The 144,179-nt window shown below is 37.3% G+C and overlaps 1 protein-coding gene across 1 annotated transcript; it reads right to left on the reverse strand.

The window, feature by feature from the left end:
* Nucleotides 1-23,739: 23,739 nt before the first annotated feature.
* On the reverse strand, nt 23,740-91,801 carry KCNK2 (potassium two pore domain channel subfamily K member 2). The gene is made up of 6 exons (XM_032216723.1): nt 91,496-91,801; nt 73,757-73,874; nt 46,672-46,832; nt 43,916-44,102; nt 36,481-36,620; nt 23,740-24,057 (listed from the first exon to the last, which is right to left on the reverse strand). Exons 1-6 carry the CDS (start codon nt 91,682-91,684, stop codon nt 23,740-23,742), a joined length of 1,113 nt encoding a protein of 370 aa, XP_032072614.1. The 5' UTR covers nt 91,685-91,801.
* Nucleotides 91,802-144,179: the final 52,378 nt, after the last annotated feature.

The following is a 144,179-nucleotide window of genomic DNA, read 5'->3' on the forward strand; positions in this document are numbered from 1 at the left end:
TTTCATTCAACCCTTTGCTTCTAGTCTTTTATCTAACCTGCACTACTTGGGGGACCTAGTCTGTCAGGAACCTATACACTCAGGGGAAAACATCAACAAGGTCATTATTTATGCTTCAACAAGTTCAGTTCCATCACACACAGGAAGAGGCATTATTAACCTTATGGATATTGCATACACTCTATATCGGTTTGAAATTAGCAAGGAGATTGGACTAAAGAGTGGACTATTATTGCTGACAAGTTCATCAAATTATAGCACATAAACATATGGGCATTTTAAAGGCACTTTTATTTTGGGGTGCCTTTGAAAGTGATCAATCTTGACTTCTGATGATTGTCTGGACAAGACTCCGCCGTTTTCCTAACAAGATTTCAGGAATGGTTTGCCATGACAAACTGAGTCAGTGACCCAAGGTTTTGCCAAATAGCAATAGCACTCAGACTTATATACCACTTCATATTGCTCTAGAGCCCTCTCTAAGTGGTTTACAGAGTCAGCACATTGCGCCCAACAATCTGGGTCCTCATTTGGCCAAATTTGGAAGGATGGAAGGCTGAGTCACCCTTGAACCTGGTGAGATTCGATCTGCCAAACTGCTGGCAGTGATCAGCAGAAGTACTGCATTCTAACCATTGCGCCTTTGAGGTCTAATGCAGGACTAGACCTCACCCATTCATGCTTTCTAGCCTGATGTCTTAAGCAAACTGAATAGCCTACATCAAATTCTGCTGACAAAAAGGTACTATCATAAAATATGAGGCAATGGGGTCCCTTTTATGCTGAATCACATTTCAGATTTAGGGCTTGAATCACATTTGATTACTCCTGGAACAATGTAAAGGTGAAGGAGAATATATTGAGAACTCCAGGTTGGATAGTCAATGCACACTCCTATAAAAAATATTTGGGTTTGTTTGAGAGAATAGGTAATGGGTAAGAGACTAGGTCAGTGATGGCTAACCTTTTTGTCCTCACATGCCCAAAGCATGCATGCCCACACACATAATGTGACCCGCTTTCTGCACATGTATGTGTGACCTCCTGTGCTCCTCCTGCACATGTGTATGACCTCCCACAGCCAGTTTTGGGCTTAGCAGGCCTACCTGAAGCCTCCTGGGACCAAAAATAGCACACCACACTCCCCTACAACCCCCTGCGCATGTGCACACATCTCCACATGTGCCCCACCCACCATGAACGCACAGCAGAGACCTGAAAATAAGCTGGCCAGTGGAAGGAGGAAGGTGGGTGCATATGCATGGTAGAGATGAACTGGGGTGATTGCTCACAGGTTGGCAAAGAGGGCTCCACATGCCACATGTGGCACGCATGCCATAGGTCCGGGATGGAGAACCTATGGCATGTGTGCCACAGGTGGCACGCTGAGTCATTTGTCAGGGTACGTAAGTTGTTGCCCTGTCAGCTGGCCAGCGTGCATGTGTGCGCTGGCCAGCTGAGTTCAGCCTTTTTAAAAGCCAGAGGCTTTATAGGAGCCTAGGGAGGACGAAAAGAGCCCCCTGCCCCCCCAGAGGCTTCAGGAGCTTCTCTGAAGCTTCTGGAGTGCCAAAAAACGGCCCTATGGGCAAACCAGAAATCACTTCCAGTTTGCTCGTAGGGTCGCTTTTAGTCTCTGGAGGCTTCAGGGAAGCCTCCTGAAGGTCCCTGAAGCCTCTGGGGAGGGCAGGGGGGGCTATTTTTGCCTTTCCCAGGCTCCTATAAAGCCTCTGGAGCCTGGGGAGGGCAAAAAAAGAATGCAAAAAATGGGGGGAAGTGCCTCTCATGCACGCATGCACTTGGGTGTGTGTGTCACGCATTGCATTATGGGTGCGGCATGCCCGTGCATGACCTTTCTGCTTTCCCCCCTTATGGCACGGGAGCCAAAAAAGGTTCACCATTGCTGCCATAGGTTTACCATCCTGGCACTAGGTCGCTGGAAAGCAACCAGGAAGAACTGTGGTTTCTACAAAACTATGATAAAATTTCACTTTTTTAAAGACTATCTTAGAATCTTTTGTAAGACTTACCTTAGCAGGAACTGTGTGGTGAGGATTTCATTTCTGTAATCTATCTTAATTATAGAGATCAGAGAAAATCACTTCAGGTCCTACAAAACAGACAGAAGTAAATGATAAGCTGTCAGCAGTAAAGGTAGGAAATATAAAAAGCCTAATTAAGTGGTTCTTAGTGAGGAGACTGAAAACTTTTTCCTCATCGGCAACCTGATGAAAATCTGTTCATTAGCGTAAGGCTTTTATCCTTCTTCAATTCTTTTAGTTTTCAAAAAAAAATTCTTTTGTTGAATCTAAAATGAAAACAGATATAAGATTTTAACTGTTAGCTGCTCAGAGTCATGTATATGAATGTGCATATACAATTTAGAAAGCTGGTAGTTTTCGTTAGACAGACAAACAGATAGATAGACTGACTGACAGACAAATATTACTTAAACATGACTTCTTGGTAACTTCCATAGCATTCTCCAATCCTTCCAGAATCTCTACTGCTTGCCTTTAAATATGACCACTCCAGATTTTTTCCCCCATTTCTCTCCAAGCAATCAGGAATAATTTTCTCTCCCAGCCCCTGATTTTGCCATGCATCAGTAACTGGAGACTCTTCAGCTGCAATCTGATGGAATCCTTTCTGGAAGCCTCATTGAACAGTGTGTGAATTCTGACAGGATTTCTCAATCTCAGCTAAATTAAGAGGTGTGGGCTTCAAACTCCCAGCATTCTTCAACCCATGCTGACTGCAAAATTCTGGGAGTTGAAGTCCACATATCTTAAGGTGGCGCAGTGGTTAAATGCAGCACTGCAGGCTACTGCTAGATCAGCAGGTCAGCGGTTCAAATCTCACCGGCTCAGGGTTGACTCAGCCTTCCATCCTTCCGAGGTGGGTAAAATGAGGACCCAGATTGTTGGGGGCAATATGCTGACTCTCTGTAAACCGCTTAGAGAGGCCTGAAAGGCCTATGAAGCGGTATATAAGTCTACTGCTATTAAAGTTGTATAGGTTTAAAAAAAATACTAATATAATAAACAAATTATAAATTTTGATAGGAAACAAAACATATATGTGGTGCTCTCTCATTGGAATCACAGGAACTAAAGCAAGCTTAAATTTGGTGAGCCAAATGCACTTACAACTGTAATACCTCACTTTTAACTATGTAATATGAAGCTTACACTTTTAAGCAACAGTATATGAATCCTCTTGTGAAAAGTTTTGACCCATTGAAAAGTGGTCTGACCCCCATCTTCGTTCATTCACAAATGACAGTCAGACAGAACTTCAAAGGAAATATCTTTATCAGTCCTGGCTCAAGCTGGCTGCGAGCCCAAAAATAAATGTAGATAAAGTCTCTGGCAAAAAGTTACACAGCAAAAGCAAAAACAAAATGCTCTTACAGAAAGCAAATCACTTATCCAAGTGCCTCTTTGAATCTTGAAACGATGAACCACACACGACGAACCATGAACCACGAACATTGACTTCTGCAACTAAGGCGTGGCACCATCCGTCTTTTATCTGCAGATGACGACCCTAATGAGCAACAGCTGCTCATTATTCCTGCATCCCGACGCAACTCACAGCAAGCTGCTGCTGAGTCACAACAGAAAAGTAATTAGAATAATTTAATAAAGGGGAAGAAACTGTTTCTCGAACAAGATATACAACCTGCTAACATTGCTAAACTATAATCCCAGTACAAGCTCTTAAAGCTTAGAAATCATAATCACTATTTGTGTTATTTACATGGTGGCCAAATCATAGACTGAAGTATTAAGCTTGTTTCTGCTAAGTTCTTCACAGAGCAATCAATATGTCAGTCATGGTGTGGGGAGGGTAAGTGTTTTGACCTAGGCTTGCCCAAAAAGCACGAGGCAGAGTCCTGGTCCTGACAAAACCCATTTTATTAAATGAATGTGAATTCTTCTCATTCACATTCAGCAAGGCCTAGCAAACAGTCTTTCAAAGGAATATTTATGACTACAGACCTTATCTATCTTGGAAAGCTGCCATGTAAATATTTTCCAAAGGAGGTGCTGTGCAAGGAAAGATTGGGCACAGAGTCTCAGATTCACAGACAGATCTTCACACTCCTGGAATGAATCTAACGACTGAACAAATTGTTTCCTACAAAAGCCCACTCCCCTTTCACTCATCTTTTATTTTCTATGGGAGGGGCCAATCAACTTCCACCTGTGGCTTTACTCCCAAGTCTACCCTGATTTGTGAGTTGTTCTTCTCTTCTGGCAACTCTGCGCATGCACACACTGGGAACAGGCTCTAGCTGTTCCTCTGCCTCACTGCTGTCTAGCTCTGTAGGCACCTGATCACTGCCAGGCAGCCTCAGCCCCGTCTCTGCCTCTGATGCAGAGCCCTCATCCAAGCCTTCCCCAGCCTCCAGGGCTGTCCCATGCTCCTCCACAACCTCCTCACTGTCTGACTATGCTGCCAGTTCTGCTGGCTGCTGGTGGGCCACAACAATAAGATGCTAGCAAAGCAATTGCAGTATCCTATCACACAGGCCTGTCAAACTGGCAGCCCATGGGCCAGATGTGTCATGTGCAGGCCACATCCACCACAGCTCAGCAAAGGCAAAAAACATTGTGATACATCATGACATGTCATTTGACACGATTGAGTTTGACACCTGTGTATTAAGAGTTGAATTTCAGAGAGAAAGAGGAAAGATACTACATATTTTTATTCATCCAAGAAGAATATAAACAAATAATAAAACTTTATTTGCACTCACATTGACCAGAACACTTCCTCTTGAAGATACCTATAATGCTATTTTATTATTCATTAGTAAGGACCTATGTTGATCTATTTTCCATAATGTTTGGATTTTAAATTTTTGTTTTTACACAACTCGGATTTTCTACTTTCATTTACAACCTTCTACTTTAAATATTCTTTAGGACTGAACAATCTTCTAGACTCCAAAATGTTACAAGAGCAGAAATAAATTTGAGAAATTAATAGAGATTGGAGATCTTTCCTTGAGTAAGTAAAAATAGCATTTGCTCCTGCAATTAAATCTTTTTCAATCTGAGTTTTACAATACATTTTCATTTGTAAGTAGAACTGCTAATACTTTGAAATGGCTGTTGCGTAAGAATATCATTCACAGGGCCCTTAGCAATCAAGACAATTTATAAGATTTGTATTAAAACTGTATTTATAAATAAATGGAACGTTCCACAGATCAGTGATCAGACGGCAATTTCTCTTAGCATCTAACAGAAATCACAAAACAGCATCTAACTATTTTCATAAACAAGCCAATATCCATTTACCATAAATAACTTCTGGGGCAGACTGCATCTCTTCTTTTAAAGTTCATGTGGCTTATATTTACATGTATTAGTTATTTAAAATCTTGATATGGCCTTCCACCTTAAGCAATTCTGGGCAGCTGAAATGGTAAATAAATAAATAAACATAACAAGACAGACACAGACTTCAGAGGATAATTAGAGCTGAAGAAAAAACAATTACTACCAACCTGGCTTCCATCAAGGACCTGTACATTGCACAACTCAAAAAGAGTGCCGTGAAAATATTTACAGACCCCTCACATCCTGGACATAAATTTTTTCAACTCCTACCCTCAAAATGACGCTATAGAGCATTGCACACCAAGACAACTAGACACAAGAACAGTTTTTTGCTGAACGCCATCACTCTGCTAAACAAATTCCCTCACCACTGTCAAACTATTCACTAAGGCTGCATTACCTAATAGTATTAGTCTTCTCATCATTCTTACCACCCATCTCCTCCCACTTATGACTTCATGACTGTAAATTTGATGCTCGTATTCTTATCCTGATTGCTTCCTGATTGCTTGCTTATTTGTACCCTATGACTATCCATTAGGTGTTGTACCTTATGATTCTTGATGAATGCATCTTGTCTTTTTATGTACACTGAGAGCACATGCACCAAAGACAAATTCCTTGTGTGTCCAATCACACTTGTTCATTAAAGAATTCTATCTATCTATCTATCTATCTATCTATCTATCTATCTATCATCTATCTATCTATCTATCCTTCCTTCCTTCCTTCCTTCCTTCCATCAAAACAGTGAAAAATAGATTAAGAAATCCTGCTTCCTAATCATCCCTTTTGGGATGGCCCACAGCATTCTCAGCTGCTCTCCTTCTATATTTTCTACCTACATAGTCGACATGAAGTTCTTCTGACATGTTGTCTGGACATGATTTTGGTCAAATACTGAATGTAAGCCAGAACATTCAAAAAATCTTTGGGTTTTTATATTAGCTAATTGTAAACCACCTTGAGAACTGTTCTTTTTTAATCCAGTCAAAGGATGGAGTAGACATGCATGTATACATAGTTATATCTGTGATGGTTCTTTACCCCCTTCCTAGCCTTATGTTCTTTCAATTTTTAAGAGCTAACATCCAAGAATAAAACTCTTCTCCATTCTAAGCCAATTTTTAAATGCTAATTGCTCAACTGCTTTTAGATTCTGAACTTCTAGCCACATGGAGACATATGTGTTCTGTACCATTTCCATTGACTTGGCAAGGCAGAAGGGCTTGGTGACTATGTGGGATTCTCTACTGCAAAGCCAAGCATCTGCTATTGGCATTAGGTTCCTAAGATGTCTCACTGCTGAGTGGAAGTGTGAAAACACAAACAAAATGGATTGAGGAAAGGCTTACTCAGATTAGACAGGGATTTCTTTTTAGAACATCCAACCATTAGCTATCACAATGGTTATCTTTCCGCAATAAATTGTGAGCAAGAGGATGTATGTCACTAGAAGTCATAGTATACATACACTTTAAAATATAATTCAATTATTGGTAGGGATAACGTTTCTGCTTGACTGATTTTTGTTCTGTTCCCTTTGCTATTTTCTCTCTACAACTCATGATTTTCAGGATCACCTCTGAGGACACTCAACTTTCTACTGCCAATCTGGTGTCGCTAACATAATCCTATTTCTGCATAATATTTCATTGCCCTTTCAAAGTTAAATGGTAACTAACAAAGTAGGTCTTCTTTACCCAGCTCAGAATCATCTGAAATGCACGTCTCATGTCTCCCACAGAGTCTCCTCCTCCTCCTCATATATTTTCCAAAACTTTGGTTTAACCTTGAGATAAATTCCGGTCAACATTCTAGTCATCCCCTGTATTAGCTCCTACAGTTTCCCCCATTGATAGTTTGACCTGACCTTTATTAGAGAAAGATTTACTTTATTTTATTAGGAGCCACATTAAGATTGACTCATACAATAAAAATGGCATATTTTAAATGATAATAGCAATTCCTTTGAATCAGATATGCCTTCAAAATCACTGCATTGGTTTAGGATTGGATTTTGTGTTGAAAAGCTCATTCTTAATTTTAAAACTGCCACTGCACCAAATGTATACTTGTGTAAATGGCCCCTTATTCAATCCTTCACCATACCTATTTTTGGAATCTGCCATTAAAAGTATTAAAAGAGAAAAAAATGACCTTGATTTGTGTAGTTTTGTATATGTGTATTCTTCAAGCTAGTCTTGACTCTGGACTACTGCCTGGATGAGTTCCTTCAGTTTTCTTGGCAAAATTTTCAGAAGTTTTGCCATTGCTTGCTTCTTTAGGTTAAGAGGAAAGAGAGAATACATATTCCATATTCACTGTTGCCTTTATGTCTAAAGTGGAAGTAGAACTCACTGTCTCTTGATATCTAGTATGGCACCTTAACCACTATACCAAACTACTCTGAGAAATATTTATATGGGTATATACATACAGAACTCTGTAGGAATATCAAAGAAAGGCAAGATGTCAGATAATGAAATGCATATACAAAAAGGCAGGGCTTCAATAGTGTTGTTACAAACCCCATATTGCTTTTTTTCCCCTATCACACCACACTAGATGCTAGTGATATCACACAAAGTGTGGCATTTCACAACTTTTAGCCTACTTAGCTAAATCCACTCTATTTAAACATGGTTAGCAATAGCAATAGCAGTTAGACTTATATACCGCTTCATAGAGCTTTCAGCCCTCTCTAAGCGGTTTACAGAGTCAGCATATTGCCCCCAACAACAATCCGGGTCCTCATTTTACCCACCTCGGAAGGATGGAAGGCTGAGTCAACCCTGAGCCGGTGAGATTTGAACAGCCGAACTGCTGAACTGCAGTCAGCTGAAGTAGCCTGCAGTGCTGCATTTAACCACTGCACCACCTCAGTTGCCTGAAACAGTAAGTATTTGAGCAAAAGAAGGATAATATATTTTATAGTCCTAGAGAGGAGGAAGACCGGGGTAACACTGGCTATCCCAGTGAGTCTGGATTTACAGTAAATAGGCTGATACTCAAACTTAGTTATTTATAATATTTTATTGCATAATGATGTTAATACAATAATAATACAATAGCAGGGTTGGAAGGGACCTTGGAGGTCTTCTAGTCCAACCCCCGCCTAGGCAGGAAACCCTATATCATTTCAGACAAATGACTATCCAACATTTTCTTAAAGACTTCCAGTGTTGGGGCATTCACAAATTCTGGAGGCAAGCTGTTCCACTGATTAATTGTTCTAACTGTCAGGAAATTTCTCCTCAGTTCTAAGTCGCTTCTCTCCTTGATTAGTTTCCACCCATTAATTCTTGTTCTACCCTCAGGTGCCTTGGAGAATAGTTTGATTCCCTCTTCTTTGTGGCAACCCCTGAGATATTGGAACACTGCTATCATGTCTCCCGTAGTCCTTCTTTCATTAAACTAGACATACCCAGATCCTACAACTGTTCTTCATATGTTTTAGTCTCCAGTCTCCTAATCATCTTTGTTGCTCTTCTCTGCACTCTTTCTAGAGTCTCCACATCTTTTTTACATTGTGGCGACCAAAACTGGATGCAGTATTCCAAGTGGGGTCTTATCAAGGCACTATAAAGTGTTATTAGCACTTCACGTGATCTTGATTTTATCCCTCTATTTATGCAGCCTAGAACTGTGTTGACATTTTTGGCAGCTGCTGCACACTGCTGGCTCATATTTAAATGCTTGTCCACTAGGACTCCAAGATCCCACTCACAGTTACTACTATTGAGCAAGGTACCACCTATACTGTACCTGTGCAATTCATTTTTCTTGCCTAAATGTAGAAACTTACTCTTTTCACCATTGAATTTCATTTTATTAGATAGTGCCCAATGTTCAAGTTTGTCAAGATCCTTCTGTATTTTAAGCCTGACTTCTGGAGTGTTGGCTATTCCTGCCAGCTTGGTGTCATCTGCAAATTTGATGAGTTCCCCATTTATTCCCTCGTCCAAATCATTGATGAAGATGTTTAAGAGTAATGGGCCTAAAAAAGAGCCTTGGGGTACTTCACTGCATACTTCCCTCCATATAGATGCAATTCCATTGAGGACTACACGTTGAGTGAGGTGGGTCAAACAGTTACGAATCCATCTGGTGGTGATGCTGTCTAACCCACATTCTTCTACTTTATCTAGTAGTAGGTTATGATCTACTTAATCAAAAGCTTTACTGAAGTCCAAGAAAATTATATCGGTGGCATTCCTCTGGTCCACTAATTTTGTCACTTTGTCAAAGAATGCAATAAGATTAGTCTGGCATGATCTGTTTTTGACAAACCCATGTTGGCTTTTGGCTATTACTTTGTTTACTTCTAGGTGTTTGCTAATTCGCTGCTTGATTATCTTTTCCAGAATCTTTCCTGGTATTGAGGTCAGGCTGATAGGTCTGTAGTTTTCTGGATATATATTTTTTCCTTTTTTGAAGATGGGAACCACATCAGCTCTTTTTCAGTGGTTCTGAGATCTCATCTGCCAGTTCCTTCAGAACCCTGGGGTGTAATCCATCCTGTCCTAGTGATTTGAACTCATCTAGGGTAGACAGATGCTCACTTACCATGTTCTAAATTGGTATTTACTTTACACTGTAATTCACTGTGGATTTGAAGGCTAAAGCACCTTCTCTGTTGTTTAAAATTTTCATGATAGTATGCATAATAGATTTTGTCTGGTAAAATCACTGTGGATTTTCAGCATAACATTTTGATAAAACATTTCCCCAATTACTAAAATCACTGGTTGCTACTGTGGTGACATTGCTAAAAACAGGAATAGCTTAAATTTTAAAAAGTACTCTTCTCTTCTTTATAAAATAAAATAAATAGAAAAAAATAAGATAACACTAATTACTCTATGACTATCATTAAATGTTGTACCTTATGATTCTTGACAAATGTATCTTGTCTTTTTATGGACATTGAGAGCATATGCACCAAGGACAAATTCCTTGTGTGTCCAATCACACTTGGCCAATAAAGAATTCTATTCTATTCTATTCTATTCTATTCTATTCTGAGTCAGAAATTATAGCTTGAAAATCTGTCCTATTCTTACTGTTTTTCTGTTTCTTCAATTTCTACCTTTCATTTATTTGGTTGCCTTCATTGGTTCAAATGCATATTACTCACCAGAAGATATGCTTGTAAACTCCTTTCTAAATCCTAATTATTATCAAGCCATCTGGCTAGCCTGCAAGCATTGTTTCTTCCTCTGTCTTTCCCTTTTGACAAAATAGTTATTTAAAATTGTTTGAAGACTGATCGGGACTTCTTGAACACTTCCAAGGTTACAAGGACACATACATTCATTATGTTTTACACAGTGGGCTGGAAATTAGAACCAGAATGTTTGAAAGAGACACATTTGGCTTAGTACCCATATTTACATAATATATTGCCTGATTATGAATAAACTATGTAGAATTAATGTAAAACTCTCCCATGACATTTAGAAGAAAACATCTTTCTGCTGAATAGAAACATGTTTCAGAGAGGGATGGTGTTATGTGTCATGTCTCTGGTTTCTTCTTTATAATTAACATGAAGCTGGTTGAGTTACATAAGAGCCACAATATCATACAAATTGAAATGGATTGGGTTGATAGAGGTTCCATCTTGTGATCTCTTGCTGCTGGTGAAGAAATAGACAAAGTGGCATCTCTTAAAAAAAGAGATTTTACTGGAAAGAAAGAAAGATGATGTTGGAGAACAGTTTTGTTCCACTTTAATGTTGTCAAATGTTTTTAAAAACATAAAATAATCAAAAATGGGGTAACAATGCTGTTTCCATTGTTCAAAACCTTTTCTAAGCAGGGGGTTGGACTAGAAGACCTCCAAGGTCCCTTTAACTTTGTTATTCTATTCTACTCTATTTTATTCTATTCCCGTATAGGTTTGGTGCATTGTTATAAATTACTCTGTTGCTTTCGTGGTATTTCTAGACAATCTTCTAATTACATGACAAATCTAAACAATATTTCTAGAATATCTGAGGGCTTTCTATGTTGGATATTGTACCATGCTATCAGGGTGAATGACCTTTCATCATTCCTCAGGGACCCACACCTTGCAAAGAAAGAAGACAATCTGATTGCTACCAGAGGCTAAATTTAATCAAAATGTTTATTTCTGTTTTTTTCACAAAATATTGGACCAGGTGATTCCAGCACTTTGATTACCTTCTCTCCTTGCCTTTGTCTCCTAAGTCCTTTGGATTTTGGTTAACCTGGGTCTCAAGGTGTCCAGAACCCGCCCAGTTCAAATTAACGAAGAGCATTCCATATTTATTCTGAGACCCCTGCTCTGGTGTACTATCTCTTTTAAAGATGTCTCATTTCTGTGTTTCTTGGATATCTATGTCAGCACATGAGTTTACATTCATAGATCAACAAGCACATATGAAAGAGGAGGTTGAGATCCATCTGCTTGATAGATTCAAAGGAAACATGCAATACAATTAGAAACTCTGTACCAGTTGTGGTTATTATCTTTCCATATCCATCCTTCTAGAACAGTCTTATTTAAATCTCTAGGCATCCAGTATTTGGATGAGATTTATTCTCATTGACATTCTTTATGACTTGGCTGAATTAGTAACAGTATCCCGGTGAAGAAAAGAGCATCATGTGGCAGAGAAGTTCATTCTGAAGTCCTGCCCGAGGAAGATGTGCAGTAAAAGGGAGCCATTTCTATTTGGAAGAATTAACAGGGAGCCTTCCATGCAAGCAGCAAATCCTAAGGCATGTTTCTACATAGAGAACTTGATACAAACCATTTGCTTCTAGAGTGCCAGGATGTTTCTCTGAAAAATGTAACAACCAGGACATTACAGCCAAAGCAGTGGGTGTCTCATCTCAGAATCATTAAGTCATAATGATGCCCTAATAATAATAATAAAAAGACAATTTATCAGCATATCAGAAGCACATAAAAAGAACTGTTTGGGGAAATATTTTCATTTCTTATCGTGGAAGTGGTGATCTCTCACATTCACACATAAACGTTTTGTAATAGAAAATATAAAAAATAGAGCCGTGGTGACACAGTGTTGAGTGCAGTACTGCAGGCGACTTCTGCTGACTGCTGGCTGCCTGCAATTTGGCAGTTCAAATCTTACCAGGCTCAAGGTTGACTCAGCTTTCCATCCATGGGTAAAATGAAGCAGTATATAAGTCTAAGTGCTATCGCTATTGCTATCTATATGTGAATGAGAATGTGTATCCAGCATTTTCAACTGTTTTCATTCCCACATTTACTATATAATGCTTAATAAACAAAACCACTTTTAGCCATAACTTGGTGCATGAGGTAGCAGATATAGTAAGTATTATTGAGTTTGAGTTTCATTTTATTTATATGCCGCCCTATTCCCGGGGGGACTCAGGGCGGCGCACAAACCCAAGGTGGGGAAGGGAAAAACACAAAAACTACAAAAGTACAGGGCATTTAAAAACAACCAACAGCCACACGATTCGAGAGGAGAAGGGAACTCATCGACCCCAGGCCTGCCGACACAGCCAGGTTTTAAGGGCTATGCAGAAGGCCTGGAGAGAAGTGAGGGTCCGAATCTCTGCGGGGAGTTCGTTCCAAAGGGCCGGAGCTGCCACAGAGAAGGCCCTCCCCCGGGTAGTAGCCAGATGACATTGGCTGGTAGACGGAACCCAGAGGAGGCCCACCCTGTGAGATCTAATGGGTCTTTGGGAGGTAATTGGCAGCAGGCGGTCTCTCAAGTACCCAGGTCCAATACCATGAAGGGCTTTATAAGTGACGATTAGCACCTTGAAGCGTATCTGGAGACCAATCGGTAACCAGTGCAGCTCGCGGAGGACAGGTGTAACGTGGGTGTACCGAGGTGCACCCACAATCGCTCGCGCGGCTGCATTCTGGACGAGCTGAAGTCTCCGAATGCTCTTCAAGGGCTGCCCCGTGTAGAGCGCATTGCAGTAGTCCAGTCTTGAGGTCACGAGGGCATGAGTGACTGTTGCGAGTGCCTCCCGGTTCAGGTAGGGACGCAATTGGTGCACCAGGCGGACCTGGGCAAATGCCCCCTGGTCACAGCCGACAAATGATGTTCTAAGGTCAGCTGTGGGTCCAAGAGGACTCCCAAATTGCGAACCCTGTCTGAGGGGCATAAAATTTCACCCCCCCAGCCTGAGTGATGGAGTACTAGCCAAATTTTTGGGAGGAAAACACAACAGCCACTCGGTCTTGTCTGGATTGAGCGCAAGCTTGTTAACCCCCATCCAGACCCTGACAGCCTCCAGGCACTGGCACATCACGTCAACCGCTTCACTGAGTTGGCACGGGGCGGACAGATACAACTGGGTATTGTCCGCGTACTGATGGTATTTTATCCCGTGCCGCCGAATGATCTCACCCAACGGCTTCATGAAGATGTTAAATAGGAGGGGGGACAGGACCGAACCCTGTGGGACCCCATATTTCAGGGGCCTAGGGGTCGACCTCTGCCCCCCGACCAACACCAACTGCGACCTGTCCGAGAGGTAGGAGGAGAACCACCGAAAAAGGGTGCCTCCCACCCCCACCTCCCGTAACCGTCGCAGAAGGATACCATGGTCGATATTGAAACCTGGTTAAGGAAAAGCAGTGATGTGGTCTTGAAATCTGTCTATCTTGATACCAAGGTTGGGTGAATCCCTTATCCATGATTTGCGCTCTGTCTTTGAGTAGCTGAGATTTGTGTGCCTATATATCAGTTTAATCTGTAGAGATAGGTTTGGGATTCTGCTACCATACCAGCTGTTCTGCTGCTCATGGGGATCACCAGGTTGATGGAGCTGGTATTCAGGCTATTGATGAAAAACCCTTGGCTTTTATTTTCAAGAGATTTAAGTTACACTCTGGAGCTCTGGGCACAATTTGAAGTGATATTTGAAAGTCCTTTGTAGCGTGGTAGCTGGATACCTGTAGGATTATTACAGCCCAACTTATTAAAGCATTGAGGGGAAAAACACTACATGGTCCCACACGTCTAGACAGACGGCTAGATTTAGCCTGGGGAAACTCTGCCCCTACTTCCAAGTCATTCAAATAAATGCAAATATTTTCATTGGCAGGAGGTAGTGGCATCAATTACTGTGACTCTGGGATGCTATATATCGTTGGGCCAGCATTGCTTCCAGGAGATTAAAGGAATAGAGGCTGTAAAGCACATTTTCTCAACCAGTGTTGTGGAGTTATCTTTCCAGATATGAAGCCAACCCAAAAGGTTATTAAAAATTTAATTTTCTGAAAAGTAATCCAGAAGGGTTTTTTAAAAATCTTCTGCTCTTTTTCCTTTTTTATTTTACTAGACAACCCATGGCCTGGATGGTTTAAATGGTTAATAGACAAACCATGGCTCATTGTTTCAGAGATATTTCCTTATCTAAGCTGATCAGACCAATCACGATGCAGTTAAGGAAAGGAAAAGGCTACAAAATTTAGTTAGTTCCTTAGAACATATTGTAAAGGGCAATAAAGGAACAATCAATCCATGATGTATGTAGAATATTTCCAAATAGATAAACCAATTGATGTAATTTGGTTTCCACCTTCCGTCCCTCTTCTATAAACCTTCCACTTTCCCTCCCTCTTCTCAAATCAATGAAATTTAGTTTAGAGAGTCTCTTGGTCTTCAGAAATGAATCTGAGAGCTTCTGCAAGAAGTTTTTATCAATGGAAAGTAACTATTGAATTCCACACATTGTGTTACCTATGGACCTGGATTATAATTACTGTATATTATGTATAATTTTAGTACAGTTTATACAATACTTTCTTTACCCAAAAAACACCAGAATGTAATAGCAATGAATAAGATATGAACATCTGTTGAAAGGAGAAATAATTCATCACATTGTCTAGAAAATTTGATTTTGTTCATTTCTGACATACGCCTGTTGTGACATTGTGATGGAGTAAAATGTCTTTCTTTATAAAGATGCATTCACCTGAGTGTATAGATTTAATAAAATTCTATATTTAGTTTGCTATAATTTATAAAATTAATAAATAACTGTCAAACCTGATCTTAATGAACAGTTGCAGACCTGCCTATGTCCTGCTCAACAATTTACTTCAGGACATATCTAACTTGCTTGTTTAATTTATAAGAATTTGTTAAGATGACATGGTAACAGGAAAAAAAATAGAAATTCATTTGGTGATTTTATTTTCTGAACATTTATTTCAAGCAGAAGCTGGGCGGTCATTACCAAAGAGAAAATGTAATATTGGAAGCAGTTCCAAAAGTTCAATCAGTTGATCTCTGGAACAAGAAATTAAGGGGTAGTAGCCAAGTAACAAGAAAAGTTTTTCCCCATGTGAAACTGGATATTTAAAGGTTTGCTTTCCTTCCTTTACTGATATTTTTTGGGGGGAAGCATTACACATAGATACAAGTCTTGAAATTCTGAAATCTGTCCGTATTGGTTTCTGAACAGTAATTCACATTTTGATAATCATTATCCTGGTCAAAATTATAGCACAGTCTATATGGTGATTCAGTGTCTAGAATTTGCAATTGATATAAAATGAGGAAGCTAGACTGCTAACCATTTCAAGGACACATGGATCCCAGAATGACTGAAAGGGTGATTTTCCTTCACTGAGGTGGAAAACATGTTCGGCTGAGAATTAGCTAGATATAAATTGCAGGGATTGTAAAAATGGTCTTTTCTGCTTTCAAGTCAAAGAAGCCACCCCTAAGTGTTATTATGGAGGAAGTATGGTCAACAAATTAAATCTTTTTCCATCCTTTTCCTTAAAAATCGAACTAGTCAATAGCACTGGTTCTTAATTGAAAAAGAGTAGTGAAACAATGGAACTAAGATTAAATGTAAACATATTAAACTAATAATAACAAGAACAGCAACCAGCCTTAGAACTGACAATGAAGATATTGAAGCAGTGGGCAGTGTCAATCCTCCCAGGGAAATGTGATTAGATGAGCTAATTCTACCTTATTGTACAAGTGTATTAACAGATTCTTGCAAGTCTGGTGGTGGACTGTCATGTTTAAATAATTAGGGCAGGACTTTCCTAAATTTCTTTCCTTTCTGACTGTTAAGCCACTGGGGGTTCCTGCCTCTCTTGTCTGACTATTTTATAGGTAGCATCTATTCCTCTTGTTCTCCCAGGCCATCCACTCATTCCATTACAGACAGCTTCCCTAGGACCAACCATTAACAATAAAGGAATAAACAGTTAAGACGTATGCCATACACTAACACTTGGTGGGGTAGCCATGAAGGACATGAAAAAGATATTCAGATGCCTTGATGTATCTATGCCTAAAACATCAAAATCATGTAGGCGATGATTTTCCCAATGATGAAAATAAAAGCTGGAGTTTGAAGGAGCAAAACAGAGAGAATATTGATGCTATTGAACTTTGATGTTGGAGAAGATTCCATGGAGCGCCAAGAAAAGAAAAGAAAAATAGATCATAGAACAACTCAGAATTCTCACTTTTCTCTGCCATTCCTTTAGTCCTTAAATTACAGACTACTGTGATCATATCTGCTATGCCATATCTGCTATGAACCTGTAAATCTTCCATCTCAGTCTTTATTCCAGAAATAGTCTTTTGAGTCTTGTCTATCTCAAGGGTGTTATTTGTAGCCATTATCTGTCTGAGCAATATCTGCTATTTGCTGTGACATTTTCTTAAATTGTTTATTCATCTTCTCTGGCATAACTGCCAAGTTTTAGATACTCCCACAGCATGTTACTCCCATTCTGTCCTTTAGTTCTTTTTAAAATTGTTTTATTAATTGTCCAATCACCTCCTTATCAAATGTTGGTCCTTGGCTGTGGGCAGTGTTTTCCTCTATTGCTTTTTCTTCATTAGGGGAAGCATCTTCAACCTCCTTGGGATCTTCCAAATAAGATTTAATCTGCTTTCCGTTTCTTTCATGAACATCTTGCTTTACTTAGTACACTGTTTAATAAGATACTTAATAAGGGGGATTGGTTAAAGGAAATAACCGCATCAGGAAAAGAGCAGAAAACTCAGCACACCATCCTTGTCTGTATAGCCCTCTTCAGAATTCTCACTTGAGGCACAAATTACCAGGCTCAAATTATCATATTTTGGACACATTAGTTGAAGAGCTAACTCTCTTGAGAAGTCTATTATGCTGGGAAGGTGGAAAGAAAGGAGATTTTAAATATCTTTTAAAAAGAGAAATCTGCTTGCATATACTTGAATATGGCTCAGGACAGTGACTCAGTGGTTAAGATGCTGGCTTGTCGGCTGGAAAGCTTGCAGCCCAGGTTTGAGACCTGAGCACCACATGATGGGGTGAGCTCCCATCCTTGCGCCAGCTCCTGCCAACCTAGCAGTTTGAAAGCATGCAAATGTGAGTAGATAAATAGGTACCACTTTGATGGGAAGGTAACAGCGCTCCATGACATTGTGCTGGCCACATGACCACTGAAATTTCTTCAGATAGTGCTGGCTCAATAGCCTTGAAACAGTGATGAAAAATGCTCCCTATAGTTGGCAATGAATAGTGGAATAAAATCCACAGGAACTCCTCTACCTTTATACAGGTAGTCCTTGACTTACAACCATAATTGGGTCCAACATTTCTGTTGTTAAGTGAGACTTTTGTCAAGTGAATTTTGCCCCATTTTTTGAACTTTCTTGCTACAGTTGTTAAGTGAATCACTGTAGTTGATAAGTTGGTAACATGGGTGTTGTTAAATGAATCTGACTTCCCCATCAATTTTGCTTGTCAAAAGGTTGCAAAAGGTGATCACATGACCTTGGTAAACAACAACAGTTGTAAGTATGAATCAGTAGCCGAGCATCTCAATTTTGATCACATGGTCATGGGGATGCTAGATAAGTTGTAGGTGTGAAAAATGGTCATGTCACTTTTTTTCAGTGCCGTTGTAACTTTGAATGGTCACTAAATGAACTTTTGTAAGTCGAGGGTTACAAGTACATGAACATAGCTGTTATTTTACAAGAAACTTTTAACATGCTTATTGACCAACTCGCTAATTGCTGGTTAGCAAATAATACTAGTGAAGTGGTTGCTATACACCAGAAGAGTATATTCCACCAGTAAGGAATTAGAGTTATGGCTTATTTCTAATGAATTAGGAGAAGGTGCAAGATTAATGTTTGATTTGATTGATTGATTGATTTTATTATATTTATATGCCGCCCTTTTCCCCCGAAGGGGACCCAGGGCGGCTCACAATTCAAATCAGGGAAGGGGGGGTACAGAGGAAAAATTAAAAAACGAAACATAACAATGCATAATTTAAAAACACACAACAGTCATACCATTCGAGACGGGGGCAACAGCTCTTTAGCCCCAGGCCTGTTGGAACAGCCAGGTTTTAAGGGCTTTGCGGAAGGCCTGGAGGGTGGTGAGGGTTCGAATCTCCACGGGGAGTTTGTTCCAGAGGGTCGGAGCAGCCACAGAGAAGGCTCTCCTCTGGGTAGTCGCCAGTCGACACTGGCCGGCGGATGGAATTCGGAGGAGGCCTAATCTGTGGGATCTAATCAGTCTAGTGGAGGTGATTGGCAGCAGGCGGTCTCTCAAGTACCCAGGTCCAATACCATGAAGGGCTTTATAAGTGACGACTAGCGCCTTGAAGCGTATCCGGAGACCAATAGGCAGCCAGTGCAGCTCGCGGAGGATAGGTGTTACGTGGGTGAACCGAGGTACACCCACGATCGCTACTGTTGTGGTGTAATAAAGCACACCATTTCACATTTCAAGAACCCCCAATCTTGTCTGGTTGCATCATGAAGCACTGTACTGTGGCTAGTAGTTTCTAAGTGCTATTATAGCATGTTTATATGGATTTCAACAATTAGTCCTTTTTTTGAGAGAATGCACTCTTGATAACCTGATTCTTGGTCATTAATCCTGGTTATATCAGTAGCTTGATTACTTTTTAAATGTTAGTATATCTATAAGATAATAAATAAATAGATTACTTACCGGATACTTTCATCATTGACATTATACAGTATATCAAGGTTATATATTAAATACTTTTTTCTGAACAACTATTCTACTAATGGAAAAAATGAAATTAGTGTCATTTTTAGATATCAGATGATTTCTAAATAATCTCTGAGTCTACGGACAGAAATAAAGTTATACACAAATACCAAAATAAGAGAGGAAGGAATTATAAAGCTGATGAGAAGAATGGGGCAGAAATAAGTTTGATCTAGTATAGATGTATGACTTCTGGTTATTAAAGTAAGTCAGATAACTCAATTATCCACATATTTTGGATATGTACCAATTTGTTTAGTAAAGGAACTATCATGAACAAGGTTTTATTCTGATGAAGAAGAAAACTGATGATATAGAATCAGAAGCAGAAAAATAAAAAGAAACCATATCTCCAAATGTGTGTGTGTGTGTGCGCACATGTGCATGCACACATGCATGCACATGCATGTGCACATGTGTGTTTTGCTGTAGGAAGGTCAAACCTGACTTCATAACTTGTAGACGTCCTTTCCTATGAGAACTCTTCCTCTTCAAGGAAACAGCTACTTTTGCTAGTAAACTCAATCCGAGAGAACAAAAATATTGTTTAGATATCATCTTGGATATTTAAAAAGTGAAAAAAAATGGAATACCAATTTTAACAATAAGCATAATCTGCAAATCATCAAGCACAAAGCGCATAGTATACAGCCACAGTACTGACTCTAAAATACTTCTTTAAATGCAATAATACATTTATTCTCTGTATCATGTAAGGTAACACTTTTGGCCTTCCATCCTGAATGCAGCCAGTTAGATTCACCCAATGACCTGTTTTTCCAGTTCTCATTAGTTTTCCAGCCTTAATCCTGTGGGCTGAGTTCAGTTAGGCTGTGCTGGACTGACTGTGCCTCAGAAGAATTCCTAATAATAATATGTAGCAGTTATATAATCTTTCAGAATATAATCACATACAAAATTGGATTGAACTCTTTTAATAACCATGCAATGTTGCAGAAGTCAATGGAAAATCACTGTAGCCCTTACATTTCCCCAGAAAATCATCCGTGGCTGTGAACAAATAGAGTAACATCAAAATAATGCATAGGCTTGATGGTCACCATCCTCCCGTTAAGAGATAGCACTAAAAGAACAACAACCATGTATAGCATAGAGCTATCCTTCTGCATATATAGACACCTATTAGATCAACATCTGCTTTATGTAAATGCTATCCTAAGTCCTGAATATCCTCTTCTCTACTATATCACTGCTGATCTTCTAATGCTCAGTTATCCAGTTATGATAGCCTAATAAGTCTATAAGAATTTCCAGATGTTTGGTTTCAGGCTATACATCACACTGATGTTTCATAACAAAATAAACAATAAGTCATAATCCATGGTCAAAGAATAAAGGGTCCAATACTACCCTGGTAAAGATGCTTTTCTATTAGAGTTTTTTAATGTTCAGGTGGTCCTCAAATTACGATCACAATTGAACCCAAAATTTCTGTTGCTAAGGGAGAGAGTTGTTAAGTGAGTTTTGCCCCATTTGGAACTTTTCTAGCCACAGTTGCCTCAGTAAATCGTTGCAGTTAAATTAGTAACACGTTTGTTAAGTGAATCGGGCTTCCTCCTTGATTTGCTTGTCTCAAAGGGTCACAAAAGGTGATCATGTAACCCCAAGGCACTGCAACTGTCATAAATACATGTCAATTTCCAAGCATTCACGTTTTTATCGTGATCATGGGATCCTGCAAGGATTGTAACTGTGAAAAGTGATCATAAGTCACTTTTTTCCGTGCTGTTGTAATTTTGAACAATCACTAAATGAATGTAAATCAAGGACTATCTGTATAAGACAATTCAGCTCAGCCAGATTTGTTTATGCAAGAAGAGCCTTTAATGTTATAGTCATGAGATACGTAAGTAGATTATTTGCATACGCAACTGGGTTTATAAAAGGACTTTGCATAAAAAAGCTTTTTTTAGACCCAACAGAAATATTATCATTTAAGCTATGTCTAAATATGTGTGTGAAAGTGTCTGTTTTAGAAATAAAAAGGGCGCCTTGCAGTAACATTTCAGAGACAAGATAGCTTTTATGAACAAAAACACGAATGCCCTATGGTATGTATCACTTTGCGCTTGTTGCATTAAGGTCGACATATTTAAGACAAAATGCAAGTATAAAGCAGTAACCACAGATGGAGAAGAAACAAAATGTTTCTGGAGGGGCATATTGTTCATATCAGCCAAAATAATTTTAATAAAATTAAGAAGGCTGCAATTGGGTATAGAAATCATCAAATGTTATGAACTCCGCTACCCTGATTTTACAGAGGTTTTCCCAGCATTAAAGTAGCCACAAGTAGGAGATTCAATGAAACATTTTTTTTAAATTAAAAACTTTATTATTTTATATTTTCATTACAATTCACAGTTTATACATGGTAAGACAACTTTTCTTACCATGTTGACATTCAGAACACTGTGCTGGGGGGGCAATGGTGGTGATGGGGCCTTTTTCTTTGAAGAGCTTGGCCTGATATATATTTAATGGAACTTTACTGATCTGAGATGTACACTCTTGTTAACTCTTCACCGATTGCTATTTACACCTATAACTTAGATTTGTTAGGAAATAAACGAAGCATTCATAAATTTAACATTCATAGTTTATACTGCTATTAATAATAATCAAATGATACGGATATGTTATTTATTCCAATTGAAGTCCCATTTTGTATTAAATACTCAGAGCCAAGAGTGAAGGCCTCCAATAGCTCTGTCAGTGTAAGCTCCTGTGATTTCAGCGGAGCTCTGCACCTTAGTTATGCTTTGAGGATCAGGCTGCCTATTAATCTTTTAAGGGGTATTTATATACAGCCAGGTTGCAACAGAATAAAATGTTGAAAACAATTTAAAAGACAAGCCATTGCATTCCATTCCATTATTTTAAATTCTGCATTCCTTCTGGATTTCATACACACTTAACAGAAGACACAAGAAGCTATAAAATTAAGTTGTTTTCTTTTAAAACAATCAAAGAAAGTCTAAGGATTGGTTTCAGATCTGCAAAATCAGCCTATTATAACCAACCAAGAACCATCTACTTGTACTCTGTGCTATTAATCAACTATTTCCATGTCTGCATTTGTCTTCAGATACCATCTACTGTATATTCTTGGTGTTGAAAGTCACAGTGATGCCAGTTTCAATTGCATTCCTACTTTTATTCCCAGCTGCTGTGGGCAAAAATGTAGGATGTAACATTCAAGGAAAGCAATCCAGCAGGCACGATCCCTGTGCTAAGTGAGCTTCTAACATGACACAGATAAAACAAACGGAGAGGGGGTGGGGGTGGGGAATGAATGCTTTTCTGCCAGCAGCACTGCATTTACTAGTAGCTGACCTGCTGCTGATTCAGGATTGGTCTGCATTCTTTATATGCAAAAGAATCTATTGCACCAAGATGTATCTCTTGTCAGATAATTTAATAACACACAACTGAAGATTTTTGGTACATGGTGCATGGGTACGAAAGGTTGAGTAGAGTTTAAATAATGAGACCTGACATGGATCCATAAATTCTACATATCAATTGAGTGTACATGTATTATCTGCCCCTGAGTTTTTTAAAAAAAAATTATAGGGGACACCTTTTGCAACCCTTATAATTGCAGTGCCTTTAAAGCTAGATTAGAAGTGGCGTTTTGATGTCCTTGATTTGGCATATTTCTTAACGCTGGTATCCTTGGCTTCAGACATCCTTAAAACATGGTTGGGGGGGAGGGCAAGAGGAAATATAAACATGAGATATTGTACTCATGCAAGAACCAACAAACTAGCAAAAACCCATATGAAAGATATAGAGATTCTGTTTCTTTAAAAGATAAGGCACTGACAAAAATTTCTTAGGTAAAAGGCTGCATAAGATTTTCTTGCCATTTACATATAGATTGTAGTCCATGTATGGTCCTTTCTTAGGCTTGGCATGGTAGACCCTGAAAAGTTTAAGGACTGATCTCTCAAAGCTACATTGTTAACCTAAACCAGCATTATTCATTCTTAACGCCTTATGGCGCAACAGGAGAGATGAAGAAAAACAAAAACAAAAACCAGTCTGGGCACCAATATATATTATTTTTTTTAAAAAAGGCATTGAACATTGCTTAGTCCAGCATTTGTCAATGACCAAAGTGCCATTCACCTTGTGTCTTTCAAGAAATATAAGGATGACTCCATATTGTGGGTAGATTTCTGTTGGAACTCATGCATATGAATTTTTAAAAATGCTATTGGCATCGGTTATGGACAGAGGGAAAATAATCGGACCTACAAGGTAAGTCTAAACCATAGGTGGCTTCTTATTAAAAGATCAGGCTTCAAAGTCACTGCTACTTAATGTTCTCAATCACAGCAATTTCTTCCGCTGCACAGTGAGGAGTCAAGCCATTCATATAAATGCTATCTGTCTTTGTGATGGCAGGCAAGATATCTTTCTCGCTGGTGAGGTGGTTGACAGACAAGGTTCTTTTGCAAGGAGTCAGGTCTTGGCTGTGATTCACTGCCATTTCTGCAGAGAGCTTTCTTTTGATGGAGGTAGCCCGCTGGAATTTGTCATAGATCTCAACACTCAGGCGCCTCCGGGTTTCTTTGAACTCTGCGGTAACATTGGCTGTCCACTCGGCTGCATGAGCTCTGAACTCTCCCACCTAAGGAATCAGGTAGGAAGAAGGAAAGAGAGAGAGTTAGTGTTGTGTTGCATTTTTTATTTTAAAAAATGGTGTATGTGGATACAGATGCAAAGGAAAAAAAATGTGTTCAAAACCTGACATCCTTTCTAAGAGATCTTCTGTTCCTTAGCTATTTCCTTGGCTATTTAATTAATCTCTATTTTATTCCAGTCCAAGGATTTAATTGCCTCCTTGCTCATCTAATAAAAAGGATGCACAATGCAGCATCTAAGATCTTTACCTCTAAAGCATTTCACATCTCTTTTTATAATGTTGCACAGGCCATTGAGGTGAAATTGCTTTTAAAAATTAAGGCTTGACAGCTGAGACAATCCCAGCTGGACAGTAGAGCTGAATTCCCAGCAATCCAAAGTGCATGTTATGTGTTGTTACCAGGGGAGATGCCATGGTTATTTATGGATACTCTGGCTTGTGCATGTAATAATTCCTGTGAGAGGCAACATAGGCCTTTCTATATTTAGATGGAGAAGGCTTTTAAAAGAAAAATGTCAGCTGTCGCAGTTCTATTTTTAGGGCCAGTTCCAACTGAGGATTAATGCAAGTGACAGTTTTAGTCAAGTCAGCAGAATAATTGCCAGCTTCTCCTTCCACTGCAGTATAATACGGTATTATAATGTGAGACTTAGAATACATTAGAATGAGATGCTTCTTGACATTAACATTTTCCAATCTGATGCATACAGGGCTCAGAGGATGGATATGATGATATGAGATAAATATTTCTTTAACTAATTAAGTTCAGTGACATTATGGGATGATTTTCATTATGACATTAACTTGAAAGGAAGAATCAGCAGAATCTAAAATACTCTCCACCCTTAAAGAAGAATTGACTGTGAAACTTTCTAAACCCCAAACTCCTAGATAACACCCAGTTTCCCCCATTTTGCCAAGATGGAATTGTCTAATCAGCTCAAGCCAGTCCTGGATAGCCCTCTCCCCATAAATATTTTGTGTAACACACATGGATATTTTTGTTCATACAGGTAGCCCTTGCTTACTGACTACCTCATTTAGCGACCATACAACATTACAAAGGTATGAAAATACCAGCTTGGTGACCAACTCTCATATTTAGAATTGCCACAGCATCTCGCAATCACATGATGGCCACTCACATACTTTACCACTGTCTTCCAACAAGCAGAATTAATGGAGTATGCAAAAATAAAATTGTAAGTCACAGTGATGCAATGTCTCATTTAATGACTGCAGTGATTCCTTTAATGACCAAAGGAAAATGACACCAGAAGCCTTTTGCAGCCATGTGATTAGCTACCAAGTTGACAATCCCAACTGTGGTAATTAAATGAGGATTACTTGTATTCAAGCATGCAAATGTATATCTATACACACACTGCATCCAAAAGTTACATGCTAAAGCATGCCAAAACCAGCACAAAAATAATAACTATTCATTGAAAATAATTTCCTATAAAATAAGATAGTCCTTTTATAAAACAGATCCCTCTTTATGTACATGAACTGTTCCAGGGGTGGATTCCGGCTGCTGCTACTGCTGGCTTGCTCAGTGAGGCACTGCGTGACTTCATACACACACACACACACACACACACACACACACACACACACTTGATCCACTCTATGCGCAGTACTAAAAAATGCTCCTGTGCATACCCAGAAGCAAAAAACAAGATGGTGGCACCTATGGCATCACTGAGAGAACAGGTTTGGGGGCGTGGCAGGCTGAGTTACTACCTACTCAGCTGAACCAGAAGGAATCCACCTCTGAATTGTCCCCTTGTTCACTGAAGTGGTACCTATTTGTCTATTTATATTTGCATGCTTTCAAACTTTCCAGTTGGCAGGATCTGGGGCAGGTAATGAGACCTCACGCTATTGCACAGTGCTTGGGTCTTGAACTCAGCCTTTCAGCTTTCTGGCTGACAAATTCAGTGTCTTTAATCGCTGAGCCAGAATCCCTCTAACACCTACATACATACAGCCCAAATTCCCCAAACATGCTGGTAGGAAAAAGAGCAATCAAGAGCTCAATGCATTCCAATATTTTCATCTTTTTTGTCCTCAAATCAAAGCTCATCTATAATTGCAGAGTTATCATTAATCAGTTTAATGAAAAGAAGGGTTAGGAGTGATATGATAGCAGTGTTCCAATATCTAAAGGGCTGCCACAAAAAGAGAGGGGGGGTCAACCTGTTCTCCAAAACACCTGAAGGCAGGACAAGAAACAGATGGAAACTAATCAAGGAGAGAATCAACATAGAACTAAGGAGAAATTTCCTGACAGTTGGAACAATTAATAAGTGGAACAACATGCCTCCAGCAGTTGTGGGTGCTCCAACATTGGAAGTTTTAAAGAAGCGATTGGACAATCATTTGTCTAAAATGCTGTAGGGTTTTCTGGTGAGCAGGGTGTTGGACTAAAACAGGAGTGTCAAACTTGCATAGTTACAACAGCGTCACATGATGTATCAAGACTGTTTTTCCCTTTGCTAAATCGGGCAGGAGTGGAGTCAGCACATGACACATCCAGCCAGTTCCACTCCCGCCCAATTTATCAAAGGGGAAAACAGTCCTGCTACGTCATGTGATGCTGCTGTGACGATGCGAGTTTGTCACCCCTGGACTAGGAGATCTCCAAGGTCCCTTCCAACTCTATTATTCTGTTAACTGTTACTGGAGTCATGAATGGACAGCCATATAAATTAAACAAACAAATTATCCAAGATTCTGGAGACCTATTTTCTTCAGTGAGGTGTTTTTATTCAATTACCAGAGTTTCATATTCATATTTCTTGAGTCCTCTACTGGAGCCTGCCAGTTTGAGGGATCTGTGCAGTATCTCAGCTGTTCCTAGCACTAAAGTCTTCTGGACAGAGAGCTCTGAAGTTGTTCCTGGAATCTGCTGAAAGGTCTCGCCCAAATTAGGAGTCATCATCCCAAATACTCCTACCACTACTGGTATCATTTTGGCCTTACTTTCCAGACGCTCTTTAGTCCCTCCTTCTCCAGCTTTTTATACTCCTTCCTGATGATGCTGCCACTTGGCAGTTCTATATCTACCACCACTGCTGTCTTCTGATCCTTGTCTCCTTGACATCAACCTGATGTCTGCCTCATTGGCCAGTATCTGCCTTTCCTGTCTGGAAATCCCATAAGATCTTAGCCCTTTTATTTGCCACAACCTTTTGTGGACATCACTCTGAACCTTGGAAAGTGTAGTTTGTAAACTCTGCAGATGTTCCTGTACACAATGCCAACTACCTGGTTGTGCCTTTCAATGTATGTTGCTCCTACTTGCATATTACATCCTACCACTACATGTTGGACTGTCTCTGAGGCCTCTCTGCATAGTCTGCACCTTGGATCCCGTCTAGTGCAATCGACCCCAGTAGAATGGATCTGGTATATAGTGCCTGTTTTTGTGTTGCTATGATCTGTGTCTCAGGGCTGTCTTTTAACCCAGCCATTTCCTGCCACTGGTATGATTTTCCAATGTTAGGCACCTCAGCTACTTGCAATGCTTTTCTATTTACAGAATACAGAATAAGAGTTAGAAGGGAACTTGGAAGTCTTCTAGTCTTAACTGCCTACCTCCTAACCTCCTACATGAGCAGGAAATCTTTCCACCATTCCAAACAAATGACCAATATCCAATATTTTCTTAAAAACCTCCAGGGATGGCACCTACATCTGACCAATTAGCTCTCTGGATATGTATAAATGACTAAACTATTCCAAAAGTAGCACCCAAATTATGACAAATTAATCATGACAAATTGTTTTATCACAATGGGTCTCTGTAGTCTCTGTAATATTAATTTAGAAATGAAATTCTCCATAACTCTTTTAACATTACCCTAGATGCATTTAAATAGAAACAATTCATAAACCCTATATAAGTAATGTAGAATTAATGCAAGTAAAAAGTAAGATTGTTTTTGGAAGAGTGATTATGTATCAGATTGAGAATAGACCTATATATAGTAATATCATTCTTTTCTGCTATATCAGAACATAGTTTATTATAATAATATAGACAGTTTCTATCATTCATTCTATCTAATCCAGATAGATTCTCTCGACTCCCAATAATTCTGTGTCCTAAAATGCACTAAAAGGAAATGTTACATTTTCATAATGGAGCTGGCTTTCTCATGGATTGCTAAAGACAGAAGCTCAAAAGGTTACAAATGGAGAACTATGTAATTTTCAGACTGCCAGAGCATATAAACAACAAACTATTGTAATTTAATTCTTCTTCCTATTATAAAATCTTTAGTGCCTGTTCAGCCTTCTTTTGTCCTTGAGGTATGACATTTTCTCAAGCTACACTCAATTTTAATCTTAATTTGTAGCCTGGCAGTAACTCAGTAACTGATGCTGCATGATTGAAATACCCGTCCTTTATGTAACTGAAATTGCAACTCCAATAGTGTGCTTCAGAAGCTCTCTTTGTTTGTTGTGTTTTGAATAGGAATAATATTGTTTGTGCCTGCACTTAACATACACCTTATTATTTCTGAATAATGAATGCATTCTAGAATTGCATGAGAGGGAACTTTCTGCTCCTCTTCTCTCTTCTTTTCCCTCTTGTAGTTTTTATACTCTTAAAGTGATCTGGCAGCTTAGAGAACCATCTGGAGCAAATTTTTAAAGTGTATGTGGAGAGCTGCAGAGGGAGGGCAAACTACCTCCTCTCAATTCAATTCATCAGCATAAACTGGTTTTGATTATTATAAACTGGATCTCCCCATTTGTGAACATATTCTGTCAATCACATTTTTGCTACTGTATAAGTGCAAAAAAAAAATGGCTCAAATATATTTTAATATACAACCATCCCAAAGCATCTAGGAACCGATCTGCAAACTGCTAATTGTCCAGAGAGCTGGTTTCAATGTAAGAGATAATGACTGTTTCAAGTATTTGACTATTGGAGATTCAGTTTCGTTCGAGAGTGGGAATTTCCTATTGTTGCAGCACCTTAATAAAATAGTCTTCTCGTGTGTACCTACATAACATATGCTCTATCATCTTTTAAATGATTCTCTTGCTTCTCACAATACAGGTAGACCTAGACTTACAACAGTTCATTTAGTGACCATTCAAAGTTGCAACAGCACTGAAAAAAGTGACATGACCATTTTTCACAAATTACAACCGTTCCAGCATTCCCATGGTCACGTGATCAAAATTCGATGCTTGACATCTGGTTCATATTTACAATGGTTGCAATGTCTCAGGGTCCTCTCATCCCTTTTTGTAACCTTCTGCTAAGCCAAGTCAATGGGGAATCCAGCTTCACTGACCAACCGTGTTACTAACTTAACAGCTGCAGTCATTCACTTGACAACTGTGGCAGGAAAGGTCGTACAAAGGGGCAAAATTCACTTAACAAATGTTTCACTTAGCAACTGAAATTTGGGGCTCAATTGGTGTCAGGACTACCTGTACAATTAATAAAAAATAAGGACAGAACCCTCTCTCCCAGGCTTCCAAAAATTCTTAAAACTTAGCTTTGGTCCCAGACCTGGAGGTAATATATTATTGTATTTTTGGAGTCCTGTTTTGTTTAATTTGCATTGATTTTAAGATCATTTTTGCGGTTGTCTCTGAGTTTTTTCTATTTTATCTCTTTTTATGAATCTTTAATTTGGGGTGTTCTGTACACTATCCATTGAAGTAGGGTGGCTATAACAAAACTGACAAACATATAAATAAATAACAAACTAAACCTCATGAATATGTGATCTGAAGCATTAACAGACACATCATAGTCTAATAGCTCTACAGAGAAAAAGGAATGAGTAATAGATTTAGTATAAAACCAATATTCCCTTGAAGTAAAGTTATTTTATTGTATATGTGAGTCCACAGGATTGATGCAGATTATTTTTCATTTAGTTGTTCAGTATACAGAATTATATATTCTTCTACCATACTTCCATAACAAACAGGTAGGTTCAAGCCATTCCAGTATTCCAATACCAGGATGAATTATCAAAGGCTTGAGAAGGCTTCAATATATTTTACTTTCTTTTCTGTAATGTCTTAATGTTATCAGCAATCCATTATCTGAAGTTCTGTAATTTTTTTCTTGATGTTTTTGTCAGTTTTTTTAAAAGTAAAACTCCCCATTATCCTCCTGAGACTACATCAAGCTAACTTGAAAGAATAGTTGTGTCACATTAGTCAGGCAGAAGGCTAGAATAGAGTGTGTTCTGTCTTTACTTTCGACAATAACTTTTTTTGAGGACTGCTGAGTGTGCTTCTATTTCAAAAGCAGATGACTCAGACGGAGTAACTAGAAAGCAGTGTTCTTGTGCAAATTTCATACTTGGCTAGCAAAGTTGTCCCATTCTTATGTTGTAGATTGCCTTTAGAGGAATTTCTTCAAGCTGAAAATACAATATTCTTAGTGGCCTTTAATAAATTTCTGGCCTTTATTTTCTTCAATTCCCTGTCCCCAATGCATTTAATTGGAGACCAAGACCCCAGGAACCAAATTTAGGAAGCTCTATAGTTTATAATCCACCTAAGAGTATGAAATTTTATAATTATTGAAGCTCATCATTCTTTTGAAGCCAAAGTCACATGGATGACTCCAGGTAGAATATGTACGTACCTATATTCTATCCCTATTCTCGTAAACAACAGTATTTGTCTGATGTAGAATATCAGAAAACCATAATAACAAGTTCATGTAAAAAAAGAAAAATGTGTATCTATAGACCATAGCTATACTTTATAACAAACTATCCTTCTTAAATAGTCAGAATGAGGTTTGTTTGCTTGTTTTTTTAACTTTTAAATAAGTTTCATAGACTATTTAAACACAATGAAAAAGTTATTTTGTCTTTCACCTTTTTTTATATCACAGCAAAAATCTTACAATGTCTTTCTCCTTTCAAGCCCATTCCAAGCAAGCACAAGGGTTTAACAGATAACTAGATAACTTGTACTTTGTTGTGTTATTACCACAGGTGGGCAAAAAAGCAGATCAGCAGTCCAGCAAGAGCTAGTACCACTCAATCAGTTACAACTTTCTAAAATTTCATTCCCTAGGGCAGGGGTGTCAAACTCAAGTCCTGCGGGTCAGATCCAGCCCGTAGGTTCTTAGATCTGACCCATGGGACCACCCTGGAAACAGCAAATGATCAACCTGCAGTGCCTCTGCCAGCAAAAACAGAGCTCGGAAGGACTGCATGTAACCCTCCTGAGCTCCACTTTCACTGGCAGAGGGTTTCAGGAGACTGTCGTAGCCAAAAATGGAGCTCACAAGAACCATGGGCAGCACTCCCAAGCTCCATTTTCACTGGAAAAGGGTTGCAGGAGGCTGTCCCAGTCAAAAAAAGGAGCTTGGGAGTCTGTTTTCACTGGCAGAGCATTCGGGCCCCCATGCATGCCCCCAACATGAGGGACGTCGAGCTGGCCATGCCCTGGTCCCCCAAGGTCAAACACAACCCCTGATGTAGCCCTCAATGAAATTGAGTTTGACACTCCTGCCCTAGGGAGACATTGGTCCCAAATACTGGGCAATTCATTAAGCTAGATTATTTGAGGTACCTTGGTTCCAAATTATTGTTTTATGATACACCATTTTGCCCAGTTAAAGGTCAAGACAACACATTTTAATAGTATAGTTGCAGTAGTTACTAGCTTTGGAAAAACTTGTATTCAAATACAACCTATCTCCCCCTTAGTCATGAATTTGACCCTAGCTGATTTTTCTGATGCTGAGCTTATCAACTGGAAAGCTGACAGCCTGGGTTTGAGACTCAAGTGTCAGGCAACACTGACATTACTTGCCCCGGCTCCTTGCTTGTCCACTTAGCAGTTCATAAGCTTGAAAATGTGAATAGATAAATTGGTACCATTATGAAGGAAAGGTAACAGCATTCTGTGCATCTTTGTTGTATAGCCATGTTGGCCACATGATTTCCTTGGATAAGAAATGGAGATGAGCACCACACCCTAGAGTCAGAAATGACTGAACCAGGAAACCTTTATGTGAATCAGATTAAAATAGTCATTGTCAAAATCGGATATCAGGGGTGCCATTGGAGATTAGTCTGACATCCCTTAAATATTTTTGTAACTCTATTTTTCAAATCTCTGTGAAGGTGGATTTAGTAGTAAAATAGGTGCCCAGAAGTGATATTAATAACAAGATGCACTTGATATTTCTTGGCTTCCTTTTCCTCTCCCAATAGAATTAGTCAACCCTTTTGTGAAATTTATCTCTCTATGAAATCAACTGGAAAATTCTCACTGATTATAGTGACTTATATCTGCACTGCTTGTGATAATAAAAATGAAAGATATCAAAATAATGAAACACCATTTAAAAAAAAAATCAATCAATAAAACAAGTGGTAACCTCTTGCCACCAATCCAAAACCTCTACGCCAAAGACTACCCTAGATTAAAAAAAACCCACTTCTCCTGCCTAATAGAAGGATGACAAAAGAGAAGCTTGATCTCTCTTGACAGAAAGTTCCAAAGCCTAGAAAAAGTAATTGAGAATGTCTTGCATTGCCTCTGGATATATCTTTGATGGTGGTGATAATCAAATAAAAAGACCTTTTCAACATCTTAAAGTCTGAGCAGGCTGATAAGGAAGAATAACATTTTTTAATTTTAAGGCATATAGATGCTTTACAAATTATAATAGCATTTTTTTATTTTTTCAAAAGGAAGATAGGCAATGAATGGAGTCATTTAATTGCTGAACCAGTCAATAATTTGGCTAGGACATTCTGGACCCATTGAAATTTCTGAACAACTTTGAAAGATCCATATAAATCAATACTGCAATCCAAATGGAGTATGTGTCAGTATTTTTATTATAAGATTGAAAATGTCTTTCAGTTTTTCTTAAAATAGCCTACAAAACATATCAGTTGGCAAAATAGTACCTCGGGAGAGCATTTCTCTTATACAATTCAAGCATAGTACAATTATTGTCTAAGAATTACCTGCCGAAAGAGAGAGAGAGAGGGAGAGAGAAAGTGCGGGGAAGGAAGGAAGAGGGAGGGAGGAGGGAGGGAGAGAGAATGAGAGAGAGGAGGAGGAAGAAACTACTGTCAACCACTAACTCTATAATTATCATCTGGAATGGAAATCTCTTTCATAATTAATCAAAATACTGATTTGTGAGTTAGATTAATAGCAACTGTGATTTTACAATTGATATATGTACGTGTTCTTCCATAAATAAAGCAAAAACAAGCTGTGCACTTTACAGAAATAGCATGCTTGTTGAAATGACTTATTTCCATCTGTACAATTACATATTTTAGCTATTTATTCAAAAAACATTTAATACTATTTAACTATAACGCAATACTGATGTCTATCACATGCTCTCTATATCTAGAACTGTAGAAGATTCACTCAAATATTACCCAGGCTAGTATTTAAAATATATATAATTTACATGAATTAAAACTAGTGGCGGGCTTTCAGTTGAACCCATAGATCCATTCCTAGGCTAATTACTTCACAATATTACAAAATGAACTACAGAATGAAGTATATGGATTGCAAACAAAACTAGTTTTCACGGTAATGAAACATTCAAGTGCTTCTGATATTTAAACACACCCTAAATCATAAGCTTTGATAATTTTCCTATTCAATACATGCCAAGTAAGTGGTAACCAAAGATTTTGAGGAATTCATTTGCTATGTGAAACTCCCTGATCCGGAGGTATGAGCTCAGGGTACAGAGAAAATGATTTTGCCACTCATAGCACATTTTGCCAAGCCATTGTCTTGATCAAATTTTAAAGTTTTTGATTTTCACAGGTCAAGGACTTTACCTTTACAACTGTTTCTGAATATGTAATATTATTGCAGGGTGCAGAGCTCACTGATCAGTCCAGAGAGTTCCAAATGTGATCAAGGTATTTATACAGATTTTTTAAAAAATACTTTTACAGAAAAAGATGCTAGACCCCTCTCTCAGCATGATGAAAGCAGCAGATGAAAGCCAGATGATTGGTTTTTGGGCCAGTCATTCTGTCTCAATCTAGACCACCTCACAATGTTGTTGTGCAAAAAAATAGGAGGAACAGGTGTTGGACATGTTCGCTGCCTTGAGTTATTCATAAAAATACTAAAGGTGGGGTACAAATAAATAAAATAAACCCCTGTTCCTGATAGGGCCCAAAGTTTTATATTAGAAAGTATAGAAAATAGGTTTTTTTTTAAAAAAAACAGTGCACAATTTAATTCCCAGACTATGGGACCACACCAGGAAGGAAGATTTTAAAAAAAGAACAAATGAATGGAGATCATTGTGAGACTACATCCTTCACCAACAGTGCACAACTTGTCTGATGAACTACTAAAATAATGCATCTGTATTGAAGTAACATGTTCTATACAGAACAGAACTAATGCTCTCCCCACAGCTGCTTTGGAAGGGAAATATAGGAAAACCCCACATGACACCTCACCAGGGACAAGTTGATTAATGAGATGGCTTTATTATTTTTAACATTCCTTCATCTATTATTCCTTTTTTTTGTTTAATTTTTATACTTTTTAATGTATTTGCTAACAAATTTGTTAAATTTGTTGTATGCCATTTAGAGTCACTTGTTTGTGAGATGGGTGGCTGAATAAATCAGTTTAATAAACAAATAAATTGTCTCTGTAACTTGATGCTGTAGAAACCACAGCCCATATTCTTTTGTATTCTTTTGTCAGCTCTACTGGGACATTGATTATCCTCTTTTATTTAAATTTCTGGGGCACACTGATAACTTTTATTTACATTTGCTGTTAAGCAACCAAAATAAATTTATTTCTCTAAAAATATCAACATTTTGTAATATTATATACTTCACCCACAAATGGTTGCCAATGGTTATTGATGTTAGAGGATAATTTTGCTTTGTTTATTTTACAGAGTATAAAATGACCAAAAAAAGTTTATGTTCTTTTCTGTACAGCCACTCAGATTCACTTCTATCTGGATTCCACATGGGCAGTGTGTGATGATTGGGATATAACCTAGGGTTATTTTTGGCTGGTTGCTCTGAGTAAATGGTGCTCTCTAGGATACCCTCAGTTACCTGCTGGCAGGAACTTTGGATAGCTGGAGGGAAGTTGTTTCCTAGATCCAAGAGATTATTAATCGTTCCTTGACCAGGGGATGATACTGATATCCTTAAAAGAGGTCACAGCCTTCTTTAGTATCTGGTCTTTTTTTAAAAAATGAAGATGGTTCACAATCAACTACAAAGTACTCTAGACATAAGAATTATCTGGACTCATACTAGACATCATCGGTTGCTCTGACTGATGACTTTTGGCATGATGAGGTGTTATGTCTATTCTAGTCTTGTACAACTTCTCATAAATCTTGGTATCATCCTGACTGTCTGGAGAGTTAGACCATGGTAGAAATAGTTCTACTCCTATCTTGGTAGATAGCAATAGCACTTAAATACCTTTTTACGATGCTTTACAGCCCTAAGCAGTTTTACAGAGTAGCTTATTGCCCACAACAATTTGGGTTCTCATTTTACCCAACTTGGAAGGATGGATGGCTGAGTCAACCTTGAGCCTGGTGGGATTTGAACTGCCACATTGCAGGCAGCCAGCAGGCAGCAGAAGTAGCCTACAGTACTGCACTCTAACCACTGCACCACCATGGTTCCAGTTAGTAGTGATAGGGGAGGAGAAATACACAGTGGTTCTTCCTTTGTACTGTACTTCAGGAATCAATTTTCTCCCTCTCTATATATAAAGCCAAAGGGAGATGCCATTTAGCTATTTGAGATGATACCCAGATATACATCATGAACCCAGACTGCTCTGAGGATGCTGCCAAAGTGATATTTAAAGTGCTGGTGTTAATCCATAAAGCTTTTTATGGCTTGAGGCTCAGTTACCTTCAGGACCATATCTATGGAACAGTAGTCAATTACAATTGTGGCAAAAGAAATAGATGATTGTTCCTCACTTTTGCGGGATTGGAGGGAGGTCAGACAATTGGATGTATTGTTTTTCAGTGGCAGTGCCAGAATGATCTCTGGTTGAGGTTAGGTCCACACTTACCTTGGACACCTTTCAGAAGAAGTTGAACATCCAACCTTTCCAAATGCCATTTGGGTCATGATTCTCTTTGTTTGGGTTTTATGGATTTTCATTTTTTTAAACTTTGGTATTTTTGTTTATTCTACTGGTAAGCTACTCATTGTTTGTTGGATTGCAGTGAGGTAAAAAACTGAATCAATAATAATAATAATAAATACTGATACAAATAATACTGATGAAATATAAATATCCAATCTAGGCTATTTATGAGAATAGCAAGGGCAAAAGTCATTAAAATGTTACAGTATTAATAACATCTTTGCAAATTCCTTGGGAGATCCTTACCTCTTCCTTGGTCTTTTTGGATATAACTCTTAGCCAATCACCAATCATGCTCAAGACAGCAGCAAAATATGCAAGACCCACCAGAATCCAGAACCACACAACTGGTTTGTAAAAGTCAAAATATTCAATATCTGATCCCCCTAAAAAGAAATCAAATAAATATAGATTTGTATTGGATACCTGTTACCTGTTATTTATACTTATTTACTATTTATTAAAAGTTATTAACTTCACAGAACAACACAGGTAAGACTAAAGTCAACCCAATATTAAATTAACATAAAATTATATTCCAAGCAGTTTAGAACTTTAATACAATTTCAGTGGTAAAGATAACTTGTTCTTAAATCAAATAGGTTTTTGAACATAATACTAAACTGTGATTTGGTATACCATGAATGTGTGTTCTCCTTTTCAGAAGTATCTGCTTCTGCTTTGAAACTGAACATTTTCTCCATTAAATTGGTAAAGTCTTAGTCAGAAGAATCAGCCCAAATTACTTCTCCTTCTACAGTATGGGTCAACCTATGATCCTAACTCCTATTTTTAATGTTCACAGAAAACCAACCTCCTAAGTCATATTAACAGTCCATGTTCTTACCCATTTTCCCCTATCAACTTCATTCACACAACCACCTAGCAAACCAGCAATGCCAAAAACTAATGACACTGATAAAAGGAGAGCTGTGAATTTTCCCAATCCCTCCAATCAGCCAGCTCCAACTACCAGTTCTAGAAGCAACATAGGAACACAGCAACCTTCCTCTTTCCAAACCTTCCATTTTTATTTTACTTATGTACTTGTATTGACAAACTCCTCAAAGACTGGGAATTAACAGTAATTCTGCCAAATTTTAAGAAAGGAAGGAAGAGCTGCCAGAAAGTTATTAGCAAAACAAACTGGTTAACATAGTAAGATTTACAATAGGCCTTCAAACTAAAGGTTGATAGAGTTGTTTCTTGTGGAAATGATTCCCATTGATGAGAGAAGGGCTTTAGAGGGGAAAGACACAAAATATGCCAAAGGATTGTACTCAGCCATTAGTTTTAGACATATACAAGCCACTGCTTGTACTTTATGTTGCTTTTACTGATTTTATTTCTTGGGAGAAAACTAAAAGCTGTATCAATTAAATGTTGATTGCTTTTTCTTAGCTCTAAGAGCATGTGAATACTGTAGTTAGGGAAGGATGCAGTGGATAGTTTTCCTATCTAAATATTAAATATAGTCTACTAAAAGTAGAGTGAATAAAATTCCACGAATCATCAAATGATCAATGGACAGAGATACAATTAAGAGATAAAAGCAAGAAAAAGGATGGTATCATCATCATAATTTTATGATTTATGGATTTGAGGATTAAGAGAGTTAAAGAGGAAGGGAAAAGTGTTAAGATGGAAATTACTCAATAGAAAGAAGGATGGAAGACATATTTCTGGGTGTGCTTTCTTTTTTTACTTTCCTTTTTCTCATTTTTAATCTTTTTGTTTCAAATTTTTTCTTTTATATTTAATATTTTACTGTATTGAAAACTAATAAAATATTGAAGAAGAAGTATAAAATTATTGAAGACGAATAATTGAGACTCTGGAAAGAGTGCAGAGGAGAGCAACAAAGATGATTAGGGACCTGGAGGCTAAAACGTATGATGAATGGTTGCAGGAATTAGGTATGGCTAGTCCAGTGAAAAGAAGGACTAATGGCGATATAAAAGCAGTGGTCCAATATTTGAGAGGTTGCCACAAAGAAAATGGGGTCTACTTATTTCCCAAAGCACCAGAAGGCAATACAACAATGGATGGAAACTAATCAAGAAAAAAACTAACTAAGAAGAAATTTCCTAACACTGAGAACAGTTAACCAATGGAACAACTTACCTCCAGAAGCTGTGGATGCTCCATCACTGGAGGCTTTATAGAAGAGACTGGACAACTATTTGTCTGAAATGGTATAGGGCGTTGATGAAAAGACTTCTAAGGTTTCTTCCAACTCCCTGTGACCATCATCTTCATTCCATGGATCAGTGTTTCTCTACATTTACTTTAAGATGAGTGCATTTGAAGTCAAAGGCCACACATTTTAAAATTGCTCAGGTTGACAAACATTGCCTTAGATAAACAGAAAGCTATTTTATATGCTGCTCAGGACACAGAAAAGAATTCAGAAAGTACTGTCCTTCCACAGCACGGGAACCAGTTACATTCCAACTGTGATTAAACTTTCTATCATCATATTTGGCACAATATTTGGAACCTATAATAGGTATAACCCTGCTGTCTACTGAGTTGCTTGCTTACTGTGATAAATTATGGTAGAATTTCCTTAAATATAGTAGATAAGAATCCCATCTGCACTACAGACCATGGCATAAATAAGGTGACGGCAGGAGATAAATATTTTTGGGCCTGCAAGCACAACAGGCTTCCTGTTGTTTAGAGTATTCAACAATTCTGACCATGCATTGTATTGTAGGACTACAATAGCTAGCTGCTGAAATGCATGGTGTGACACAGCTCGAATGTGATCTGTACAAGATTTTTTGGGGGTAGGCAATGGAATATGATGTTGTGTGGAAGGGAGTACTATGAGTTGCCTGAAGAGGTGAGGTTGGTACCCTTGGTAACTCAGGCTTGTTACTAGAAGAAGGGACTGTGTGGTCATCCCTTTTTCCTGGTTTTCCTCAATTTCTGCAGCATAGAGGTGGAGCTTAACATCTGAGCCCTCTTAACATCTGAGGCCTCATCTAAGAAGGGGCCAAGAGAGCTCAGCTCCTGCATTGAACATAAATCATTTATTCTTCCAGCTCAGTGTCTTTTTCTCTGAAATTATTAAGGTTGAAAGAAGGAAGGTTTCTGTTTCTTCTTTAATAACAGAATAACAGAGTTGGAAGGGACCTTGGAGGTCTTCTAGTCCAACCCCCTGCTCAGGCAGGAAACCATATACCACTTCAGATAAGGATTATCCAACATCTTCTTAAAAATTTCCAGTGTTGGTGCATTCACAACTTCTGGAAGCAAGTCATTCCACTGATTAATTGTTCTAATTGTCAGGAAGTTTCTCCTTAATTCTAAATTGCTTCTCTCCTTGATTAGTTTCCATCCGTTTCTTGTCCTACCTTCAGATGATTTAGAGACAACGTTGACTCCCTCTTTAGTAATCATTTACTCTCGCTCTTTAGCATTCTAGTTTCCCACTAAACATTTTAGAAATTTAGTGTTTAATTCACAATGTACTCAAGTCTACTATGTTTTAAATTTATTGTAATTTGTTTATCTTTTTTCTTTCCTTGCATCCTGAAACTTTTGCTATCTAAGTAACACTAGCAAACTATTACTAAAATATAAAATTGATTATTTTCTGCATTGAATTTATGATTGATGCCTGTTTCTGCATATCCCTACTATGTCATCTAGTATTAAGCCACTGAGTCCAATGATTGAAGCACAAAATACAGGTACTCCTCAAATTATGACTGGTTGCTTAATGACTGTTCAGAGTTAAGATGGACCACTAAAAGGTACTCACAGTTCTAAGCCAGTTCCAAAGTTCTTATGGATTTTTCCTTATAGGTTTGCTTAATGACCACCGCAGAAAACGGTCTTAAGACTGAGTCTGTCCCATGATGATCCACTTTGCAATCACCATGACTGACAATCATAATGGGCAGTTTCCACTAATTTGTATTTGTATTTGTATTTATTTGTCTTGTATGCCGCCCACTCCTGAAGGACTCCGGGCAGCTCACAATAGATAAGGGAAGGGGGAAACTAGACAAAGACAACACTTTAAAAACAAAAACCGCAACATTCACAATTTCCGTGGGGCTGGATGTTTCACAAGCCCCCCGGCCTGCTGGAGCAGCCAGGACTTGGTGGCTTTGCGGAAGGCCGGGAGGGTAGTAAGGGTCCGGATCTCGACGGGGAGATCATTCCAGAGGGCTGGAGCTGCAACAGAGAAGGCTCTCCCCTGGGGGGGTCGCCAGCCGACATTGGCTGGCGGATGGAATCCAGAGGAGACCTAACCTATGAGATCTAATCGGTCTATGGGAGGTAATCGGCGGAGGCGGTCTCTCAGGTACCCAGGTCCGATGCCATGTAGGGCTTTATAGGTAGCGACCAGCACCTAAGGACATAAGACGAGGACTACCTGTATCTTTGGCATTTCATGGCAACATGAGATAAAAGCTTTCATGCATGTTTAATAGTACTTTCAATTACAAGTTAAGCAATTTCATTCATTCCAGTGAATTAGTGAAACTTCCTCTTAATATTCCAGGCCACTGCTCTAGTCCTCAGCCAGTGGGCAATCCGATTATCAGCACCAACATATTAAACCTAAGAAGTAGCCTACTGACTCTAATTATTGGTGTATTTAAATCTGGCAGGGCATAAATGCTGCAATAAATAAATAAATAAGGCAGAAGTATTATAAACAGAATGCATCAGACTTTCAAATAAGATCTTGGAAATGCAAACAAAACATTTAGTCTGCTACCAACAGTAGCCAAAGCCTGCTTGGCAACCTGATCCTATATTTAGAGGTGATTGTACTATTTTCTAGCCGGGCACCAGATTCAAAGATCAGTTAAATTAAACATTGATTTCCACTTCACACTTCTGTTCATCTAGGGAACAGAGACTGAAATTCAGAAACCTATCATAGAGATATGGTAGATAAAACTTTTTATTTGAGTTAATTCAGATTCGTATTTTCTTGTACTTTCTATCATCTGCCATAACTTGCTAGGTGGCTGGGGGGGTGGGGGGAAGAGGCATGTAGAGGGTAGAAATGAACCACAGGGAAGGGCTGACAGGGCTGACAGAAACCAGAGGTGTAAGAGCCAGCTTGTTCTATTCTTCAAGGCCGCAGAGGCTGGAAAAGGAATGTGAACTGCACCAAGTGGCTCTAAACATCTGAGCGGTTCCCAAAACACCTATAAGGCACACCATTGGATGAAGACAAACCAGTCAAGGGAGGAGGGCTTGGGAGAACAGGAAAATCTGTAACTCTTTGTGAGAGAACATTAATTCTAGCCTGCTTCTTCTGCAACCACTAATCCTTAGTAAAAGAGCTTATCACTTCAAATGGAATCGAGGGACTTTCTTTCCTAGGGACCTAGCTGGGGTCAGCCTGACACTTTCTCCCTTTATCCATGCATTGAATGTTTCTTTCTTCCATGAAAAGACAGGATATATACACCAGCAATCCAAGTTATAATTTATTTTTCTCTCACTCACACATTAAAAATTGCTGAGACTTTTGTCACTCTAATGTACTTAAAATGTTGCTGTTGTTTTTAATTACACAGAAGATTGAAGGCTAAATATTGTCTATTTTCTTCCTTTCTCTTTTTAAAGCACTTGGGAATTTGAAATACAGACTTGTGAGTTATTATTTTTACCTCAGTGGTATTGTCTAGATAATTCTGTCAGGTTCATGATAATTAATCTTTTCTAAGATAGAGCATTTCTTTTCTGGATAAGGTGAGCAACAGGAAGCAACCTGTTAGTTGGTTTAGAAGGGTGAAGAGACAGCAGGAAAGATCCCTGTCAATAACCTAGGCTAGAAATTAAGAACAGGTTTGTCCTGCCTGGAGATATGAGCAAGAAGAGGAGCAACCTCCCTTGCTGTGAGAAACCATCTCTAAGCATGTTGGACTCCAAGTCCCATCTTCTTCCATTTAGCCTGTCCTACCTTCTGTACTTAGGAACACATTCTTCTTGAATTCTATTTCCTTCCTTCTTTCCTTCTTCCCTCCCATCCATCCATCCATCCATCCATCCTTCTATTTCAAAGATGGCAAGGCACAGAAAACATTTAATAGCACAGATGCAGAGAATCTCTACTAATAACTGTGATTTTCTTTATAGTAACGAAAATTATAAAACAGTGAGAGCTACAGGACAAATCATTATATTAATGTATAATGATAGAGACTACTAATGTACTTGGTGTTCCAGTTTCAGTTAAGTGGCCTTTGGTACATACTGTTCTTACCATAAACATAACCAGGATATACATTTTAGTGCATAAAAATAAGACAAAAACGTTCTAGCTCTGAAAAAGACACGTTTTAAAGCAAGTCCATTTCCCTATAATACATATTAATGCATGAGTTCATAAGTCACTGAACTTTTAAAAATAGATATGGAACCCAGTGTATATCTGACACCTTTATACATAGGAAAAAGTAAAACATTTAGGCTAGAAAAAAATATGTTAGTGATGCCATTTTCATCTTACAAACTAAGCATCTATTATATCCAAATATGAATAAAATATAACAGCACACTATATCCATACATACAAATATTGGCTTTTATGATATATTCCATATATATATTAATGATAAGGCATGAATATCAGCCTGATTCTCAAGCTTATATCCTTTCTTTCTTTGCTGTAACTAGCTTATAGTGCAACAACATTCTCTTTTGCAAATTGATTGATTATGTGCCATCTTATATAATATGTAGTAGCAGCATGAAAATAAATCTGCATAAATAAGATAATTTCTGGAGGTAAGAATCATCAATTGAATACAGTAAGTAGGAAAACTGAAGAAGCAATGTAGATAGATCCATACTATGCATAGTATGGATCTATCTAAGCAGAGTGGTATTTACAAGTATTACACTACCATGCAGATGTGATACACTCTTATAAAACACAAATTTTATAGAGATCCTAATTTCTTCTCACATGAATATTTAACAGAATCAAGTAAAGCCATTTAGCTTAGTTTCCAGCTGCAAGAGAGGGCCCACGAACACCCATGAAATTTCATATTGAATGTAAAAACTACTATGAAATTTCAGTGTTGTTTCATGATATTTTGTGAAATTTCAGAATGTCAATGTCTCCTAGGAGATCTTGGGGATGAGACCAATGAAAACTCATAGGATTTAGGGATTTTTCAAGACATTGCTCATTTTTAATGTTTGGATATTGACCTGTATCATCATTCAGGCAATCTCATACAACAGCACCTAAAAACCTGATGGTACCTTATTTTACCATTTTAAAGTTAGTTAGTTAGTTAGTTAGTTAGTTAGTTAGTTAGTTAGTTACTTAGTTACTTAGTTACTTAGTTACTTAGTTACTTAGTTGGTTGGTTGAATGGGAAATCTAATTTTTCATGGGAAATGTTTGATAAAACACGAAGTAAACTTGAAGCAACTTTTATGGTTTGGGACACAAATAAATCTTTGAATGGAACAAATATGTTGCATTCAAAAGGTTTCTACTTCAGTTCCAACAGGGAGACCTAGAAGAAACACCAGTGTGGCATGTTGTAAAAAATACTGCTAGATCATTATTGATGGCTGGGCTTAGAGAAAGTGTCTTTTGCAACAATATACATTGAGAAGGCATTTATGTACATAATAAAGGTATATGATTTATTTTTCCATATAGAACTTTGTAAAATATTACCTGCAACATAATCACCAAATCCAATTGTTGTTAAGGTAATAACTACAAAATAAATTGCATCTAATGTATTCCAGCCTTCTATGTGCTTGAAAATGACTGCCGGAAGAGCAACAAACAGAACACAGCCAAACAGTATGAATATTATTGTTGATATTATGCGGATCTTTGTCTGACTCACATTCCATTTCTGTTATGGGAGAAAAGAATAAACACAGGGGATGGGAAAAGAGAAAGAAAAAGGGGAAAAAAGAATCCATTATTAGTAAAGTAATATTTTTCACCTATGTATATGTAGGTATGAATTTATAAAATGTATAAATCTTTCTACTAAAACCCAGGTGACACCGTCTGCAAAGTTTTAAATCAAAATAGATGGCTAAACAGTTCTAACAATATAATCAAAGGATGGCAGAATAGATTAAAGCCATTGCAAAATCACAAGGTTAAAAAAAGGTTTTTCAACATTTCTCTGTAAAGTATTTGTAGCAGATATACAGTTTATAGGAATATTTAATCACTATCAAAGCCACCAGGTATATATGGAATTGTTTATGATGGAAACGAAATAGATGGGTAGGTCTTCATACAAGCATTTATCATGAAATTTGTCTTCTCCCATGGATATTTATCTAGGAGAATGTAATCACTATCAATGGGATTCAATGCCAAGTAACTGTCCATGAAATTACAACCATGTGTAGTGAATAAATGGGAGCAGAGGGAAGCTAAATTTCAAATTTACTCTCATTCTTTTTCATGTATAGAAACTTCAGGATCTATCATGTCAACAAACTTCTGCAAATGCAGTAGGCAGGAAAGGGAAAGGGAAAGGAAAAAACAGTGTAAGGTGGATAGGTGATGTAAATAACATTTAAATGAATATTTATTTGGATGCATTTCACTACAAATTGTTTATAGCAAGAATAATCTACCTTTCTTCAATAGTTCCACCTGCAATAGCTATTCACAGCATGAAGCTAACCTACCACAGTTATAATTACCAAATTTTATATACAGTTATTCAAGAAAGGAAGGATTCTCCCAATAAAAAGTGGGAAATTCTCTTAAGAAGAAAATGATATCATAACAAAAATACCAAATTATATGTCATACAAAATGTTCATACTTTTTTCATGATGTCAAGTGTTGTATTGGTTACATAAAGTACTGTAAGGAAGGAACCTTGGAGGTCTACTAGTCCAACCGCCTACTCAAAGCAGATGACCTTATACTATCCTGGTCAAATCGCTGTCCAGTCTGTTTTTGAAAATCTCCCATGATGGAACATCCACAACTCCAGGAGGCACGTTATTCCATTAATTAACTGTTCTCCCTGTCAGAAAAAATTCTCCTTACTTCTAGGCTGCATCTCTAACAAGCGTCCATCAATTACTTGTTTTATTGAACTGTTGATAGTTTATTTAGGAAAATGTCATAAATTTGAAATAGGATATTAAATACAAATAAAAAAGCTGAAGGGGGTTTCTGCCTCTATTGGAAGACATGGAAAAGGGTTCTGTTCCTGTAAAATATAGGAACAGGACACTTTTTCAAATACAGCAAACATTTACCAAAAGATATTTTGAGGGAAATCCCATCAACTCTCTACCTGATTAAGAGAATCAAATTGTGCCCACAGTACAAAATTCTGTCTCATATATTTAAGCTACTTTCGTAACATACTTAGTATCTCTTAATATTATTATAGTTGATATAGGACCAATAATAATAGCACTTAGACTTACCGTATTTTTCAGAGTATAAGACTCACTGGAGTATAAGATTCACCAAGATTTTGAAGAGGCAATTTTTTAAAAAAAGGTTTTGTACTCTGAAGACCTCCCAAAAGCAGCCTGTTTTTCATGAAAATGGGCCCGGGGTTTGTTTGTTTTTTTTTTCAAAAAAAGAGGGCACGAATAGCCTTTAGGAGGCTTGTAGAGTGCTCCTGGGGATGGACCCCCCCAAAGAAATGAGCAAAAAAAGAGGCATGCATAGCCTTTAGGAGGCCACTGGCCCAACCTGATGATGACCGATGCCAGCCTTGCTAACATGAGGGCTGATGGGGTGGGAATAGGATCTGGGAGGAAGGGATGATGGAAAGGGTCTCCCATACATCCCTGGTTAGCTTCCAAAGTGGGACGACATAGGTCAAACTAGATGTTTAGACAAATGAATATAATTCGGGATCCTCAATTTGTTTGAAAAGTAGTTGAAAAGCTCCATTAAATTCAAGACTGGCGAGAATACTAGGCCTCTCTTTTTTCTTTTGGTCTAAATCGTATCTTTCTATTCCTATTATTATCATTTGTACAGATATGAACCCATAGTGTTGGCCTTGTTGGCTTAAATGTCTGTTTGGACCCATGAACACACAACTCCTAATCCTAAATAAGAAGGTGAAAGGTTGTTAAGTGAACAATCAAATGCTTCTTATCTTTTTTCATCAATGTTTTTAGCATTAATGTGGGCAAGGACTTAGATGGATAAGAAAGAGAACATGTGTTTGCATGCAACACTGAATTTATTTTAAAATTAAAGATAATTCAACATTCTATGGTGTATTTATAGGAAGAAATAATTTTTATCAATAGACCATTATATAAAGTTTACTTTATGCTAGACTTTTAATCCCAAATGCATGATCAAAATCAAATATCTATAAAATATTTTCAACGTTAACAGAACTTAATCATCTTTCAGAACAATATATTTGCGGAACAATCATATCATATCTGCAATGTATGTAGCATACTCACAACAAATGTGTCTTCTACTCTGGCGATCCCTTTCCCAAATATGGTCCCTAGTTGATCTCCAACTCCGGCCAACAGAAAACCAAAGAGTGGGATTCCCAGTAAGGCATAGATGATACAGAATATTTTTCCACCTTCTGTACGTGGTGAGATGTTCCCAAATCCTAAATTACAAACAACTTGAGCTGTTGATAAATCAGTTAAAGGCATTAAATTACACATCTAATTAGCACTGCAGATAAGGAAACTTTTAAAATGTTCCTTAGGAATACAGATCCCATTAATTAAAAGATTAATACAGAGATTCTATACTAATTGGATTGCTAAATTCATCTCAAATTGAACTGCATTGAGAATTCTTCAAAAAATCAATCAAATAATGGAAAGACTCTCTTCAAAATGCAATCTCTATAGAGATTTATTCAGAAATATATTTAATTTATTTCAAAGATAAAATTTTCTTATAAGTAATTTTCAGTATTATACTAAGTTCTCAGAGAGAGTTATTAAATAATGTGCAGCTACTGTATGAAAGGTTCTGGTACCACTAGCACACTATTTTAAATCCTCTTTTTCCACTGTCCACTTATAGTCACTGACTATAAAACTTACAACTTTAATTGCACATACCAATAGCACTTAGACTTATATACTGGCCCATCGGGCCTCACAGCACTCTCTAAGAGATTTACAGAGTCAGCATAATGCTCCCAACAATCTGGCCTCAGAAGGATGGAAGGATCGAAACCTCTGGCAGTCAAAAGAATTAGCCTAACCACTGTGCGACCATGGCTCTTCATGTAGACTGGGTGATTCAATCTTATATTCTATTTTCCTTCCCAAAATTGTTGTATAAATGATTGCATATAAATGTTATGACTTAAGATGCAAGCAAGATGTCAAGGTCAATAATGTAACTTTTCATATATTCTTGGTATCCTACAAGGTTCCTACTCTACCTAACTCATAAAGCATTTTAATTTTAAAAAGAACATTAAAGTAGCATGTTGCAAAGGCCTGTCTCAGACATATCCTGTATTTCCAACAATACTTCTCGCCTCCAGATAGATTTCAGAGGCATATTTAGAAAGTAAATTATTGGAACTTACATCCAATGGTTTGTATGCCTTCTGGGTCTAGGTCTTTTATCTGGCAACTATTTTGTGAGAGTGCTCACAATATATCTTCAAACTCCAAACATCCCCCAGTCCCCTAAACTTTAGGCAATCACAGAGCTTTTGGAACAAAATTATCATATATTATTTTAGTATTATGCTTACTTTTATATCGTCATTATCTTTTTAAATCAGGAATAGAAATAATCTATAATCCATTTCTTTTAGTTTAGCTTCGGCTGCTATATTGATCAAATCAATTAAATTGCCTTCATTATATCTGTTATTTTGCTTTCTCTAATTTGGTAAATGCTTTCTTTAATTTTGCAAACATGGTTTTGTGATTTGAACTTCTGTGAGTACCTATCCAGCATTTTCTGACTGAGCAGTTAGCCCTACTCAGTCAGCAAATGCTGGATAGGTGCTAAATGAAGTTCAATCCCGTTTTTTTGCTACACAGTATATACAGTCTGCTTAATTTGGTGCGGTCTATCTCATAAAGTTTGAAATTCTTTTAAATTGTTAGAAAATGGAATCTATTGTAAAAAATTGGATTTTTTTTTGTAGAAGTATATTAGTTTGTCTCCTGGTTCAACTCATAAACCAAGTCCAATTTTTTCCATTATTGTAGGAATAAGGAATAGGAATAAGTTTATTTATAGGTCGCCCTTTTCCCTGAGGGGACTCAGGGCGGCTAACAACTTATAAGGAGGGGGATACAAACAAGTAACATATAACATAACACATAATTAAAAAGTAAACAACATTCATTCAACATTCGGGTGGGGGCGGATCAAATCTTTACCCCCAGGCCTGGCAGGATAGCCAGTTCTTGAGGGCTGCGCGGAAGGTCTGAAGGGTGGTGAGGGTACGAATCTCCGCGGGGAGATCGTTCCAGAGGGTCGGAGCTGCCACTGAAAAGGCTCTCCTCCGCGTAGTAGCCAGCCGGCACTGGCTGGCAGATGGCACTCGGAGGAGGCCTAATCTATGAGATCTAATCGGTCTCGAGGAGGTAATCGGCAGGAGGCGGTCTCCCAAGTACCCAGATCCACTACCATGAAGGGCTTTATAGGTGGTAAGAAGCACCTTGAAGCGCACACGGAGATCAACAGGTAGCCAGCGCAGCTCACGGAGGATAGGTGTTATGTGGGTGAACCGAGGTGCACCCACAATCACTCTCGCGGCCGCATTCTGGACTAGCTGAAGTCGCCGGATGCTCTTCAAGGGCAGCCCCATGTAGAGCACGTTGCAGTATTCCAGCCTAGAGGTCACGAGGGCGCGAGTGACTGTTGTGAGTGCCTCCCGATTCAGGTAGGGCCGCAACTGGCGCACCAGGCGAACCTGGGTGAATGCCCCCCTGGTCACAGCCGACAGGTGGTGATCAAAGGTCAGCTGTGGGTCCAGGAGGACTCCCAAGTTGCGAACCCTGTCTGAGGGGTGTAAAATTTGGCCCCCCAGCCTGAGTGGTGGAACGCTAACCAAATTATTGGGAGGGAAACACAACAGCCACTCGGTCTTTTCCGGGTTGAGTACAAGCTTGTTAGCCCGCATCCAGTCTCTAACGGCCTCAAGACCCTGGTTCATCACGTCCACCGCTTCATTGAGTTGGCACGGGGCGGACAGATACAGCTGTGTATCGTCCGCATATTGTAAATGCTATTTTATTACCATACTTGGCCTTCAAAGTCCTATAATTGATATGATGTTTTTCTTTGTTTTTATGATGATACAGTGCTACAACTTTCCATGAAACTTCCACCTCCCCTTTATCTGAGATTGAAGCATAAACCAATTTGTAGACTGGCGTCACATGAGCTTGAAATTTTCTATCATTTTTAGTTGAATCCAAGCACTGAGTTTATTTTTTTAATTAACAATGATGATTATTCCATTTCTTTTCTAATGTTCTTGTCCACAATATATCTCATGCTTCTTCAATGTGAAGCAACCATTTCATTCTATTCTGACTGTTTCTGTTCTCACAACATCAGGTTTATCTTGGTTCACGATTCTGATATTCCTTATGCCAACTGTATGTATATTTTGACAACACTGAACCTTCCTTTTGCCTCTGGCCAAAGTAGTTCACTCAACACCTTCTGATCGTGGGAGCATATCTTCTAATATCATGCTGACATTGCCATGGTTCAGTTTTCTTGGCAGAATACTGAAGTGGACTTTTATTTTTTCTTATTTAGTGGATCCTATTTAGTCTGGCTCCTTCTCTATTATCTGCTACGATGGGTGGCTCTGCTGGAAATGCATCTTCCTAACCAAATAGCTGATGGCATAACTGGGATGCCCAATCTCCTTGACTACCACAAAGTAACAAACTATGAAGGAGTGCCTATTTGCATCTGAATATAGCCATTTCAATGGCTATATGATACAGGCTTTAAATGGGATATTGGGATCATTGCCCTCTGGTTTCATTAATAAGTAAGCTAAAAACAGCAATAGGAAAATGATTAGAATAACAATATGATGCAACATTAAAATAAACTAAAGGTTGGAAGTGGGACCAGTTACCTTGAGAGGTGATGGATTTTCCTTCAGGCTTGACAGCCACTTGTCTGAGATTTTATTTGCTTGTTTGTTAATTTTTTATTCTGCTCATCTCTCCTACAAGTTACTCTGAGCAATTTACAAGTTATAAAACAGGTAAAATAATTAAAATATTAAAAATTAAAAACTGAGAGGAGGAGCCAATGTTGCAACGATACGGACTTGCGGTCTCGATGCTCCAAGACTGCAGCCGCTACTTTTGCCGCTGGGTGGTCCAATTGGACCTAAACTGTCCTGAACAGATGGTGAACAGGAAGAATATGTCTTGCTGACCTCAGGGACATCGCAAAGTCCCTGATCGATGTAAGAGAAGTTCTTCAAGCCGGCAACAAAAAATCCAGCCAAGGCTGATGAAGTCGGGGCGGCTCCAAAATGGAAGGATACGGAAAGAGAAAGTGTTTCCAGTTGGTGAGGAACGTTTACTGTTTTAAAAAGAGACTGCCTATAAAAAACTTAAAATTAATTTAAATTGGAGAACAGAAGAATCAAGTGGCAGAATTATATTTGGAATGGTTTTGGACAGTGGTTATCTTACTTTTTAAATGCTATCTTCATGGATGGAATTTATGCAAGCTTTTTAAAACAAATTAATTAAGTTTTCTTCTTCTATTTTTTTTTATTATTCTCTGTAACCTATGGTCTAAAAATTTCCTGTTTCATTACTGTGGGTGTTCTTCTAACCCATTTAAAATTGGACTCGTTTTTCTAACTTGAAATACAAAAAAGATACAAAAGAAATAAGGAAATTTGCAACAATAACACAGCTACTCGGAGGCTGGGAGGTTTGTGTATTGGAAATGGAACACTTTTTTTTCTTCACTGATTGTTTTGGCTTGGCACTACAAGGTCTCATTGCTTGGTTATAGAGAGTGATAAGAAGGGAAGCATACAGATGTCCCTTTGAAGTATATCTTTAACCAGAGAAAAGTGAAAACAAACGTTTTTGTGAATCTCTGTTTAATTTTATTAACTTTCCAAGCTAAAGCAGCTGTGTTTGTTAGCTGGAGAGAATGGCACAATTTCAAAAGCAAACAGAAATTTTAAGCTTGCAAAAGATATTTTCAGAAATACAGAAATCATCAAATACATATGAGAGGATAGAGAAGAAGCTGGAAGACTTAGAGCATATAACAGCAAAATATGATGAAGAAGTTGAGGATGTTTATCAAATGCAAAATGTGGTGGTTAAAACTCAAAAAATCAAAGTGGAAAATGAATATAAAGAGATTAAATCTGCTGATATTTATGGTGATTGGTCTGAAAATGGAAAGAATGGAATACTGAAAGAGGAATTAAATGGAGAAGAAATTTATCCCAAAGGGCCAGATACAGAAGAAGAAAAAACCAAAGAATCTATGGATTTAAAGAGAGAAATTTTATTAGCAAAAGCATTGATAACACTACTGACAATCAAAGATAAACTGACTAAGGAAACAGAAAAAGGGCATCAAGATTACATGAGAGATCTTATAAGCAAGGAGTTGCTAAGAGGAGTCTATACAAAGTTGATCAAGGAGATGATTAGAGGACAGGCACCACAAATGGCAGAAGATATGAGACTGTTTTGCTATTGGAAAGATACAGGTTGATATATGGAAGAATATAATTTAAAACTAGTTAAATTTAGTGAAATTTATTGACAATAGATATAGTTTATAAATAATTGATAATGTTACTAATGTATACAATATGTAATGTTATGATGAGTATAATTGGATATGAATATTGAATGGTACCCATGTAAGGAAGATTAGCAATCCCTTTAGATTATACATAAAGGTTAATAAAAAAAGAACCAAGTTAGATACAGTTAAAGTTTTGATTATTAGGGGGGAAATGTTAAGATACAGGATATAGTCAAATAAAAGAGGGATAAGAATAACAACATAGGTAGGTAGGTAGGTAGGTAGGTAGGTAGGTAGGTAGGTAGGTAGGTAGGTAGATAGATAGATAGATAGATAGATAGATAGATAGATAGATAGATAGATAGATAGATAGATAGATAGATAGATAGATAGATATGGGTATAACATAAGGAAACTGGATGTAAACTTTAAACAGTGATTTGGAAAGGAGGATTAGAAAACTTTGTTATTAAATATTATGGATGTTTAGCTAGAATAGGACATAAGGATTTAGTGTTAGTGGAGGATTTTAGAAATAGTAATTGAAAGGCCAGTATGTGGTTATATATTAAATTTTGGTATATTTTATGATGAAGGACGCTTAAACAATTATAGTCAAATGAAAATGTAGATATGATGGTGGTTCACCAACAAATGCACGATAGACATATGCGCGCTGACAAAACTGCAACGGACAAATGAGCACCGTCAAATCGCTAATTGATTTTTGACAATAGCACGCTGACAAATGCGCGCCAACAAAATCACGTCATCAATAACCCTAACCCTAACCCTAACCCTTTATTGTGCTTGTCATCACGCTTTTGTTGGCGCGATTTTGACGTCACGAATTTGTGGGCGTGATTTTGACGTCGTGTTTTAGTCGGCGTTATTTTGTCAGCGTCAATATGTCTATTTGTTGGGTCACAGATGATGGTGACATGTATAAATATTTGAGTTAAAATACTTAAGTTAATATGAATTATGTTTGTTGACTGTGGAAGAGATGCACAAAAGTGTTTTTGTAACCAAATGATACACTTTCTGCAGCATGTAAAAAGGATGTTGTATTTGTTTTAAATTAAAAAAAATATTAAAATATATTTAAAAACTACACAGATTAAAATAGTATTACTAGAACTGAAACTAAGAGAGCTAAGAGATGGACCGGAGAGGGATGAGGTCTTCTTATCCCATCAGTCACCTTCAGCAATGAGTGGCCTCCACGGGACCCCAGGTCAACCAGCAAAGCCAGATGTTAATACCCATCTGGAGGATCAAAGGAGAGAAGGCAGCTCTCACTTTCTGGTAATAGAATGTTCCATGGGGATGGGGTCACATCACTTCTCCTTGACCCCACCTTCTTCAGTTCCTTAGCAGAGGACATACGTAGGAAGCTTATGCCAATGTACCAATGTGCCATTGTGGAGAGACAGCACCTCAAACACCCTGGATCCATGCCATGTAGGGCTTTAAAGGTAACAATCAATACTTTGAATTGGATCCCGAAGCAAACTGGTAAACAATGCAGCTTGCATAGTAATAGTGTTATATGTGTAATCCTAGGAGCTCCCAGGACTGAGCATGCTGCTGCATTCTGCACCAACTGCAGCTTACAAATACTCTTCAAGGGTAGCTTCATGTAGAGTGTGTTGCAGGAATCCAGCTAAGAAATGACTAGGTCATGAGTGAATATCCATTGGGTCTCAGGATCCAGGTAAGGGCACAATTGCTGCACATCACAAAGTTGCACCAAATCCTTTCTAGTCACAAGTGCCCCTTGCTCTTTGAGCAGGAATCATGAGTCCAGAAGGTCCTATGGAAGAGACACTTTTCTTTAGACCTTGAACTAAAAAGGACATTTAACTTAATAGCCTAAATGGCCACTTTCAACTCCATAGTATTATTATTTTATGAAACCATGAAATAAAGAAGTAGGTTAAAAACTGAAAAGGTAATATTTAAGAAAACTAGTATAACTAATGAACATGAAACCAGCATTGATGAATATGAAAAAGCTTAAAACATTTGCATATTAATTCAATAAATAAATAAATAGCATATTCCGTGGCAATTTTTATTTGGCAGAGAATATTATCATATAATGATCTACTTTTAATTCAACTTGTTATTCAACAGGTTTTCTTTCATTATGATTTGTACTGTTTCAGAATAATCTATGTATCAGCTCACAGGAAACCTTTTTTTTTTTTTTTGGCATTGAACATTCCTAATAAACAGCATTCGTTTGCCACTGGGTTTTGGAAGAACATCCAGGAATTGATCTGCAGAAATTGTTCATTTTCCTTATTGCATATAATTGGCTCATTTTCAATGTACATATTATTTAATTTTCCACAACTGGACCTAGTCTGATATCAAGGGGAGGGGCAGAAACTGGTGTCAACAGCTCTCATATAGCAAAAGTATAGATTTCCTAGAAATCAGGATTAACATTATTTCCTAGAATTGCAACCTGAAGTGAGCAGCAGTGATCCTTTGTCAGTCTTTTCAAGCAAAGGACTTTTTTTTTGGTTGCATAACATGTAAAATGTGCTTAAATGAAAAGGAATACAGTCAAATCTAACCTTAATTTTTATTTTAAACAAAATGAAATGTTTTAAGTATTTCAAATTTTTATATTCTGGCTCTTTATTTATCTAGCTCAAACATTAGAGCAGGGGTGTCAAACATGATTTCATTGAGGGCCGCATCAGGGTTGTGTTTGATCTCAGAGGGCCAGGAGGCGATGGAGCGTGGCCGGTGTGGGCGTGGCCATGGTGGCCATGTGACAAAGGCTCAAGATGCATTTTCCCCCTTTGCGTTCAAAACAGCTATTCCAGACAAAGGAAGATTTACTTTCTGGCACAAATAGTCTCAATTCCATAATATAGAAATTAAAGATATCCCAGTTGCTATGGGGCTTGAATTTTTTGTTATAGAAGCAGAGCATAAATGAACTGACAATTTCTCCAGATGTCTCTAAAACCTGTCTGTCCAACAGCTTATCAATCTTTGTTACTATCTCTGACAAAGCCCTAGAGGAGGACTTACTATTGGTAATAATTTACAGCATGTTATAAGTATATTATGTCCACAGTATTTTGCTGGTCTACTAATTTAGTCATTATTTATTAATGGCTGGAGTAGAATGACATTTCTGGGGGGGGGGAGTGGGCAACTGGTTATTTGTGAAAAGTTCTACTAACTCAACTTTAGAAACAGCAAAATCTTTGTATTTCTGTAAATCTCAGGAGATGAAATAAATGGTTATATATTTAAAACGCAAGTATCCTTCAGATAATGCAAAATAAATCACATTTTTTAAAAAACATGTATTGTTTCTAATATATAACTTTATATTAATTTATGCTCCAATAATATTTTTTTTAAACTAGATATTTTAAGGGTGTTATGATTTGTCAGGACCAGCTCTAGATTTTCTTCTTATTTACTTCCATCATAATCTACTTTAATCAATCCAGATACAGAAAAATATAATATATAGAATTTACATTTCCTAAATATAGTAATCTGCTGGCCATATGATCACATTTAAAGGATATGGATCGCAGCATATGATAATCAGAAATATTTGGTTGTCAGAAACAAACTGCTCTGCCACCAAAATCTTATTTTTTTTATGTACTGCAATACAATTGATTTTTTTTCTGGTTATAAGAAGAACATAGCTTTGTCCAAAAGTCAAGGACAATTTTTTCATTAAGGAAACAGGGACTTAATACTTCCTGTAAATCATTAAAGCACAGGAAAATTAGACAAAGAGCAACAGTAATGGACGACAGTAATAGTAAATTTTAATGACTTTTAAATGGCATCAATGTGTAAAGAAGAAGAGGGCAAGAAAATAAATGTTACATGGCATGATGCCAATCCTTAAAAGGAAGTTTAGTTATGAACGTGGCATTTTATTACTCTGTTTAACTCCCTAACTCTGTTTTATTCTTTAACAAGTAGAAAATAAGTTGAAATCTGTCACTTTAACATGCTTTTTATTCTACAGCAGGGGTACCAAACTCGCGATGACACATTGTCATCACATGATGTATCGCAACTTTTTTCCCCTTCACTGAACCTGGGGTGGGCGTGGCCAGCGTTTGACATCCCTGTTCTACAGCATGAAAGCTGAAATCATTCTCACATCAAATCAATTTTGCAATATCATCCCAATTATCAATGCAATGAGACTTAAAAGAATATGTTCACCCACAAACAATAAAAGAGAAACATAGCAGAAAATAGGGTTCGGAAGCACTTTGGATGTAAAGGCAAAAAGAGCACATGGGGAAATATAAGAATATTCTAGAAAAGCTCTCTGTACTTCTTAAGAGCAGCTTCATCCTGCCACTCAATCCTGAAAAAGATGTGGGTCAAATCACCCATTAAAGCTGGTGGGAGGAAAAATGAAATTCAAGAAAATGTGAACACTGTTTCTCTATATAGGGATTGTTCTTGAATAATAGTAATTGTTGCATTTGCTCTTCTGTGGCTGATCTACAGTTTCGGCATTTCTTGTGGATCTGTGTTTCTCAACCTCAGCAAGTTTAAGATGTTTGGACTTCAACTCCCAGCCTGCTGGGTGGGAAATTCTGAGAGCTGAAGTCCATACATTTAAAACTTACTGCAATTGAGATGTACTGGTTTAAATGGTTTGTTCCTGTCTATGAAATAAAGCCTGACACTTACTTGAAAATTGTTTGCTCAAGTTTTTATTTTTTCCTTGTTTCTTTGTAGGTTGATGTGGAAATTAAACGTTCCTAAGTATTTACTGGTATTATTGTGATTATGAATATTATCCGCCTAAGCTTTTATAGTTATCTGACAATACACTTGCAGAACAATTCATCTTCACATGAACCATATTTGGTCAATCATAAATCTAATAAGCCACCCAAGGATGTCACATTCCAAAGTAGCTAACATCCCGGAGTAGAAATGTCAATGTATCATTGATATTCTCAATGGCCAGGACGACCATGGTTCAAAGAAGAATCAAGTATTTGAGATTGAGAGGTGAGGAACAGAGCTCTCTTATTTAAATAGCTGGCATATAGCAACTTTTCTAAGATTATTCAAGTGCAATTAAACTGCCCACTGTGGATTGACAGTACTTTTGATGTACCACAAGAAGTCAGAACTATTTATTTTTCTCCTGTCTTGCACTAATTTAAGATTCTTGTATGGTGTATGCAGAATCCAAACTGCAGAAAACTATAATATCTGAGAATTAAACTTTTACAATCTTGCAAGATTCTTCTCTTGGAGGTTCACACCAGTTAAACTGAAAAATGTGGGTAAAAATATCTATGACAGTTTATTTCAAATACATGTTCACTAGGTACAATGGAATTTACTTTTCAAGAGTCTTTGGAATCAATAATCTACTGCTAAAACCAAATAATTGTTAAATTCCACAGAAGTGTGCATAAACCACCCTTAAGCTCTTTGGGAAAGTAGCAGAATGATAAATTAATTAACACTCAAACAGCAAAAACTATAATCATTTTTTAAAAGAGAGCTCTACAGCTGCCTGTTACATTCATAATTCACAATGCATGTTTCCAGTCATGCTTAACCAGACCTCAAAATACCAATATAATCTCTATGGACGAGGAACCCTACACTGTAGGACAATGTTCTCTTTGAAGTAGTTTTGTATCATTGGGATTTATCCATCAGAAATTTATCCACTGAATTTTTCCAATCCACATTTGAATAGTTTTTTGAATTAAAAAATAGCAGTAGATACCAGAGTAATATTAACCTATATTAACATAAATTGAATAATTTGAATAATTCTGAACTTCTTCTAAGAAAAAACCTATCATGTTGAAAACAGAACAACAGTATATTTTAACTGTGATGCAAATCAGAGAGATGTTCTCCAAAACAATCTCATCTCTTAGATACCACTAGCACAACAGCATATGGTTGAACTACAAATAGCTGTATAAAATAAGAGTGGCAAGAATATGAGCTTCAGGGGGGGGGGGCATGTTTCCTTCATTACACATCCTAAGCATCTATTATATGAGGTTAAATGACCTGATGGTACTGCATTTACTTCAAACAAAATGACAGTGGGATAATAATTTTCCAGTGCTAAAAAGAGATTGCTGGTACAAGGTCCTTGTTAGACAAGAAGGAAATTTATGGTTCTCAGAAAAGTAATACATACATTCTTCATTAAAAAAAGAATGAAGAGCGTTTATCATTTGTGTATGAAGTCTATGTAGATTTTCAGTTCAGTTCAGGAAAAAAAACCTTATCCCACTATCTGAGAATTACAAGATTTGATCATACTGTTTAGCCAATGTTTACAAGAGAAGACCTTAACCAAATTATGCATACACACATATGACTTCTGTCATATATTTATTGGTCTTTGTTTTAATAATTTTAGCTTGGAAATTCCATATGTTATTAATTCACCAGATTCTGTAATAATGAGCTTATATACATCACTGATTTGGTTTGAATAAGCAGTATTTGTATACTGAACTTGCATGCTATACACTTTGTCAATTCCTTAACCACATAGCTATGTGTCATAAAACATACTCTGCAGTGGTGGGATTCAAATATTTTTTACTACCGGTTCTGTGGGCATGGCTTGGTGGGCATGGGAAGGGAAGGATACTGTAAAATCTCCATTCCCTCCCCATTCCAGGGGAAGGTTACTGCAAAATCCCCATTCCCTCCTGATCAGCTGGGACTCGGGGGGCAGATAATAGATGGAGGTGGGGCCAGTCAGAGGTAGTATTTACCAGTTTTCCGAACTTCTCTAAGTTTCTGCTACCGGTTCTCCAGAACTAGTCAGAACCTGCTGAATACCACCTCTGATACTCTGTACTCAATAAATATTTGTCAGTTTCCTGCTAATTACTAATAATGATTCTTTACTCCTATCCAGGCAGTCAGAACTAAAATGATTGCCAAAACAGGGCCGCTGAGAAATTAGAGGGTAGTATGCATCTAGTCAAAAGATCTCTATAATTTGCAAAAGTACAAAGACATTTTTAAAAAGCAATGCCCCAATAATGAGTATCATTTAGAAGACAAAAAAAACATAATACAGGAGTTGGAAATATATCCTCGCTGAAGGGAAAGCTAGCTAGAATATTGTCACAAGTCCTTTTTGTAAATAATGATTAGCACTTGTACTATTGGCTGCTTCATAGAAATAAATTGAAAATCACATTAACTGTACAATACCTAAACAGCACATCTTTAGTCTTTTCCTTAAAAATGACACAACACAGTGTCAGTGTTTTATAGGATGGTATCTAAATGCATGGTGTGCAATGTCCTTATTTCTGTGTAGTTATAATAATGTGGCTGCTTCCTAAATATTGCCGCTATTTTGAGTTGCTTGAAGTGGGAAATATCTCTTCCATTCAACCTTCTTCAGCATTAGCAGATAGTTTTCATAAGAATCAAATCTACAAGATTCAATTCCACTCTTATCAGCACTACCCTTTCTCCCTACGAGATCCAGCACCACTGAGCTCTTCAGAAGAGGATTGTCATCCAAAGTGCTGAGCAAGCCCACTACTCCCAGGGCCAAATAACTTATTCATGTAAAGCACTAGACTATTTTTAAAGCCTCATTCAATTAAGGCGATGGTTTTGCAACTATTGAAACACTTACAATGTACTTAAATTTGCACCTTTCAATAATTTGTTGACAGTTCAAGACCTTGAAAATGTAGTGAAAAATTAATGATACAGGGAATAAGTTAAATGTAAATATTCTTGATGAGTCTTATTTGACCCAACAAAATGAAAAATTATTATTTTTCACTTCTTTTTCCATTTACCTTCAATTTAAAAGCCTTGAATTCCAATTTTGGGATTATTCGATGGAAAATGAATAGGAGGGGCAGAGGAAAAAAATAATATCTTAGATTATGTTTTGCTAAATAGTTTTCTTTTTCAGGGAATTAAAATACATCAAAGAACGTTCCAAAAATAATGTTTGAGTAAAAGTTCTAAACTCAATTGAAGAATTGATCCTGAACTTTCAATCAAATGCCAGTACAACTTCAGACAAGGCTTCAAAGATATATTATTTTTAATAGAGCTAAAATATTACTCCTATTTCAATCAGGACTATTATGAGAAGTCCACTTGCGTGGGTAAGAGATTCTGTATATAGAACAAATTTGGAGTGGGCACTCCAGGCCATTTCCAACAGCTTTCTTTCCAGTCTGCTCACACCTGCTCCTGCCTACAAAGGCAACCAGGCACCTCATTTTTATACTGCCTGCCAAGGAGAGAGATCTCTTCTGCAACTAGCACAGAAAGCAGCATATTGGCCTAAGAGTTCAGCACTTCAGCTGTCATTACTTATTAAATGTTTTTATTATAAGCTGGGTTGTCAGCACCTTATAAAAGTCATATCACTGTGCCCTACTTACATCGGTTTGTCAGTTTTGGCTGCAGTTGTTAAGCGAACCACTAACAGTTGTTAAGCATGACACCATGTAGTTGCAACTTAAAACTTACTGCTGGCTCCCCTCATTGATTTTGCTTCTCAGAATCCAACTGTGAAGGTTCAAGTGGTGATCATGCAATCGTGATATACCCTGAGATGCTGCAATCGTCATAAATGCACACTGGTTGCCAAACACCAAGTCATGTAAATATTTTGTGATGGCCACAACTTCAAACAGTTTCCTTGTTTTGTCATAACTTCAAAAAGTCACTGAACTAATGGTTAGTAAGCAAAGGTTAACTGTACTGTGGGGGAATTCTCCAAAATATATTGTCACTCACAGATCAGCTATTGTTTTTGTTCATATCATTTAGAATTAAATAATTGCCTGGAAATCAATATAAATCCTATCATTGAGATGGGGAAATGACTGATTCTTGGATGCTATATTTAGAGCAGTAAAGGTTTGGGAAAGTGCTCGTGTTAGCCTGATGATCATTCATTTATTTTAAAGGCACATAAACTTTGGGCCCATATTAAAATAGCTGAGAACTGAGTTGAGGCCCCAGTTGTGTTAACAAAACTACCATGGAAGCATGATACTCCATTAACACAAAAAAGAGCAAAGTTAAAAATGTTGAGAATTGAGAAAAGTCTCATGTAATATTAACTTTACTGCCTCAAAAGAGTTGTTAGGCAGAAAGCTTAAAAAGATGATAAATTTCGCTAGTCAGCTCTTCATGTCAATGTCATAAAGTCTATATCTGCAATCCACAAACTTCTTTGCATTTTCCAAATAAAATTGTTAAAAGTTAAGTTGCAACATTGTATATTGACTGGGGAAAAAAACCCCAAACTGAAAAAAGACAAAGCTAGATTGATTAAGTAGTTAATCTTGAAACCAGGAGACAGTGAATTCTAGTGCTACCTCAGGCATGAAAACTGGCTGGGTTAACTCTAGTCAACTCAACCCACTTCCCAGTGTTATTGTTATGGGAAAATAAAAGGAAGAAGTTTTATGTATATTTTCTGCTTTGGGTTAGTTATAAAAAAATAAAAATAGGAGACAGATAAATGATAAATGATGGATGGGTAGATGGGTAGATGGATGGATGGATGGATGGATGGATGGATGGATGGATGGATGGAGAGAGGGGGGAGAGAACAGCAGAAAAGCCTTAGAAATTCTGAAGTGTTTTTAAAAAGCCCTGACGTACTCCCAATTAATTTTTTTCTCCAAGTGTAAGACTGCTTTGATGGTAATTGAATTATGTTCTCATACATTTACAGAGTTCTAAAAATATTAATTTCAGGTATGAAATAGTGTCACGTGGTCACTAGGGATAGAAAAGGACTTCTTGGTACATAGTCAAATCACTCAATTAATATGCTATAAATATGTATAGTCAAGTTTTCCATTTCCCATGTATTTGCCAATTTATATCACAAAGTTTCTGTTTTTCAGTGTGATGCCAGATTTATTATTGTTACTATCAGCATACATCCCAATAAATCATGGTGTTTCTTCATTTATATTGTCTGGGATCATACCCAATAAAATATTTGGGTTCTTAATTTTTATTTTAGAATTTTCTGGATGTTTTGCCATATTGCTTCCTAATATTTTTGAATCTTTTTTCATAAAGCAAAATGCCCAGTTATATTAACTATAACAGAGTCATTAAGCAACTCCTGCTATGTATTTAGTCTATTTCTTGAGTCTACATGTACCATATGTGATCACATCTTTCTTATTATAAATGTCTTTGGATTAAAATCATTTGAAAAAATTCCAAATTTTTAACAGATTTAATGTTATATGTTTTTTTCAGATTCTTCTCTTTTGTTTCATTGTATAGTACATGAAGACCATTGTCTAAGCCTGCTTCTTTTATACTTGATCTCTGGTCATTAGAAGTATATGAACTTCACATGACTCTTATAAGATTACAATCTTTTAAAAATATTAAATATGCTTATGGTAGGTCATACAAGTCTACCAGATGTTTAGATTGGATCTGGCATTTTTATCCATTTATCGAATCTGTCCAACAGACCTGGGATAGATAGATGTTGGTGTTGGCTGGAATATAACCTACACTAAATAAAGCTACCTTTTACAATTGACTAATCGTGACTGATGGTATTCAAATGGTGATTACACCCAAGGCACCTATTACTACTGGTACTATCTTTACTTTCTTTGGCCACAGTCATTCTACTTCTATTTGCAAGTTTTTGTATTTTCTGATTTTCTCCAGTTCTTTCTCTTTTATTCTGCTGTATCCAGATACTGCCACAACCACTATCTAGCCTTTTTTGTCACATTGACAATTGTCAATAAATTGTCTGAAGTGTTATGTGGCTGGTATTTTTGTATGTGTGAATTCTGAAAGTCCTAGAGCACTTTAGTCTCTTCATTTTCTGTTACTTTTTCTATTTTATGGTCCTATCTTGCTTGCATGGAAATGGTATTTCTCACAGATATTCCAATGCACTATTGTTGCTACTTTGTCATGCCACTGTTTATAATCAATGTTTGTGATCTTCTTGCAACAACCACATCTTCCACTGTCAAGGATATGACACAGTAAATATACTGTATTATTTTTAAAAGTTATTTATTATTCTTTTGAATATTTCATAATTTCCCAGAAATCACAGTTACTGAATATTAAATGAATCCTACACCCCAAACTTTTTGCAATACTGTTATTCCTCTCACTAAGGTTTTCATGTCCCAACTAGTGTTAGATCCCACATATGTTGGATTTTATGTTCTCTTTGATAAAGTGATTTGAAAATAGAGGCACTCTGTTATTTCCTTTGCAGGAACAGATCATTCTGGTAATTCTTACATTGACAGCTGATATAATCTTTTGATAGTGTGGTCTAGTTACTTCAAAAACCTAGATAGCTTCCTGAATGTGCTTGAGGAATTTTGTACATAATTTGTCAGTGATGCTATCAGAATAATAGAATAACAGAGTTGAAAACGACCTTGGAGGTTTTCTAGTCCAACCTCCTGCTTAGGCAGGAAGCCTAGACCATTTCAGACAAATGGTTGTCTAATCTCTTCTTAAAAACTTCCAGTATTGGAGCATTCACAGCTTCTGGAGGCAAGTTGTTCCACTGATTAATTGTTCTATAAATTCCCTAGCCAGCACAGAAGTTGTTACTAGTCCTTCTTGGCATAAATAAATTATGCTAATTCATTTATGATATGGCTTTCCACAATTCTTTGTGTATCCAAGTTATAGAATAAGAATTACATACTAGGTATCATAAACATTAAAAATAAATTGTCCAAAATGATCATGCCTTGTATAAATCTACAGAGCGATCACATTTGGAAAAAGTAGAGTTCTACATTACAACACCACAAAAGGCATCCCTGTAGCACTCAAAATTATGTAGAAAAGAGCAACAAAGAAGATATAAGGCTGGACAGCTTCTCAAAAAATAAAGGCAACAATTTGTTTCCACTTAGAGCAAAGCTAGGTAAGAAATAGAGAGAGAAAATCAAGAAAATATGGCAGAAAAAAGCATGAATGGGATGAAAAATCTTAGATTTTTGTCTCAGTTTGGCAACTCATCTGTTGAAACAAAATGCTCGGAGATTACTGATTGAAGGAAATACATCTTTACACAGTTCATAGTTCATCTATGGAGTTTATGGACTACACATATGAATATTGAATACCAATTCATTTGGTTTAAAAAAAAGAATCTGAAGCTGTGTATCAATATTGAATACTGGGGAATGACAGAGGAAAGGGATTATTTTTCTAAGCTTGCAAGGTTTCTAGTGTACCTGTTAAACATCCTGGATTAAATGAGCTATAAACCTGATTCAGCAGGTTTTCAGGTCTTCTTATTCTGTTATGTAGAGGGAAAATAAAATATAAACCAAGAAACTAATGTAAGTGTAAAGCTGTTCACAACAGCCATTGTTACTATAGTTTGTTCTCACTCAACAGCCACTCATTCAGTAATTTCTTGAAAGCTCATACTTACACTGCTGTAGCATCCCATTTGCAACCTTCTTTGCTGGCTTCTCACAAAGAAAATCAGTGGGAAAGCTAGCAGAAGTTTCCAAATAGTGACTATGTGACATTAATGCTTATAGACTTGCAGTGATTTGCTTAACAAAGGGAAGAGAAGTGTCAGAATTTCTGTTCCTAAGTGGTGCAAGACACATGATGTTCACACTTCACAATTTCATCACTTAGTGATGGAAATAGTGAGGACTACTGAATCAGAATAGAGTTGGAAGGGACCTTTGAGGTTTTCTAGTCCAGCCCCCTGGTCAAGCAGGAGATCCTATACCATTTCAGACAAGTGACTGTCCAGTCTACCTATATAATATTTATCTAACACTCATATGTTAACCAATAAAAGTAGAAAGACAGGGCATATTCATCTAGACTTTATTCAAATGTATAGAATTTCTTCCTATTTAATTTCTCTCATCATTTTCACGCTGCTATTTTAAAAGTTGAAAATTAAAGTGAAAAAATTAGAGAATGAAATATTTCCCCTTGATTCTTATATAAAATGTCTCTGTTGAATTTGTTTATTCTTTTCCATCATCTGCCAGTTTGTCTGTGTAGAACTTAAAAAGCAGTATTACAAAGTAAAACATCAATCCCAAAGGAAACCTGTATCATTAGCTTCAGATCTCAGTTTTATCTACAATCTTCCAATTACAACTGAACATTCTTGCTTTTTATAGTTACTGTGAAATCAAAGTTTAGCAGCTAAGGACAAGAATGTTCAAATGCCATAATTTCATTCTTTTATTGCAAAATATTGTAATAGAAACTCCCATTAATGCTTGGATTTGAAAAAGGCAGGCTATTAATGAGATCTATACATTTCTTTTTTTATGGGGTGGTAACAAATGCTTATTTATTAAAGAAACTGAGATACTTTTTTTGGAAAGGCAAATTAGAGTTATTGAAAATAATGGCAGGCATTCTTAAGTTTATGAACTTCTAAATCAAGGTAAGTTTCAGTTCAGTGACGTGCAGTCAGATAAGGCAGGGGAGGCACAGCCTCACCACTGTCATCATGAAAAGAAAAAAAAATGTAAAAGGAAAAAGGCAAGAGCTGAGGTCAGGCAGAGTCACTGTGGATGCTTAGTGCTTAGTGCTTAACTGTTTAAAAAAGCCTCTAAAAAAGCGCTCTCTATAGGAGGAGGCAGGAGAATGATGTCCCTCATCTAGCCTGACCTTAGGCGTTTTATGATCACTCGAGCAGAGTTAAGCAAGGGTTAAAAGCTGAAAAATTCCTGATGTAGGTGAGGCACGCCGTTCTCCTGCCTCCTCCTGTAGAGGGTGTTTTTTTAGAGGCTTTTTTAAACAGTTAAGCAGAGTCATCCACGGTGACTCTGGTAGCAACTAGCTCAGCCTGACCTCAGCTCTTGCCTTTTTCCTTTTACATTTTTTTTCTTTTCATGATGACAGGCAAGAGCAGAGTTGAAATCCTCTCTGAAACAGCTGGAAAAGGTACGTGTGGGTCAGAAGGAGGGGGAGGAATTCAAACTCCATCTTCCTGGTGCAGGCCTTTGGGCAAAGACTGGAGGGAAGTGCTCTCCCTCCCCAAGTGTAGTTTGATTGCAGGCAGAGCCACGTTGTCTTTTCAAACCTGTAATCAGTGAAGCTGGGCTGGATCCTTCCAGGGCTGGGGGAAAGTGTGTGTGCTCCAGTATGGCTCTTTGACTGGCTTCCTGCCTCCTCCTGTGGTCTCCCTGACTCCCTCCAATCCAACTTTGTGTGTGTGTGTGAGTGTGTGTGTGTGTGTGTGTGTTTGAGAGGGGGATGGAGGTAGAGGGGGAGGAAGGAGGGGAAGGGAGAAGAAAAAGAAAAAAGGAAACTTATTTCGCAAAGGAGAAAAACAAATGCTGTCGCTTTAAATCAGAACTGAGCATGCCTGGCTGTGGAATTCTGGGAGTTGAAGTCCACAAGTCTAAAAAAATTTGAAACCCACCACTGTGTCAGTGCCTCACCAGCAATAAACCTCACCGCACGTCACTGTTTCAGTTGTCTACAGCAACTGTTCTCAACCTAATGTCCTTCAGTTTTGTCACAATTGTGGCATCTGTACTACAACTTATCTGAGACGCACAGGTTGAGGAAGGATATTTTTTCCTCTAAAATCTATTATCTGAATTATAATATTATTTTCACCTTAAACATCAGAACAAATATGATGCTGAGAACTGATAAATATATTCAGGGAAACGCAACCCAAAACATGAGATTTTGACCTGCCCAACTCTGTAATAATGCAAATCAAGACAAGTCCTGGTTATTCACTCCTTAATAATACCCTGTTTCCCCAAAAATAAGACGTCCCCAGATAATAAGCCCAATCGGGCTTTTGAGGGTATATGCTTAAAATAAGCCCTCCCCTGAAAATAACCCTTCCCTGAAAATATTGCAACACAGCAGCAGCCATGAGGTGACCATGCTAGCCACCTCCTGCACCTCAAAAATAATAAAACTCTCCAAAAATAAGGCCAAGCGCTTATTTCGGGGGTCAAAAGAAAATAAGACCCTGTCTTATTTTTGGGAAAACACGGTACTAATCTACTTCTTCTTTCAAACACATTGTATCTCTTTTTTGTAATTTAGCCTGTTTTAATCTTTCAGGTATAAATTCAACAAATTTCTGCTTTATTTTCTTTTGGAGCCCTCAAATTAGTGCACTTTTTGATAGCAAATTTATTATATTTTCAAACTTCTGGATGTACTAGATATAAATAATTTTATATTCTTACTTGCAAAAGACTAATGTTAGGAGCCAAGAATACATTATCCACTTTTTGACAAATATTCTAAAAATGGGAGAAGTTTGCTTCTAAAAAAAAATAAAATTCAACTCATAAGTCTTATGTGAAGGAGAGAGTCTGGAAAATGCAAAATTACTTCACCATGGGCATTTCTTATAAGTAAAGTTAGAATACAGAATAACATAATTGGAAGGGACCGTGGAGGTGTTCCAATCCAACCCACTACTAAAGCAGGACACATCATGCAATTTCAGATAAATGGCTGCCCCCCTCCCATTTCTTGCATTTTGCTTATCAATTGCTGCCTAAAACTGACACCCTGGGTCAAGATCAGGACCAAGGCTGCCCTGTTTCCAGCTCAATTTTGTCATTACTGTTGATAAGATGAAATATTTTCAGCAATTAGAAACAGCATTTCAGAACAAATAGTTTGAATCTGGTCATGACAACTACAGATTTTTTAAAAGATTTGTTAACAGATTTTAAAAGGGGAAATTATTAATATAACAAAAAACAATTGCATATCATTGAAAGAGAAAATTTAACTAATAAAATTGTACAATATGTATCTAGTAAATGTGCTTTTGTATAATCGTATTACACTGGGTGTTAGAAAGGTTTGACATACTTTTCCTCTTCGTGCAAGATGCATTGTTAAACTTTCTTATTCCTACACAGGCACGGAATAGATGGAGGTTGTGTATTATGTAGTTAATGTCTAGCCGAAAAAAGGATTTCAACACAGACTTTTCTGATTATAATAAAATTCTGTCAGTAATAACAGAGTTAATAGTACAATTCCCCATTGTTCAGCTGAATCAATAAACTACATACAGTAACAAGATAGAAAATGTTTCGACTTCAGAAGAAAAGGCTTATGCCTGCAGGGGACATACACTGGAGAAAGAAACATTATTTACAATAAAAATTTTGTTCGTGCTCAGAGACCAAGACCTTAATCACAAATGTGAATCTACAAGGATTTACTTTTGTCTGCTAAGTGCTAACTCAAACCTGCCATCAAATATGGGATATTTTCTGAATGTCAGTAGCTGCTTGCTTATCTTTTCATTTAAATAAAACAGTTTTGCTTGACATTATAATATGACACCAAAAGAATGCAGGAGATTTTGATATTTGTATAGGTCAGTTGCTCCCCTTGCACAGAAGCAAGAACAATCTTAAACAACTATTATTTCATAAAATACCAAAGGCTATTCATGCCATATTCAAAGCAACTGAGGCTCGCCATAAGTGGCAGTGGAATATAAAAATGACTCAAGGATAAAATTGGAGGTTACACCATTTTCCCATAACCTTGTACCTTCCAGAAATTTTTAATCAGGAACTCCATCATGCACACCCAGCAGAACCACAAGGTCTTGTGAAATGAGTAAATTATACATAGAGGATTCCATGAAGGGGAATATAATACAACAATTATTTTTAAATGACTGTCAATATTGTTTAAGTGAAATAACAACATTTCTCGTGACATTTTATCTGACATTCTGCTCCCTTATAGCTTAGAATTCAATATGACTTCCCCACCCCATTACCCTGCCATATACATGTACATTTATTTTTTATACAGCAATTTCTATAGTTGCAGGTACATGGAACAGCAATCTGAAAAATACTATGACCAGACATGTACGCATCTTATATGTTACTTTTGTTCACAGAAAATACTTATTAGACAATGAATAGGACAAATCATGTGGAAATAAAATAGCAACGTATTGTTTCCGAAAGAAAGATTTTCTATCTTTACCATGTTAGTCAGACTGATCTGCATTTTTGACATATATAAAGCTGTGATTCTTAACCCTGGCAATTTTAAGGTGTGTAAACTTCGACACCTGGCTGGGGAATTCTGAGAGTTCAAGGCCACAGATCTTAAAATTGCTAAAGCTGAGAAACACTGGTGTAGAGTATTAAAAATACAGAGACCTTAAGCAGTCATCTGACGATAGCAATTGCAATTCAGTTAAAAAAACATGTAAGGGGGCAATCTTCTATATATATACAATACTGCCCTGACCCAGGCCCTTTGGAACATCTTGCCCACTGAGGTAGGATTGGCTCCCACCCTTCTGACCTTCCGCAAGAGCCTCGGCCAGTTGGTCTGGGGTGCCACGGAGGGGATGTTCTTGGAGATAGTTGATGGACTAATAGATCCCACCTCACCCCCTGCACATCTTGCTTCCTTCCCTTCCATTTTAATCATAATTTTGTCATCTTTAAATCATAATTTTGTAGTCCTAGGACTATGATTGCATCTCTTTTAATGTTGTAAGCTGCCCAGAGTTGCCTTGTGATGAGATGGGCCACATAATTTAATAATACTGTATATATTGTAGGCTGAGGAAAATATAACCTTCAAAAATAATTCTATAGAAAATAGTAGAATGACTGAATTCATAGAACTGCACAGTCAAAATCAAATGCCAGTAGTAAATGCCAGTCATCAATGGTAGCACTCTAAAACAACATCAATGTACAGTTTTAAAATTCTCTGACAAGTTAAGTTAAACTCTTTGTTTTCATATTTCAAACAATATGAAATATTGTTTGTTTTGTTGGATGGTTGTTTTTAAAATCATTTTGATACATCGCTTTGGTTAAGGAAATATTCATTCCGGTTCAGAAATTAATTAGTATAGAGGGGGGAAATCAGTGTTATTTATAATGAAAATTCTCCCAGTTCATCTTTACAATAGTTGGCTTACATACATTTCTTTTCTTTTTTTGGTGGGCTGGTTAAAAATGTTTGTTTATTAAAGAAATTGAGACTCCTTTCTTGGAGAAAGGAAGATTAGGGTGGAAGGAGGAGCCAACGTCACGAGGTCACAACATGCGGTCCCGACACTCCAAGATGCCGTTGATACTTTTGCCCCTGGATGGTCCATTGCAACCTAAACTATCCCGCAGAGACAGTGATCAGGAAGACGAAGCCTTGATGGTCTCAGGGACATTGCAAAGTCCCTGATAGACCCAACAGGCAACCCCAAGGCTGATGAAGTCAGGATGGCTCCAGAAGGAAGGAAGTGAAAAGAGAAAGTGAGTCCATCTAGTGAGGTATTTTTTCTATTTTGGGAAAGACTGCCCAAAGAAACTTTTTTTAAAGCCAAATTAGATACTTAAGCAAAAGAATTAAGCGGCGAATTCAACTCACACCGGATTGCTTTGGAAAAGTTTTTTTCTTTGTAATTATACTTTGTGGATTGAAGTGCTCACAACATTTATCCTCTCTTCTCTTAAAATGAATGGATTGATTTTTCTTCTTCTGCCTTTTGTTGCTTTATTTTTTGACTTTTGGATGAAAACTGTTGAATATGTTTGAGGGAAAGACGCAGGAGCCATGGAATCAGAGAGTAAGATGTTTATTGCGAGATGACTGCGATTCAAAACGTCCCTGCAACTGTCAGGGTATTTATACTCGAGCCCAAAGCAACTGTCAAATGACCAGCCAATCAGAGAGCTGGTAACAGGGAACATTTGCATATATAACAAAAACCTTCCTTTTTATTTTAACAATTCTTCATTTTACTTGTTATTAAATTCCATTAAAGAAATTTGAAGAACTTTGTTTCCTATAAACCAGAGATAAATATTAGAAAGTGAAAAGTAGCAACACTGCCACTCGGAGGTCAGAGGCTGGAGTTTTTGAAACAATGTATCTCTTATCTTTCCTTCTTTGATCTCACTGACTTTGCAACTGAAGGGTTTGCAATTTGTTTACAGAAACTGATAAAAAGCCAAGGGCATGAATTGTTTTCACAGGTGCCTTTGAGAACATTTTTGGCAGGGGAGAGAAAGGGGGAAAAAACCCTTCTCCTTTGAAAAACATAAAAGATCTTGTGTTCAAGTCAACTTAAAATAAAAATAAAAAAAAGAGGCCTGGAAGGCTAGAGTGGCAGTGGCTATTAGTTTTTTTTCTGTCCTTCTTTTTTGGAAAACATGGATCAATATTCAGATGAGGAAACATTAAAATTCCAAAATATCTTGGCTGGAATTCAAAATCTATTGGAAGGATATGGGAGAATTGAGAAGAAGTTGGAAAGACTAGTCTTCCTCACAGCAAAAGATGAAGTGGCTGGAGCCCCAAAAAATTAAAGGGGAAAATGAAGACATAGAAAATAAAGACAAGACAATAGATGAATTTATTAATGGAGCAAATGTGGGTGAAGTGGAAAGAAGGGAATATGGAAAGGGGAATTCTATGAACTGGAGCCCTACCCCCCAGATTCCAAGATACAGAAGAAAAAGAAATGGTAATGATGATGGTTCAAGAAGAGAAATTCTTTCAGAAGCATGATTGACAACCAAAGACAAACTAATTTTAGTAACAGCTGGAGGGCAACGAGATTACCTGAGAGATCCTTCAAGCAACAAAGTGCAGAGATAAGTTTATAAAATCCTTATAAAGGAGATAAAAAGAAGACTGACACCACAATTGGCAAGAGAGATAAGATTGTTTTGTTACTGGAAAGATACAGGTTGAAAATGAAAGTTAATAATAAAAAATAGTTGGTTTTGGTGATCAATAAGTAGGAATGTAGTAATTCTTATATTGTTTTAGATAGTTATTAAATGCATATCCATTAACAAATAATTAACTATAATAACAATAATGAAATGATAATAGATACAGCTTAATGATATATACATGTAATGGCAAACTAGTAAAATAAATTTTGATTTAAATTACAAATTGCGATCTGGGAAAAATCTATAAATTTTATTAACAAATTTTTATTTAAATCTTGTCATAAAGGCATAAGGTTCTTTTTTTTCTTCTGGATCTGACGAGAGGAGATGGGATATAAATAGTAAATGATTTTTAGCCAAATATAATAACAACAAGGAAATGTAAATGGATATTGTTTAATAATACATACATGCTCTGGTATTGGCAAAAGCAATTTGGATACAAATCCTAAACAGCGAGTTGTGGGGGAAAATGGGGGGGAAGGTTCAGAAACTTTATTAATTGACTTTTACCTAGAAGATGTCATGAAGGTGTAATGTTATTGGAGGATTTTATGAAATAGCTAATGAATGCCATTATATGGTTGTGTCTTTAAGTATGAATGATTTGAGGTAAAAGCATGTTCAAATAATTGTAGTCAAATGAAAATTGTGGTACATTGATAGTAAGATATACAAAGATTTTTGATTTAAAGTGTATAATCTAATATGAACCATAAATAAAGACTGTGGAAGAAATGCACGAAAGTTATCTGTAGCTAATTGACACGCTTTCTACAAGATGTAATGAAGGATAATTCTTTTTTTGTGTGTTTTTGTTCAATTAAAATAAAAAAAAATTTTTTAAAAAAAGAAAATAACGAAGGGCATTCTTAATCTTATGAACTTCTCAATCAAATTTAAACTGTCTATGGCACTTTTCTCAAACTAATGTCGTTCAATTTTGTCATAATTGTAGCAGTTGTAACACAAGATATCTGAGGTGCACAGGCTGTGAAAGGCTGTCTTACAGGCTTATTACAAAGCAATTAAAACATGCTGAAATCTCCCTAAGCAACAAGATAATATGATAAAATTTCAACAGTATATTTGCACGTTTTCACACAGTTAACAGAATACCTCTTTTTATCCACTATTCCATATACTTCCACAATATGATAGTTTGTCACATAGACACTAATTTATGTATATATAACATCCACTGCAGCTCTTATTTTGCTGCTCAATCCAAAGACCTCTAGAAGGCAAAATGGGATGAGAATTGGAGGTATGATTGGTCCAATCTCACATTTCCTTTCTCAGATAATCTTAGATTGGAGAAAGAGGAGGAGGATCTTCTTAGCCCTTCTACTCTGACTAAAGATGATGTGTGGAACACACTCTCATAGCAACAAACATGGGATGGGAATGTATCACCACCACCCCTTATCACCTGTCTCTCATTAAGTAAGTTTATGCCTGAGAGAAAAGTAAATGATGATGTCAAACAGTAACATATTTAAGCAATGTAATGCATTTATAGAATTCAGTTTAGTATGGTGCAGCTATCCATATAGTTCTTGTATTAAAAATATATGTACCATATAGTAGTAAGAATGCTGTTCATAAACTATGCAAATCACCCAATACCTAATAAAATACCAGTTGATTTGTATTTATATCGAAGCTCATTACATTTACATGTTTAACATTTAAAGAATTTTTCCAACTAGATTAACTTTGCAATGTCCTCAATTAAAATATATGACAATAAGGTATGAAATTAAGGCAGTCATTGCTAAACAAACCAAATCAAAGTAAAAGCCAAGGGTTCCATTAAGAAAAATCTAAACTAAAAATAATTAAACTCTTGCACTTGAAGTTTTTGATTATTTATACTTAGTTTGTAAATATGAACCAGATCTAACCAACATTTCCTTAAAAATAGGACATTTAAAAGAGACAAAGTTCCCAAATAAGAATATATAAATATATACTTTAGCTAAATTTAATTTGGGTCATCAATGTTCAAACAGAATAATAAATTGTGTCCTACCTATGGTGGTAATAACAGTCCCCGCAAAGAAGAAGGAACTTCCCAAATCCCAGTGACTGACTTGACTTGGCATATTTCCTTTAGGATTGACTCCTGCAGTTATTGCTGCCACAACTTGCTGAAAATTTAAAAACATTTTCTCAGTATTTATGAAATATAAACAAGGATATCAGAACACACTATTCCATATACTTGTGAAAGTAATCTATCTGTCTAGTCAAAAAAATAGCCAAAAAGAAGGGTGGAACATCTTACAGCACATAGAAATTGCTTCAGTTCCAAGAGTTTGTGATCTGAGTCTGAAATATAATTAAGTTAAAATTATTGAACTCACTGAGAGATAGCAACTGTTCATGGCTAAGGGTAGTCTTGAATTAAATTTCCTGAGTATTGGTGTTTTACTTTAAGCAATTTAGTACACTGACTTTTCAATATTGTGTAAGGTTTGGAAAGAGTATAAAGATCATAGCCATATCAATATTTTGAATCAGCAATCATTTTAGGATTAATAACTCTTAACCTGATCATGAAATCATGGATTAAAAATTAAAATCCTGACATCAAGAGTTTCAATCCTGAAATAGGCAATAAAATCAATAAGCAACTATACGCCAAATTTTATTCATGCACTGAATTCATGAATAATCATGAATAAGATAACACATTGGCTATGATATAACTTGTAGAAAAGTAAATAAGAAATGTAAATAAGAAACAGAAACTTGTTTTATGTATCCGAAAATCACTTCTACTCAAATTATGAATGTCCAGAGAAGGGTTAATAATTGTAACAATCAGCATAGATGCTGAAGAATTCTATCCCAATAAAAATACTTTATTTATTTAATAAGCATTCCATTCATTCCCAATAAAATGCTTTATTCCACTTAGTAAGCTTTAATAAGCATTCCATCCAGTGCAGTTGAAAAATATTCTAAAAATAACTTTGACTGACCTAGTAACATACATGTCAATACCTACACATTCTGAATAATAGATAATAAAGTAGTATAACACTGGCCCCTAATAATTAAAATATATATTTGAGGATTTATTTTGCTACTGTCGAAAGAGTGTTTCTCAGCTTTGTTGACTTTAAGATGTGTGGACTTCAACTCCTAGAATTCTTCAGTCAGCATGCTAGGGAATTCTGGGGCTAAAATCCACATATTTTTAAGTTGCTAAGGTTGAAAAACATTGTTAAAAGAATTAAAACTGCAATCCTTAGCATATTTACTAAAAAGTTCCTTAAAAGAAGAAACATTAATTCTGGGGTAAGCATTTATAATATTGTTTCAGTGAAAGGATAGGATAGGAGAACACAAACAGCAATGCCTTTTACTGTTTTATTATCATATAAGTACTGGTGTTTTCAGCTGATGTAAATCTTTACTTTGTAAACAGATATTTTGTAATATAAAAGTTTTACCTGTTATTTTAATGAATCGGTATTTCCATCTTGGTAAATGGTCTTTTTTTAAATCCCACTGATCTGGTTTTAGCATATTTCAAAGTAAGTGCACACTAAAATGCAATCATGTATTTGTGTTTCTTCTATAAGATGGCAATGACAAACAACTTTTATACTGTTGCAAATAAAAATCTATGAATATATTCATATCATCACCTGGAGTCAAGCTTAATCTGAGAGAGTCTTAATAATTTTTTATTCTAAAATACAAAAATCATATACTGGAAAAGAAGCCACTGTTTGGCTATAATATCTATTCATTTCAGTTGAAATCCTTAACTTCTGAGAACATACCATATGTACTCAAATTTTTGTATTTCTCAACCTTGGCAGCTTGAAAATGTGTGGACTTCAATTCATGCAGGCTGGGAATTCTAGGAGTTAAACTCAATACATTTTCAAGTTACTGATGTTGAGAAACACTGCTCTGTGGTCTGACCAAATTACATTTCTAAAATTCAGGAGCATACATAGTAGTGTCCTTCAGAAAAGTGACCGTCTTGGCATTGTAGTGATCTGTGTATAGGATAACCATACATCTTCCTTTATCAACTGGAAAGTTCACATAGAAAGATGTTAAAGATGGATTTTCTGGACTGTGCAGTGCACATTAAAGAAGAGAGAAGCCTTAACACTGAAGTTTACAGAAAACTCTCAAACACAAACCAGTATTTACATTTTGATTCTCACCACTTACCAGAGCACAAAATGGGAGTGATCAGAACCATACACCACTGGACTGAAAGTTTGCCTACCAATAAATAAGGTGGGGAGGAGTAATTAAAACATGTCAAGGAATCCCTCAGGACTTGTGGTTATCCTAACTGGGCATTCATCAAATCCAGAAAAAGATCCAGCAGGCATTCATCCATTACAGACAAAGAAATGCAGCCCTCTCTCAACAGAGGGAGAGGGATAAGACACCTATCTCCAGTCTACAACACAGCTCTTGCAACAGTGCCAAGAAGATTCCATACCCAATTGCACCCTGAGGGCAAAGATAAACCCTGCAAGTGGCCACAAGAGCTCTCACAGAGAGTACTAATGGACCAGATGACTGCAAATAAATACAATTCTTCCATCCCCCCATCTCAACTGTTAGTACCAGAGGTGGGTTCCTACCAGTTTGGACTGGTTCGGCCAAGTAAGTAGTAACTTAGCCTGCCACACCCCTGAACCAGTTCTCTTGGCAGCAGCATCTTGTTTTTTGCTTCTGCGCATGTGCAGCAGCATTTTTTAGTACTGAGCATGTGTGCATAATGCGCATCAAGTCTGCGCATGCACAAAGCATGTCCCTGAGCAAACCGGCAGTAGCAGCAGCTGGAACCCACCCCTGGTTAGTGCCTATCTTTATTCCCACCACCACCAAAACAAATGTTCTTCCTCAAGGGAAAAAAAACAGTCTAGTTGCCTTTTGAAAAAAGCACTTTTGAGATGGCAACAATGATTATAGTAATTTTCAGATTTGTGCCTATCATCTTAAATATGAAGTTAGATTCTTGCTGTACAATCAAGGACTGATATGACAGGAAGGAATGTTTTTTAAGACTTTCATCTTTTTGAGCCACTTGTCCCCAATAAAGAGTAGCTCTCCTAGTGCAAACATGAAAAAAAAAATCTAGCTGCAATGACTTAAGGATGGATCAGGGAGGAATCACCAGTGCTGGAATGCTTTTTCCTCAATAAGCATTTTGTGTTATTATATGTTACTATATAATCAAGGAGGGAAGCAACCTAGAACTAAGAATAAATTTCTTGACAATTAATCAATGGAACAACTTGCCTCCAGAAATTGTGAATGTTGCAACGCTGGATGGTTTTAAGAAGACATTGGACAACCAATTGTCTGAAATGGTATAGGGTTTCCTGCCTGAACAGGGAATTGACTAGAAGACAACCAAGTTCCCTTTCTGTGTTATTCTATATATTGGGAAAGGGGTGTTTTATGCAAGTTTTTTTTTCTAATTTTATATTTTTTTAATATTTTGTATATTAGAAAAAAAATAATTACTTTTTTCATTCCCTAGTTCTATTTCTGATATACAGTGGTATTAACCGCACCATCACTTTGACTAATACATATTTGCCTACCTTTTATAATCATTGTACAATTAGACGAGAGCAATTTATCGATTGTTACATTTATATGATGGCACATTTATGACTGGCTGATATTTCCATATAGACACATGTTACAGCATTAGTAATATATCACAGTGATATCATATGGAGCATTATAGGTAGCAATTGCTATAAAACTATTCAATTCATTCTGGCATGATACAAGCAGATTTATTTAATGTATTTACATTTACCTAACATTTATCTTTGGAATCCCAACTTCCCTGGGAAAATAGCCTACATAAATAAGATATGAGTATATTGAAATATGTATCTTTCTTACTGTTCCCCAAATTGAAATATATCAGCTTTACATTACATTGGATGCAAACAACATTGGGATTCTGGAAGTGGAAAAGGTTGAAATTGGAACATGTGCTATAGATATGTAATGTTAAGAAAAGCTCACCTAAAAGAAAAGGCACCATGAATCCCTTGGCAGACACAAGAGATTACAAGAGACAAGATGGGCCTTGCTCAGAAATAAGCTAAATGCTAGATTCAATTTCTAGAAGATGCAACGGATTACTTTGCCCAAATCACAAGTGGGATACATTTTAACAAAAAAAAATATTTCCAAATATATAACACTATAAGAAATGAGGTGGAAAAAATATCAATAATCAATAAATAAATAATGTTAAGAACATTTAATACAATAAGAAATTATGCAAGAATACTGCCAGTGCATTGCAGTCTTCTTTTCTCCTACTGTCATTTGTAGCAAATTTTTATATATTGGAACTTCTTAATAAACAAAAATATTTTTCCGCTAATCTTCTTTTTGAAACTGGCATTTTAGAAAAACAACATTATAATTAACCAGATATGCCTTTCTTTATATTTATATACAATCATTTTAGCCATTGACAATCCACTGCAGAATGAATGACTCTTCCCTATATGTCCAACGAATATGGTCCTGAGATTTCGTTTGCCAATTGGGCCCACAATACTTGCTAATGTTGTCGATCCATCTTGTTTTAGGACTCTTTTGTGAACATTTTTTATTAAGTTGAATCCATTCTATGACTGCCTTGGTCCACCTGCCATCACTTCTTCTTGTATGTGACCAGTCAATTTCCATCTCAATTCTTTTATTATCTTGATGATATCATATACCTTTGTTATTCTCTAATCCATGTGCAGGTCTTTCTATCGTATCTTGTAATGCCAAGCATGTACCTTTCCATGGCTTTTTGGGCCAAGAATATTGAGAACATTAAATGATGCTCAGCCAAAGGAGCAGGCAAGGTTCAGAAGTGGCTACTGGTCAATGGATCACATCCAGGTTGTCCAGCAGTCATTGAAAGGCACAATGAGTACACCATGCCTCTGTGCATGGTTTTCATTGACTATAAAAAGGCGTTTGACTCAGTATTCCAGCAAGCAATAATTAAGGCATTGTGCAACCAAGGAGTAGACACTGCTTACATAAACCTATTACAATTGATATATGAAAATACAATGGCAACAATTTGCCTTAATGATCTTAAAGTAGAAATCAACGTAGAATGTATCATCTATCCTGTTCTCAGTCAGCCTTGAAGATGTTTATATGTATTTACTATATTTATATACTGCCTGAATTCAAAGCTCATAATTGCTTTCAATAATCAGGCAATCAGGGCCTATCGATTTCCAAAGGATCAGTGGAATAACTGCTTTTTCAAAGAGAACCAAGATTATTTCTGAGATGAGGACTATTTTATAATCCAAGATCACCACACAAAAATATCCTTCCATAACACACCAACCTCACCTCTTCTGCAATAAGAATCTTTTTTTCTTTCTTTCAGGATAAGGATACCAGATACAAAGTTTCTACTTGGAAAGCACAGTTCTCCATAAAAGCTAGGAGCCGATATATTAAAGGCAAAGTAGAAGCCTACTGATAACCAATCCAGTGGCTGTAGTAAAGGTAATAATTGACTGTGATGTGCCCAATTTATCAGCATACAAGCCTGTATCAGTTGCTGCTCCTAAGGCATTGCCAGGTAAATTACAGGGCAATAGTGTGTAAGGACATGAACTACCATTGCCATATTATCTCCTTTTAGGTGGCATCGCATCCTAAAGTTCACAAGTTGGAATGAATCCCAGAAATGGATGCAGAACATAGCTATTGAGAACATTTATAGTGATTCAAGATTTTAGCAACTTTGAGTGACTTTATTACCAAAATAAGGTAACACATTATTCTCTTAAGCATCCCAGAAGGGAATGAATAATGTTAAACAGGGGGACCAGAACAAGAAAGGCAAACATGTAAGAATATGCTAGCATTCCTTTATGCTAATGGTTTAGGCTGCAATTTTTAATGTTAATATTTTTTGCACTGTATGGCTGCAATTAATTTCAAAATTGTTTTCAGAACTTGGGAAATGTTATAGATATTGTATACAGAACAACACAAAAATGATAAATATAAGAGAATGTACTATGTATATTCCTTTCTAATATTATATTATTTAATAGTCAATCCAATGCATTCGTAATCTACTCAAATGTATATTCAATCACATATTTCTATGCTTGAAGTCTTACTGTTTTGTTAAATTAAACATAATGTAAGGTCTCATCAGCCACTCAGATTTATTTGCTTTTTTTGCTAGATTGTATTACCACATGATTAGAGTATATCTGCTCTTAAAATATTTCTGACATCTTTTTTATATGTCAGGATGTTTCCTTTGTGTGAAGAGTTATTTTTTGCATGGGGAAGTTTTGTGGCATATAACCACGCATCTATGAGAAGCAAGGGAAGCTCCACAGGAAGAATAAGGACTGTGCTGGGGAAAGAATCTGGTAAGGATAGATGGATCACCTTATTCAAGATCTGCCTCTGTTTTGTATGAGTCCATCAATCTATTGCATTCATTACTACATTTAGTAACTTTTTTTCCAGAGGAAGACTTCCTTTGAAACCCGTGAAACCATTTGAGAAAAAATTGTAAAGAAAATAAATAAATTTTAAAAGTGGCTTTATTTTTTAAAAAATGTATTCCTGACATAAATATCTTAACTTAAACAATGCTGTTTTGCTTATATTTCACTGTAGAATTGTACCCCATATTAAGAGTCATTTAAGAGTTACTTAATGACTTAAGTTTAATGACTTTAAATTATTTTAGAATAACATCTAGTACACAAATTAATTCAGAAAATAAACAGTTATACACTAGTCAAACTTCCCAAACATCACTTGTGTTATAAAATATTTCATTTCAAGTAAAGTTATAAGTTATATCCAAAGTATTTAATATTATTTCAGTATCACTGTAAAAGACAACACGGGATTAACTAAAGAGTGATTTATTAATCAAATTGTGTAACAAAATAATGTGCACAGTCCTTTAGCTATTGAAAATGGATTTGTGTTTCATTTAGCAAACTTGACACTTCATATCAAATGTTTCATTTTTTGTTGGCAATATTTTTGATCCCAATACCATAAATGATGACATTCTTCCTAATGATTAGAAGTATGACTATCATAATGCATTAGATCAATACCACTTCATAAGTTATACTACTTTTATAAGATACCAATAACATTTTATAAGATAATTTGTGTTTTATTATGGGCCTCTAGTACTGTATTATCCAGGCCTTACAGGTCACCAACCACATCTTTCGATGTGAGATTTTACAAAGGTATTTTATCACTGGGACATATAACATTTAATAACCCGTTAAACTATTTAATTTCTGATATATGTGGCAATATGACAGAGTGCCCTATTAACATAAAATTTCTTGGTAAACTACTGTGGTGTCAAACTTCTTGCACACGTAAATGGTCAACTCCTTAAGCTCTTCATATTTCTTATTTCAGAACAATATTCTAGCCTAATTCCAGTGCTAACAAACTACATTAGTGTTAAATCATGACTCAGTTGGTGGATCCAGCAGAATTGGCTTGTTGTCATCATGCATTTTATTAGCCTACTGTGCAAAGGAGTCTATCCCCTTGAGAAAAAACAAACAAAGATACAACTAGCAAGAAAACATAGGCAAAACTTCCATGAACAATTTTTTTAAATAATGTAAACTTTCCAGAAGCTGATAACTAGCTTAGTAAGAACATATTTAGTCCAAAGGAAGAGAGAAAATGGCATGATGTGTTTACAAATAACTTTCCAATTTTGATCACTCAATTTTATTTTATTTTTTGTCTTTTAATGATGCTGTAACCCCATCCATTGGGGTGGAGTCGAGGCAACTGAATGGAGCTGAGTGTTTACTGGCCGAATGCCCTTCCTGTCGCCAATACGGAGTTCACAGCAGATATATTCTCATTGTGCCCTGAAACAGAAATATCTGCCTCCACCTAGAATCGAACTCACAGCCTCCTGATTGTGAGGCGAGAACTCCACCTAGGCACTACTTCCCCAGTTTTGATCACTCAGTGAAACCCATAAAAGGGCAATATAACATTTATAAAAGATTGCTGTTTGTGTTTACTAAAGGGTCCAAGTAAGACACAAAATTCCATTGCTGAAATTGACCTTCATTGTTGCACGTATGGGGATGAGTATGAAAAATGCAAAGTCTTCGTCATGGAGTGAACATTGTTAAAAAATAATAATAGCTAAAGTCCCCTTTAGTGTCTTCAAATATGTAAAGGTTAAAGCATTGACAGACAGAACCTACAAAAAAACAGAGAAGCAGAAAAGCTTTTTACAAGTGAACTGCACCTTCAGAAAGATAAATCTAAGAGGATGAAAGTAAGACTAAAATGCCAATCATGTGGAATAGGGAAATGTCCCTAAAAGATAAGAATTAACCATTATTTCTTTCTTGTCCTCCATAAAAGTAGGAGTATTTCAATACAATCCTAGCTGGCACATTTTGATTTTATCTTGAAGGTGGGTGCCATTCCAATGTCTAAAATCAGTTAATTATCCATTGTTTATCCTGTAGCTCTGAATTATAGAAATGGTAGCGAACCCATACAATTAACTCAAAGTTAGGATAATTGTTCATAATGAAAACAGTGTTCAGAAACAAATAAACAGTGCTTGACTACTGAAGAAATGTGTTATGTCATTGTCACAAGGAAATGCATCCAAATTCACCACAAATAACAGCTGTGTATTATATATGATAGAATTGCTACCTGGAAGGGTTATTATTATTTCTAATTAGTTGTTCAACCCAGCCATATGGTTGATTCATCAACCATATGCCATTCCCAAGCCTGGATAAATGGGGAGAGTTAGGGAAATCAATGGTGAACTACCCTGTAAAAATCTCACAAGAATACTTTATGGCAATAACTCAACATGATTCAGATATGGATACCAACACTGGACCCTCGAGGCTGGACATTAGCCTGAAAGCTACTGGAGAAGAGCAAAGGCTAGCTTTTAGTAGTCAGGAGCTTTATGACATTGTTGGAGGAAAGTCTTCAGGAAGCCCAACAATTGATGGTACCCATGATGAAAGAGTTTCACCCTTGGGAAACTCTAAATTGCAAAAAGAGAAAGGATTAGAGTGAATAGAGATATCCTTTGCATCAGTGAGTTTTACTGGACTGGCAATGGTCAATTCAAATCAGATAACTGGTTATGTGATCAAAATTCAGATGTTTGGCAACTGGCTCATATTTAGGATTTATGATCATCTTTTGCAACCTACTGATAACCAAAGTCAATGGGTAAGCCAAATTCACTTAACAACTGAGTGATTAACTTCACAACTGAAGTGATTCACTTAACGAATATGGCAAGGAAAGTCATAAAAATGGGGCAAAAGTCACTTAACAACTCTCTCACTTAGCAATATAAACGTTGAGTTTAATTGTGGTTGCAAGTCGACAACTACCTATAATTCAAACCAGCATGTAACAATAACCTAACTTGAAATTCTCAAGATAGTTTGAATTACAGCTTCCATAAATGCTGCTCTGGGAATTTCTGTGGTCCAGAAATATAGACAACAACATTTAGATAGGCTGTAGTATAATTACATTCATTGTAATTTAATAGTATTTTATATTTCATCCTATTTGAATCTAAACTAAGAACACATACAGCATATTTTGGAATTTGCTGGCTTTAGACTTAATTATGGGAGTTCCAACATCGCCACCACTCAAAATTAATCAGAAACTTGTTTGTATTACTTCCTGAATAATTGCTACTTAAGAGAAAAGGTGAGCTTGAAAATCTAACTTCCCCAAAATTCTTTTAACTGATCATTATCCTGGTAGGTATGAGCATTGTCACTGATTCAGTTCATACAATAGTTAGTTGATGTTGATTGAACCACTGCTTGGATTCCAAACTGCCACAGTAGCAGCGTTTTAGACCAGTCACATACCCTTTTTCCTAACCAAAACAGCTTGAATAAAAGATTTCCAATACACAAGCTTTATCTACATTTATAATTGGGATTTATCTTTTTCTTTCATCGTTATCCAGTTGTGCTGGCTCAACAACCATTTTATTGCCATTGCTTAAATAGTAGATCAGTTATCAATATGTGTATAGTCAAGAATAAAAATAGCATTACAAGTAAAACATTTATTTTAATCACACAAATTCTTCTCGGAATGACAATGCTTTCCATATCAGCATATCTTTTTTAACTCCATTCTATACTTTGACATAGTTATTTTGAAACAACAACTTTGAACAAGTCACATCAGACAAAGTAACAAACAAATATTTAATCTTTTCCTCAATTTTGAACTAGATTTCTTCACCAGAAAATTTTAATTTTGTGTAGTCATACTTTCAACCAACAACCTTTTTTCCATTTATTACTCTTAAAACTTGCAAATGTGCCAATATCTTTCAATTATTTCATCATTATGAAATCAGTTTCACCATTAAACATTCAATCCCCTTCAGATTGTCCAGTATGATCAAAACCAAATAATCAGCGAAAGCTTTCAATGTAAAGGTCTCATTTTTTATTTTTTAGACCCATTGTATTTGCACTTGTGTAATGTACTCATTCAAAACTTTGAGAATTAAAACAAACAACAAAGGGGAAAGAGGATAACCTTGTCTTGTGCCCTTCTGGATATCACATGGTTTAGTCAAATTACCACTAACTGTAATTCAAGCCTTTTGAGATGTACATATCAACTTGATTCCATGAAGATGATTCTCACCAAAGTCTTCCAGAACTTTAAACAAGAAGGATCAGTTCAGCTTATTAAAAGCTTTCTAAAACTTTTAATAAGGCTTGTTTTTCATTATGTTGTTATAAATATTCTATTATATCCAGTATAGTTCTCAGATTGTCTTTTAATTGTCTTTTAGGCAAAAATCCACATTGAACTTCCCGAATAAACTCTTGTAAAAAAAAATTTAGTCTACCTTTTAAAATTAATGAAAAAACTTTGTAATCCTTCTTAATAAATTGGTCTATATTTTTTTTACTAGAAGTTAAATCTTGTCCTATGTTTGGTAACAACACAATATTGACTTTTTTCCAAGATGTTGGCATTGCATCTCCTTGTAAAATAGAATTCATTATTTCTAAAGTGGTTGCAAAAGTTGTTCTTCAAAACTGGCAGTTCATCCAAACCTGGTGACCTCCCTGTTTTAATATTTTTGTCGTGGTCGTCGTCGTCGTCATCATCATCATCATCATCATCATCATCATCATCATCATCATCATGTTCTGTGCACAACACATTGGACAGCAAGTGTTTTACAATGGTTTTAATCATTTGCAGCATCTTCAACATCATCCCAAGGGACATTCATAATCTTAAAATCTTCCTTAAGCGTTTGGCACCAAGTTTTCTGAGGACAGCCTCTTTTCCTCTTTCCTCCATGAAGTATCCAACATAGTGCAATTTTGGGATGCCAGGCTTTAGGTGTATGTAAGGGTTCCACCACAAAACCACGGTAGACTAAAGTGCATGTGACTAAAGCGCGGTGACAAAACCGCACCGTCAAAACCGCGTGACAACAGCGCGCCGACAACAGCCCGCTGACAGAAGCGCGCTGTAACATAACCCTAAAAATAACCCTAAACCTAACCCTAAACCTAACGCTAAACCTACCCTAAACCTACCCTAAACCTAACCCTAAACCTAACCCTAAACCTAACCCTAAACCTTACCTTAAGTTAAATGGCGCTGTTGTCGGCGCGCTGTTGTCGGCGCGCTGTTGTCGGCGCGCTGTTGACATCGCGGTTTTAGCGCCGCGGTGTTGTCGGCGCGCTTTAGTCTACCGCGGTTATGTCGTGCTACGGTATGTAAGATATGGCCAACAAGTTGCTTTCGACATTCATTCACAGTTCTCGATAAGTGTTCTAAATCTGATCTTTGTAGCACCTCTTTGTTAGTGATATGGTTATGATATGAGACAAGGATTCTTCTCAAGCAATCATTTTTGGAAAATATTTAACCATTTAATCATCTTGGCTGTACTCTTCCATGTTTCACAAGTACATATTGCATTGGTACAACACTCTTGAAGAGTTTTCTCTTTGTGGTAATATTTATGGCTGGTGTAGATCAAATTTGGTGCACGCGTTGAAATACGGCCACTACCATTCCAATTTGATCCTTATCTGTACCTCCATCGAGAGATATAAAGCTATCAAGATAAGTAAATTCTTGGATTTATTCTATAGCCTGGCCACAGATTGTTATAGACGTATTATTATGAGCACTGTCAACTTCCATGAAATTGGTCTTCTCAAAATTTATATGTGAGCCAATTTGTTGGTCTCATTATCTAAACTGATGGCCATTTCTTACAAGCACCCCTTTGTTTCACAAAGTAGTGATGTTACCTGCAAAATATTTTATAGCTTCCAAAATATCCATTGTAGATACAGGACTACTCATAATTTGTCTCTGGGATTTTGAAAGTTTTGGTAAATTTTCTCTTTCTAAGATATGCCTCATTTTTTTCCTAAGGGAACAGCTTGTGTTTTATACAAATTAAAATAATAGTCAAAGTCAGTTTCTATATATTTGCATTATCTTTACCTTATTTTCAATATCATTTTCTTTTCTCTTTCCTTTCTCAGCCAACAATTTCTCAGATTTATTTGCAAATTCAGAATTCTTCTCATTCACATATTTCAATTTTGTCTCTATTCCTCTCACAGTTAGCATAGATAATTGTTGTTGTGGAAATTTAATCTGATATGTAATAGTTGCATCTGTCATTATCTCTATCTCCAAGAGTCCATCAGGACAGATTTTGGTAATTTGCCTTGGTTAAATTTAATTTCTTTATATGAAGCCTTCTCAAGTTGTGGAAGACTGACCCCATTCCAGTCCTCCAGTCTCTCACAATACATCACTTCTCATATAAAAACGTAATTAATTCATGAGATGATTTTTAAAAACTTTGTTTTATATTCATTTGGAACATAGAGATTGACAATTATAGATTGAATTCTTTGCATTTCAATGTCAACTTCAACATATTTACCATGTTCACCTGTCAGCAGTAATTTCAGTTTTAATACTAGATTCATATACAAACTATTCCATTATTCTTTTTTAAACCTCTTGTATAACTTCTGGTAGTGAAATGTCTTGGGAGCCAAGCAGCAAGCTCAGAGAACTGAGCTCTGTCTAAACCTTCACCCAGAGTCTTAAATACTTTATACATATATGCATAGAAGCCAAGCTTGAAGCATCCCCCATTCCAAGGCAGATCAATTGGATACTTATGGTCTCTGTGACATGACTGGCACTTTATTCTTCCAACATACTAATGCCTGAGAGAAGTCTCAACATACTAATTAATAATTAGCTTTCCTTCCAATGGTAATGGTGATATAGCGCCTTGGAAAGTTCATATCTAAGAACTTTGACTAAGCACATCTATTTAATCACATTTATAACTCTTCTATTCCTAATTTTGTGTTTCTTAATAGTAGTTCAGCCACTTTGCAGACTTTCATCAGAAAGCTTTTCTGCATCATAACCTTGAACTCCTGGACTTCCATGAAAGAAAGTGACTGGAAGGGGAAGAAGCATTCCTGCAGAGAGTACCATAATCAGATGGAATAGAGTCATTTGCCTACAATGAAAAGAAGCAGAGCAGTTAAGCTGGACAGCATTATTTGAATCAAACAGGTAGACACTGCCTTCCTGGATAACATACACCCATCCATGCATTTGACCATTTATTTTACAGGACTTTTAAGCATCCTAACCACATCAGCTCTGAGGAGTGTAAATTCCCCCAACTTTCATACCTTGAGAAAATAAATAGATAGGATAAATATAATGTAATCATATTTACATAATTAATATCAAAACTAAAAAAATGTAGATTACGATATAACTATGCACACACTAGAAGTCTAACCATACAGAACCATAGAATAACTTACGTAGAAAAATAGTCACAACAACTCTGCCTCCAAAGCTTAATGGAAAAATCAAACTTTACAGACATTCACAAAAGTACCTTTAGAATATCTGGGTGGGTTTCATTTCAGAGGAGAGGGTAATTATGTCAACCCCTTATAGATGACAATCTCAGGGTTTATATTAATAATTGACAAACCATAATGTATTATTATTACTATATTATAATCCCAGATCCTTGGGAAGGGTTTGATAAGTGAATAAAAATGCCAAATCCAGTCTAAACATGTGGCTGACTATGCAATCAACCATAACATAACAATAATGTTGTTATGATGCAAATACACCCAGACAGTTGAACAAGAAAAAAGGGCATAAGGAGAATATCTGAAGGACAGTGAAGAAGATGCATTGAAGCTAATATACCATGAAGGATTAGTGAGTATTGGAGAGACCAAACTGGCCTAAAAGAAAGACTAACTGCAGAATAGTAAAGAGACATGGCAAGGCACAGTATTATATGGCCAGTGCATTAAAAAACTAGTGGACAAAGTAGATAACAAGACCTGGCAATGGCTAAGAGCAGGAGAGTTGAAGATGGGCTAAGACCTTGGCTGCATAAGACCAAGCCTTAAGAACACATCTATGCAAAATCAGAAGACAACAACAGACAGCAAATGCCACCTCTAAAAAAAAAAGCTGAAGAAACAATGGACCACATAGTTAGACATTGCAAGAAGATAGCACAGACTGATCACAAAGACTTGACAAAGTAGCAACAATGGTGCATTTCTCTCTTATCTGCAAGAAACACTGTTATTTGCAAGCAAGAACTGGTGAGACCACAAAATAACGAAACTAATAGAAAATGAAGATGCTAAGTCTGGAACTTAGAATACAAACAGACAAGCAGCTGCCTCATAACACTCCAAATCTAATAAAGTAAGAAAAGCAAAAAAGAAAAAAGTCTGGATAACCGATGTGGAAGTACCTGGGACAGCAGAACAGAAGAGAAAAAATAGAAGTACACTGACAATGGTAAAAGAAAGCAAAGATAGTACTGATAGTAATAGGGGTCTTGGGTACAATCCCAAATTATTTGTAGCACTATATAAATACCATCAGCACTGACAGAATCTCTATCATTCAATTTCAAAATGCAGCTTTACTTGGAACAAATTATATTATGCAATGATATCTTTAACACCATCAAATAATATCTGATGATCTTGAGAGGACTTGATAGGTGGATCAAATGACAAATCTAGTCTAAACATCTGGCTGACTATGTGATCAACCATAATAATATTAATGATAATGCCACAGTTGCCAAAATTATTTACTGGGACATCTATAAAAAGCATCATGTGCCAGTAACAAAAAATGGTGGGAACATATAGTTGAAGCAGGGGTTAAAAAATAGCAAATTAGAATATTTTAGACTTTCCAAATACAAACTGATAAAGTCTTGGCACACTTCACACCCAATTTAATTGTGTTGGGGGGGTGGAGTGTGGATAATTGATGTGGTAATACCAGGATATAATATAATAGAAGACAAAGAATCGGAAAGGATTACTAGGTATCAAGCTTTGAAAATCAAAGTTGAAAGACTGTGGCAAGTACACTAAACAGTTGATCCTGTGGTGGTTCTTGTGGTGACACAATAGGTGCCATATCAATTAAAAAAACCTAGAAAATCTGCACATGGACAAAATTTTCTTCTGTCAATTAAAAAAGGCCACACTGTTTGGATATAGTATGCTCCTACATTACCACTACATTCTTCTTCTTGAGAAGAATCAATTCTTATAAAGACCAACACGGCTAAAGACCGCAGCATTTCACATTGTTGGGTACATAATATTTATTAAACTTTCTTGCTGTGCTGTCCAACCCTGAACAGCTGTGGGTGGCTCACAACAACCAAATAAATGAAACCAATATCAATAAAAGACAAAGATAGTAAACCAAATGAAGTGTGGGGTCACCAGATCTATTCACATCTCAGGGGGGAATCTCGTTCTAGGCGGCACAATAATGTTAGCACAGCATAGAGATATTGTTACTTTGAGGGATCTGATCCTCTTATTTAACCAGGAGAATTGGCAACTGATGGGTGGGGTCTAGCTGGGGAATTCCGTGAATTGAAGTCCACAGATCTTAAAGTTTCAAGATTGGACAACCCTGATTTAAAGATTTTGTTTTGTCTTTTGAGTGGTTGATAAGGAACAGAGCCTCAGGAAGTTACCTTTTAAGTGCCATCAAAGGTTAAGGTTCACGATAAATTTAAGTAGCTATATCAGTCAGTGTTATATAGTAACATTTATTTCATTTTATTTCAAAATGTAGCTAACAGCTTTGGATTTCTCTGCTAGATAAAGCTTACTGATTTGGAATGCAGCTGACTTAATCTTTTTTTAATTAATCTTGGGAGTAGTTTTACCAGTGTCAGCAAAATTCAAAGTGATCAATCAGGATCATGGATGACCAGTTATCCATATAAGGTGAAGTTATAAAAATCATTCTGGAATGTGGAGTGATGGGGTTTTAACTTGAGAATGTTTAGATACATCTTTTGCTTAGAGAAGTTTTCTAGCAGGAAGAGAAAGGGCCTGGATTCACCATAGATGGATGTTTCAACCAATCTATTTTCTCTTGACAATATATATAAATAAAATTTAGCAACTTTTTGAACTTGTATGATTGCTTCAGCCAATTATTACCCATTTTGAATCAGCTATTTTCTATTTTCCTGAAGCATAATGCATAAATTATGCTTTATTTATGCAATTTTATAGTGATATAAATATTATTTATATAATTTGTTTATTAGTAAATTTATTTTAAAGACAATTTTTATAATTTATGTCAGGAGGATTGAAAAAATATCTACATACCCCACATTGTATGGTTGCGTTATTATTATTTTTCTTCTCATTTTATTTACTACCCCCACTTACTGGTATCATTATTATGATTGTTATCACTCTGTTGCTTTGCATGTACAAAGAGCTTTTGCACCAGAGACAAATTCCTTGTGTGTCTAATCACACTTTGCCAATAAAGTATTCCATTTTATTCTAAATAGTGCATTAGTAATGTACTAGGAACAAGAAGTCTTTCTGAAAAAAAAGTTCTGAAATAATGTTTATTTGTCCAATCATACAAGGAAACACCATCACTGAAGCAAAACTGATATTGCTATGAATGAACAACTGAACTTTTGTCCTAAACATAGTAGTTTCAAGCAGAATAATCATAAAAGATGACAGGTTAGTAGCAAGAAAGTTTCCAAAAAAATAAGAAAAACGTAAAGTTTCTATGATGAATCCAATCACAACATGAGAACATAATGTAAACTTTGCAAGAGTATTTTAAAATAATATATATGGGACTCTTAGTATAATGATTTGGCACTGTTTTCCATGTAATAGTGGTAGTCTAAGTAGCAGAGAAGAAGCAAAGAATGAATATAAATATCCAAGAAGAGAGTGAGATGTTAAAACCAAAATCCCCTTACTTTTTCCCAGAAATAATATTTTCTGTCTTGTTTTCCAAGTAAATCAGTTTGCAACTGACCCAATATAACAGAAGTACACTGGATTACATCTGCCAATGAATAGCGATTTAGGAAACATAAGAGTAGCATTTAATAGAAAGATTATGTTGAATGCAAGCCTGGTAACCAAATTGGGATTAGCAATGCTTTTTACACATTACAATATAAGTCAAATTATTGGGCCAAATATCAGTTCTACCACATTATAGCTGGAAAAGGGACATCAACACTGTTTTATTTAAATCTATTGAGAGAACACATTTCAGTATAGGAAATTACCTGAATTAGATCTTCAAGTTCGGTGTCATTCACACAGGCATGCTGTGACACAAACATTTGCTTCTGGATCACAATAGTTGTTCTCTGGCTGGTTTCATGTGGCTGCTCCAGGGCTTTGAATACAGTAGCTCCAATAATTAAATACAAAACCACCACTAGAAAAATGGTTGATACTGTCTTCCATTTCATCACATTAATAGTTGTATCACTTTCCTCCCGTGAAGCAAGTACAGTGGGCTTGGTAGAAAACGACAGCCGTGGCTTGGAGTTCTGAGTGGCAGATTTGGGGTCCAAGAGGTCAGGTGCCGCCACTAATAAAAAGGGATAGAAAAGAAACAAAACATTAATTTTTTAAACACTTGTCAGTGGCACACCTATCTTGGCATTTTCCTTGCTAGATGATAAGAAAGATAAGCTACTAATTGTTCTAATTTAAGTTCAGAGATGGTAGCCCTAGAAATGAATTCAGTTTGTCTACCTGTTGAAGAACTTATTATGGATCAAGGGTTGCAGCAATCTGTTGTGATAAAATTATTACATTTGGTATTTCACACTCTCATGTAACCTTATTACTAGATCTATTGCCCAAATATCATGCTAATTACTGGCTGTAAAACTAATGATGTAATATTGATTATTTGAAGATATAATTTCCAATTAATATTTTATCAGATTATCACATTGCTTTCCAAATCCTGATCTATTTTAAATATTGCCAATGATGCTGAATATTAATTAAAACAGATACTGTGTATATATGCATACACATTGTGCATGCATGCACCATATATCAGAAACTTCACACATGATATGTTAGCAATCCAACTCTATAGTTTTGTCACAGAAATCCTTTTACAATACTTAAACTATTATTTATTAGAGTATCACCAACTCGTATTGTTAAGTGAAATCTCTTTAAAGAAACTGGGCTGCAAAATTTCTGCCCATATCTGAGAATAAACAACAAACCAAACAATGCCAGAATTACATTTTTAGATAATTTGGTCCATAAGATGCTATCTCATATAAAAGTCCCCCCCTCTTATTTGCAGCTGCCTATTGATGTGTTGACACTGTTATAGATATAATGCATTATCCAAACATTCCTTATCATTATTGCCAAAAACAATATGTCCAGTGAAGCTCTATATTACCTTTCAAGTCATTAAGATATTGGCAATATCCAATGTAGTCCTTCCTTATCATTTAACTTTTATCTGAATGAACCTCATAGTCAAAGTAAATCATACACCTAAAAATAGATACAGATCTCTGTCCCTCCTCTTCCATCCTCACTACTCTGATAGAAGGTAAGTTTTAAAGACCATAATGCATTATGGTCCATACGCAAACTATGTTCTTCAGGATATGTTCTGTATAACTTTGCAGCATCTTCAAATGTTGAAAGACATATAGAAAGATGAGCTTGGAAGATAATATGTAATAAGCATAGATAATTTGAGCTTTCTCTTCCACAGCGAAGGACATAAAGTGGAAGAAGCTGCAGATGAATACTCTTTATGACTTTACTGAACAATGACACCAAGTAGTTAATATTTCCCAAGTTCTACAAACCTAGGATGCGTGTCTCTATCGGGTACCTAATTCCTATATTATAATAGCTCTGGAACTGATACAATCCTTTTCTTCTGAGCCCAGAAATGCAATCTTACAGCCATCTCCAATGGCAGGAGATAGGAAAGTAGTAACTCCTCTGATTTCAGAGGAGTATCCCAGAGTCATTGATTTAAGGGCAACAACTAAATGACGCTGCCTAGGGGCTTCCATGTAAGATCCTTTTTGGCTGATAATGGTAGTGTCTGGCAGTTTAACCAACCAATATACCAGATAATTAAATTGCAGCACTAGGAGTGAAGCCCTGTGGACTTTCTGGGAATGCAAGGATAAAAAAGATGTTAAGTGGATGGTGGCTTAGCTTGAGAATTGTGTGATGGGAGGAAAAACAAGCAAAGGGCAGAAACTCAAAACTATCCTGTTATTTTATGATCATTTGACACAACAACTACCATTTTGATCTCCTGTCCCTGAGTGTGTTGTCACCCTGTTCCATCCATCTTCCCACCCCAAAATGGAGGCAATCCAGGTTTAGTGCAACAAACCTTCCTCTATTCACCTGCACCTGCTGTTCTTTTTTTAACAGTGATTTATCATAGCGATAACAATAGCGCCCCCCTCTTGTTTCAGAGGCAATGTGCGTCCAGAGTCCCAAAGAAACCTTGACATCCCAGGTAAGTGCAGTTCCCAAGTTGCCTTCATCCACTCCCCTTTAAGGAAGCTGCATGCAGCTAAGCTAACAATGGGAATGGGATGGCAGCATAAAGTGTCTTCCTCTTGCACTGTTCTAATTGGTGCTACTACACACTCTTCCCTGCTTCCTTTAGCTCATAGGAAGCTTTCCCACCCACCCAAGATTCAAGGTTCCACTTCACACACAAGCAGCACACACACAACAATAAGCCTTCCCAATCCTGTGGATGTCTGGAAGAAAATTAGATCCCCATTCTTCCTTCTTCATTTATTTTTTTAACAAGAAGCAACCGGTCCCCCCCCCCCAAAGAGATGCTCGTGAAATCAATCAACAGCGCCAGTGCACATCTTCCTTCAACCTCCACAAGGATAGCAGGCAACGAGTTGGGAAAAGCCCCATCTTTTTTTTTCTTCTTCTTCTTATTTTAATAACAATATCATTTTTTTTGCTTGAGCCTTCAAAATAGAAGCCTCCCTTCCTTGCCCCCCCATTTCCGCCACGTCACTCAAAGCTAAGCACCCCTCGAACAAAGATGAAGTGTAACCCAGAGCTTTGGAGCCAAGGTGTTGCATGCAGCAGGAAGAGCCCGTGCCATAGGGATGGCGAGGCGGGAGGGTGTGGGGGAGGGAGAGAAAGGCAGGGGGGGGGTGCAGGGGCAAAACGGGTTCGCCTGCAATGAGGAAGGTAGGACCGGGGTGGGGGGGGCTTCCTTTGCCCTAGAGCGAAGATGCATCGGCAAAAGCAAAGGAGCATGCAGCATTTTTTTTTCCAGGCAGCCGGATTTTTTTTTCCTTTTGCGAGCCAGCGAGACGCGCCATTGTACGAGTACTCACTTCTTATTTACAGACCCGGTGCCCTCTCCTCGCTTCACGGGCAGGCATTTTTTCAGGTCTCGGGGAGGCAGAGTTTGAGAGCAAAGAGGTGGGGGTGGGAGGGCTGGGGAGGAAAGGGGAGGGGAGACAAGAGGACCAGAAAGCGCGTGGGACTGGAGGGGAACCACAGAGAGAGGGGGGGGGAGAGAGAGGGAGAGGCAAAGCAGGGAAGGCTTGGATGCTGAGAGCTCGGATTCCACGCGCGCCCCCTCGCTGGGGTGTGTGAGCCGCCGCGCTCGCCTAGTCGTGCGTGTGCCTGCGTGTCTGCTTGTGCGTGTGTGTGTGTGTGTCGTCTCGTGCGTGCGTCTCGTGCGGTGTCTGGGCACCACTCAAGGTGTGTATGTGTGGAACTCCCTCAGCACCGCTGCTCTTCTTCCGCCTCGGTTCCTCCCGGACACTCCCTGAGCTTTCTTAAGCGTCTATCTCTCTCTTCCCCCCTCCCTCTCCCCTCCCCGTGGGTGACTCGCGCTCTGAGAGACGGAGCTCGGCCGTCGGCACGCTGTGGCTCTCGCTCTCTCTCTTCGAGGCGCGCGGGATCTCTCCGGCGGGCACGGCGTTTTGGTTTGTAAAACGGAAGGGGGCTTCTCCCTCAGGCTCCGCCTCCCTCGGCTCCTTGGAGCAGGTGACCGTGAGGCTGCTGGTCGTGCCTCTAACCCCCCCCCCACTTCGCCGGTGCGTGACACGGCTTGCCCCTTCTGAATAATAGGGGGCGCCGGAGCAGGTTCGGCCAACCTCCGTCTGCAGACCTTCCTTCCACGCGGAGTGGCTTCTTCGAAAGGCTCGAGAGCCGCCTGTATCCAATTCCCGCTTGAACTCTGCCTGCCTTTCTCCCATATCCCCGAATACTATCCACGGCGGCGTCGGCGGCTTCCACGTGGCTAAAGATTGAGTAGCCCGTGAACTCACCCGCGAAGTCAGAGGAGCGCCTGGAGCGTGAAAAGGACGGCAGACTCCAAATTGTGGGAGGGGAAAGGCAAAGGGCGCAGACAAATGGCCCGCGATGAAGTGATCCGCCCGATCTTGACTCGCAGACAAGGGTACTTACGTAGCAATGGCTGCGCGGATGGTCGAGCCCTCTTCTGCCACAGAATGAATGAGGAATGCGGCCAGCTACTGCTTTAAAGAGGGACAACTGATGGAGAGCCGTGGATGGATTTCCCCCACCTTTGTTTTCCGCTAAAAGCGATTGCTCTTCTTAATAAATGGAGGGGGGGGAGAAGATGGATCTTGGAATGGCACCTGTCAGTTGCCTGACTGACAGAAAGAACATTATATCTGCTCCGTAAAAAGCCGACTGACAGGCTACAGCTTGCGTGCAATGGGAAGAAAGCAGGGTCGTCAATAATGCTGGAGTTAAACAAATTGTGGCCACAAGAATGGCCCTGTTGCCTGAAGCAACAGAAACCAATTATTCATCCAAGGGTGACAGAACCAGCAGCGCAGTTGTCAAAACTTGCACTCGTTCCCAGTTTAAATCAACCTTCTGTCTAGATAAAACCATTTAAAAATAGGTTTCACATTGTCAAAAGAAGAATCTGTTTGAGTCCCATCTGACTCTTTGGGAAGCACTGATCAGACATGACATGTGCCAAATGATGAGGACAATTCCAGGTTCCAGTGTTCCCTACATCCCAAGCCAAGAAGTTACGGAGGACCATTTCCAGTCACCATGGTGGGGGATGACATCCCGCCAAGCCCTAAAACTGGCCAATAGGACCTTCATCTACTGCAACATCAAAAAATGCATGACAAATGTGCTACGAGAAGAGAGAAAACTGGAACTGGAGTAACTCAATATGACTTTAGAGATACAGTTAAAAGGCAAAGGATATACAATAAGGACAAGATATACAAAATGATGACTGGAGCATGTTCATCCAACAGATGAGGGACATGAATATCGGTGGAGGAGGACAAAAGGGACACAGATACGTTGACTTCATCACAAAAATGAAGTGACCTAGCTATTTGCAACACATGCAAATATGTAATTGTCATTTGCATGATGATATCATCATGACTGACTATGGACATGAAGATAAAGCCAGAGGGAAGTAGAAAAGGGAAGAAAATATACACACAAGCATTGCCATTTTTCACCTTTTATTACCTTGACCCTGAAACAATCTCTTGTCTAGGCTGAATGCTTGAATCAGATATATGCCAATGTGAGACAAAATTACAACAATATGAATAAAGACCGATGAGTTGAAAATTGGGGAAAGAGCCTGGAACATTTCCACAAGTGACATTTGGATTAGTTCCTTTGAACCTGGGAGGGTAATAGAATGTGTTTGAGGGATGTGGGGAGGGGGGGGAAATGCTGCCTAGGAAACAATCAGATAAAGATTGTTCGGGTGATGGAAAGTGATGGTGGAAAGTTTCTGCCTTTGGGCTTGCAAGATATAGCTTTACAATAAAGTAGAATTAGCTCATCCAGTTGTGTTTCCTGTCTGCTTTACCAAGGAGAGCTGATATCAAGGCAGCAAGTACAAAACAGAAAATATTTGGCTAATTTATCTTAACAGATGAATGAAAATGTGTGGTCTTCTGTAACTAGGGGTTGACCCTAGTTATCTCTTTATTTCAGTACCAAGTAAATTTTGGGGCATATGATATTGTCTAGTTTCAACTATTGTATTATTTTTCCACATGGTTAAGAACTAAGCGATATAATGAATAAAATTATCCAATGCATCTGTGGTAGATTTAGACTGCATTAGAATGTATAACCTTTTGCTTAAAATATAAATGGTTTCTTATTTGAAGTAAATGTCACACTTGCATATACATATAAAAGTAGCACATCAGGAAAGATGCTAAGTTTAGACCTGCTTTCCGGTATAGACCTGCTTTCCGGAAGCGGTATATAAGTCTACTGCTATTGCTTACACAGTAGTTTGCCTTCCCCGATCCCCCTCCCATTATCTTGCACTGCAGACGTAATATTTCTCCTAATTTAAGTCATGCTGCCAAAGAAAGGTTGTTTTAAATGGTTCAAGTGATTATACAATGTTAGGTCTATAAAGTATAATAGTAGGGCCATGATGGCGAATCTATGCCCCCCCCCCTCTCTCTGCAGGCACACCAGCTGTCGCCCCAGCCCAGCTCCACATGCATGTCCCCTGCTGGCCAGCTGGTCTTTGGGTCTCTGCTGTGCATGCGCAGGAGGGGGGCTTCCCCAATCTCTGCAGTTTCCTCCCAGCATGCCCAACTTTCTCCCCTTCCCCCCAGTGCAGCCTGGCTTTCTCTTTCATTCCTGTCACCCATGTCTTCCCCGATCTCCACAAGTTCCACCCTCCACAGGTGCCTCTCTGTGGCAAGAATGGAAGAGGAAGCCTGGGAGCGCTGGAGAGAAACTGCAGAGATTGTGAGCCCCCCCCCATGCCCCATTTTGGGCTTGAAAAGCCTCCTGCACCAACCTGGAAGCCAAAACGGGGGCTGGGGCACAGGTATGGAAGAGGGCACGAGTGCACAGGGAATGCACATGTGGGGGCGGGGTGCATACACAGGGTGCACTCACATTGCATTCATGTGCATGCTTTGCGCACTCGGCACCAAAAAGGTTGACCATCACTGTAGTAGAGGATGATGCTTTATGCTATTTATTTCTGATTTATTTGTATATGATAACATACATTGACATATATTAATGATGCTAGTGAAATTTAGCAAACAATGTAAAAATGCTTCAAAAAGTACATTACAACTAAATATTCACATATTTAAAATTCTTCCGTGTGAGAACATCCCAAAGTTCAGATAATGCTATTTTTAAAAAATCAGCCTAAATCTAGTATCAAATGGCAGCACCTAGTTGACCATGGCTGATACTCTCCCCCATTTCCTCCAAATCCCTAAGCAAAGTTAGACTAATTACCGGTATGTGGATAAGAAACCACCAGGAAATTATAAAAAATCCCAGAAAAAGGAAATGGCAAGTTATTTCCACCTTAAGAATGCTATATGAGTATATTATACTATGTATTTGCCATTATTAACTAATTACCTTAATGGGTTAAACGAGTAATTAGATTGTTAAGGCAGCCATCATTCTTTGAAGTAATATGTTGAAGTCCTAAACTAATACTATGAAATGAAGTTACTAGATGAACATGTGCCAAAAGATATTCCTATAATCTAGGTTTATCAGAAACACAAGTCCTGGTGTCAGCATTTAACACATTCAACCAGCTTCTAATAATTTGACAATAATTATGTTGCAACAACTGTCCCCAGTTGTTAGTGAAGTTTTTACTGAATTTCAGTCCTCGGAGCAACTGAAATCAATGGATTTAGCATCATGAGTCCACTTCATGGAAAAGTATGCATAAATGAAATAAATATATCTATGCTTTTCTTGACATTAGACCTTAGAATATTTTCATTTGTGCCAATAATATAAAGTTGTTTTAGGAGAGCAGCCATACTTTGTCTGTACACTTTGGCTGAAATTCTCCTGATGGTTAAAAGCATCTGCAAAGCTTGAAACAAACTTTGAAACAAAGCTTCTAGATTAAAAAAGGCATAGCAACATATTTACTTGACCTAAGTCTTTTCCGTCAGAGCCCGGAAAATTTCATGCATAAAATACCATTCTTCTTTTTTCCTGAATTGTTTGATAGCGATGGTCCTCTATAAACAGGAACACTATTTGTTCCTCCCAAAGGACAGAAAGTTACTTGATGTACAATTCCTTCTACTTTTATGTGGAAAAAAAGTTCCTTAATTTAGGAGTTTCTCCTTAATTCTAGATTGCTTGAGACTGGAATACAATCACTTCTCTGGGTGTGGGGTCTCCTGCTTGAACAGAGGTGCGGTTTGGAGGACTTCTGGAGTCCCTTCTGATTGATTGATTGATTGATTGACTGATTGATCAAGTTAGCAGAAAGGCATAGTAACTAACAATCTCAGATTTATGAAAGTTTACACAATAAATTTACATAGGCATGGAGGTAGAATTTTCAGAAAGAAGAATAATGTGAGCCATCACATGAACTCAATAAAACATACATAAAACATAGGTTTAAGAATTTGTCTCAAAGAGTATTCCTCACTATTGAATTAAAGTGCTATTCTCTCTTTGTTGTGTTAGCGCAAAAGAAAATTGTGCGTAACCCATTGCCAACCTTATCCTTCCTCTGCAACATTTGTCCCAAGTCACTGCCAAGTTGTGCTGACTGGAACCCTGACACTGACCTGATTTGTGATGAACTAGATAAACTCTGGGTTTGCTGTTGCTCCCGTTTAGTAGGCCACCAACCAGCAAGGAAAACTTGCAGGAGTCAGAGTTTTGAATCAGGATGGGTTGGAATTTTGCCTAGACATCTTTAAGTTTGCCTACTGTATCTCTTCTTCGTCCTTACTTACACATACTTATCTGTTCCTAAGGTTTCAGGAATGCAGAATAAAAGTGTTGCAAAAGTAGTTAAACTATGTTTTCATATCCTTTTAATTCTACTAATTTCTTTGCATTTATTTTCCCTTTGAAGGTATTAGAAGGTGGAAGCCGGTGGCCTATCTTATCTGGGTTTGGGACTAGCTTCAGAGTAGCACTTGGTTGAGAACGACCAGGGAATCCCAGGACTACAGTCTTTGACTGGAAAATTGGTAAGGGGGGAATCTAGAAAAAGACAACATCAGGCCATTTTTATTATTGCCAAGTAAACTGCATGGCTGTAGCCACTGATTTATCAAAATTGATTTTCAACTCTAAGTTGTCTTTGTTTTCTTGCTTCCATTACACTTCATGTAAGACGTTATATTAAATACATGCACTCTATATTCTTATGAAATATGTAATAGGAGTTTCATCCAGTACCTCAAAATTGTCTTTTTTACTTCTTATTCATAGCATTTGTACACAGATACTTTATAAGAACAGTGGAACAAAAAAAAATCTTCGTTCATATTGAAATAGCAACTAATAGGATAGAAATTAATTTAGTGATAGGTAATTAGGTCTGGCTACATGTTTTTGATTTACCAAAATGCGGAAGATAATATATTAAGCTTTGGGAAGTTGGATTCTGGATAAATGTCAAGAAAAAAAATCTTGATAATATAGTTTAAGAGTGGAATCAACTACGCAAAGAGGTGGTGGACTGGATATGTGTTAAACGGATTGGATAGATCTTAGTTGCAGATACTTTAATTTGGATTTTTGCAATGAAGAGGAATTAGCACTTGATAAAAGTCTCCTGATTCTCTGAAATTGGGTTAGCAAGTACAAAGTCATGTATAATAAAATGTTTGGAGGACCTCAGCACAACTGATTTCTAATACCAGCAAAACAGTTTTCTGATGACAAAACGTTTTACATGTAAAAAAAAAAGTTATTTCTGTTGTGTTTCCAAGACTTTTACTTATCACAACACTGGGTACTCTTACTTCTTTCTCTTGCATTAGACAGTGACATGGTTAAGAAGTAGATATCTTTAATCTCTAAAAGAGCAACAAGTTGTTGAGATCTAACAATAACAATTGATTTTATTGGTATGCCAAATTTTCTTTGAGAACATTTCATTGTTTTACAATCTCTTTCAGACCATCTCATATTTTTTATTATATTTTTTTACTTTTAAACAAACATAAAACAAACAGACATAGACAAACACAATACATAAAAATGATCCTCCAGTTACATACAGTATGTCGATTGGTTACAAAGTTTTGTGCTTCCTCACAATAGTCCTCGTTTATAATTTACACAAATTCTCATATCATCAATCCAATATATATGTAAACAATTATTATGATTAATATGACCATCTCATATTTTTGATACCAGTACTACAAGAGTGTATAATCATTTTGCATTCCAATTTACAGTTTACTTCTGAAGTCTGGGTGCTGGATTAGTTCAAAACTTTATTGGGCAGGCATTTTGAAACCTTGAGAAAGCATACCACATAAAAAGATAGACAAGTCAACAAAGACTGAAACTGCAAAGTATGTTTCTAGTGAAGGAATCCATTAATGCCAAAGTGGAAAATCCTTTCCTCAATCGAGATGGAGGCTTCAGACACAATTTGTCCCCAATTTTTTCATGCTGCTCTTGTATTAGTCCCCAAGAAAATCAATCACAGCTTCACCTAGGAGAACACTTAACTACCCATGTAGGAGAAAAGATTGAGGAATACTGACTCTTAATGACTCTCTGCCTACTCATCTAAAGAGCCTATTCAGATTAGGTAAGAAATGAAACCACCCTGGAGGACATATGTGAAGTCCCCTAACCAACTTGCTCGGACTGAAGATGATTCTTGAATAAGCAGCAAAATGTTTCAAACCCATAAGAAAAGAAGGCTAGTTGCCATGACTCAAGTTCCAGATATCTAGTTTCTCACACAAATGCTTTGCTACTTATGACACAACAACAGTGCATAACCTTGAAAATATCAAAAAATTATGAAGCCCACTTGATATTTTAAGTCTCAACTTCTAACTATTTGGGAACAAAGATGACTTAGGGCCTTTCAAATGTCCCATTCTTCATCTGATCCATGTCATCTTCTGAGACATTTCCTAGTTTTTAGTCCTATATAATTCATGTTTCAGGGAAATAATGAAAAAAATGATTCAAAGACATCTATGGACAAGGGAAGGCCCAAAATTATGAAAGCAGAATTGTATTATCATACACATAAAGGAAAGGGTTACAGGTAGCATCAAAATAACATACCTCTCCTTCTAACATTTTATAATGCAGATGTGTCTGATTTGATCTCAAATATATAAATAATATTTAGACTCTCCCAATGGTCATTCAAATGGCCAAAGCCAATCATTGGAAGAGTTTGGGGATTTCACTTTACTTCCCATTAAGAAACATTTGCCATTTTAAAATTATTATTTTTTTGCTTAACTATTTGCCTAAGTAATGCTTCTTAGCAAATATCCTTTAATTCTAGCTCCCAAGAAAGAAACAAAAAGAAAAGCTGAAGGAATTTTTGTCTAAAATAAAAAAAAAAAAATTTTCTCTGGAACTGGTAGTTTTCATTCTATAACATTAGTCCTAGAAATTTCTACTATTCCTCAAACTTAAACTCATTTAGCTGCAAAAAAATGTTTTTTTCCGCAATAAGCTATGAAGACCATCAATCCTGCTCTAAACTGAAATGATTTATTCAAATTGCACCAGCATATTTTCCAAAGCACTCTGAATCCAATGCTGTATTCCCTGCACATTACTATCATAAAATTAGGCCATTCCTACACTAGCAATTTATAGTGTCTTCTAAAGTTATCCGACAATTGTGGTGCCAAAATGGCAATAGTGCAGACAGACTTTATATCACTTCAGCCATGGCAGTGTGATCTTAGGTGAATATAACGTGCTAGCAACATCCATCTTAAAACCATACCTAGGACCATTTGAAAGCATATGAGGATGTGAAGAGAAAAAACCTAATGTTAATATTTTGTTAGAAATATAGAATTTTTTTCTGTTTTCATTATATTTAAATAAATATATATTTTAATAAAAACAAGAGTACTCTATGTTACACTAAATGGAGAGATAACTTCTTCCACAGGCAATTTTCTTAAATCTGAGGTAAAGTTTGGACTTTCGTGTAATTGGTAACACCAATTACATTTTGGGCATATTATAAAAACATACGTCTCTGGAAAAGTCAATAATGGGAAAAGTGGAAGAAAAGGAAAAAAGATAACTAGCATTAATGTAGATGACTTGATTACAGTGGCATTGAATACATTATTGGAAAACTTAAAGGGGCAGACTAGGGCCAGATGATCTCCAAAAAAGTCTATCTATGTGATTACTAAATAGCTGAAACTGAGTAGTACATAATCAATGCATCAATTTTATCAAATTTGTGCTGTCCTATTCTTTCTTCTCTAGCAAGTGGCAAGTTTCAGCATTTGCAGAGCATTTATTGTAACTGTTAATACTGTCAAGGTATAATCTCCTTTACCTGTCTGCAAGGCTTATTGTAGGATTCCTAGTCTACCAGCTGTGTTTTCATAAGTCCAATCGCACATGAAATGTTCACTAATGCAATTAATTGTAATTAATTGTGGTGCCACTCAGAAAAACCTTTCTATACCCTTCTTTATATGAACCAAGTGATTTAAAGAGAAATTAAACACAATCACAACTCATTGCAGTTGATTTAAGATTGCAGTTTTAAGCACACTTAAATCAAACTAATTGTAGGAAGCTCAGCTTGAAATGGTTAATAACATTTGATTTTTTTTTAGTATGTATCAGTGGTGGGTTTCAATTTTTTTAGAACCTATTCTGTAGGTGTGGCCTGTTTTGTGGGAGTGGCTTGGTTCTCATGTGACCAGGTGGCCAACTTGGAAAATGTGGTGAAACTCACTTAACAACGCTCTTGCTTAGCAACCAAACTTTTGGGCTCAATTGTAATCATAAGTTCTTTCTTTCTCCCTTCCTTTCTCTTTCTCTCTCTTTCTCTTTCTGTCTCTCTCTGTTTCTCTCTCTGTGTGTCTTTCTGTCATTCTCTCTGTGTATCTGTCTGTCTGTCTGTGTCTCTCTCTCCTCCCTCCCCCATCTGTCACTCTGTGTGTGTGTCTGTCTGTCTCTCACTCACTCTCTGTTGTGTGTGTCGCTCTCTGCCTTTCTGTCTCTCTGTCTCTGTCTCCCATCCTCCCTCTCTCTCTATCTCTCTCTCTGTGTGTCTCTGTCTCTCTCCCCTCCATTCCTCTCTGTCACTCTATGTATATGTGTGTGTCTGTCTCTCACTCACTCACTCACTCACTCACTTAATCACTCACTCTGTGTGTGTCTCTCACTCAGTGTGTGTGTGTGTGTCTGTCTGTCTCTCCCTCCCCCCTCCCTCCGTCTTTCTCTGTCTGTCTGTTTCTCTCTCACACTCACACAGACAGACAAACATACTGTGGTCACCTTGTGTTTCAATCACAGGTACCTACCAGTACCTGGCAGTGGCATTTTTCTCTTCGGGGACAGGTCCTCTTCAGAAGGACAAGTCCCCACTGGTCGCCTTCCCATTTCTCATTTTCCAGCTGCAGCTCCACACCATGGAAAACATAGATGCGCGCACGGCCAACACAATTATAGCCCGGAGCAGGACCAAAGCCCCTCTCCCAACTGTTTCCCACCGTTACGAAGTCTCCGAGGCTGTAATTTACGGGCGGTGCGCACGTGCCTATGTTTTCTATGGCGTGGAGCCATGGCGAGGCGCTGCATGGCTGGCGATGACTCCTGAACCCATCCTAGAAGACAAGGAATGTGAGAGGGACCCCTGCCTGGCGTATGGGCTCCAGACCAGTGGAGCCTCGTCCTTCTTTTTAACCAGGTGGCTGTCAAGAGAGAAGAGGGCAGCACACACCACATGGGCTTGTGCAGTAGCCGAAGAACAGGAGGTGAGGATTCAGCTGCTGCACAAGCCCAAGGGCACATGCTGTCCTCTTCTCTCTGACAACCACCTGGTTTGCTGAATCCGGCATGGCGGCAGGACTCTTGCCTTCGCTGGCAGCCGCTTCTTGCCATCGCCATCATGCCAGAAAGAAGCCAGTCTTTGGAAAGAACCTCCCCCTCCAGAGAGCCCATGCCAGGATACAAAAGGGGGCAGGCTCGTTTGAATGCGGATGAGTGGGTGGTTTGGTGCCAGCACCTCCTTCACTAATTTGGGCAGGCAGAGAAAGAAAGGAGGCTTGTGATTTGAGTTTGAGTTTTTGAGTTTTATTGGGATTTATATGCCGCCCTTTTCCCTGAGGGGACTCAGGGCGGCTTACAACCACAAGGGAGGGGGGTGCAGTGTCAAAAACAGAACAGTATGTGAACAAAGAAAAAAATAGTAAAAACACAACTTTCATTCAGCAATCAAACACTCGGGCGGGTAAATTGGGAACCTATCCCCAGGCCTGCTGGGAGAGCCAGATCTTGAGGGCTGCGCGGAAGGTCTGGATAGTGGTGAGGGTACGGATCTCAACGGGGAGGTCGTTCCACAGGGATACAGCACCCCTGCCACCAAGGGTGAAGGGGAGTCCCTTCGCCCTTGACTATTGCATGCTTCCTTTCTCCACCCGCCCGAACTAGCAAAGAAGGTGGGCCACTAAACTGCCAGCTCGCCCGCATTCAAACCAGCCCGCTTCCTCTCTTTTGGCATGGGCTTTATGGAGGGGGACAGAAGGTCTCTCCCAAAACCTGCTTCCCTTACCTCACGGTGCAGTTCCAGGACACGTTCGGGCAATGGGGCAGGACTTTTTCGCACGCCTTTGGAGAAAGAAAGAAGGTGTGCGAGAAAGGTCCCCCCCCCCCACTGCCTGAATGTTTGAATGAATGAGGCTGCAGGCTCCTTTGCCTTGGCTATGCGATCTCCTTTGTTCTCTAGTGCCCGAACGAGTGAATGAGGCAGACAGCGAATGAAAGGAGATTGCATCGGGCGGGGGGAATGAGCCAAGCATTCCAACCGGTTCTAAACGGCATGGTAGATTTGTGGAACCTCTTCTACCGAACCGGTTAGAACCGGCAGGAACCCACCCCTGGTATGTATGCTTGCATTTAAATTGTTGGAAATCATGCTCACGTTATATTCTACCAGAACAAATACTGAAGAAGAAGAGTGATGGGTGAAAATGGAAATCTAAGGTAAATAAATATTATCTCAAGCCCTTTTGGCCCAACAAGTAGGTTAGAAGCAGTTTTTCTTTAACTCGTTTATTCCTCAGTTCGGATCTTTCCTTTTTAACTGCACCCACTGGTAGAAAATGAATCCATATCAGCTCTAGGTTGATGTAGATTTGTTGGTGGTTTAATATGTCAATAGGAAGTATGTTGTTGTATAAATCCATAGGTTTTCTTGAGGCATCACTTTAGTAGGCTTGATATCACAATGATGATTAACCAGGTCAGAGAAAGAGCTAGTGACTTCATTGGTACAACATGTTAAGCATATTTTGTTTTAACTTTGGTTAGAATTTTTTTATCATTTTTTTTTTGTTTTTTGCTAACCAATCTGTTTGGTTCATGCATAATTCAGTGCTTTGTAGGAACCCTGAAAACTAGTTTTTAATAATTGAGTTAATGTGAGTACAGTTAATGCATTTCATCCCCCACTTCCAATGTAGGAATGCTGACATTAGAGTTAAAAAAATCTTTTTAGTAACTTTAATAATGTTTCTTTTTCAGAGCACCTGGAAAGAAATAGCTGGCCCTGGGTCATTCTTTCTAAGAGCAGTCTCATTGGTCCATACTTGGAGACCTGGAATTACTGATTAGATTAGAGGGTACCATCCCAGATAAACTAGGAGCGCAATCTACATTACAAATCAATGATTTATAGGAAACACTCATTTGGGTAGACTGTGAAATGAGCTATATTTAATTAAAACGGGCTATATTTAATTAAAAAAACAAAAAAGGAAACTAATTACAGAAACTGGTTTCAGGAAAATATCATATTATTAAATACAAAATCATTATCATAATAAGATTATGCCAGAGCTAAATAGTTCTGATGATTATCTAAATAGGAAGATTGATGTAATAAAATGTACATGGAAAGGTCTATGAACTAAAAGAAAAATGCAAAAAACATAATCCATGTATTGATAGTCCATATGAGCTGGTTCCAGCATAACACTACCGAGGGCCGCACACTATCTTCTGATCTCCCAGTTTCTAGCCTGGTGCCTTAAGCATCATACTGAAGTGGTTCTTTCTCCATTCTGTATAACAATTCAATTTTTGCAAAATTCAAGGATTACATATATGACCTCATAAAATATACAATAAAAGGAAATTATAATTCCCATTATTAACAATAGCAATAGCACTTACACTTAGATCCCACTTCACAGTGCTTTACAACACTCTCTCAATGGTTTACAGAGTCAGCATATTGCCTCCAACAATCTGGGTCCTCATTTTACCCACCTTAGAAGGATAAGCAATCTAGAGCCGGTAAGATTCAAACTGCTGAACTGTTGATTACTGGCCCTGAGCAGAACTGGACTCCAATAATTCTGCATTCTAAGCACTGTGCCACCACAGCTCTATTAAAACTGTATGTGCTTCGCTATAACAAAAGCCATTACTTTTGTGATTGGATTCCATAACTCCTTTCATTTTAGAAGCAGTAAATGACCCCAAATACAAATGCCCAAAGAGCAACTGGGTCCACCCAGCATGGCTGATTGCCAGTAGACTTCCAGGTATAAATCAAGATGTTAATTGTTGCCTGTAAAACCTATATGGCTCAGAATCTGACGTATGAGACAGCTTTTTCCAAATGAAAACTAGCCACCCAATAAAATCCCAAGGAGTGTCATAGTCATAGTTCCCAGGGGTGAATCTTCTTTGCAGCTAACCCTCCTTGTGGTCTCATTTCTATTGGATGGGGATCAGAAGTGCTGATGAGAGGAACAAGATACATCAAGATAGTCCCCATGACCATGTAATCATAGCTTCCTTTGTAATGTGAATGGCTAGCTACTCCAAAAATGTGACTCATATGGTTATAGGAATGGAACAGAGTGGAACAGAATAGAATAGTTGGAAGGGACCTTGTAAGTCATCTAGACCAACCCCCTGCTCAAGCAGGAGATCCTACACCATTTCTGACAAATGGCAGTCCAATCTCTTATTGAAATCTTCCAGTGATTAAGCTCCCACAACTTCTGAAGGAAAGCTGTTCCATTGGTTGATTGTTCTCACTGTCAGAAAATTTCTCCTTATTTGTAGGCTGAATCTCTCCTTGATCAGTTTCCATCCATTATTCCTTGTCTGGCCTTCAGCTGCCTTGGAAAATAGGTTGACCCACTCCTCTCTCCTCAAATATTAGAATGGCATGAATTATCTGGTACAACAGATTATTTTAATATGAACTATAAAGCATCTTTAAGTCTTTCTTAAAGGTTAAGATAATTATCATCAGAATGATAATATAAGTTTAAACAAATTGATTTATTTCAAAAAAATCCAGATAAAGAAACTATATTCATTCATGCCATGAAAAATCCAATTTTTTAAAAGTACATCAACAGGCCTCAGCAGGTTCAAGCAGCAAATTATTAGGCTTTTTAAAAAAACCTACAGAAATTGGACTCATCACAGGTAAAAAAAATCAGTACAACTAAATGTGTTTCCAAGCAAATTGTTCCTAGCACCAATAAAATATGGTTGATTTGCTATAACTAGAATTGCAACATATGGACTCACTTTGTTCTTTGTTTACATATATATATATAATACAATAGCAGAGTTGGAAGGGACCTTGGAGGTCTTCTAGTCCAACCCCCTGCTTAGGCAGGAAACCCTATACTGTTTCATACAAATGGCTATCCAACATCTTCTTAAAGACTTCCAGTGTTGGGGCATTCACAACTACTGGAGGGTGTGTGTGTGTGTGTGTGTGTGTGTGTGTTTGTTTGTGTGTTTACCCCACTTTACACAGGCAGAAAAACACCTTTTACACTTGTTTTTCAATTAATTGTTTTATAATTTATTATTTTTAAAGAAAATAATTCATTTCATTTTAATGCCACTGATAGCAACCAGCTCTTGTTGCCTCGTAAAAAACAACATAAAAAGAACAAATTACTGTAAAATAGACTGGAGCAAATTACTAAAAATAACTACAAATTAATTAGAAGAAGGCAATCCTTGTAATAAAGGAAAATGCTATTAGTTTTAATATTAATATTAGTCAAAATAATTTTGCACTCATAAAATATCCGTTAAAAATAGATTTATAAAATTGTATGCATTCAAAGTTAATAATGATAATAATTGGGTAATGAAACATCTGCAGGAAAACAACCAAGCTCAGGGAGCAGCAAGGAACCTTCATTTCAACCCTAAACTACATATTCTTATTTATGGGCATGTAAGAAGTTCATTTTTAATAAAAGTCACTGTCCATGTAAAATGTGAATCATTAAAAAAAAAACGAAGGTCATATACAAATATATTTTGTGCTATTTTTTCCATTTCTCTCCAAATAAAGTAAGGGGGAAAAAACATTGTGGGTTAGACATAGTTTTTCAGATGGAGTATGATGTCTTTGTGTCTCTTCCTTACCCATAAGGTATGGATAAAGTATGAGAACAATTAATTGAGGTGTAATTATTTCATATCCTATGCCTAGTTTGGAACCATACCATGTCCTAACTTATTATTTCAACTCTCTGCATGCATAATATTAGTCTTGCTGGACTCTGAGGAGTCACTTTCTAGATTTGCTTTGTTAATTAAGTGAAATTTCCTAAATATAAATTGCACTCAAGGTTTCACAAGTCCATTGGAGAAAACGAATGCTGTATAATGCCTGGGTTGGGTTTTTTTCCATATTAGAAATGGTTCAGTTGGGGAATTGACTGACCCATTTGGTGTATGAAGAAAAGCTTTTGGTAAATTGGCAGTTCTCCATTATGTCACATAGAAACCTCCTTCCCAGAGGTGGTATTCAGCCAGTTCTGACCGGGTCTGGCGAAATGGTAGTGGAAATTTTGAGTAGTTCGGAGAACCAGCAAATACTACCTCTGGCTGGCTCCCCCGCCATCTATTTGCTGCCTCCTGAGTCTCAGCTGATTGGCTGGATTTTCTTCTGTTGCCCTGAGAGCTGGAAAGCAGGTTAGTGGGGTAGGGAGGGAATGGAGATTTTACAGTATCCTTGCCCTGGAGTGGGGTGGAAATGGGAATTTTACAGTATCCTTGCTCTGCCATGCCCACAAAGCCACGCCACGTCTTTATTATGTAAAAGGGACTAACCTGGCCTTCTCAATGTCCCATTGAAAAAGTGGGGATGGGCAGGAAGTTACAGGCAACTATTCTGTCTCTTAAAACACGTTTCTTTCTTTTCACATCCAGAGAAATATTCTGTCTTTTCAATATTTCCTAGGATATTTCATTTTTCTGGGAGAGGGCTGGATGATAACTTCCCACAGAAGCCTAAACTGCATGCTGCTTTCATTACTTTCAGGAACTTTCTGTTGGATAGAATCCATTTTATCAGATAGCTATTTATCATTTTAATTACAAATAATTAATGCATAAAGATAATGCCAAATGTACATTATATATTTATTTGCATTTACAATGTGTTTTTTTAATCATTGGAAGGTTTCAGGGAAAAAAAATGTAGTGATGTGATTTCCTTTTCAACTTGCTTGTCTCCTTTCCAGAGAAATGTAAATTAATGATTGATTTTGTAATGGATTAATTGTGCAGCAGAAAAAGCTCATTACTACTTTTGAATTAATAGTATCTCTTTGAAGGAAAGCTAATGGGGGAAGGGGTCCAAAAGCAGCACTAATATTCCTTGATAATTAAATTTTCTGTTTCCTTTTTCAGTGTTTCCTTAATGTGGTCAGAGAACAAAGCAAACAGCTAAGAATCAAGATACCAGAAATGGATGCCACCAGATCTTCTAAAGGATGCTTCATTTCACTGAAGGCATTAGTGAAGTGCCCCTTCAGTTCTAATCCTTCCTTAGACCCAAAGCCACCTGGAGGGAGACCTTGAGCCATTCACCATCTCTTCAGTCCTCAGAAAAAGGCAATGGCAAAACCAATTTTAAAAATTCTTCGAAGGAAACTGCAGGACTTGTCCAGACTGTTGCCAGAAGTCAAGACTGACTTGAAAGCAGACAATTATATTATTGAACGGAAGCCCTGAAAAACAGAGAAAAGAGTATCTGAAAGAATTCCACTTCCTTTATGGAGTTCCCAGATCCTTCTGTTTTCTGGATGCTCCTCCCAAATGAAGTAAGGCAGGGAACTACAAGAGGAGCCCCAGCTTCTCTGGAATCTCTGAATATAGTGCGAATTCTACTCAGTGAGAATGGAGACTTTTTGGCTCCATTGGCCTTTTTATTGCAAAGGGTTTTGCTGTCTGAGTTACTGAGTTATATGGCATTTATGGTTATAGTTCTATGGCATGAGTCACGATGGCACAGTGGTTAGAATGCAGTACTGCAGACTATGTCTGCTGTCTGCCTGCAATTTGGCAGTTCAAATCTCACCAGGCTCAAGGTTGATTCATCCTTCCATCCTTCTGAGGTGAGTAAAATGAGGACCCAAATTGTTGGGGACAATATGTTGATTCTGTAAAGTGCTTAGAGAGGACAGTAAAGTACTGTGAAAGGATATATAAGTCCAAGTGTTATTGCTATTTAATTTTTCAAAAAGCAACTCTTTTTCTACATCACTTACATTCAATTCTCCTTGAACTATATCTATCAGAGTGGCTGACGCTCAGAATCAGCCCCACCCGTATCTAGAATAGCTGTATTTCATACAGACAAGGTTCATGAGCTGATGTGGACATAATTAGGATAAGTAACAGTTGTGCAACACAATTGGCCACCTATCCTTCCATATCTGCTACGTATCCATACAACACATTAGAATTATATAATATATTGGTTAGACCTGATACACTTTAAAAGTCTTCATTGAGAGAACTGTTGCCAAGCAAATGTGATATTTAAAATAAATTATCCCTTTTATTCCTAAAGTTGCTTAATGCTAGAGCCCGCAAATTAAAGCAAAGCAGAAATTACACAACAATATTAAAAAGAGACACTTGGTAAATTGTCTTCTTGGCTACCATTTATTACTACAACTGCTATTTATTTAAATGACATTGTAATGGGTTTTTTTTTCTGTTAACACTTGTGATTTAACCTACACTTTTATTTGTTTTGGTCATGTAGCTTATAGCAAGTGATCTAACTATAGGGTAAGAAATCTATTATGAGAAATTACAAATACAGCATAGAGAAGATTCAGCGTCCACAAATCTTACAGTATATTAAATTATCTCTTTCACAAATAGCTAAATCAATAAACACTGACCAATAAAGACAAAACAGAAGACCTCTATTTATGCTCCAAATAAAAATAAAGAACAATTCTACAAATGTTTTTAAATACTTAACAAAGGTTGAAATTCTGTCTTGGAGACATGTATATCAAATTTGGATAAATCATCTTAATAAGGCAAAGGTTGCAAGCTTTCCCCAAAAAGTATTTCAATCAAAATGAATGATGAATCCTAAGGTTGGGTTATTGGTTATGTATCTATCCTGGCTCTTTTTCAAGTCTCAGTGGCTTTATAGTATATTACATTATTGAACTGAAGTCCTGAAAAACATGAGAAAAGAGTATCTCAAAGAATTCATCTTTCTTTATGGAGTTCCCAGAACTTTTTGTTTTCTAGATGCACCTGCCAAATGAAGTAAGGCAGGGAACTACAAGAGGAGGACTCTTATGTTGCTTTAACTTCTCTGGAATCATTCAAAATAGTGCAAATTCTACTCGGAATTGATCCTGTTATTCTTCTAGACCAGTTTGTGTTGGAGTTGGGCAATACTATATTGTATCCATTTTCCTCTTCCTTCTGGGGGTGATTTAAGTCAGTATTCAGAGGAAAGAAGTCCAGCCCACAACCCCTAAACTGTGAGGTGCCTCATGACTCTGTGCTTTGTCTGCTCCTGTTTAACATCTACATGAAGCTGCTGGGTGAGAGTTTCCAACAGTTTGGGATATATTATCAGGATCACAGAATGAGGAATATCCGAAGTTAGGACAAGAAGCAATGGATGGAAACTAATCAAGGAGAGAAAAACCTAGAACTAAGAAGACATTTCCTGACAGTTAGAACAATTAATCAGTGTGAAAACTTTCCTCCATAAATTGTGAATGCTCCAACACTAGAAATTTTTAAGAGGAGATTAGACAATCATTTGTCTAAAATGGTATAGGGTTTCCTGCCTGAGCAGGGGTTTGGACTAGAAGACCACCCAAGGTCCCTTCCAACTCTGCTATTCTATTCTATTTTATCTACTTTTCTATTGCCCCTTATGTTTATTGACAGAGAAAAGGGGAAAATAAACAGGCATATGCACATAGGGCAAGTGGAAAATGGCTGCATTATTATTATTATTATTATTATACAATTGTATCACAGCGGCCAGTTGTTTCGCCGGATTTGGCATTGGTTACTAGTCGGGCCCCACCCAGGGGCCTAGGATGTCGTAACGTATTTTCGTAATATGCGTGCAGATCCAAGCAACGCGGCTTTTTGCATTTGACTGATAGTGATTTTGTCAATTTTTAACTGTTTTAAATGTAATGCCAGTACTTTTGGAATAGCACCTAGTGTGCCAATTTCCACTGGAATTACCACTGCTGGTTTGTGCCATAGTCATTGAATTTCGATTTTTAAGTCCTGGTATTTTGCGATTTTTTCATGTTCCTTCTCGGCGACCCTGCTATCACCTGGTATTGCGATGTCTATGATTGTGACCTTATTTTTCTCAACCAGTGTGATGTCTCGTGTATTATGCGCCAGCATTTCGTCCGTTTGTATATGGAAATCCCACAAGATCTTGACCATCTGATTTTCGGTGACTTTTTCAGACTGATGTTCCCACCAGTTTGTTGCTGTTTTAATATTATAATTTTTGCACAAATTCCAATGGATCATTTGTGCTACTGAATTGTGCCGCAATTTATAATCAGTCTGCGTGATTTTTTTTACAGCAGCTGAGTATGTGATCAACAGTTTCATCAGCTTCTTTGCAAAGTCTGCATTTGGCATCATCAGAGGATTTTTCGATTTTGGCCTTAATGGCATTTGTGCGGATAGCTTGTTCTTGCGCAGCCAGGATTAGTGACTCTGTTTCTTTCTTTAATGTACCTGTTGTTAACCATAACCAAGTTTGTTCACTGTCCACTTTATCTTTTATTTTTTCCAGAAATTGGCCATGCAGTGCTTTGTTCTGCCAACTCTCCATTCTTGATTTTATCACATCTTTTCTATATTCTTGTTTCGTCTGTTGGGCCTTCAGTAGTTTTTTGTTCTTTACTTCTATTAATAGATGTTCTTGACTTTCATTTAAATAATCAGCCGATGATGATGATGATGATGATGATGATGATGATGATGATGATGATTATTATTATTATTGATATGATTTGGTTTCTTTTTTTAAATGGAATGTCATGGTTTATGTTTTATTCTGTTCATCATACAGTTTCTTGGATATCTGGGCATATGGGATAGGCAAATAAATGAAAACCAATCCATGTGACATCATAGTGCAAAATGTGATTGCACAAGAACCTCTTCTCCCCCAACTACAAATTTAGAACCAGGGTGATAAGGTGCTGACCTAGGAACCCAAAGATTGTGAGACCTAGAGCATCCTTAAGCATGAAAAGTATCTGGGCGACTTTGGACCAGTCATTTTTTTTCAATCCAACCCACTTCACAGGGCTGTTGTTGTGAAGAAGATAGAAGGCAGCAGTATTACGTATCTTTATCTTCTTGGGTTACATGTATAAAAAATGCAATTTGTCATCATCATGCCGTACAAGCTTTGGATACTGGGAAAAAACATCAACAGCATCACCTAGTCAATCCAGTGCAAAAATGTGCAGCTGATATTATCAGCATATTGATATGACCTATGTCTATGGATTATCTCACCCAGTGTCTTAACAAATGGTGAATAGGATCAGGGAAGAAGGTAGAGCCCAGGAGCATCCCCCATGGAGCAGAGACTTTGGCCTAAATCCCTACCAAGGCTAAGAAGGCCAATTTCTCCCAGATTCCCAGGTAAGGTCATATCTTGGGCAATCTGAATCAGTGAGTTCAAACAACTTTATGCCTAAAATAGGCATCTAAGTGCTTCCATGGTGTCTTTTATATATGAAAGACTAAATTACTATAATTAAAGCCACTAGCCAACTGTCCCCAGGTATAACACAGATGAAAAAATAACATTTTTCCACCTTTATTGTTATGAGACAATCCTTAAGGCTGTTACTCCTACCCAGCTGAATTCACTCCTTCCTTTACTCTAGGCACCTGTCATGCTGCTTCAGCATCCAGAATTCCTCTGAAAGGTAGGGGACCCTCTAGGACAGGGGTGTCAAACTCACGGCCCATGGGCCAGATGTGTCATGCGCTGGCCACATCCATCCCTGGTTTAGCAAAGTGGGGGAGTCCCGCTACATCATGTGATGATGTGAGTTTGAGACGCCTGATCTAGGACATACACACATACACCCAGGGACTCTGCATATTCAGTCTAAGGTCATTGTTCTCATATTCAAAGCAGTGAGAGAGTAAGGCTTTGGTTGAACCATATAACAGAGCCCCGGGAACAATTCCAACCTCCATATGAAGCCCAATAGGATCCATTAAATACCTGAGGTAGGCTGTTCAGATTAATCTCATCTCAAAAAAACCTAAAATGTTCCTCCCTTATCTTTTCCTTCCTCTCTTTCTCTGTGTTTGTGTTTGCTTTTCCTATTGCAGTAGATAATCTGTCATTACACTTGCCCTCTGGGACAGCATCCCTCTGGGGAAGCACATGGTTCCTGTCCTTTGAATGTTCTATAAGTCTCTGAAGAGCTAGTGTGTTTCTGAAGCCCTGGTGATTTTTTAGTTTTTATTCATGTGGGAATTCGTGTTTTTCTTTTTCTTTATTAAGTATGCTTTTAAAATAGTGATTTGCCCAGAATCTTTTTGGAGTTGGGTGACCTTGAAATTCATTAGATAAATACATTAAGAGGGAACTGAGACACCTGAATTTATGTGCCAGCTAATGATATTTAAGGTTGAAGGTATTTGTCCAGTTATCAAACAACTCATGCTTATCCTATTGTAAAAAGGCTTATATCTCAGGATAATCTCTGATGTACCCTTTAGAAACCTCTTCCTCATTTGTGATTCAAAGCAGCACATCATCCAAATAATTGAGATGATGCACCTGCTCCTAATGGAGGTAACTAACAATAGCAAAGAAGTAGAATGGTTGAACTGAATATGAGAAACTGGTTCTAAGGCATGAAAAACCATGGGTTTTTGAAGTTTAAAGAACAATACTAGTGGGTTGATCATTCCTCTGCTACTCAGGGGTGAGAACACAATATAACCTGGATTAATTTTTTTACCAGTTTCATTGTTCCCTTTTCTTTCCTGTCAAAGAATGGATAAATGAAGGAAGAATTTATTAGTGATATTGTGGCTCTGCTACCTAGAATAAAAATAGAAAAGTGCTATTTGTGGGAAAAAAGCTCATATTGAATATCTTGAGGATACTACCCCTTTTTAAGAGAAAAAAGATTTCGTCTTTCCTTCTTTCTCATCTATAGCCCCAAATCTTTATACCTATGGTCAATAGTGTTGCTCATGCATTGAGAGTTTTCATCATCAGTAAATATGGATCCACATATCTATACATCATTTATTCATGTGTTGGGTAATCTTATTTTTATAAAGGACAGTATTCCTTCAGATGTAATTTTTGGGATGCAGGTGGATCCAGAGGCTTCATACATTGATCATAGCCTAAAGTGAATTGAATTAGCCCTTTTCTCTCTTCTCTCTCTTTTTCCTCTTTCCTGTCTCCTTTTCTGTTCCCACTCCAGGGACTTCTGGGAAAAAAATAATTACAAATCAGAACAAATCACAGGAAGAGATTTTCTTGACCTCTTTCCAGTGTTCACTACCTAACTTTGTATCTCCCCATTTTTTCTCTGTGCATTCTTTAACCTTAATATAAAATTAGGAACATAGATTTATGAACAATAATTTGGAAGCTCCCTAAGATTTAATAAACAAACCAACAAATCAATAATCATTTTAATTATTCAGTGTTTCCATAAACAGGGCACCAGAAATAGATTATCCATGTATGCTAAAAGCTCCCATTGGTATGAACTGCTGGGTCTAGAACTCAAACTAAGCTAGTGAATATAGAATTGTGCAAGATAGTCCTCCACTTTAGATTTTTATTTACTTTTCTAGGTGAGATCCCAACATATGGAGTGGGTAAAGCTGGTTGTTTCCTCCACAATTTTATTTTTTAAAATGTACATGCACACCATATGGATATACAGAGTTGTTTTTTCTTTAAAACAAACAAGCAATGAAATGGTAAATGAAAGATTTGCACAGACAGAAGTCACAACACAAACTGCCCCCTTCCCTTGAGGACTTGTATCTCAGTGTTTGACAGAAGTACATGTGTCTTTTTAATGTTGTGATATAATGATATGCATTTCATAATTTGTCCCACGTTGCTCCCTCCAGACAGTTATGAAGTTATAGAAGGATTAAGTTATTTCCTATATCTGATGGGATCAAGTATGTGCTTAAATCAGAATAAATAAAACTCAAACATGAACACAGATATGCAATTATGGATCCACTAATTTTGTCCTTAGAAACTTCTTTGGCTGCTTCCCTGGTAAATCACTAAGGATGAAAAAAGCAGAATTGCAGTTGCAAACTATGAAGGCTCATAAAGGTTCAGGGAGTCACAGTTCATCTACGCAAGTGGTATACTGATTGCTACAACTGAGAATAGAAATATCCAATAACCATTGACACTATTTTGTGCCTGGCTGTTTTCAGATCTTGGTTGCAGGAATGAATATTTTATAAATTGCCCTGTACCCAGCATCACAATTTTTCGTGGAAAGGCTGGAATAGAGCTAGATAAGAAGTCTTAATAATCAACTTAAACTACCAAATATATGACATAGGCTAAAATGCTATAATTTAGAGGTCCATTTTATTTCATACCATAGTTATTGATATCTGTGAAACATAAACCTCCCTTGGAGGAAAAAAAATCAGCTTAGAAAACAGGCTGGATAAAAAATGGACGTCCATTATTTCTGGGATCATCTGATTGATCTCACAGAAACTGGAGAAATGCAAAAATCTGAACAACAGATTTGAACAACAAAAATCTGCTTCAAGACTACAACAGATAAAACCTTAAGCCAGAGCTTTATATTAGATTTTTGAATAAGGCTGGCTGGGTTGTGCTCCTACCATTAAGTTTTTTTCTTTATTTCTTTGTCCAAGGTATGGAATTGGCTGTTTAACTTTAGCCTTCAATTTTGCCAGCTGTTGAACTACCATGACCTGAGCAGCTCTGCAATTTATCTTTTGCCATAGTGAACTTCCACAGTGAAAGTTTGCAGAGTAGTAATTCTAACTCCACATGTCATAGTCAAGAGGTGACATTATAGAAATCATTTTCACTTTCGTCTTTTGCTTTTAATCATACGGGAAGCGGCAGATGGTGTGAGAATCATCACCCAGAATTATGGGCTGGATCCCTTTTGAGGAGATTCCTGGACAATAGAGGTTTATTGCAGGAACTATCAAATCACTATCTCAAAGAAAGAGCTGGGATCAAGGTTTGAAGACCACAGGACTTCGTAGGCGAGATTGTGGGAATCTCCGTTCTTCTGCCACGCTGATACCCATGCTATCTTTTTTCAGAAAACAACTAAGCATATGCAAGTCCACTGAGGTATTTACAAATACTTAATCTGATTTTCTGGGTTTTTCTTTAAGGAACTTGGTCTCCAATTTTTGTACCAGTATTTATTTATTATTGCAAGTTTTATTGTTATGGGTTGACTTAAAACTTTCCCATCCAACTCTTCCAAATCATTCCATTGCTTTGAACTATTCTGGAAGGAAGGGAGGGAGGGAGGGAGGGAGGGAAGGAGGGAGGGAGGGAGGAAACTGCTTTCATTGTTTTTTTAAAGCAGATTGTTGTGATGCAGTCAAACCTTCTAATTCTCACTTGTTTACTGATCATTCCATAGCATCATTTTCAATGTATGTATTCCTTCATTTTTCTCATCACTTGATAATACTCTAATATGATCAAGATGGATATATTCATGTACAATAAGATATGATTATTGATACTGCAAATTGTATTAGATTTGGTAAAAATCTGTTAATTAGTATACTGTCTCAGAACAATAAATACATTTTTCAGTGTAATTTCCAGTTTAAATATCATGTACCATACTATAAACAAAATTGTTGAGTAACAAGACAGGATACATTCAAGTAAGCATCTTTTCTCCTGTATTTGCCAAAAAAATCAAGGAAGATATACATCAGGTAATGGAAAAATGTCCCACTTCTCCTCTAAAAAAGGTAGCTTGCTGCCTATTATTTTGTAATGTAGTTTTACTTCATTTTTAAAAAGACACAAATGTTGAAGATATGTGTATATAGCCATCAGTCTAATTTAGTTTTAATCTCTTTGGAAATTTACATCAAGCATGGACTTCAAATATATTTTGCAAATATATGGACAAAGAACATAATATACGATGTACAAAAGAAAAAGCTTATTGTATGTGGAAGTCAAAGAAGAACCTTGTATGAATTGGCTGTCATATATTGCTATAAAATGCAATGTATTCCATAGCTGATATAGCTAAAAGGAAATTAAGATTAAAATTCAGTATCAGTTGGGATGTAGTACCTATCGTATGCTTGTTGACTTAGAAGTTAGTCCCACTGAGTTCAAGTATTTTATTCCTAAATAAAATTGTAGAACAGATAATAAATTTCAGTTTAATATTTAAATTAAGTTTTAAGTGGTTCAGCTACTAAAATCTATGTATGCAGCAATATGTATACAGATGTACTTTTTAAATGTAAAAACAAATTACGATTTCCCTCTCAAATAAACATAAATCAGAAGAAACTATTTCTGAATAAGCTAATTGTATAGGCTTGAACTGTATGAAATTCCACATTGTTCTTATGCTCTGAAAATCTGAATAGTAAGATGACAAATAAAGTATTCAGATTAAAAATAGGAACAATAAATATTTAATTACCCCAACATGGATTTTACTCATTTGGTCTGGTTCTAAATCTCAGCCGTTGAGTTCAAACCTTTTGAATCATTGACATGACACAACAGTTGTGAAATTTACTTTGATCTGTAGCAAAAAAAAAATTACTTACAATGGAAGTGATATCTGGCCTGCAGGTTCATCATTTGTGATGGATTTAGAAATCAGTGTGCTTTATTCTTCCCTTGGATGCAACATTTTCTTCTCATTCCTCCAAAGAGCAATTTACTTGAAGCCATTTCCTCCACCTCGCATGTATTCATTCTTAACCACATGCAAACGTTTGTGGTTCTATTTCCTGCCCTGACAATCAAACTGTCACCCACAAGTCAATAAGTCATTAATGACAAGAAATCCATCACATCTCGATGATGATTTACATCCTTTTACAAACAATGGTTGATTTAATTGCAAAATATTTCTCGCTGAAGTTTCTCTGACAAGTCTCCCTTATGAGAAAAAAATAAAAATAAGCCTGTATTAGAAATCATCTGGAGAAGATGAAAAGGCAAGAACTTGAATATGCCATTCAGAGTAAATACTTATTTATTTTCTCTTCTTGTTCAAGCATTCCTTATGCCTAAGGCATGTGGAATGCAATTCAACTGCTATTGCAGTAGTATCCAAGTAATTTTAGAGACTCAGCAGGGCTTAAAGAACACAATATTTTCCATTCTTTAAAGAACAAAGAGTTTCCACATCCAAGTTTATTTTTAAGGTCCTGTGGTCACTAAATATAATGATAAGTTTCTGTGTGTGCATGAATGTAAGAAACTCTCATCTACTTTGCCTTATTCATTTCAGTGAATAGAAAATGATTTCTGAGTTAATGCTGGAACTACCTATAAAGCATCTAAAGGAAAAATAATAAAGTCATTATTTCATTATATGGGACACTGTTCAAAAGCTCCATAAAAGTGTTGTTTTTTTTAAAGTAAGCAAAAAATTTTGTCCATGCTTTTTTTTAAAGTAGCATTATGGCTATTTAAAACTATTTAAAATCCATCAACTAACCTATCTTGAGGATTCCAGCAATAGCCAGCCAAATGTTTTCTTAAGCCCTTTTCTATTTGTGCCATATCTGATGCTATTTGTAAACATCTTCACCAGGACTGCCTCATTATACATCATTTTAAGGCCCTCTGGATCTAGGTTTAGGAAGCACAGGATTGCTTATGGAAGCTGGCAGGAATAAAGAAACGCCAACAGGTCATTTGGGTTGCAAAGTAATAGGTAGACAATGACCCAATCTTGGTTTTCTCCAGATCCGGTATTCAAAAATATAGTATTTATGAATACTGTGAATCTATCCACTAACTACTGCTAGACAGAGATATAATAGTTGCAGTGGTCATGTAAATACTGACTTACACCAGGAGGAGGGGGGGAGGAAGGCAGAACCCCAAATGCAAAATATCTGAAGATTCTATCTAACTAAGATTCTATTTGAAAGAAGACGCGTAAGACTTTGTAAGAATATTCAACAAATAAATTATCATTTGAAAAATGCTTTCCTTAGATTTACTTCTCGGAAGCAGACTAACATTTATCCCAAAACAGGTTACACGTCTCTCCCAGAAATCCTGGCTTCATACTTATAGTTAAATTAAGTTTTATTTTGTTCACCCAATTTGTTCATTTTTTTTCCTCCATTGCATTCCTAGCACCATGATCCAAACCTCCAGATAATTACACTTGGATTGTTCCTTACAAAAGAGATTGACATTTTTTATAGTCCAATCTTCTGAAATGCCTCTCCTCATTTTGACCCTTGTAAAAAAGAAAAATTAAAAAGCTTTCCTTGAAAATATTCGTTGACTCTCTCAGGTCATTGGATGTCTTGTAAAATAAATGTATTCTTTTTTTATTTTACCCAAAATGTTACCTTATAAATGCTTTCTATCCACCTTTGACTTTTCTTATGGTCAGTCTCTGAAAATATATTAGTTTCAGCTTTTAACTTCATAAACTATTTTTGCAGCTGAATCCATTTGTTTTCATTAAACGGACTGGAAAAACCCACAGGAACTAAGAAACATACTTTGGCCTTAATGAGGAAAAAAAGCTTTACCTTTAAATATTAAAGGAAATTCCAGTTAAGAAAGGTTGGAAAATATACATGAAATTCTAGCGTTACAACCTCAGTGAAGAAATAAGTGCATAGATAGTAATAGGAATCAAGAAAGAGTCATAGAAAATGCTTCCTATATAAATGGAAATTCATAAAATAATTTGCAAGAATTAGCTTAGATTTGTTAAGGAAAAATGTTACTAAGGATCAAGTGACTTCCTTAATAGATTATGAGAATACTGTAAACAAAGTACTTGATTTCAGCAAACCATTTAACAAAGTACATGCTGATTAGCAACTTAGTTTAAGTGTGTGCAGGATGACATGATAATTGAATGGATACACACATTTCTCAAACAATGGTGCTCAGAAACAGAGACTATGCTGTATATTCTACTCCTCAATGTTTTTCTTAATGTTTTGGATAAAGAGGTGAAGGAAATGGTCAAGTATGCACAGTTCACAAAATTGTGTGAGTGGTTGTACCTCTTGGAAGACAGGAATCAAATTCCAAACTCATCTCTGTAATTTAGAGAAATGAGCTGAAAAATAAAATTGAACAGAGTCAAGTGAAAGTCCACTTAGAAGACTAGAATCAAATTAGAGATAACATTGGATAATAGTACGTAAGAAAAAGATATTCAAATTAGTAGAAGATTGCAAACTGAATATGAGCTTGCAATGTAATATGACTGTAAAGAGCAAATGCAATTTTAGGCTGCATGTAAAGCATTATTTCCAAATCACAATTACTCCATTAGATTCTGTTTGGGTCAGAGCGCTGTTCAAGTATTCTGTTCAGGGCTGAAGCTAAAAAGGTAAGAAACAGTCATTCTTAGGAAAGATAAAACTGTTATGTAATCACTGAGCAGGTGGGTCCCAATCTAAAGACTAATAAGAAAAGCTATATGCCCGTTGATTTGAAAAGGTGGGAGAAAAATGCCTAGGAATTAAAATACCATATTTGTCGATTATTGTGTTCTGTAGGAGACAGATTTTCTATGTATATATGACAAAGTACATCTGCAAAAAAAGGCAAATATTTCATCCCTGTGACCTTCGGCTGCAATCAAACCTCTGAATACAGGATTAAGATTCTGAAGAAATGAGATGTATTGCACAGCCTGGCATGAAATTTGACACCATCACATTTGAAGGCTGATTCCCAGAAATTAGAATAGATTGAGAAAAAGGTAATGAAGATGAGGTGACTAAGAAATAAGTCCTTTAAAAAAAGAGAGAGAGAGAGAGAGAGAGAGAGATGAATTGGAATATGTAGTCTTGAAAAACATGAATAATTGAAGGGCTAGCTCAAAGGAAATCAGGGCTTTTTCTCAATAGTTTCAGAGTAGAAAATAAAAAAATGATTTAAAATTACAAGAAAGCAAAATTCATCTAAATATCGGGGAGGGGAGAACTCCTTACAACAGGAGCAGTTCAACAGTGAAATCAGTTCCCCAGAGAAGTAAAAGACTGATTTGGATCTGTTTTGTATTCTACCAATCTAAAGGGCCGAAGCTAGCTTGGATCTCCCCCCACATCCCCCCCCAAAAAAACAATTGTAGTGCAGATAGCCCTCGTCTTACAACAGTTTGTTTAGTGACTGTTTGAATTTACCACAGCACTGAAAAACATTTTTCACCCTTAATGACTGTTGCAGCATCCTTATGGTCACATGATCAAAATCCAGATGCTTGGCAACTGACTCATATTTATGATGATTGCAGTATCCCGACATCACATGATCACATTTTGTGAACTTCTAACAAAGTCAATGGGGAAGACACGTTCACTTAACAACCATGTTACTAACATGACTACTGCAGTGAATCACTTAACAATTGTGGCAAAAAAAGTTGTAAAATGGAGTAAAATTCACTTGACAAATGTGTCCCTTAGTTATTTTGGACTCAATTGTGATCATAAGTGAAGGCCTACCTGTAGTCTAACCCCCTGACCCTCAGTAGCATTTTGAGTTTTGAAAGTTGTCTGTTTGTCTGTATGTTTCTACCCATTTTGCTTTACCATTATTTTCAATACCTTTTATAGGCACAGTTCTTTCATAGGTGAACTGTTAAGACTAAATCTAGTAAAGGAAGAAAAAGTAGTTTTTTTAAAAAAATGTTTCATTGATAATTTTAATAACAATAGTAAAAGAAATAAAGACACTAAACACACAAAGAAGGTAAAGAAAAAAGAATTAAAGGAGTTCAGAAAAAAGAAAACAAAAAAATTAAGAGAAAGAAAATTTTATCCAAACAATTGGCTTCTGATCTTCATCACAAATACAAACAATCATAATAATTCATTCAAATATCTCTTCTTCACATAATCCTTCCCTTATCCATAAGCAGATCCATCAATCATTAATCTTTCATTCCTAGTTTCTGCAAAATGTCCATAATGGAATTCCCAGATCTATACAACTATTTCTTATTTTACGCTTGATCAAACAATCCAACTTTGTACTCCTTCATTTTGCTTCTAAGTATTTTAATATTCATTCAAATGCTATCATTTGATCTCTCTTCCAATGTTCGAATTACCATATTTAAGATTTCTTGATGGCTTTAAACAACTTATTTTGTAAGTCCAGAAAAGAGTCCTTATCCAGGTCTTTTTTTTTGTCTTGTCATTTGCACTTCCATTTTAGTTGGGTTTTTTGTTTTACAATCCATATTTTTTTTAATTTTCCAGTATTTTTGTAAATTCTTTATATTATGATATTTCTGCATCAGGCAAAACCTCTCTTCTCTTTATCATGTAAATCTTCCAAGATATTACCGTCCAATCAGTAATTCCTTTTTTAGATATATCTACAGTATATGGTAGCTCTATTTTTTTATGCATGCATTGTTGCTGTGACTGAACCTCATTCTTCAAAAATATCCAATTCTGACCAAAGGCAAAAGATGGACTTTTTACTTTTTCTCCCCATTTCCCTTTCCACCTGAAATCTTTAGTTTCCTCTAACATACTTCTGAAATCATAAAGTCTTAAGTTTCAGTTTTGATATAGGATAAACTAAACAAATTGGTTCCCACAAAGTGTGTTTATTTATATAATTACTTTCAAAATCTTATAGCAGAAGACCTAACATTCCATTATTCCAGTTTCTGTTTCTATAATTTATAACTTTCTTGACTCAAAATCTTATTTAGCTTTTGCCCCAAGCTTATATTAATTTTTATTTTATTAAAAAAACAAACAAAAGTAAACTTACCAGGTGGCTTTTCAAACTTGTCATTTTAAAGATTTCTAATATGCTTAAAGTAGCTGAATCGGTAATTTCTGAAAGTGATTAAAAAGTGAATAAGCAAACTCAGCATCCTTTAAAGCCTGTGCCACAGTCCAGAGCATGATGGTTCCTTTCATTTCTTGGCACTCAAACTACTATCCTGCAGTCTCCTCACAAGGAGCAGCCACTTAGAGCACAAATCCCATCATTTCCTCATCCAAGGTCATTCCATGGGACTAGTCTATTTGCTGATCTTTCCATCTTAGCCACAGTCATTGTCTCTGCTTGTTTGGAGACATATTAGCTTACCCCTTCCTCCCACAGAAGCCTTGAGAAAAAGTAGTTTTAAATTTTTGTGATTATTTTACTAGGATGAAGATCAAATGTGTAGGTAAGTTAGGTAAATCATTGTTTCATAGAATTCTGGGCTATCAAGATGATAGTTTTCTCTTTGAAGAGTGGTCTAGTTCAATTCAGGAATAAAGAGAAAGATTCATACAAAAGACAACAAGGTGCTTGAAATTGCTCATTCTCAGTGAGAATTGATACATGCAGATTACATGTAAGAACTTCCCCACTATTGTTTTTCTATGCAAATTAAGGTAATTATTTCTAAATATACATGAATTAGCATATGTAAATGTTATACAATCTGTGCTCTCCTCTGTCCTTGTTTTTTTCCTGACACTTAACTATCCTCCCAAGGCCCAATTCTGCAACATTGAGCTCAAATAGCTGCAGAGATGGTGAAATGTTTTGAGTCTCTCCATGTCTCATAATGAATGAGTGAGATTTCCCCAGGCTTTTCTCCAGTGAAAGAGAAGGAAACAGAATGTCCAATGTTATATAATTATTTATTTGTTGTTGTCTGAATTGTATCAAAGTAGATGTAGCTTATTTTATAGTTAGGTGAACCAACCAATGAGTTGCACTTTGTACTTTTCAAGAATCATTTAGAAGTAGATGTGCAATTAATGAGGAGCTTTCTGCCCCTTTTTAAATGAATCTCCATTGCAATATTTCAAAGGTAAAGCAATAAGGCTTGATATACAGTTAGTGTGAATAAAGCAGAAAATACATCTCATGTTACCAGGGATATTGTTTTGGTTTAGTTTTTGAAAAAAAAACCTTATATTATTTTTTCAGCAATTACGTGTGTTTCTAGGGTAGTAGACTATACATTACATTTCTGGATTGTGAACTGCATTTGTTATCAATTTCTGGGTCTAATTCAAGGTGCTGGTGTTAAAGCCTTACATGGCATGGGACTGGGTTTTTGAAGAACTGCCTGTCTCTGATTACATCTGCCCATGCCACCAGATCCAGCAGGGAGAGCTTGTTATGTGTTCTGTTGCCTAGGGAGCCACATTAGGCAGATTCAAGGCAGCAAGTCTTTTCTGCTGTGACACCACATTATGCAATACTCTCTCCTTGAAGGGAGCTCTGTCTTTTCCCCTGAATATCAAGACCTGGTTGTGCCATAAGGCTTGGGTATCCCAGAGGACTTGTGAACAAATGAAGTGACTCTGTTAGTATTAACATTCCGGTGGTGGGTTGCAGACGGTATGCCCCAGTACAGGCGTACTGGAGCCTGCCCGGAGCTTCATTCCAGTATGGTGCTCCGGAGGACTCACCCTCCGGTACGGTGCTCTGGAGGATTCACCTGCCCATCCGAGCTCCTTACCTGTCTTTTAAGGCTTCTGGGCTTCCGTGGAGGCGCATGGTGCGTACAGCACCTGAGCAATGCTCTGCTGAGCATCTGGAGCGTTGCAGAGGCTCACGGAGGTGGTAAGACGCATCCATGTGCTGCACACATCCATGTGGACACTCCCGGAACCCACCACTTTAACATTCCTTCATCCAATTCTTCTTTTTAAAGATTTTTTACATTTTTAATGTGTAGGAAGTTAGCACCCACCCCTCTCCTAGAAGAATGAAATATCCTAGGAAATATTAAAAAGGCAGAATATTATATTTCCCTGGATGTGAAAAGGGATAAATATGTTTTAAAAGACAAAGTAGCTGCCTGCAGCTTCCTGCCCTCCCACACTTCTGTCAATGAGCCATTAAAGCCTGAGTTAGTCTATTCCACATAACTATGGAGTTGCCTCTGCATGACCCCATGGGAGTCTAACAACCAATCAGAATACAAGGTCAAGGTCAAATGCCAGAGAGGGTATAAAACCAATACTTTCAGCATCTTGGCCTCTTCTTCAGCCAACATCTTGAAACATGTGTTCCTCCTTTTCTGTTCAGGAGCTCAAGCCAAGTTATCCTGTCCACCATTAAACCATCTTTCCAAGCAGCCTCCATGTTTCCAGTGTCTTTTTCCTCACTTGGAACTGAACCCACAAGGACATTTCTTCTAGAAATTGTTTTAATAATAAATAATAATAATAATCATTTGAGGTATTTAACTGTTTCTAGTTTGTTACAGACCACCCAGAGTCACTTGTTTATTGAGATGGGCAGGTAATAAATCCAGACTGCTTTTATCGTTTCAAAGAAGGATAATAAAATTGTTGCACTGTTGAATTGCCCAACATATTACTTTTGTTATGAGAGGAAATTTTAATATGTGAGGGAATTAAAAACAAAGATAGAAACAATCTTGTCCCATCTTTCTTTACCCATGTTTGGATTCAAGAACAATTGTAGAGATGATGGAAAATAATGGGGGGGGGAGAATACTCAAAATCTTTTTAATTTAATTTTACCTTCAAATGGTAAAACCAATCCACTACAGGGCTTTTCACTATAAATAGAAGTTTATGGTGTTAGTAAAATGAACAGAAAGTTTTTTCACCTTTCATTTTCCTGTGAGTATTAGAGAATCATTCAAACATTAGGAAATATATACATATGAAAATGCATTCAGTAAATTTTATGGAACCCAAAGCAGAAAGATGGGGAAACTGTTACAAATCCATGTGGATATTGGGTCTCTAAAGAAGTTATTAATAAATGCCATTAATGTTGTAGTATTTGTTAGCTTTAGATCAGAGGCAGCTTGTCTCTGAATACCAGTTAAACAGGTTCTATCTGACAGGATCACATGAGAGTAGCACGCTGGATTAAGAAAGAGAACTTGTACAAAAGGCGTTTTTTATGTGTGTGATGGTAAGCTTTTGTGGTTTTTTTTTCCAATGATGTACAATTGCCTTCATGCTGAGAAAGCATGAAAAGATTGATTTATTGCTTGAAACTATTGCAAGTGCAAAATCAAACAAAATAACTTCTCTCTTGCCAGAGATCATCATGCACTGGTTATGAACAATAAAACCACTGTTGGAACAGTACTCCCAGAACTAAGAGCATGTCTGGGTCTGAATTACAGGTCACAACATTATTCCTTTTAAAATTGGACTATCTCCTAACTTGATACTTTAACAGATGAAATCACTAGGGATTTAACAGATTTCAACAGATTAAACCACAAAGCAATGCCTGCCATTCTATAAGCCTCAGTCCTATTACAGTATTATTCGTGTATGTGTGGTTTGTTTTAATATATATTTCAAATAAAACAGGAATGGCTTATTTCCAAGAAAGTCCAGATAGCATTGATTGTGGTGATTTATATTGAGAATTGTAGTGATGGTCTGGAAAACCTTAGATTCCCCAGTTCTGAAATTAAGAATTGGCCTTGATGCCTTCCAGCATATGTTGGATTACCAATCCCATTGACCTCTATCCATAATTACAGATAGTAAATTATATGGAGATTATAGCTAAAGGGCACAAACTGAGATTATACATTGTAAATTTGATTCTAATCAAAGGGAGGTGCAGCTAAGTCAAATTCTTTCAGGAAATTGAGTTGCACCATGTGCGTTAAACCAATAACTAAGCAACAATGCATGGCAATTAGATGAGGCTGCTGCTTCAAGTGATTAGAATGGGTTTGTTCCACCATATATAATGTAACTACATTGTAAATGAAAGAAAAAGGGGAAATGCTACCTTAAAACAGTAATAATACATTGCAAACACTGCAGCTGAATGGTTGCCTTTATAAGCACCTAGACTTGCATACTGCTTCATAGTGCTTTTACAGCCCTCTCTAAGTGGTTTAGAGAGTCAGCATATTGCCCCCAACAATCTGGGTCCTCATTTAGCTTTTTTTTTCTTCTTTGCAAAAGGCCAGGTTGGACACTTGGGATGGATAAAAATGATGGTCAGCTGATGTGATAGAGTGCAGAGAGCAAGGGTGGCTGGGCTGGGCTGGGTTTGGGCTGCCCAAGCATTCGGCACATTGTGGCGGGGGAGTGGCTGTTTTGTGATGCACCACTGGAGCTTCTCCAGTATTTAAGATAGATGGGAGGGGGGGACATAGATAAGTATGGAGAGTTGCAGCATCACTGCAGCTGGTTGCTAGAGCAGGCAGATTTTGATCACACCCCCAAATTGTGATCATATGGCAATGGGGATGCTGCAACTGCGATAATTTCAGGCAGGTGGCATGATTTCCTTTGTTCAGCTTTATCATAATTTCAAACAGTCACTAAACAAACTATCATAATTCGAGGAATACCTGTATCATTTAATAACAGTGTGATAAATCTTATAGATCATTTAGCAAAACTGTCTACTCAGCATAGGATCTACTAAAGAATCTATGACAGTTGACCATTCAGCTTCTGTCGGAAGACCATTGACAGAAGAGAACTCAGTATATCATGTGGCAGTGTACTCCACTAGCTGACAGCTTGAATAGTTTATTCTGATTTCTAACCTGAACCTTATTTCTTTATGATATTAACCATTTGTTCTGTCTTAGCATCAAGTTAAATAGAGAAAATTTCCACTTTCTCTTCTATGTGACAACTCTTCAAATACCTAAAGGCAGCTATCATATATCTCCTTAGTCTTCTTTTATGCGGGCTAAATATCCTCAGATCCTTTAACTCAGTGTTTCTCAACCTTGGCCACTTGAAGATGTCTGGACTTCAACTCCCAGAATTCCCCAGCCAGAGAATGCTGGCTGGGGAATTCTGGGAGTTGAAGTCCAGACATCTTCAAGTAGCCAAGGTTGAGAAACACTGCTGTTTCTCAAAAGACTTGCTTCACCATCCTACTATCTGTCTTTTAAGCTTTCTCCAATTTGTCATAGTCCTTTTTGAAGGATTGTGTCTGATACTGGACACAAGGCCTGGACAACCTTGAACTACGCGACCTATGTTCCGACTTAAGCATAGTACACAAAGTTATCTGCTATAACGTCCTACCTGTAAATGACTACGTCAACTTCAACTGCAATAATACACAGGCAAACAATAGATACAAACTCAAAGTAAACCACTCCAAACTCAATTGCAGAAAATGCGACTTCAGCAATAGAGTGGTCAATGCCTGGAACACTCTACCTGATTCTGTTGTTAGTTCTTCAAACCACCATATCTTTTAACCTTAAACTGTCCACCATGGACCTAACACGTTTCCTAAGAGGTCCCTAAGGGGCCGTGCATAAGAACACCAACGTGCCTACTGTCCCTGTTCTACCGTCCTCATTGATATGTACTCAATTTATCTGTTGATGGCCATTTTACACTTATTTATATTCATCTATTTGTACCAATATCATGTGAAAATGTCCATGTCTCTACTAATACCTGTTCCCTTGTATATGTTGATACATAAATAAAATAAAATAAACAAGGGTATTCCAAATGGAATCTGACCAGGGCAGATGTGAATAGAACAATTGTTTGCAGTGATCTGTGTTTCTATTAATGCACCAAATATTAGTATTTGCAATTCTTCCAGCTGCATCACACTGCTGGCTCAAATTTAACAGAGTCACCCAGAACCTTGTGGTTAATACATGTATTACTGCAAAGTCAAACCTTCCTCCTCCGGGAAATACTTGTGGCTTACAACTCTCATAGCCAGATAAAGATATTTACATTTCTGTCTGTTATATTCCATGCTATTCGTTTAGCGCACTATTCAAGGCTGCTTAGAACTTTTCAAACTATTCTCTTTCCTTTCAAATACTGGCTACTCTTCTTCATTTTGTGTCATCTGCAAACTTTATGAACAACTTCATATTAGTAATTGATAAAAATGTGGAACAGGAGACAACACAGAGTTTTGTGATACAGCACTCAATACTTCTCCCCAAACTGAAGGGGCACTAATCAGCACACTTAGCACATAGTCGTGCAATCAAAGATGAGTCCATCCAACAGTGGCATCAACTAACATATTTACCATTTTATGAAGGAGAATACCATTTAATTGGCTTTTCTGAGGTCCATAGGCACACTGTGTCTATGATATTCCCCTGATCTGAGAAACTAGTAATTTTATCAAAGGAAATTGGTTATTTTAGCACAAGTTGTTCATGACAAATTCATGCTTCATTCTGTTAATTGAGGTACTGTGTGTCTATTCAAACATTCACAAACATGTTGCCTATTATCTATTCAAAGCCCTTGTCCATATCAAGCTAATGGCCATGCAATTCCCTGGGTCCTCCTACTTCTTGTTTTTGAAGATGGGGTTGACATTTGCTCTCGTTCAATCTCCTGAGTTTTGGCCAGTCTGGAACAATTAGCGGAGACTACCAAATGTAATCATCTCCACTAGCTCCTTCAAACTTTGGGGTATAACCCATTTAACTCTGGGGAGCTTTAATTCATTTTACTTCATAATTTTTTCTCTCTTAATTTGGAATTTGGAATTGATTTTATTTGTAGGCCGCCCTTTTCCCTGAGGGGACTCAGGGCGGCTCACAGAAACCAGGGAGAGGGGAATACAATACAATACAATACTAAGACAACAACACATAATAAAAATAATACGCAACATGCATACAACATTCGGGCGGGGTAATGGTCCTTATCCCCAGGCCTGACGGGCGAGCCAGTTCTTCAAGGCTGTGCGGAAGGCCTGGACGGTGGAGAGGGTACGAATCTCTACGGGGAGCTCGTTCCAAAGGGTCGGGGCCGCTACTGAGAAGGCCCTCCTCCTTGTGGTTGCCAGCCGACATTGGCTGGCCGATGGAATGCGGAGGAGGCCTAACCTATGAGATCTTATAGGCCGTAGGGAGGTAATTGGCAGAAGGCGGTCTCTCAAGTATCCAGATCCACTGCCATGTAGGGCTTTATGGGTGGTCAATAGCACCTTGAAGCGCATCCGGAGATCGACAGGTAGCCAGCGCAGCTCACGGAGGATAGGTGTAATGCGGGTGAATCGGGGTGCACCCGCAATCACTCGCGCGGCTGCGTTCTGCACTAGCTGAAGTCGCCGGATGCTCTTCAAGGGCAGCCCCATGTAGAGCACATTGCAGTATTCCAGCCTAGAAATCACGAGGGCCCGAGTGACTGTTGTGAGGGCCTCCCGGTTCAGGTAGGGTCGCAACTGGCGCACCAGGCGTACCTGGGCGAATGCCCCCCTTAATATCTCCATGTCTATCCTAACTGGCATTTCTCTTTTTTTCCCAGTGGTATAACTCTGATCGACTAGAGATTAATTTCCCTTTGGAAAAGGGACAGACACAAAACAGGCATTAACAAATTCTACCTTCCCTCCATTCTCTAATACTGCTTCATCACTGCCCCTTCCCTATGGATCTACACAATGTCCAAATCTTTACATTTGTTCAGGGTCTTGCTGAGTGCTATATTGTGCTACAAAATTACTTCTAGCAATTATTGGGTAGGGAGTAGGGACAAGCTGGCAAACATGTGGAAGGGGTCCAAGATAAAGCAACACTGCTGAGCTAACTAAGAGAATCAAAATAACTCATTCTTGTTGTGTAATTATTGAATTACTCCGCCTCACCTAAGGCAGTGAATATGTTGCTTTTCTTAAAAATTATATTTCAGCCAAATTATTCCCACACTTTGCCCTTTATGCAAAGGACATTTCCATTGGGCAAATGCAAGTTCTACCTAATTGCAGTTTCTAGTTTTTAGCCCATGAGGTAATCACAGTGGAGCAAAATCACATTCAAAGTAAATGTAATGTATTTTCGATGCGAATTACTTTTAGCATTACTTTTGGCAAGCGCCATCCTTTAAAACATTTCTATTAATGCAGCTTGTGACAAACATCATATGAAAGAAGCTATCTGTGTGAAGAGAATGCACTGTCGAGTCATTGTTTGATAGGCATTAAAACAACCAACAATTGTTAAGAAATAGTTTTTACAGAAAACAAAACAAGGTGTTTTTTTTTAAAAAAAACCTGATTTTAAACTAGCCCATGTCCACCTAACATTATGTGTGCCAATTGTTCTACTAAATTTAAGGTATACTAATGAATTTCATTTCATAAGAAGCCATCTCATTTCAAGCAATTGTCCTTATTTTTTGTCTTTTAATTATGTGTCGCCAAAACATTTTCAATATAAATGAGAATTATGAAATTTTGATGATCTTTTTAGGACTCGGGAAAATGATATCATGCAGATAGTTTGGACTACAAACTCATAATCCTTCCACATTGACCTTAATGACTGATGACTATAAACCAGAGTTCATCAACCTTTCCACTTTTGCAGACTGGCGGAGGAGAGAGAAATAGTTCCACGTAAGTGGCAGCAAGCATGTGCCATAGCTCCATTTGAGTAGCACTTGGCTACTGCTCATGCAAGAGGAGATGCGTGTGCATGCTTGCCTTCCACTTCTGCAGCCGGGTTCCAATTGGCTCAAGGCCCACTAGTGGGCCTTGACCCAGGAGTTGGGGACTTCTGCTATAAACAATGTCACCCAAACATTTCGAGTGAACAAGGTTGTCTATTCCTATACTTGGAAATTAAAACTTAGAATGAACGTTGTTGGTAGCCAATTAACCTTTAATTTTCTCAATGTTGATGGATGAGCTCTGAAAAGCATGCCTTGGGTTAAAATGGATGCTTCCTGCACGCACAGCATTTTCCATCCCAGTCAAATCCAAAGGAATGTAGACAGCCTACCTGCAGGAACTTTTTCTTACAAACTATTGAAATATGCATGAGAGAACTTATGTAACACAACAATCTCTAGATGGTGAAAAATTTCCCTCCATTCAGAGGGCACCTGGCATTTGCCACACTTTCAGAACTGATTCCTTCATCTTCTTATTTTTATTTATTTATGTAACATAGTGTATAGAGAAAACGGACTATTATAAAGAGAATGAGTAAGAGATGAACCTCAAATCTAGAAGCGAAATAGGGGATTTCCCCCTCTGGGCCAGGTTACTTGTGGAGCTGTTTATTTCTAACTGAATCTGCCTACCACAAGAGACCACATAAGATTAATACATTCTAGATCCCTAGAGTGTCTTCACTAGAGGCATGTTTTCTCTGTCATAAGACCTAACTGGAAAATAAGCCCTAATGCATCTTTTGGACCAAAACTTAATATAGGACCTGGTCTTATTTTTGGGGAAGCACAGGTAATTTATCTCTTCTTTCACCCCACTGAAGTTTCAAACATTGTCTCTGGGGTCATTTCCCAAAATGTACCTTTTTAGTTAGATGGACCAAAAGCCTGAACAAAAAGAAGTTACTGATTGTGTTTGTGTGTGCGCACGCGCTTATGTGTGTATTTCATTAGAATATGATATCAATGGACAAAATCAAAGATGCCACAGTTTTCACAATAAAATCTATGCGTAAACAAATAGATCTTGGATTTGGGCAATCTTTTCCTAGTTTCATATGTATTTATGGATTTACTAGCTGTGAGATTTTATTTACATGTCATAATATTCTCCCTGCTGGATTTTCTCTGCAATTTGAAGAACAAATAAACTAATAAAGACTGATGTTGAACTTCAATTCACCTTTTGATAAGTCATTCTTAAAGTGGCTTCTCAAGATGAATTTCCTGAGAGTCTAATTTGACAGAGGCTGGGTACAAAATGACTCTTTCATTTCCATTGTCATGTAGCAGCTTTGAAGATATGAAACATTCAAAAACTGCATCTAAATCAAGGCTAAGGATCAAGCTTCATTTATCATTGCCCCATATTTTGCCCCCAAATCTTTTAATTTCTATATAATTGCATACTTTGCTCATACAGTGCTGACAATTTTACCTCCCATAGGTGTGGATATATAGTATTTCCAAAAATATAAAGCATCAGGTTAAAAACAGGGCTTTTGTGTTGTTGCCAAAGGTGATAGTAGGGGTGGAAAAAAAATATTTACAGAAGTCCCAATAATCACAATATGCAGTTTCTATTGCAATCTGCTACATCTTCCTATCTAAACATTTTTTTTTTGCAGCCAGCTTCCCTACCTTCTAATGCAGGGGTATCAAAATGGCAGCCTGCAGACTGGATACATCACACGCAGACCACGCCTACTCCAACTACGTAAAGGGAAAAAACTTTGGGATACGTCACGTGATGGCAACATGACGCACCAAGTTTGAACACCTGTGCTCTAATGGAAGCATTCTCTGGCATTCCTTCAATGTGTGCCTCGGCTTTTAGTCATCACAGTACTCTTGAGAAAGGAAGGAAGGAAGGAAGGAAGGAAGGAAGGAAAGAAGGAAGGAAGGAAGGAAGGAAGGAAGGAAGGAAGGAAGGAAGGAAGGAAGGAAGGAGAGAAACTGTCGGGGCAGGATATTGATATTGTTAGAGCAAAATCAGATGAGGCATTAACTGTGTGAGTAAAATTGGCTGCATTTTTTCATAATAAAAATATCAAGAGGGATGTCATTAAAATTAGGGCTATGTAAACATTCAGTTTAGAGATTCATTTTGTTGGTGATTTGATTAAACCTCCTAATTAAATTTCAGAATTAAATTGGGATTTCAATTCAATTTGTTGAACCACATGTGATGACTCATGTGCATGTGCATGAATATATATCCCCCCCCCCAATTCGATTCAGAAATCTGAACTCAGTCTGATTCAATAATTCAATTCAAGTAATTGCACTTAATTGGATACTTGTCTGAATGGGTTTCAAACTGGATTTTGAACACATGACTACAGATCCGCCAAGCTGAGGAGGATACATTATTTTATCTTCTTGCTTTAATCCTGACAAAAAGTCTTGTTGCATTTCATGGTTAGATACAAGTAAGGCCTGGAAGTAAAATTATACAAAGAGGGGGGGAGCTCTTCTTTACTGCCCAGCATCCTGAGGCTGCTCAGAATCCCCTTTATCTACTATTTACAACATACAAATATACTTTATGTGTTAGGTAGTTATGATCTATTTAGTTCAGTGGATATTTGAATTTAAGTTCATGTTATAGAGCTATAGAGAGTATTGGAAAATGGCTACCAGACACAGAGGGACTTGCTTAGTCTCCCCACCTGTGTGTGTGCGTGTGTGCATGTGTGTGTGTTAGAGTGGAGCAGAAAACCTATCATATTGATATTCAGCACCACAGTGGAGCATTGGCTGGAGCAAATTTCACCTAAGTTTATTCATGTCCAATAGCAACTGCTTGCAACCAAGAAATATAACAGTCAGAATAACAGAGTGACAGTGTTGGAAGGGATCTTGGAGGTCTTCTAGTCAACCCCCTGCTCAAGCAGGAACGTCTATAACATTTCATGCAAATGGTTGTCCAACCTGTTCTTTAAAATCTCCAGCGTTGGAGATTTTCTGGAAGCAAGTCATTCTACTAATTGTTCTAACTGTCCTTGCATTCAGATATTCTAATAGCAGCAAAGCATCTACATCTACATGTTCCACTTCATAAAGTCTTCCTTGGCCTACAAAATAATTGGATGGCCAAGTCTCTTGTTCATTTTCAAGAATCGTATACTGCACTGACAGCAACTGTGTATGAACAATGAATAATTCCACGTACAAGTGGAGGCATGACCTTAACGGTGTGGCCTGTTCACATTACTCCAGATATTAATTTGAAAAATATCGTTATTTGCTTTATTGGTTGGTATTAAAAAGTCAGATGGCTGACATTCTACCTTTTCAATATCCCTGGCATTTAATCCAGAGCTATGCACTTGATTAAGGAGCTATGGCATTAAATAAGAAAGGGTAATTAGCCCATTTACTATTGCAAATTGCCATTGGTATAGTAGATTATCAGGACTATTTTGCTGCATGTCTTCCATTCCATCTGACGACATTGTTGAATGTGAAGGCCAACTTCTTCATGAGACATATCCTAGGGCCTAGATTGGACCGTTTTCATTTAGACTATAGGTAGCAATTTTTAATGATTTTATTTAAAATTCCATTAAGAGATAAACTTTTCTGAAGCTTGGAACTGAACTTGGTTTCAAGCATGGACTGAATACAATTACCATTCCACTCTTGAAGTTTTGCAGTGTGTGTTTTTTTCTCCTTCGCCTTCTCTCCATTATGAGTGAAAGCGAAAAATTTCTAAAAAACACAAGTGGATCTATCTGATACAAACACAATTCACATCTATATTGTTTTAGAATGCATCGATTTTAGCTAGAGTACAACTGTGATGTAAAAATTCAGATAATGAAGAAGATACAGGTAGTCCTTAACTTACAAGCTTTCATTTAACACTGATTTTTGGATTCACTTAATGAATGCCGTAATCAGGTCCAGTCACATGATGACTCGCTTTAAGACTGCACTGACTTACTATAGTAATTCGAGTCCCAAATATGGTTGTAAAGTAAGGGTTACCCATATTGCTAGTTGTTGTAATTATTCTGTCTTTGAATTCTAGTTAAATGTTAAAAGGATACTATCTTTTCTGAAAAAGGATGGTGGAGAATGTGGCCCAGCTACCCAGACCTGCCACACCCCGGAACCAGTTCTCCAGGTGGTGCCGCCATCTTGTTTTTTCCTTCTGCGCATGTACAGAACAATTTTTATTGCACTGCACATGTGTGCGCACAGTGCACCCATGAGCAAACCAGCAGTAGTGCCTGCCATAACCCATCCCTGCCATGGATTCCTTTTAAAAATCTTTTGTGGTCACCAAACATGGCCATGGACCCCCCTCCCCCAAGACTTAACTCAATAACATTTCTCCTTTGTGGACCTTCTGTGAGGACATTGCCCCTCCCCCCCGGGCTTTGCGGCTCACAGGTTGAGAACCACTGGTATAGATCATTCATTCTCAATCTTGGATTTCCAGAAGCTATTTGACTAGAATCCTAATACCTTGATAGAGATAATGAAGTTGTAATCCTATTCTGGACATTCAGAGGAACTAATCATATAATAATAATAAATAATAAATAATTCTCTAATCCTAGAGTAAATCTATTTTGATTTACAGTCACCCATGGAAACACTATGGGCTATAAACGTCCAATTGCACATCTACAAGTATTAGTTTGTAAAACTTTGGTATTTTAATTAAAAATATTCATATCTGCAGGCTATTGCCCTTTATCCGTGTAGCTTAGCCTTTTTACGTGAGATGGGGGGGGGGATGAGGAAAGTGATTCAAGATTGAGAAACGATTGACAGAATGAGGGAGGACCCTGGAATATCCTTTACAGATGGAGATGTAGACATTTGTGCCTAAGATTTCAGGGACAGGCCTTTTATGGCACCTAATTAGCAATTAGGAAATGTCTAAATCATCTTTGCTAACCTAATGCTTTCCACATAAGTTTGATTGCAATCCTTCAAATTTGATCATGTTACCTGATTGCGATGAAATTTGCAGTTTAACAGAGGAGTGGTTTCCAGCTGCTGCTACTGTTGGTTTGCTCAGGGATGCGCTGCACACATGCACAGTACTAAAAAAAACCAAGATGGTGGCACCTATGGTGCCGCTGAGAGAACCAGTTCGGGGGTGTGGCAGGCCAAGTTACTACCTACTCAGCCAAACTGGCCCAAACCAGTAGGAACCCACCTCTGGTTTAACACATATGTTGAACACCCTCACAGGAAAGACTAACATGAACCATCACCTTAGAGTTGATAAGCTTGATATATATACCCAGCTGAGCTTATAAACCACAATACTGCTTGTCTGTGTGCCTCTAATTCTTTTGATCATTTGTCTCTTTATTTGCCTGGCTGGGTTTTCTGAGAAGGAAATTATTTCCGATAATTATTTTCTCTGGAATCTCAGGATATAATAATTGAATCAAATTATATCATCTTATTTAAGCATTTGTCATTCGCTCTCTGGGACTATCAACGCCAATATCCTTAGTATATTAATAATTTAAAATAATAAGTTTAAATCAGACTGGTGGTTTGAGGGAGGGAGGGAAGGAGGGAGTAGAAAGGAATCCACAAGTACCCATTATTTTTTTGTCAATGATTTATATATTTTCTTATTTAAAGATAAGATAGAGAGATAGATATCGTAAGCATACAGTAACCAAACAGAAAACTGAATGCAATTCTATTTGAGGCATAAAAGGGGGATTTAGCTTTTCTATGTTTCTTCAGGACAAGCTACTTCAATTCTTTCTTGTGCATTGTGTCATGTTTGATTGGGTAACAGCATTTAGTATTGCATTCAGTATTCTCCACATGACTATGATGAAAACACATGGGTGGGACAAGCCCTTATTTTTATAAGGTTTAGAACTTAGATTTAGAATAACTTTATTGTCACTTTAAATGTACACTAATCAGCATACCTTAAAATGAAATGTTATTGCATACAACTCTGAAAGGGTCACGACCCCCAATACACACTACATAAACTTGCCAAAAATATGCTTAAACCACATAAATTACATGACACAGAAAAACAACACAGTCAAATTCAGATGTATACATGTACATGGCGAGAAAAACAAATCTTGTGAGTTTATCAGATGGATGGCATAGGGAACAAAGCTGTTACAGAATCTTGTAGTTCTGCAAAAAGTACTTTGAAATCTCCCCTCCCCCCAGAGGAGAGCAACAGAAACAGACCATGAAATGGGTGTGTGGGGTATCTAACAATGCTTCGAGCTCTAAGCACACAACACTTATAAGCAGTATCCTGAATAATGGGAAGTGACCATTCTATAATCTTCTCAGTTGTCCTTACCACTCTCTGTGTGGACCTTCTATCTGAGGGACTGCTATCACCAAAGCAAACAGTGATGCAGTTCGATAGAGATAAAGATAGAAGAAAGATGGAGAAGAAACCTACTCACATAACTTTGAATGCTGTCTTTCCTACTAGAACAAATGTGATTATACATTCCTTAGCATAAGGCTAGCATATCTGGATGGAAATATCAAGATGACCATGAAATGACAGTAAATGAGTTTGCTTTGGCACCTTACTGACATCAAGTGGCCATCCACATTATTGCAGTAAGATATTCATTCATTCATTCATTCATTCAGCTATGGAGGGAGAAGAACAATCATAAAGTAACCTAGTACCTCTCACTCCCAACTCCCAAAAGTCAGTCTAGGATACCATGATCAATGGTACTGAAAGATGATGAGAGGTCCAAGAAGCCAGAATTGTTGCATCACCCCATCCAGAGACCTCCAATGATCATTGACATGTACAACCAATGCCATTTCACTATTCTGCTCCAGACTGAAGCCAGACTGTAAAAGATCCAACTAATCCACTTCCTCCAGGGTTCTTTGTAGCTGTATATCAGCTACATTCTCAATAAGCTTGCCTAAAAAAAGAAGGCTGGAGACTGGACATAAGTTGCCTAATACTGTTGGGTACAAGGATAGTGTCAGACATGAAAAACCAGGCCCACATATAAAGATTTAAATTAACTAATTTATTGCTTCAAGTTTATGCACATAAATCTTCTCAACTAATGGTCAGCATCTGATTAGAACCAGATTAGGGTCAATGGCATTCAAGGAGGGACCTTCCCTGACTTGCCAATCTTCTTTCTACAAATGGCCTCTTGAGAAAGGGGCTCACCACATTCTCAAGAGGCCATTTGTCTTAACAGCATTATGGGCCCCGGGCAAAGCAGTGTACTGGGGGCCCTATGACAACTACTCATAGAAATAAAATTGCAAATGGTAGATAAAACAAAACATATATTTGCATGTTAGTATTAATTTTAAAATGCAGTAAATGTAATAAATGTGTTGCTGTATTTGTATGACACAAGGTGCATTGAAGGGTTAACATATACAGATTAGTATGGGGCCCCTCTACTTATGGGGCCCACAGGCAAGTGCCCATCAGACCCCCAAACATTAAAACAGCCCTGCTAACTCCTTCAGGGCATGCTCTTCTGTACGGAAGCATTAATTAGCATTTGGACCTAACCACATACCGCATCCCAGAATGCTTTAAGCAACCACAAGGAGCAATGATCCAGAACACATGTAGCCAAACTCACAGCCCCAAAGATCTTATCCACCTCCAAAGGTATTGCTGAGCCAGACTACAACTCCTAGCAAGCCAAGTGATTTTATCTGATGAGACTACTTTTTTTTACAGCAACCCTGCAAGAGCTTCCCCAGCTCCTCCTTATGCAGGAAGGACTGTGTACCTGAAACAGATACAATGAGGGCAGAGAAATAATTTTACCACAAAGTAAATCCTAATATAGACTATTAGTGTGCTTGGTAAACCTCACTCTTTGACTTCCCCCAGGTTGAAGATACCTTATCCTGAACATCAGATGGCCTTATCCAGCTGCTTCATGAACTTGTTAAACAGGAGAGGAAAGAGAGCATGGGGCCTTGAGACAAACCAGGCAGAGACTGTGGTCTAGACCTCTCTTTCACCCACAACAAAACGGGCCCCGGAGAAAGGAGAAAAATCAGCACAACATAATACCACACACCCTCAAACTCCAGGCCAGGGAGAAAAATATTTTTCAATTAATCTGACCTTGGAGTAGCTGTTGCTCAGAGCTCTTTGTGCAAACACTGTCCTACTTTACAAATGTAGGGTCATTACATCCTCACTAAATATCTAAATGTACTGATCTCTTAGTTTTCACAAGGACACCATTTCAAAGCCTAACTCTCCATTCTGAGTTTCTGTTCCTAGATAACTCATCCTCAGAAATATAAGAAGCTTGCCATTTAAAAATAAATCAAGAACACGAGCCTCTGTCCAGAATACAATTAGCCTGTTCAAATTCCATGTAGGTAAAATGTGCTGCAAATCCTTTTCATGACTTCAAAGGGCCAAACAGGCCTTATTGCATGCCTATATTCCAAAATGATATTTTCAATGATGGAAATATTGTTTAATTTGTGTAACTTATATGGAGTCAGAAGTCACGGGAGCTGAAAGTGACATTTGAAAGCTCCTTCTCGTTGTCTCTCTGCTTCTTCTTTAGGGATGACGATGTTATTCAATAAGGTTCAAAATTACTGGCTGATACAGAAAAATAAATAAATTGTGACTGCTGTTAAGTTTTGAATACAAGTACAGCCACATTAGCTGCATTTGCTTATTGGTCAATGTGTCAAATTTGTGGTATATGTGGCAGCTTTTTCCAATCTATGTTCTTGAAATGTGGAACAGATTTCCCAGAATTGCATTGAAACCTAAAGGTGACAGCATTGCTGGCTCAGGAATTCTGGAAGTTGAAGTCCACACATTTTAAAGTTGCCATGGTTGAGAAACACTAAATTAGATACTGATATATACAAATCATGTTATGCTTTTAATCATAAGGGAGCTATTCTTAATATTTAACCATATACTTGCATTTACCTCCTCTTTTGCAGACTGCCCTGTTCCTTCCATCTTAAAGAAAGGGCCTGTCTGGTTTACTGTTCTCTTCTTCTTATTCCAGCAATATAATTTTCTCTGTCTCTCAGTATTTTCTTTTTCTAAAGATTATTAGCTATTTGCTCATGAGAAGACTTTCTTCTGTTACCCAAGCTATCAGCAAAAAGAACAGTTGTACATCTGATCAAAAAAATAAAGAACCATAATAATAAAATTATATATGTGTGCCTTCAAGTCAGTTTTGACTCAAGGTGACTTTATGTCCATGCAGTTTTCCTGGCTTTCTGTTGCTTTCTTCCTAAAGCTGAAAAGATGTGACGGGCCCAAAGTCACCAGGTGGTTTTGTGCATAAGAAGGGGTTAGAACTCAAGTATCTCTGCTCTATGACAATAATGACCAAGCCAAAGGGACTTTCAGAATAATAGGAATAAAACTTAGATTTATATATTACTTCACAGTGCTTTATGGTCCTTTCTAAGCTGTCTACAGTCAGCATATTGCCGCAACAAGCTGGCTCCTCATTTTACCAAGTTCAGAAAAGATGGAAGATGGAGTCAACCTTGAGCTGGTTAGGAGCAAACTCTTAGCAGTGAGCTGAATGAATCTGAAATACTGCACTCTAACCACTGTGCTACTACAGCTGCTGTTCCACAATAATGCATTAAGGACCTTGGAGCTTATCATTCACATCAGAGCAACTTCTTCCAATGTGGTATAATTATTTTACTATTTAAATGATAATAATTGCTTCTTGATATACAGTACATGCATATGAACAAATGAGCATGTGAAACTTCAATGCAAATTGGTACTTTGTTTCCTTTTTTCAAGACCTCTTTTCTCGTTTTTTGGCAATTTGTAAGTCACCAGATTTTTGATGGATGCCTACAGAAAATGAAAGCAGGTGAACAATTGATGATAGAACAAATGATGACTATTTTCTTCACTGATTCTGTCAAGTTGATGGAACATTAACCCGGAATAGATCCAGTGAAGAAATGGTATATCTTTCAATTTTATTCAAGTGAATA

Source organism: Thamnophis elegans, chromosome 4 (assembly GCF_009769535.1).
Source record: "Thamnophis elegans isolate rThaEle1 chromosome 4, rThaEle1.pri, whole genome shotgun sequence".
Lineage (NCBI taxonomy): Eukaryota > Metazoa > Chordata > Lepidosauria > Squamata > Colubridae > Thamnophis > Thamnophis elegans.

Excerpts from the sequence above, each read along its gene's own strand:
- KCNK2 (XM_032216723.1), bottom strand. The coding sequence starts at position 91,684 with ATGAAATGGAAGACAGTATCAACCATTTTTCTAGTGGTGGTTTTGTAT. Across the intron at positions 73,875-91,495 it reads AACTTGAAGATCTAATTCAG|CAAGTTGTGGCAGCAATAAC; the intron begins GTAATTTCCTAT and ends TTAAATTTTCAG. Across the intron at positions 46,833-73,756 it reads GACTGTTATTACCACCATAG|GATTTGGGAACATCTCACCA; the intron begins GTAGGACACAAT and ends TTTGTAATTTAG.